Source organism: Stegodyphus dumicola, chromosome 12 (genome assembly GCF_044657685.1).
Source record: "Stegodyphus dumicola isolate Sdum_Otavi_A_Nest chromosome 12, ASM4465768v1".
Classification (NCBI taxonomy): domain Eukaryota; kingdom Metazoa; phylum Arthropoda; class Arachnida; order Araneae; family Eresidae; genus Stegodyphus; species Stegodyphus dumicola.
In genome coordinates, this window is record NC_140779.1 from 23,282,165 (window position 1) to 23,395,495 (window position 113,331).

Below are 113,331 nucleotides of genomic sequence, written 5' to 3' on the forward strand. Positions count from 1 at the left end.
ATGTATATGTTGGTTGATATTGTATTAACAACTAGCAAAAAGGATAAGAAATTGAATGTAGCTGAGGGATTTTTGTTGTGTGTAACGTACTTGAACCAAAATAATGAAGCTTTTTGTTGCTAATTTTTTTTACAAAAAAAAAAAAAAAAAAACTGACTGAATAAAATTGTACTTTTTTAAAATTTATTTTAAAATGAATCAGCAGTCTTGAAGATTAAATCATAATTTTCAAATGGGCTATTTTTTTTAATGATGTGAAATTAAAAAGCAAAATAAACATATTTTCATATATACATAAAATAAAACATCAGTTCTTTTATTACAATTATGCATTTATTATTTGAATAAATATGTAACCATAATATTTATTTAAAAATAATTATAAAGAGCGTCAAAGGGTGATATATAGTCAAAAGTTAATGTTTTGTTATTTTAATATCTACTTCAATAAAATGGATGTTAGTTATGTGTAATATTATCAATAAATTTCTCAAGAAATATTTATATATCTGCTTCAATAAAATGGATGTTAGTTATGTGTAATATTATCAATAAATTTCTCAAGAAATATTTAGAAGTGCTAAGGAAAATTTTTCCTTCAAGAAGAGTAAAGAAAATATGAGAGATCAGAAATATTATTTAATACTGAAGTTGTCTGAACCATGTTATGGTATTTAATAATTAATATACTTAATTTAAACAAAAGATTAAAATATCATAATTATGTCCTTTTTCATCCGCTACTCCCCCTCCTTTTTTTGTAACATTATTACTCAGTCTAAAGAGTTGTGCTAAAATATTTAAATTAATTATATGTAATGTCTTTATTTTAGAATGGAGGGCTGGAAATTCTGGGCGTCTCACTCTTTCAGATGAAGATTCTACAACAAAGACTGAAGGAGAATGGAAGAGGCTTAACACTCTAGCACATTATAAGGTATTTCATCTTTTTTGTGTTTCATAAATTTTTTATTTAAATTAAAAATATATAAGAATTATTTCACACTTTTTTACATATCATTACGAATTTTATGGGAATAGATAATTTTAATGAAATTATGTGTGGAATTGTATTTTTTTGTATAATGTACTATGAGAAGTTTGACAGAAAAGATGCTTTGCCAGAAAAATAAGATTACAGGGCCAAGTCTATTTAACATTGAGTAAATAGCTATCTTGTTAAATTGGCGGGATATCACTGAGCTTGCGATGATTTTGGTAACTAATTTTTATTCTCAAATTTGGCAAGAAATTGCCAAAAGTCACCAAAATTGGTGATATCCTGATACGGTCCTTGTATAACTGTAATGGGTATTGCAACTGAATAACTCTAGTTGATCTTCTGCGTAGCTGTAACCATTACCGACCCTCATATGCCTTCCAATAATTTTGAGAAGCAGAAAATGCTAGAAATTTCTCAGCATCCAGGAGAAAGCTATGTAAGACCAGAGAGAGCATCAGTTTCTCAGTTGTTGTTGTGAGTAATTAGTTCAGAGCAGCTTCGGAGTATTGAGATATCGATGAAAGCTTCACTTTTTAGATGCCTTTTGCACTGAATTGTGTTTAACATTCTTAGTAGTTTGAAGTGCTACTACTGATTGTACTCTGTGAACACCTGTACGAGTATTTCTGTGGAAAGTTCCAGTACACTGAAATGCTTCTTTTGATAAAATAAATTTTATCAAACTATCATCGGACCTGTGTGCATTCAATCTATTATGAACCCGTGCACATGCAACACTATGTTCTCTCAAAACTCAACTTGCTCTAGGATATTGCCTTTTTTTCAGCATGCATATTCTCATTAAGTATTGTTCATTAGTCTACACCATAATTAATGTGTTATCCAAACTGTCTTGCAATTTATTTATTATGTAAATTAGTATATAATATCTTCTTACATGGATTATCAGCTCAAAGATTTTCTTTAAAAGAAGTGCAAATATATGTATCGTAAAACAGTGAATTTTTGATAAATATTATATTTTATATAAATATATATATATTAATTTTATATTATATAATATATATAATATATTAATTTTATATTATATAAATTTTTGATATAATCTGATTCAGCAAAACTTATTTTAATTTATTGATAATCCCATAATTTATTTAATGAATGAGTTTGGCAATACTGTAATAACCAAGTGTGGTAAAATAGCTTTATGAAAACATTTTTACACTCATGTCCATAAATTAAGGATAATTCGGAGTCACGCAGAAATCGAACTCTAAAATAAATATATCACCTGTAAAATAACTACACACATCTTCAAGAATCATATGCAAATTTCAGGAAGTAACCAGATTACACCGATGGTACGTCACAATGACGAGAGTGATATATAAGGAATGCAGGTAAAGAAGTAAAATTGTTCGCAGGTGCTTAATAAGCATTTCACTGCAATAACCGAATAGTTATGACACAAAGGATGCATTTGGATGATTTTTTACGCGGTAGAATTATTGGCCGTCTGGAATGTGGGCGTACCCAACAGGAAGTATCAGACGAACTTGGGATTGCCCAGAGTGTCATCTCCAGGCTTTGGCAACGATTCCAAGATGATGGTAATGTGAGTAGACGTTACAGCACAGGTCGCCCCAGAGTTACAACGCCGAATGAGGACCGGTATTTGGCAGTTACTGCCAAAAGAAACAGGCGGAGCACAGCCTCATACCTGTCTCGTTAGCTCTCTTCAGCCACTGGTACGACAATTTCAAGGCAGACCGTGTACAGACATTTAGGGCAGATTGGTCTATATGCTCGTAGACCTGTCAGATGTGTTCCACTTACTGCAACTCACTGTCGCCTGCGGTTAGCCTGGAGTAGAGAGCAAGCATTGTGGACACCGCAACAGTGGGCTTGTGTGATGTTTTCCGACGAGTCCAGGTTTAGCTTGCAGTCTGATTCTCGCCAGATTTTCACATGGAAAGACTTTCATATGAGAGCTCCAGGTACCCGTTAGCACCAAGAAAACATCTTTGAACAACACTGTTACGGTGGTGCAGGAGTGCTTGTTTGGGGTGGAATTATTCTGGCTTCCAGAACTGACCTGCATGTTCAAATTGGAACCATGACAAGCCAAATCTATCGGGACATCATTCTGGAACAACATGTATGTTTGTTTCGGGGTGCCATGGGCGCACAATTTGTGTTTATGGATGATAACGCCTGTCCTGACCGTGCAAACATCGTAAACGAATGCCTTCAATCGGAGGATATCACCCATTTGGACAGGCCAGCATTCTCACCGGACTTGAATCCAGTAGAGCACGTATGGGATATGCTTGGCCGACGAGTTGCAGCCCGTCAACCTCCTCCTACATGTCTGGTACCAGAACTTCGGAGAGCATTGCTTTTTAAGTGGTGTTATAGCCCCCAAGATCAGATCGATAATTTGATACTCAGCATGCCGAGGCTTTGTACGGACTGTATTGCATCGTCTGGGAGACATACGATGTATTAACAATCATACCAACCATGTAATATTGTTTTTTTGTAAATAGTTTTTTTTTTTTTAGTAATTTGCTCCAGGGAGAAAAAATCGCTAATTTTTTTAATAATATCAAACATAGAGCATCTTTTTTCGTTCCTTACCTTTTGTTTAATAAATAAGCTTTACAAATAAGTCAAATTTGTTTTGCTTCTAACAATTCCTTTGCCTGATTTTGCATTATCCTTAATTTATGGACATGAGTGTAAATACTTATAGTTAAATAAATTTTGCAATAAAAAAGAAAATGTACTTATATCATGAATTCATTATCCAATGTGAAATTTATTTATTACAAAATTATTTACTTAATAATATTTTCTGCAAAGAGAAAACATTTCAAAATTATCCTGCCCTTGTATAACCCTTAAATACATTCACTTTTTGTAAATGAAAGGAAAAATAATCATATATGTCATAGTATTGAGCTTTATAATAACTGATGTTCTTGGTAAATTTTTCAGAAATGAAATATATTTTGTTGTTCAGAGGTTAAATACAAAATTTTATGTTTCAGGTATACCTTTATCAGTAATTCTTTGCAAATTAAAATATTTTCATCTGTGTTCTGGACACATACAATTTTTAGTAAAAGCTGTCTTAAGCAGTTTTTCGTGTAAATTTGTGTCATGTTGGAGTCTGAAGCAGAATGTTGCTTATAAAATAAGGTGCATGTTTATTCTACTTCCATATGTGTGAAATTTGATAAATGTGAAAAATCTGCAAAAACATTGCAGATGGCTCAAAATAGTTGAAAACAACTAAAACAATTCATGGCCAACTGCTCCTGTCCATCAGTCGATTCTTCAAACATCGTACATTTTTAACAGTAAAACTGAAAGCACAAAGCTTGAAGAAATGTTTTAGAATATTTTAGCATATAGATATCAAAGTAAGAAGGTTTAACCCATGTTATAAAAGGACTGAGACTTATAAGAAATTTCGGTTTAAGCATACATTCAACTTACTGAACTCCAAGTAATCAAAGAACTTTTAGACATTTAGAATCAGATTAGTTTAATTAGTCTTGCTCTAAATGTATCTTTTATGTATCATAAAATTTTGTGAAACTTAATAAAAGTAGCTTTCTTCATATTGATATGTAAAAAAAGTTTTTTTTATTGTTATAATTAAGTGCATTTATAAATGAAATAATATTATGTGGCATAAATTTAATTTTGAAACTAAAAGTATAGTTTATTATTTATTATATTAATGTAAGTTTAATGTATGTGTATCTCTGTTTTGTTTCTCATCAAAAATTTCGTTCTGTCATTTCTTTTAGGTCCCTGATGGTGCATTATTAACTCTTGTGCCAAAGCAATCATCTATGTATAATATAACCATCATGACAGATAAGCTAGAAAAGTCACATAAATATGGTATGTTGTAATCAGTATAACTTTGCATTAATAAATATGTGTTTTTTCTCCATCAATATTTAATATAACTGAGAATTGCACTAAAAAAGTGTCAGATTGACTATATGCATGTGAAATGTTAAGATATTTATAATTTTATATTTGGGTCAATAATTTAAACTTTCGTTAGTTGTTTTGTGTATATATATATAACCTAAAGACAAACAATACATAATATTTATCTGTTTTACTAAAAAAAAAACTTTTGGTAAATTAATTATATTTTATTTCATGTTTAGAATGCTCCTGTCAAACTTCATCTCTCAATACATTAAGTTTGCACATACTTGTGATAAATTAAAAGAGCAGAAAATAATTGGATTAAAGCTTGCTTTTAGTGAAAGTTAATAATAATAAAAAAAGACAATAAAATAAAACAATACATGTCTTAAAAATTTAAGAAATTCATTTTAATTGTGGCTATTTAAAAACATGTCTTATTTTAATAATTTAGCATGAATTATTTCTTTCAGTATTAGAAAAAAAATATAAATGTAGCTGAAGAAGCCGCATATATTTATTGAGCATTCAGAAGGAACTGTTGTTACAAAACATGAATAATTTACTGAAGACAGAGGTTTTAACAGCAATAATGCAAAATGATGTATCTTTAATAATGATGCAAAGCTTTTAACCATTCAAAAACTGGTTCCTCATTTGCCATAAAGATAAAAAAAATCTCGGTTGCTTTAATAAATGGTCCTTTTTCTGATATTACCAAAAAACTTCAAGTGAAATTTTCCTGAGTTAACATAAACAATGTGTAATATTTAAACATTGCCTCATACTTGATTTATAAGTGTGATATAAATGCATCTCTACATCCTGATTGCTGACTAGCACAATAATACCCAATTGCATCTCATAATTAACTATGTAACATCGTTTCTTTCATCTTCAGCTTTATGTAAGGTCTTATTCTTAGAATTGAAATATGAGATTTTGCTTAATTTTTTTCTTAATTAAGTGGTCTGTTTCATAATTAAATTTTTAGTTTTAACAGTTGCATATCTATGTTAAAATTTCAAAGTAAGTTACAGAAACTCATAGACTTGTTTTATTTTTGCTTGATAATACTTTCCAGTTTTTCTTCCTTCCCAGTGGTTATTTTTCAAAGGAATAGTGTAGCAAAATGGATAACTGATATAATTTATGGGAACAAAATATAGCATTTATTTCATCCTAAAAACTTCATATGCCTTTTTTTTTTTTTTTTTGTCTTGCCATTTTATGAATGCCTGGAAAATATTGGTAATAATAAGAATAACATGGAAACCAAAATTCGATTACTGTTTGGCTTACTCTAATGAAATGAATTATTTTAAACTGAGCAGTTAATTCAGCAGATAATTATTTCTAACTTGCCTCTGCCATAATAAATAAGAAATGTTCATAAAATATATATCATGTTTTAATATTAAAATGCAGAACCTAACTGTTTTACAAAATTAAGAAATGCTTAAGGAATGAAGACTTCATTCTTTCATGAAATGCTTATGAGAATATTCACAAAATACATTTCCTTTAATTTGCTTTCTTGTAATATAAATATATATAATGTTTTCAATCCATTATTTTTTAATTTCTTTGTAAATTTTATCACATGAAAGGATGGGGGAAAACTTAAAAATTTATATATTATTTAGCTCAAATTTTTTATTTATTTATTTGTGTCAGTCTTTGTGATAAGTAAAATTTTTGTAAATGCATTCATATTTTTATTTTTCTAATTTTATATGTGTGTGTATGTAAAATGCATATAAGTTTCTCTTTATTTTTAGAAACATTAAATTTTCCACTAAAAACTAGTCCCCCGCTCAGTCGAGCTACTTCACCTATGAACCATGACCCTGAGGGTGGCTATAAATATTGGCATCTTGTAAGTATATTTGGCTGCAGTTCCTTAGCTTTTCAAAATTGAATTAAATTTCAACTTTGAGAATTTTAAAATATTTTGAGCATTTATGTCACAATATTGTTAAAAATTGGCAAGAAAAAACATGGTGTCATAAATATGTTACGAATTAAAATACATTGGATATGATTATTAGGACATAAATGCTTATTATGTATATGATTTTGAATACATTTTATGAGTATCTATTGGTTTGCGTTTAATCTATATTGGATCGTATAGTTATAAAATAGTTTCTGTATTAAAGATCATGCTTCTAAAGTTTCAAAGTGATTTTGAGTTTGAGCCTAAATTTCGAGGTGTAACATCTCTTACTACCTCATGACTTTATTGAAAATAAGGGTTTCCCCCTTTGTATTTGTTATTTTAAAAAACCAATTTTAATGTTTCTTTCAGAATTTCATTGTTTGAAATTAACCATGTCTGGCTTTCTGGTGCAGAATAATTTTTGAAATTCAGGCCATAAATAAATGTGAAATGAATATTAATCTTTTTCATTTTGTTACAGGTTCGACATCATGATGCAGAACAAAAAGAAGGAGAAAGGGGGAATAAAATGGTTTCAGAGATATACTTAACCCGCCTATTGGCAACAAAGGTAAGAATAAATATTTCATTTATATGGATATTTTTGGCATCTGTGAGCTATGTTCTTTGTTAGCACTGGAAAAAAAAAAAATTTGGAGAGTAAAATTTACATTGCAATATTTGTTTTTCAGGGCACTTTGCAGAAGTTTGTAGATGATCTGTTTGAAACAATTTTTTCCACAGCTCACCGTGGAAGTGCCTTGCCATTAGCTATTAAGTACATGTTTGACTTTTTAGATGATCAGGCATTAAATCATGGGATAACAGATCCTGAAGTAGTACACACGTGGAAGTCAAACAGGTTAGATAACTGATACTTTTTTCTACTTTAGTGGGAAAGTGATAAAAATATTATTGTGTGATAACATTTTTTGGTCCTATGAAAGTTAATATTAGAAAACTGGCATCCATTTACCTTTTTGCTGAGAAAGAAAATATGCAATACTTCATTTTGTGTCTCCTTTCATCCATAGAATAGTTTTCTAACATGAACATTTAAGAGAACTTGATTGTAAGCATTCCCTCTTCCTTTTTTCACATAGAATTGATAAGTTTTTGTATGAAGAATCGTAAGTTTCTGTATAAGAATTGATTTCATTTTTTAATGAAATGTATTAAAATTTCCATGCTTTGTGACAAATTGAACAATAATTCTTATAAAGAATTACAGTTATATATATTGAAGCAAATGATTTAGCTTTTCACAATGAGTACATAGTGTGTTTCAGAAAATCAAAGCATTTATTCAATGTTAGTTTTCTGTAGTTTCTTAAAATTTAATTTGATGAAAGTTAAATAATGTCTTGATAATTTAAAAATTTTTATAAATTGAAAATGTATTTGAGATGGATTCTTACCTATATCTTTTTACCTTTTTAAATATACATAGTTTGGTTGCATAATTCTAATTCTGAAATATAATGAAAATATTATTTCATATTTTTAACTTTTTTTTGAGATAACAGCAATACTAACATTTCAAAATGTTCTTATTTCAGTCTTCCTCTCAGATTCTGGGTGAATCTGATAAAGAATCCTAACTTTGTTTTCGACATTCACAAATCAAATATTGTTGACTCATGTTTATCTGTAGTAGCACAAACATTTATGGATGCATGCTCAACATCTGATCACAGACTTGGTAAAGATTCTCCAAGTAGTAAACTCTTATATGCCAAGGATATTCCAGTTTATAAAGATTGGGTTGAAAGGTGATCTTTTGTTCTCTTTTTCATAAATTGATAATAAAATTCTAGTGCTTTATATATAACTAATAAAATTTCAGTACATATAAGACTTAAAATGGCACATTTCATTATAATTGTAGGTATTATAGAGATATAAAAAATATGGCAGCAATCAGTGATCAAGATATGAATGCCATGTTAGCCGAAGAATCAAGGGTAAGTCTTTAATTCTTAAATATTGAAAATGTGCGATTACTATACTTTTTCAAACTGTTTTGTGTTTATTAAACAAAATTATTTTAAATCTCTTTTATATTTATTATCTTTTTTGCAGCTTCATGCACATGAATTCAACACTAATGTGGCATTATATGACCTATATGCTTATGCTGTCAAGTACAATGAGCAGGTATGTGAATTTATGTATGCTTTTTAATGGGGAATAGATTTTTCAGCAGATCAAAATTTAATAAAGTAAAAACCGTAATTTTGTCTGCACAAAGCAAATTCATAAAAATCTGAATTTTAGAACACTTTTAAACTGTAAAATCAGTAAATTCTCATTCTTTTAAGTCTTAAAAGTACCCACATACCATATTTTAGAGTAAATGTTATTTTATTTCTTTGTTTTGTTGGTACTGTTATAAGCAAATTATATATAAGAGTAACTGGTATTAAAATACATAAATTTTGGTCTGAATTTACTTTATTAGCCCAAAGGACACCGGCAAAGAAGGGCTGTTTATTTGGTTTTGGCATTTTGCATTGAAAATTTGAAATGTCCGTTTCATTTTTCAAACTGTTGCCACCAAATATTACAGCCCTATATTATATTTAAAGAAATTAAATAATGAAGAATCAGCATAAATGTATGTATGTTTCTTGTATTGTGATAAAACGGCGGTACCTAGAGCCATCAAATTTTGAATAACGTAATCCTCCACCAAGTATGAGCATCTAGAAACCAACGATTTCAAAGCGAGGAATGGCAACACTGTACAGAGAGGGTGGACATTTTTATCTCCAGCGTGCGAGACTGTGTATCGGAAATTCTAAAGATATGCTCATTTTAAAATTATTTTGTGATAGTGCTGTTTAATTCAACTTTATGGTTTTAGTGCAAAGAATATGATATTTAATAAATAAAGGTAACGCACAAAACATTGAGAAAACGCCCCTTTGGGCGTAAATGTAAAATCCAAAAGCTTTCATTTGGAGGGGGGGGGATTAGCTTGAAAGAAAAAATGAGAGTTATATATGTACATACAGTGCAGGCCATTAAAATTACTACACCATGAAGGTGACATGCAACAAATGAAAAATTTACATAAAAGGTATCACATGCTGGGATATGCTAATGATTAGCATCCCAGTGCATGTGTACAAAGCAACTATAATAATGCAATTTACACTGTATACAGGGTGTTTATTGGGACAAACTTTAAGGGGAGGTAGGGGACATCACAAGGATTTAGATTTGTGTAACAACCCATGGTTGGAAATGTCATGGGAAAGTAGCGGAGGCAGTTATTTTCTTATTTTATTAAGTAAATCCTTGTATAGTGTAAGGAGATCCTGAAGCACTCTTAATTTTAAAGACATAATTGAGTTGTTTTTGGAAAAAGATATTGAAAAATTTCATCAATTTATTATTCAAATATTAGATATATTGATATATTAGAAAATATATAAATATTAGAAATATATTAGATATATTTCAAATATTAGATATATTGGAAAAAGATATTGAAAAATTTCATCAAAATATCCAAATTTTTCTCAACTTTAGGGAATACATTAGATCTACTTTGTTTTTAGGTAATTTCTCTGTCAGATTGAGGTAGATAAATTTATATTCTTTTGTAATTAACCAGTTTTCCTCTGCTTTGAACTATACAATATCAAATATGTTCATCAAGATGATCATTTGTTTTCTAAAATTCCTTTCCTGGTTCTTCGTTAATGAGGAGGGCTGTCGTCAGTAAGAAAGACAGTAATAAATGTGAAGTTTATATTGCACACTATATTTATATATTCATGATCTAATTATGGTATATCTACCATCGCATTCTAGAATTCATAGTATTCGTGAGTGTAAGCAAAATGCAGTATCTTGTGCCATGGCGAATGCAGAGACACTTTAATGGACCTTTTATGACCACACTGGAAAAAAAAGGAACATTGCTGTGCACAAGTTCCAAAAGAATTCGTGGCTGCTGTGCTAAATTTTGTTAACATTGCTGCAGTCAGGTCTTAACTATCAGATATAAGCAGTATTGTTCACAGTTTTTGCTGGTTGCCGTGATATCCCTTTGAATGCTGCAGTGTACAACTGAAGTTTCTGTACATGAAAATCAAATTAAGTCATTTTTCAAGTTATTATACACTTTATTGTCATTGTAAATTATTTAAAATGGATTGCTTGTAGTTGATGGTAGTGCATATATTAGAAATGAAAGTAACTTATGAAGCATGTTTCATATTAGCAATTAACTTATTCTCAGTTAGTATAAATGCATTTTTAATGTACTCCATGCAATTTTATGCAATGGATTTCATGGGAATTATTTTAATGCAAAAATGATTTTAACAAAAAAAAAAAAAAAAAAAAAAAAAAAAAAACTTTAATTCTATAGCTGAAGCCCCACTTAGTGACTGAGTAGTTAAGACCCCCTGAATTTTGACCTTGGTTCATACCCAGGCGAACAGGTTGTCTACATGATTGTTTTTCTCCATGTATAATGTGAGTAGAAGACCATTTCCTGTAAAAAGTCCTCCACAAAGGCACCCCCCTTATGCAGATAGCTGTCGTATACTTTTCCATATTTAAATAATATAATAGTATTTTAAAGATGCCTTGTGATGAACTATACACTTATGATGTAAATATTTATACAAACTATTATTTAGATATATTATATCAAATAAATATATTATTAAAGACTAAAGTCAAAATGAAAAAAGACTATAAATGTATTTTTAACTGCCATAATTTGTGATACTATATATTTAATATACTTTCAGATAAATTAAATATTTGGCGCAAGATTGACAACTGTTGTGAGAAATGGCAATATACCACATTGTGTGCATATTTAATGTGTAATAGACGAGGCACGTGTTTCTATAATTATTAACTTAAAAGTTTATGCAGTTTCTTTTCAAAGGTTTCTCATATGAAAGCTTTTGATTGAAAAATGTTTTTATAATTTATTTTTCATGCTATTATCCTTTTTTATGGAAATTATTATTTATTAATGTTTAAAAATTTATTTTTCAGCTGATGCAAACTTTAGAGGAAGATGAATTCTCAACTAAAAACAAACTACCTTGGAAACTGGCCCAAGTTCTGTCTATTATGAGCGGAGAATCGGAAGCATGACCTATGCCAACACTGATAGTCATATAACATTCCATTTTTCCCCACATACCTGAAAGCAATCCTAGGCAATAAGCTTTCTAGGAATATCAGTGTATGGACATTTGCAGTTATGAAGTGGGATTTTTCGCAAATGTATATTAAACATCCATAAAGAAAAATTACAAATGATGAAAACATTTACTGCTGGGATCTGCTTAACAGTAGTGATCGTTTCCTCTTTCAGTGAGGAATTTGTATAAGTGTCAAACTTCTGCATATTGATGTTGAACTTTTTTCTCTTATAAACGATTTACTTGGGACATCATCGCACAGGTACTTTTATCATGACTTTTTATCTTCAGATAAAGTATAAATATGTAAGAATTTTACTACTTTTCAGACATGTGTGCAATTTATTTAGGAACTGAAATTTTCTAAGAAGAAATCGGTGTCTTAAGCAGCTAATGGTGCTCCATAGATCAAGAAGTATATACATTCTTTGTCTGTCATGGAAGATGGCATTTGACATTATGTTGTGTTGCTCTATTAGCATGGCTGAGTGGATAAGAAATTCAGCCTATCACTGAAGAAAGAAACATCAAGTTAATGTATATCAGCCATTATATCAGTGCCTTGCATTGCTTCGTCCCGAGCTATCCGATTGCGGGCATCTGACTCCGAAAAGCCTGCTTCGAAATTTATTTTGAAACCCTGCGTGAATTCCTGAATCCCACCTGCGATATACTATGCCATTTGTCTCAGCATCTGATGCCACTTCTTTCTTGTCTTCCAGCTGAAATTTTGCTTTTTCTGTCATTTTTTTTCCATAGTTCCTTTTTATTTTTTGACTGTGATGCATGTGCTGGCCGAGCTTTTGTTTTCTGTGGAGTTGCATCATTTCATCGACCCATAGATAATCAGGACTATTATATGAATAGACTGCTAATAAAACAAAATAAATCTGAGGGTCCTCGGCACGACGGAAAGTCCGGCTCTCGCCTGGATGACGATGTGTACGAAGCACTCCTCCGTATACATGGCTACAATCATAAATGCTGTCTGGATTGCCGATGAGAACGAATGGCACGAGCTTGTAATGCCACTTAGTTTGTGGTCGGTCAATACTAATGTCGTTAACAAAAAAAAAAAAATCTTGCTGCACTGTGATACTCTCTGTAGTGTACAAAATTAAAAAAGAAAAATATTTCAAGGATAGGAGCTGACCTGGTGCTGTGCACAGCTACCTCTTGAGCTAGGAAAATGTGTACACAAATGTCAGCTTGTGCATAGATGTTTATGTAATTTATGGTCATTGGCTCTTGTTCCATATTTTATAGATAATCAAATTCATCAGTGTTGTTTGTGTGTAACTCAGTGAAAACATTTTTCAAAGGCACTCTGTCCACATTCATTATTACAAAGAAAAGAAAAAAAAATTCCTATGAGAGCTTATTTTGCTCTGGCAGTTTTAAAGAGCTTGTGCATGTTTAAGAATCTAGTTGTTGAAAGTGTAAAAGTGTTTTTTGATTTTCATTTCTATATATTTCATGCTTTTAAGAATTTACATAAAAAAATGAGCTGTGTGCATCGCGCCTTTTCTCTGGAAATTTAATATGTATTGGTGTTGCACACATTTGTACATTCATTCCATTACAGTTTATTCATTTTTTAGCTGGTGAAGAACTTGATGTATAAGCCATTTTTAATCAGAATTTTAATATTTGCTGTTTAGACTTAATTTTTAACACTTTTTTGAGTTAATGATTGCTTATTTCATTTTTATAATTGTAAGTTTTTTTTAAAACCATATAATTTAAAAAAAACATTGTATTAAAGTATAATTTTAAGTATTAAAAATTTATAGAAATAAAAATTATTATATACAATAAATAAATTGGGGATTATGAAAATTTTATAATTGACTTTTTATTTTTTGTTCCAGAATTATCTGCATGTGCTGCTTACTGTCTGTCATACCCGTCCAATTCTAAAATATTAGTTTAATCTCCACTTTATTAGCATCATTTTGTTTCCATTTTAAGTGTAAAGCTTGGCATAGAAATTCATATTTAATGGGATCATTTCTTTAAATAAACAGTATTATACTGCCAAATTGCTCGAAGAACACGATTTTTTTTTTTTTTTTTTTTTTTTTTTTTCCTCTTAAGCAAACATAATATTTTCCAAAGCTGGATAAAAAATGGCTAGGATTTCATGATTTACAAAATTTAGTGGAGAAAAGCATATTAAAACTTTTTAAGTAATGATTTAAAACAGAAAGAGACACTTAAGAATATAATTGAAAGATAAATATTATTGTAATAAAATATAAGAAACAAATGGAAGAGGAATATATTATATATATATATATATATATATTTAAATGTATTGTTGTGGAACTGCACAACAAAACTTGTAAAAAATAAAATTAAGTAACACTTTTATGTACTTAAATCAAACAATTCGATGTAAGGAACAAACTGTGAATACATTTATTGTATCTTCATGTATCCATAAAAATGCTAATTGTGTAAACCCTTTGTATATGTACATAAAAAAAAAACTGTGGGCATGCCATGCACAGTTTTTTAATGAAATTAAAATATCATAATGTACATAACCTATATGCTAAAGATCAAGTTCAAAACACTGGTAAATTCTTATGATCAAAGTTAATAATAATTTAAATTTTGGAAGTGTATGCACATTTATAAGCTTCACTTGTACATTGCATGAAAATTATTTATGAACTTTCTGCTGTAATAAGCATGCTTTCTTCAGCTTTGTAAGTTATTTATTTGCATTCATGTTAAATCCAGTTTTTCCAGTGTTTTGAACCATTTTTAGCGAGGAGGTGCTACAATTTAAATAGCCTCCAGAAGTTGGAAACAGCACCATGTCAGCTGTGTTTATGCACTTGGGTGTTTTTCCATCAGACTGCTGAGTCTGTTTATAAAATGCTTGACTTTGTTCCATTGTGTTCTGTGATCAAAAAGATATTGTGAAGTTTTTGAATGATTCTGGTTATATCAATTTTTGGGGGCCCTTATGGCAGTTTTAAAATAAAAAGTAAGTATTCATAGAGCTATTGCCATTTATTTTTTGTCTTGTTTGGATAAATGGTAGAAAAAATCAATTAAAGTAAAATATGTTCCAGTGTGTTTAGTTTGCTAGGTCTTTAAATTTTTGTCAGCTTTTATTACACTTACATGACAACATTTATTATAGCACTATTAAGTTTTCTGTAGTTCTTTTTTAATATATATTTATTAAATTTACAAGACATTTCAGCATGCTTTCTTACTAATAATATATGTTTTTACAAACAGATATATTATAAATTCAGGACTCTGAATTAATTTATCAGATCTTTGGCTGGTAGATGGTCAATACTATTTTCAGGGCATTCTTCAGTAACACATGTAAAATTTTTAACTAATATATATTTCAGAAGAGCACTTGAAAGTAATAGGAGCTATAATAATGAAATATAGGCAGTCAGCCAAAAGTATGAAAAAAGTTAATCCAGAAGATTATATTTCTAATACTGGCTCATATGAACTCTACACTTGGAAACAGACTGTTGCAACAAAACTTTATTCATGAATTATTTGGTGCTTACAAAGTATTTAAACAACAGTAAATATATATTGAAAGTGGTAAAGCACTAGCTCTGTGAACCTGAATCAGTCTCATAAATGTTTATAGATTTTGTATTCACTTTCATCAGATAAAGAAAAAAAAAAAATCAGTGTGTGATTGTATGCATGTGTGTGTGAGTGTTTTTGTTTATACGTGATGTGCTATTCTTTTCCTTTCATTTTTGCCCTTCTGCAAACTAGAGGAAAGTAGAGAGATTTAAAAAGACAAAATATGTAAGGTTATATATAGAGAGAAAAGATAAATTTAAAGTTTCCTCTAGAATGTGGAAATGGTGTGTGCTAAGAATCGTACACCTGCTTTTTGTACAACCTTGAAGACTTTGTAAAATATTTATAGCATATTTTTATTATGGTATTGGTTTATAGATTCTGTAATTTGCTCAAATGGTTTCCTGCATTAAAATGGCGTATCATCACATCATACATGACTTTTTAATAACTTGTCTGTTCTTTGCAAATTGGTAATCAGAAAATTAAGAAAGAAAAATATCTTATTTTTGTTTATGTGACTTCATATTTTGAAATACTGCACTTTAGAATTAACTGAAATAAGATATTTTAACTAATACCTAAAATCAAGGTAAAACATTACAAATGCATTGCAGTTTTATAGAAGATTAGTACATTGTCTTTCAAAGGATAATGAGTTTTGAAGTTTAATTAGCATATTCTACTTATAATGACAGAAAAAAAATTGAATATTACTACAGTCTAATATTTACCTAAGTTAACATAGTTAGTCTAACAATGATTATAAATATGCACATTTTGTGGCATAAAACTGTATTTTAATGTGAGTATGGTGAAAGACAACTGTAATACATACAATATTTAAACTTCAATAGTTTTTTAATATTTATCTGAACTTCTTTATCTGTAAAACAGTCTTAACTTTCAACAATTGAGAATGAATACATTTTGTTACCCTGATATTCTAATTTGATTACTAAATCTAAACATATATTGAAGTAGAATTAGTTTAATATATCTATATAGCTACTGACTAACTGATTCTACTAAAACTTGTATAGTTATAGACTTTAAAAGCAGGGCTAGATTAATCATAAAACAAAATTAGCATCTGAAGTGAAAGAGGCACCATATAAGTTTTCCATGGGCCATATGGCATAAAACTGCACAGATCAAACAACAAATTCCATAAAAAGGGGCTTCCACAAAAAGTGGGGGAAAAGAAAAAACACACACACTTGTATGTATGTGTATGTTACCAACAATATATGAAAGCAGGCTGTGTTCAGTGCTTAGGAAATGCAGTACAATGTTTGAAATGATCTAAAATCTGGAACTAAAAACCAAAAACAACGTTGACAGGATATGTATTAGATTTATATATAGCATTGTTCTAATATAGGTATTTAACACAAAATTAACTGTCAATATTTAGCTCCTCAATATCAATTCAATTTGATATATATTTATTAATATATCTCTTTTTTATTAAACTTATTTGATTCTTTCTTTCATATTTCGAAATTTACGCTTAATCCAAACATAATTCGCTCATTTAAAAAAAAAAATTGTATTTTTAAATAATTTTTATAAATTTTTTGAAAAAATTCTGCATTTTTATTAAAAAAGCTCTTCTTTTCTCCATTCCACTTTTTCCTTAACCCCTTCGAGCCGGGTAGCGAAAACGCATGCTTATCGCGGAGGCCGGCAGTGTCTTCCGCGAGCGTCTCTCCAGGGCCGGGGGCTTTTTTGCTACTAAGCCTAAATCCATGAAATTTCCGAAGTATCAACGCATTGTTTAATAATGTTCTATAGAGTATTTAAACGGCTTATGCTTTATAGATATTTTTATATATATACTTTAATTACCTTATTTCTTGTTTAAATGCATATTTTACACATTTTATTTTAATTACTCACCATTTTATGACTTTTAACATTATACATCTGAAAACTAAATACATTACTTAAAATTCTCTTTTCGTATGAAAAATTTTAAAACAGGGATCTACACACAGTCCTACGTTACATTCCTTGAACTCGTAATAACTCATTTGCCGTTTTGGAGGATTTTTCCGGGAATGTGAACAAACGAAGCATCGTCGTCTTATTTTCTTATCAGTCTCTTCTGAACAAAGTTTTGGAAAATGTCTTTCAGTTAATCTATCAGAATTTCAGAATCAATATCTGAAATATTTTGCATCATTTCTGCTATTTCATGCTCTGTTAAACATTTTTGACGCTTCGACATTGAAACGGTAAAAACAGAAAGAATTCACGTCTAACAAGATCTAATTATTTTCTAAAAACTGAACTGTAAACGGAAATACTCAACGCTTTAGCGCATATAAAACTTCTACTTACAATAAACAACAACCACGTGCGAATAAAGTGCGATTTAAAGAGACGTCATAAATCACGCCATTCGGAAACATTTAGTTCCCCGCTTGTTTATATAATCAAAAACACGTGTATGTGAGTCATGCTTCTCTCATATCCAGTAGAAGGTCTAATGTACATGTATCTGAAACCATAGTTTGAAAAACGTTCCAAGGTACTGGCACAAATATGTGACAGTCGGTAGAGAACGCAACAATCCTCTGGCGCGCCTGCGTGTCGGCCGGTAGATAAGTGTGTTCGTTGCTGTCACGTATACGTGACAGTCGGCGCGAAGGGGTTAAATAATAAAATAATAGTAATACAGCTTCATGATAATGTCTAATTGTAGCACATAACCGCTCGACAATAATTCGCTATAATGCTTTGAGAACCATAGATTAACTTCCTACAGGCAGGCATGATTAGTTACAGACTGCTGGCCATCCACCACAGAAGAATCATATAAACATTGACCTAGAAACTATGGTTCCACATGCTGCACAGTACGAATTGGCTTGTTACTATCTCTTTACGGAGTTTATCAGATAATCGATGCCATCTGACACTGTTTATCAGTGTTAAGTAACTTAGCTCTATCTGCAGATGATGAACTCTTCTCGGATCCATGCAACGCGTTCAAACACAACTCACAAGCGTTTAAAGTCCAATATATAGAAATTTATCTGCTATCCTGGTTTCTATATACTGAAAAATTGATCGAGACATCAAATTCTCAATTTGCACAGCATAAAATCACCAAACTATTGGGTTGTTCAGAAAATAATTTCACTTTTTATCCACCAGTAGGCTTAATTGTATTTTTTCACAGCCAAATTCACACTTAAGCCATTATATATTTTGACAGCTGATATCGCAAGGCTTGTTTGTGAAAAAATTCGATTGATTCTACACTTTAGTTTTTGGTTGGAGCTCTTTCAAATATGGAAAGTGAAAAGCACCATTTCCGCATATTTTATTTTTCTACTATCGAAAAGGTAAAAATGCTGTACCAGCAAGAAAGGAATTGTCCGATGTGTACGGAGAAGACCACAGGACACCAGTGCCAAAACTGGTTTGTAAAATTTAGATCTGGCAGTTTTCTTCTTGAAGATGCACCACGTTCTGGAAGATCAGTTGAAGTCGATGGATATTTTTAATTTTATAATTTCTACATGCCATCTTACTAGATTTAAATGATGATCTAATATTTGGAAAAATCCCAAATTCAGAATCGCCAAAGTCCCGACGAGTCCGGATTTTGAACTTTGTACTGTATATAGAATGCTGAAAATTGGACATCAAAGTATGAAATTATTACTACTATCTATCATATTCTTAGGTCAAAAGATATACTGCCAAAGTGCAAAATATTTCCACTAATGATGCATCTAATGTTAATAACTTGACATTCGCCTCAAATGGAGAACTCACCATCTGTATTTCAATCTTTCTTCGGAAGTGGAAAAATTTGCTACTTTGAATTTGTTCAGGTAAGACTGAAGTCCATCCATACTCAACTTACAGGTCACATGTGGCTCAGAGTATTATTTGCAGTCCAAGAGAAAACTTATATACAATTCTTAAAAAGATTGTGGTCCTTTACACTGCAATAAAGTAAAGAAAAATTTCTCTTAAATACAAGAACTCATCATAATACTAAAGTGTGCATTCTTTTTATAAGCCATGGCAGGTTTAGGAAAAAAAAAAAAAAAAAAAAAAGGATAGTTGTAAAGCATGTAGTTATTTTTTTTTTTTTTTTTTAATTAGACTGATCGCATGGATTTCAGTCCCAACTTTACAGAGAACATGAATTTTCATGGTTCTCAAGGCTCAGAACTAGTATACAACCTGGTAAATATATTCTCGTTGCTTGGGGCACCATCCATTCTGCAGAAAACAGTAATGATATTGAAGACTGTCCATGTCTAACCTCGATACTCACAAAGCCATAGCAGTGTTAAAAGAACTAAAAATATTGAAAATATGCTCTGTACTTGGATGTAAAATGCAAAACTGATCACTGGAGTGAGAGAATATATTTCATTCCACTTTTAAAGAATACAGCTTATCATTCTGGAATAAAAAAATATCAAATGAAGCTCCCTTTGATTGAAAAGTGGGTTTCACAAATTTTCCCTACCCCTACTCTAAGATATGCTGTAAAATAGTATATAGGCAGAGAAACATCAGGAAAAAATGACAAAGTATTCAAATGGTACAGGAAAACAATTGCCCTATTGAAAAAAATCCCCTACGGCACAGAACATGAATGAGAATGTAATCAGTGACAGAAGAAATTAATATGGCTATGAAAACCTGTTCACTGAAGAAGCTTCCATTTTTGATATCTGTTTTTGTTTCAAAGAAACCAGTGATGCACATACATGTAGAAAATGTTGCTGAAAAATTCATTAGTCTGCAGTAAAGATGATGGAGATGACAAAATGGATATTTTGAGCATTCTTTTGTTTCAAAACTGAGAATGCTGTTTAAGGAAAATCAATTCTAAAATATGAAAATGAATTATGTCAAGAAATGTTCTCTTGCTTCTTGCCCATCAGCAGACGAGTGGTAAAGTTGTTGAACATTGGTAGTTCAGTCCGGGGTTCAAATCCCGGCAAACAGGCTGGCTGCATGGGTGTTTTCATAGTTTTCTCCATGTGTAATAAACCAGTTTCCCTTAGAAAGTTCTTCACACAGGCATTCACCACCTCTAGGCAGAGGCCTTCTAATGCTTTGCCACAATCAAATAAAACCTAAATTAAAACTTCCTGCTTCTTACATACAAAGAATTTACTTGAAATTGAAGATATTTCTGACCCAGAAATACCTCTTTAGTTAACTGATATTGCTTAGTACACAAAAAGCAGCCAAACGTAATCAAACGTAGGCAGGTTTAAGACAGTAGTCAGATGGAAAATTCCATGAAGTATTTTTGTATGACAAAATCAATGAAGTGCTACTTGAAATTCCCTGCAAGAAAATTCTGTATTTTATTTAATATAATATTTTTCTTAATTTACATACTTTTAATGAAGATGCTTTTGTGATTCTCTTTTTTTAAGTTTTCCTTGACAGATTAAATTTAAAATAAAATTCTTTCCTTCCTAGTTTTAACAAGTAGGTTAATTTTTTTTCCCTTGTTTTCCTAAAAAATTTTACATTTCTGTCATTTTTAAGACTCCTCTTTTAATACTTTTAATACTTTTCCTAAATAGGGTTTATCAATCTATATAATGCCTATGGAAAATATGTAGCATATTAATTTGAATATTTCACAGTTTGCCCTAAAAATGCCAGGCACTCTATAGACTGCCTACTTCTCACACATTGCCACTAACATATATATATATATATAATTTATCAAGCAAAGCAGTAATAAAAATTTTGGTCAAGAAAACATCTTGCGCAATATGCTGCAAAATAAGTAAAAAATAAAAATTGTAGATATATACACATACATATACAGAGTGAATAAAAATTTCTATTCTCTTAAATTACTAATGAACAGAGCCTGCTACAATTATGATTGTAAGGTCTAGCTACAGTAAAAGGGCTACAAACTGGCACCAGCAGCAATATCCCTACCAACAAAGTTCAGAACTTGGTGACTCTATGGCAGATATGAAGGAAAAAGTTTATTACGAAATTTTGTATAACATCATCAATTTAATATGACAAGCTATACAGGGAAAAAATTTAAAGCACATGCAAATGCAATTACCTCCTCCCCCTCCAAAAAAGTATGCAAATATGCCATGCAGACTACGTATGCAACTGATGCTTGTTAAATTCTTCAGCCATTCCATAGTTAGTATTTACAAATTCTCACCAACAATACAATAGAACAATTTGTAAGGTATGAAACTCCTATACAACAAGATTACAGGACATCCTATATATTTCTAGTTGCAGTGTAATTTGATTTCAGATATTGTGAAGTATGCTCCTTCAAAATTGCTCCACATTTTAAATAAATACATTTAATTACATTATATTACATAGCAATTACGCGTTACACAGCTCTTCACACTACATTCTCAAAACCCACGCCATTTCTCTCTCAAATCGAAACTTTTTCTCACATAGTTGAGGGGTGCTACAATGCACTCTATGGGAGATTTCAACATACTCTCCACGGATGACCATTCAGGACATCAAACTACCTCTTGCATGAAATTATCACTTAATATTATTCTTAGTAAACATATAATTTCTAGATTAAATAGTTCTTGCATATAAATGAGTAATACAAGCCTAAACAACATATAAATAAATAAACAATGAATTACACAAAATTAATAACATAAATATGTACAATAACATTAAAACTTGGAGAATTCAAATGAATATAGATGAATATCAAGTTAAAGTTCAAAATTTTTTACGATACTTAACTGTCTATTGGTAACACACACACTTTGTGAATGGGTCTCTTGAATTCACCATCAGGAGTTTTTACTTTTACAACGCGCACTCTGTAATCTATTTTTCCTTTCCGCGACACTTTCAAATTCGCAAAATTCATATTCTTTGCTATTACAAAATATGCAGTTTCTTTTAACATTTGTAGTATAACTAGCAGTTGATATATTCCTATTAGTATTAAGCTTTTTATTTTCAAATTTCCTAGAATTACTTTTATATTCATTACCAAAATTATGATAATTTTCAGTTTTGCTACTAAATAAATATGTCCTTTCCCTAGACCGTATCTCTTTGTCTAGAAAGGTAAATAGATCCTTAAAATTCCAATCACTATCTGGATGCGTTCTATTGAATTCTAAAACGAGTTCTTTTGGAATTCTTTCTAACAAAATGGGAATCAATAAAGTGCTGAAAGATTTTGTTTCAACTCCTAACGACTCTAAACTTCTAATTTGAGTATCAGTTTTGTTAAACAACCTTCTAAATCCAGCTAAATCATTTATACTTCTAATAATAGAAATTTTTAACTCATTCAAATGTGTCTGAATAAGGGTATTCTTATTACCAAATCTACCTTTTAATATATCCAAAGCAGCATCATAATTTTCTTCTGTTAATGCGAAACCACTTATACAATTAGATGCCGTAACCCCTAAATATGACCTTAAATAATTAAATTTATCTATCTTTGTAAGATTACTGTTAATATGAATAGCACTTTCAAACTGGTTATAAAATTCTAACCAAGAAGCAGGATCACCATAATATTTACTGATTATCAATTTAGGAAGTTTAACTATTTTGGTTTCTCTAAAGGTTTGGTTTTCTAGTGTACCTTGAGCAGTTGCGGGAATAGAAAAGGATACGTTACTAATATTCATTTCATCTTTCATTAATCTATCAATTTAGTTATCTTTTGTTTCCAGAGGATAATTTTTTCTGAATATTCCTCTGACACAGTAATTTCCTCTTCTATATCATCACAATTACAAAGATTTTTCACTTCATCGTTTAATCATTTTAAATTAGTTTCCTTATCTATTATTTGGGCTCGAAATTCCTTTAAAGTATCTACCTTATTCGTAACATCTATCTTGGTAGAATCTTCCTTAAAAAACCTTCAACTTTGTTAATTAACTTAGTTAACGTAGACCTAACTGCGCTACGCTCCTTTCTCAACTTAGGTAATTCGACCATTTTACAACAATTCAAATTTCAAACAAAACATCAAAACAAAGCCTACCTTCACTTCCTGCAAAATTCCACAAATTCCCAGACAAAGCTTGCAACTAAACCACTAGAATCCACAGCTTCCAAGACCGACTCTGTCCTCACTGGTGGCTCCAAAAAATGTGAAGTATGCTCCTTCAAAATTGCTCCACATTTTAAATAAATACATTTAATTACATTATATTACACAGTACAGTTACATAGCAATTACGCATTACACAGCTCTTCACACTACATTCTCAAAACCCACGTCAACTCTCTCTCAAATCGAAACTTTTTCTCACATAGTTGAGGGGTGCTACAATGCCCTCTATGGGAGATCTCAACAGAACAATAAAGTAGAAGAATATTTTGCATTAAGTTTGCTTTCCATTTAATAAGGAAATATCAAAATTTGTACTAATTTCTGGAAAAATAACAAGTCACTTTTGAGATACTACTCAGATGTCAGTATTTTCATAACTATTTCCAATTTTATTAATAAGCTCTTTTATTTTAGCCCTCTCTTTCCTTACATTCATTTCTCATCTTATCAGTTTTTTCAGCATACATCAATAGCTTATTATGCACCATTGTCAAATTACAGTTAAGAAAGCTGCAGTGTTGTAATTGAGTATTATAAAGTTAAAAAAAAAAAAAAGACACAGTTCCAAAGTAATAAATTTTTATTCTAATAAAAAATTCAATAAATAATATAAATGGAAAATAATTTTAACTTTCTCTCCAATGAAAATATACAGTGTGCACATAATAAAATATTATAAAAATGACAAGAAAGTATTGCACCCTAAATCCTATCTAATATTAATTTTCTAGGATGCCCATACATATACAGAATCTGATGTTTGTTGTAGCTTGTAATTTCATATTCTTCTAATAGCTAAAATTCCTTTGAAAAAGTTATAATAAATTAGCATGCTGCCCTTTTCAGTCTGCTATGTTTTTGTATAGAATTATATTTCTTATAATGCTAATTAAATCTTTGTTTTCTAACCAACCTAAATTCAGTTCCATTTTTGCTCTGTAGCATTAAAAAATTCTTATCTGTTAGACACAATATTTATACTTGTGATTTCATCTTTGAAATTGAGAAAATACAAAGAAATACAGCGAATGAAATCTGGTTTTGATTTCTGAAACTTTTACAACATAATTACATGTTTATATAGGAGCTTAAACATCAGTTAAAATAAATTTTTATCGAGGCCTACTCAGAGGGCATACTCAAGTTCTATGTAGCTAAATAAAACAATAATAATTTTCAAATCTTGCCATATGATGCAGGTCAAGTAATTGTATAGTATACCAAAATTATGACAGGACAGAATTCAGAAGTGAATCACATCAATGCAATTAGAACTCTTAATTGTATTTCCTTACTAAACCTGCCATATTACTGACTGGATAATTAAGTTTGCCAGTTTTGATGACTAAACAAAGTGACCATTTTTAACAAAGACATACTTTCTCAACACTTTCTTTCAGATGAATATGGCATAGTCTTTGCTAACATTTCAAAATTTGAAAAACAAATGAATTTATAATTTTTATTTAAACAGACTTCTGGTTAAAAAAGGCATTTCCCATTGCTATTTGCTGAAATCACAAGATTTTGGCCTAAGCATAAGATTTCATAACATTTTCTTTAAAAATGCTCTTTTTAAACCCATACTTTTTTGGTATTTAAAAAGATGTACTATGATAGCTTTTCCTTAACTTTTATATATATGATAAAAAATTACAAGTTACAGCAAACACATTCTCTAAGCAGCATTGTTTTCAAAACCTACAGAAAATTAATGGACATCCTACAATAATTAAAAAAAAAAAAAAAGCTACAAAGCTTAGTATATAATTCAATAAATATACAAGAATATAAAAATTTCTAATTTTTTAAATCATGTCATTAAGGATGAAGCTCTTTATTTATAATAAAGTATGAATTCCAATTTTAATATATGATTCAATTTCCTTATTATATAGACATAAAAGATCACAAAGTCCAATTATGAGTTCTAAATATAATAATTAAAAAAATTAGTATTGTTGCACAAAAGCAATTTATTTGCAGACAATAGGAATCAACTTAAATCACAATTTTCACCGGCAAAAAAAATAGTTAAATAATATAAAAATATGTTCAAATCCAACATAAAATTAATAAAGGGCTAAAAAATAAATAATAAATACTTTTATAATTAAATATAGTTGCCATAACCATAATTTTCACTGATAAATTTTTAAATAAAATATTTACACAGTTTAATAAAAACAATTCCAAAAATCAAAATAATACTGACTCATAGAAATATTTTATGCTTCAAGATACCAATTTCCTGTGAATATTTATGGAAAAAAATTGAAGCATATTTTGTAGAATATTAATTTCTTATTACTACATTTCTATACAACATATACACAAACTGTACATTAAGTAGCAATGTTATATGATTTCAAAAATCCCATATAATTTTTCCCAACACAAACACTTTTAATTAAAAAATAATATAAGGATCCCTCTTGCTATATCAATCATTCTGATAATATATGTATCCACTGTAGAATATCTGAAATTTCTGATTTTAATCCCATATATACCTAATTACCAAAAGTTTTATACTGTTCTTTAATGATAACAATCTCTTTTACAACAATGATAACAATCTCTTTTACAACTGTTAAAAAAATTAAGGACAAAAATTCTCTAAAAAACAAATATTATACCTTAAAAACTCTATGAATTTTTTTTCATTCAGTAGGAATATCAAAATCATTCACAATAATTACTCCAAACTGAATCAGTATTCATGTTGAAATAAATGGTTTGTAAAACAGAAAAGGTTTAAGCAAAATTTATAATAATCAGCGAGCACTTAAAAAGAGTCATACCAAAATAAAAAAAAATTTTAAGAAATGTATTTTAAAACGCAAAAAGAATATATGCAAAGCAAAGATGTTACATAAGTACTGCTCAGGAATGCGCCAGTAATTATGTAAATAAGGCATAATAACATCAGTTTTTTACAGTGGATTATACACTGCATGATTTTCTGTATTCTGTACAAAAGTTATTCTGTACAAAATTATCTCTCGTATTTCCTACATGATTTACATGTATGTAATAAAAAAGTTTGTTTGATAAACTGGCATGTAACTTATAATAATTGTTTTACTTAGGACGGAAAATGCTTTGGTGGATCTTTGACAGGGAGAAAAGTACATGCATATTTTGCACTATGAAAAACATTCATGCAACAATGTTTCTTGCCACTAAGAATACAAAATGTAATATAAATAACTAATATTTGATTATCTTACCAAAAATCAAATAAATGTAAACATGATATTACTCTTTTATAGTCCTTTTGTGTTATAATTTAATTACTCAGCTTATATTAGTCTAACAATAACAAATTATCAGCATTTTATAGAACAAAAAACAAGAAACAAATTGTTAAATCTGATCTTATGTATTCACAATGACAAGTTAAGCTACTCCAGAAACTGAATTTAACCAAAATACTTTGAAGTTGGCTAAAATCTTATTATCCAGAAATAATTTGTTTCCAGTCACAAATACATGACATCAAAAGATGGGAAGCAACAACCAGCAAAGCTGAGCTTTTTACAACCTTAAATTGCATGTACCAATAATTATGCTCAACTGATTCTGTAATAAAGGCCAATAAAAAATAAAAAAAAAATAAAAAAACTCTGGTCATAAAAGGCCTTATTATTTGCATGCAGACATTTACTTCTGTTTAGGACTGTTAAAAAAAAAAAAAAAAAAAAAAACTGCTATATATTAGAAGAAAAACACAACAATGTAAAATGTATAGCTAGGCGTCACAGCAAACTTGTTTTGGGATAGATTTTGAATAAAACTTGATCAATTTTGACAGTGATCAGATACAGATCCCTTTTCTTCAGGGGCAAAACAATTCAGTCAAATTTTGCTTCTGAAGAAGAGAGACCTGTATCTCTTCAAATTGATAAAGTTTTATTGCTGTTTTAATACTTTTAAACTTCTACATACACTCTTCATGTATAAATATCACATTAGTTTGAACACTCATTTTTTTATGATGTTGAAGTAAAATGCATGATGTATGGCCATGCCATTCTGCATGTCTGTGGATAGTAGCATTTTGAATCTGAAAAAATGAATGAAATACAATTCTTGAATACTATGTTTTCCAAAATATCCTCCAATTCAGTTTTAAGGTTACTATGTTCATCTTCAACGGGACCAGCTCATCAATTTTTTAACAAACATATTTATATAAGATATTTGGTTAGTTTACTAATAGTTTAAAAGAAAATTACTACACCAGCTTTGCAATGCTTAATCACACTCAGTACATTAAAACTGCCTTTTGAAAGAAAGTCTCAAGATTGTATTTATGCAAATGGCATTTAATAATGCTCTCCAATTTTAATTGATAATGCAGTACATATTTGTTTATTGGAATAATCATACAATGATCATTAAATACTGCTATCATCAACAAACAAAAAGGGGAGAAAGACGTTTTGTGTCATGTGAACAGAAGTCCATAACAATATTTCTAGTCATGAATTACTATGCCTTTCATTTCTGCATATATTCTAATGCTAATGACAGAGTTTTATACAGAATTTTAAATTACATTTCAGTACTTTGCTGTGTTCTTATAAGTAAGGCCAAGAACTTTAGAGGCAAAATTTTAGTAACTAACAACCTCAGTGGCATGGCTTTTCGGATCTGCTCACGAAGAGCTATATTTAAATAATATTTATTCTTTTCATAATTACTTATTTTATTTTTTATGCTCAAAATCTTCCACTCATTGATGAAATATTTAGATCATTAAAGAAAATGCAAAAAACAAAATATACCAAGTGACAAAATATTTTATGACCAAATAAAAACATTCAGGTTACCCAAAGTGTTACGAGAAAAAGGGGGGGAATACTAAAAATAGCTGCACGTTTAGGTACAATTTCATCAGTTATTACTTTATTTTTATTTATTTATTTTGCTTGTTCTAAACATTATAAAACAATATTGTGAATGGTTTATTGGTTACATATTTAATGTTTACATATGGAACTTTTGACTTCACTTACATCTCTCTTCAAAAAAAGAGGATGAATTCTAATCATACCATTCCATGTTGATACGCTCACAGCTTGAATAATTAATCAACTAGAAATTTTGCAGACTTTTCTATATCCACATATATATTTAAATAGAAAGAAAAGTTGACAAAAATATATTCTGTAATGGTAATCCACCATCACTAATAACTGTTGGTGGATTTATGATATTTGGTTAAATTATGCTTCAAGCTATGAAGTTCAAATCTATCAAGTTTGTTTTTAGTCTTTTTTGAATATCCAACACTGTTCAGCCACCAGTAGTTTCCCTCCAATCCATGCCTAAACGGGCTTAAAAGATGAAACACAAACAACTTTTATCATAAAACAGGATTCCGTACGCTTTTTTTTTTTTTTTTTTTTTAACTTCTTTTCTGCAGCTGAGCTACTCTTGTTGATATCATTGCTGAAATTTATGTATGTATTAATGTGTATCACATATGCAAATGATCACAGGGTAACAAAGTTTTAACATCTTCAGAGAAAAATTCAGTTTCCCATTTGCATTCATGGGATTATTGCAGAGCCAGGTACTAAAGTAAGATTAACAATAGTCATGAAAACTATGTTTTCAGGGGCAAATGCCAAATGGAAGGAATAAGTGCAAAACAAAGAAAAAAAAGTGCATTTGAAAGATTTTGGATTATAATATGTAATTTGTCAAATACCATCTATCAAAACTTCAACATTATTTTGTTGCAAGTACAACTAAAAATCTTGGCCCTTCTTAAAAAAATTAAATGTATATTCAAAATATCAAAGCTAATGTATATTCAAAATATCATTACATTATTTTGTTGTAGGTACAACAACTAAAAATCTGAGCCCTACTCAAAATGAATTAAATGTACATTGATTAGCAAACAAATATAAGATATGAAGGGTTCAAAGCACAAAGGTATAATGCCATTTTTCTTGAAAATTGCATTAAATATACATGTGAATATGCGTCAGAATAAGTTTTCATACATGACTAACTTATAACAAATTTTATACTAAATAATAATACTCCATTTAGACAGATAATACATCTCTCTCTCTTTTTCCCTCATTACAATTCCACAGTTAGTAACAAGACCTGATTATAACTAAAATGCACTATCTAAAAGTATTGTAAATTTAAGATGCTGCATCCTACTTAACAGTATAGTAGTCACAAAGTTACAATGGCTGAGATCTGACCAGCATCCACATCCTTTCTATAAAATCTAATAAAATAACAGGAAATTTCTTTCTTCAAAAGAAGAAAGATTTCTTTCTGAACCACTACCACAAGAAATTAAAATGTCACTTGAAGGCAAAATAGATTTATTTTACTAATGTATTCATATTTAAAATCATACTAAAAATATTTACCATTCTATTAATTGATTGATGATTTTGACATTACCATTGGACTGTAAGACTTTAGATATATCATCCTCATTTGGCTTTCCTCCTAACTGTCCATCAATCAGAAAATTTCACTTATTTCTGTGACATCTAAAAAAACTTCAGATTCTGCGGTTTTTGTCATCATCGTGAAATTTGGTAGCATTAAATTAGGCCAAGCATTTTAAAAACATATCTGCCGACACATTCTCTCATGATCTTGCAATACCCGGCAAATCAGATTTTATATTAAAATATTTCTAGAAGAAAGTTAAGGGAAGAGTACAATTTGCTACATTAAACTGATATAAAATTCCTCTGGACCTAATTCTTTCTCTTCCCCTGTTGCAATGTTAACAACAGAAACTAGTATGAACAATACTGCACTCCTAATAAATATGTTTTGGAGCTTTTCTGCTTGTTTAGGTCAGGGAGAAATGTGCTAACCCCTCCTAAAGGGCTGAAAATGTGGTCATGACTAACATTAATATTGCCATTCGTTACAGTGTGATTCTCAGCAAGTGCTTAAAAACAAACAGGCAGGAATTTCAGTTAGTCTGAAGAAGCAGCATACCTGCTTTTTCTAACATCTGATATTCTCCATTCTTAGCATCCCCCCCCCCCAAAAAAAAAGAAAAAAAAGTGCTAATTGTCCAGAGGTTTGGCTATTATATCATTCCAGATATTGGACATCTGGATTTTGGTCTTTACACTGTAGTAGCACACTTTGCTGGAATACTGATCATGTTCAATGCACATAAACAACATCATACTACTTTTATATTATTTTTAGTAATATTACAGTCTTTCCATTAAACAAGTATTTTTTCCTCATGATTTAACAATTTTAATTATTGTTATCATATGCATAAGTAATAAAAATATTTTGTATTGCCATAATATTTCACTATATTTTTTAACAAATGCCCATTTTTTTAATTATATTTTTTAACAAAATGCCCCAAGCTATTCGAGATGGAGTTTTGCCATGTGCTCTGAACACTTCTAACATAGAAGACTTTTATTATCTATAATTTGTTTAAAAGATTATTTGTTACATGCATTTTGCTCTAAAAATTACATGCTTACTATCAAATTTTATTTTTTCACATGCAGATTAAATGCATCTTACTATTACATAAATAACAATTCTAAAAATAACAAAATTTTATGCTGCATTAAAAAAATTTTCCAGAGGAGATACAAAATAACAAATAATAATAACAATAATGAGTAGCATTTGATATAAAATTGTAGATTAGAAGTAAATTCGTGAAAAGACCAACAGGGAAAGATCTTAATAGTAAGGAATTCCTGATACTATGAATATATATGCTTCAAATGTCAAGAGTAAATGCCATCTAAACATTTGAAAATTCAGCTCCTGCCATTTTAACACAATAATGCCTTCACAATAATATATTACCTAGGATTTATTTAAAATATATATTCCTTCTCTATTATAACTTCAAACAAAACAAAATTGGGACACAAACACATTAAAATTGACCATGTCAACATGGGCAAAAATTGTCTTATACATCAGCAGAAATCACAGGTTATATCTGGAAGAAGAAAGCTTCATTTTTAATTCCAGAATAGAATCTAACAACAGAATTTCCTGTTTTAACTCGCTAATGACCTACTTGAAGGTGAGAACTTGTCCATAGCCTCTTGAATTTTTTCCTGCAGAATTCTATATTTTAATTTCATTTGGTTTAGATATTCCTCTTCTTCCAAATCCAGGATTTTCAAAAAATTATGTAGTTCTGGAATTGCAAACTGTTCCCACTGAAATCAAATTTATTAATATTTAAAAATAGACATGCAGTAGATGTTTGCAAAATTTTTACTTTTTTTTAAAGCAGAATATGATTTTTAGAAATGTAAAGTGCAATTTATGAGTGAAAAATGTATTAAACAAAAATAACTGCTCACAATGTTAATTTTAGCAAATGGCATACACATTAAAAATATTTAAAAATTATAAAATACACTATAGTGTTTGTATTTTTTGTAAACACAATTTTTAATTAATGATAAATAATTTCAGCTAGCTATTTAACATATTTTGCAAAAGACTGCCAGCACTATGAGAATATTAAATAAATTAGAATGAAATAACAATAATGCAAAATAAAACCATGATCATATTCAGCTATGAAATATAAATAAAAGTTCCTGTAAATTTTAAGAGTCAATACTTGGAAAAATTACTTATTATCTGTTAGACAACAACACTTCACTCCACACAGAACACAGCCATACTACTAGTCCATCTCCATCTAACTTCATTCGTTAACTTCCTATCTATTAGGGGTGTTTTCATAGTAAGGCCTCATAATGCAGCTTATTTCACACACATACACACACCTTCCCCCAAAGTATACACACCTCCAGCTCCTCTTTCATACATGTTCCATTATTGTTCAAACATTTATCTTAACATGAGATAAGTTTTTATAGACCTTTGCTGCCTGAAAGGAAAATCATTCTTGAAATGTTTTAGTCTTCAGTTTTGATTTGCTTGCCAGTAAAGAAATGTTCCAGGTACAATATGTGGCAATCTGTTGGAACAAAGTCTGAACTGCATACAAGGTAAAAGACCAACTGACAAATAAGCAGCATTTTGGGACCTTGCATTATTATGAAGGAACTCCAGCAGACAGCATGCCATACTGCTTATTCCAGATGGCATGATACTGTATCTGGAAGTCTCACAGAATTATTTGTTAATACTGTTAACAAATAACACTGCAAGACTCAAAAATTGTTTTCGCTTATAGCATAAAGTCCATCAACAAAACCCTGTATCTCTACCAGAACATAAATGTTATAACCTAGCAAGTTGAAATTGCTAGCTGGATTTTACTCTCAATGAAAATGATGTGCGCTGCAACTTCAGCATCTGCTGCTTAGATTAAGGGATTATGTGAAGCACATACACTTTGTCCCCCATCACAGTACTGCTTAACAATTCACCATTTTCCTCGTGATATTGGAACAAAGATGTCATAGCACTGGCTACTGTCAGAATATTTGTGTTTTGGGATAAATATCCTAAGAATCCACCAAGTGCACAATTTCCCATATATTATATTCTTTGATACAATTTTGTATATTTCCTGATACAATTTTGTAAAAAATTAACAGTTAAACTTTAGGAAAATTAACTGATTGCATAAAAATTGTGAATTATCCGTTTTCAAAAATCAATGTTTATTGCAGGCACAAGATTATTAGTGATTACAGACAGACAGATGACCTAAGCTTAATTTCTCATACACATTTTCTCACGCTTTCTTAAATAGTTTCACTCACACATGTATTTTGCAAGCACTCATTGCATTCATATCAAATAAATGGTAGATTTCTGCTGGTGTATTGTTTCCTGCAAGCAGAAAGTGAATACAGGAGAAAGTCCGGGATCCTGACATCCAATATTCGGAATGATCTAAAATCCGGACCTCAAAGCCACCAACAACTTTTTTTCTTTTGTATGCTTTACGCATGCACACTTGATATTTTCCCTTCTATAATAAACCATGAGGAGAGTTCCAATTCTTAATTTCACTTTGGCATTGAATAAAATACCATGTTATTGAAGAAACAATTATTTTAGCATAAATTTGTAGCTCCATAGCTGCGTATCTGCTTGGCATATATTTCAAACCGAAACATTCTACGAAATAACATGGCCTGCATCATTTTTTCTTCTTTTCATGAATCATTTCTACTTCGGTGTAGTAGTGCTAAGTTTCATCAGTTTCCACAATCCTGCTGCAGCCATCAATTTTAACATTTACAGAAGATAATAAGAAATAGGCACTTACAAAATATGACACACACATATAAAATAAACAAATGGGTAAAAAAAGAAAAGAAAGACAGAGATTGTTCCAATAAATCAGTGTATTTACAGAATTAGTTCTTTGTGATGTATCCCCTTTAAAGCAATACCCTTCATCATTCACATACTTCTGCATTTGGTGCCGCCATTACTAGTAACATTCTTGGAATGATGTTTCTAAAAGAGCCTTCAGGAGATTCTCCATTTTCACATGAACATCTTTATAACTGAAGTAAAATGGGTTCTCATTACAACACAAGATTTAACTTTAGGAAATAAAAAAAAGTCACAGGGTAAATAAGATGGATGCTTTATCATAGTAATGTTTTGCTGGCCATAAACTACTCGATGCAGATGGGTGCATTGTCCTGGTGCAACAGCCATCCATCACTACACAGCTGTGTCCTTCTTTTCTTAATTTTTTCAAGCAGCCTTTTTAGTATTTCAATGTAGTAATGCTGAGAACAATCTGACCACTAGGGAGCCCACTCAATCACTGAATTTTTTTAAATGTGTGCTTTTTTTGGGTCTTGAGAATGCTGAAAATTTCCACTGCATTGACTGGCGCTTACTTTCAGGATCAGGTAAAAATCCATGTTTCATCACAAATTACAAAAGATTAGATTCCAACAAATTTGGCTCATTTCTAATGTGTTCTAGTATATCCATGCAAAAGTCTTAATAGTATTGTTTTGGTTATTGAACAAAACTCTTGGAGCAACCATCGCACAGATTTTCCTCATGCATATTCCTCATTTCTAATGCGTTCTAGTATATCCACGCAAAAGTCTTAATAGTACTGTTTTTGGTTATTGAACAAAACTCTTGGAGCAACCATCGCACAGATTTTCCTCATGCGTATTCCTCAGTTAAAATGCATTGATTAGTTTCCTTATTCAAGTTAACCAATTTCTTTGCTGTAAGAACACTTAATTTTCTGTCAACCTGGATCAGCTTATGAACTTTGGCAAAAGCTTATGAACTTTGGCAAAGTTTTGGTCTGTAATCGCTGATTTTGGGTGCCCAGAATGTTCATTATCTTCCACACTATCACGCCCCTCCAAAATTCATTTATGTTATTCAAATACACATGCTTAAAACAAAGTTTCATCTCCAAAAGCCTTGGTTGACATATGAAAAAATGGCTTATTTCTTAAGCTTCACAAGAAACTTGATGTTGATTTGCTGATCAGTTTTTACATTACACATTTTCCCACCAGAATGCAGCTGTACATATTCACTCACTGATGCAATACTCCCAACTATCATGACCGGTTAAGTCAAAACTGGCAGCATGGATAGACGAGGGGAGTCACCAAAGCAGTTGCTTTCCAAATCCAATCTTTTTTCAGTTATGCACTTAATCTTTTTTATATGTTTTACTTCTTTATCTTCCACATAATTATTATAATCAGCTGTTGTGTTGTGATTTAGCTTCATAATACTCAACAGATTTATTCACACACATTTTTTTAGTAACTAAACTAAATAAATTAAAGTTTAATTAATTTCAAATCTCCAATTTAATCATCTAGCCTTTAAAATGTTTCTTTTATATAACATTAACAAAAAATTATTTGAAATTTATAGTTCATGGTATTCTTAATTTACCTAGCAAAATCATGAAAATCGTAACCACTAAACCAAGATTCGCTTCATATTAATCACTACTAAAATTTATTACCACAGTATACATTAAAAATGACCTTCTATCAATTTAAGTTCTTGCAGAACTGCAAGTCTAACTATAAAAAGAAAAAGTTTTGAGGAACTTTTTTAAAAGAAAGGTTTTTTACATTTTAATGATAAACAGAAATAAGCTATGCACATTTAAATTGGAACAGTTCATTAAGATACTTGTTAATACCTGCCAACTGTGTATGCCGCTTTAAAATCTACTTTACAGTTTAAAGGTAAAAGAGTAAATGAATCATATGGAAAGAAATATTACTACTTTAATCTACACATATTGATAGTTTGCGCAGTATGAGAAATTATAACTAAACTTCCCATATTTTGATTCATCTTCATTTTAGCCATATATTTTAATATACCATTTGGCATAGAGTATTATAATAATACTCTAATGTAATGTCTATATAATCAAACTTCAGACAGGGGGGGAAGAGAGAAAGAGAAAAATAATTCAAATAATAAAAAATTGGAACAGATAACATAATTAAAAAAATTTCTCATGAAATATTTGTTTCAGGTTGATACTATTTATCTTAACTGGGAAACGAAAATTAAATATGAATTATAATTTTCTTCCAAACAAACAGAAAAAATACAAATACTTTTTTCAATATCTTAAATTTCATAAAAAAATACTCAGATAATTAATAAAATACAACTTACAACAATATCTTCAGTTTCATTTTCTTGCAATACAAATTGCTTATCTTCATCACAATTTAATAATGCAAGCATAAGAGGAGTTTCATGATCCTGAATTCGTCGAAGTTTAGCTACAAAATAAATAAAATATGCTGAATCTTGTATATTACTCAACTTTTAAGATTTTTAAAATGAATAAATCTATTAATACTTGAATTAATAGATTTATTCATTTTAAATTTACTATTAGAATTTATTAACTAGATAATAATACTATTCTATATGCCTACACTTCAAACTTGTTATTTTGATACTTTTAGGAAAAAAGTTTAAACCCTAATGTTATGTCACGAATTTTAATTATTAATATGTGTTTTAAGTTTTCATTATTCTAATATTTTTATTTGTACTCATTATTTTAATCCGGTAAAAAGTACTCTTAAATTGTTAAAGCCTTATTTAACTGGTAGTTCTTGAAAGTGTAGTGTAAGAAAGACAGGAGACGGTTGCAAGAGCCACCTGGTTTATTGGTTTATGGCCTTTTTACTAACAGTGGAGGCAGTAGGGTGTTGTGTTGTTGCCTTTTAATAATGGCGTTTGTAACGAAAATCATCTTCCTTTCACTTTTGTTGTAGTTGCAATGTTTCTTTTAGCTTAGGCAATTGGATTGTAAAGCTTAGTTTCCGCTTGTTAGTTTAGGGGTCCACTTTAGTTTCCACATTGAGAGTACAGATGTTTTCTGGACTGTATTGGCAGATTTTCTGGTGTTTGATTCATCATGGGGGTGTAATTTTCACAGTTTAGATAAAGTAAAATTCTGGCATTGGTAAGATTTAATTTGATTATTTTTGTAGGCCTATGAACTCATAGAGCCAGAGAAACTGAGATTTCTTGGGAGGCTTGCAACTTGTTACATTCATTCGAATTCTGATTTTTGAAGAAGGAAAAAGAGTGTGGGGCTTTGACCCCTTGCGGGTCTTGCTCTCGCAAGCGCCGGCTGTTGATTCGGATTGCAGAGGGAGGGCTTTCGCCCTGCGGCTGACTTCGGCCCAAAACGGCATCGGAATTTGTATTGACTAAGCTACTAGAAGAGCATTTTCTTCTAGAAAGATTTAATATAAAGTGCTAATTTCCAAGAGTACTTTACCGACAACTGTTAGCACTGATTACTTCTGGTATCTTCTTCTTTACTCTTTGAGAACTCTCTGCTGTTATGAACGCAGCGTTGAAGGTAAATCATTTTTAAATCCGTGAAGATTATCTGGCGCGGTGCGGGTTTCGGCAACGGTTCTTTGGAGGTAATTTACTACCTTCCGCAAAGAGACGAATTCACGAAAAGGAAAGATAATTTTGTCTGTGAGTAGAAGGATTATAACGTTCCTAAGAAACCTAAGAGATGAATTCATCAAAAGGAAAGAGACTTTTCCCTCTGAGTAGAAGGATTGTAATGTTCCCAAGAAACCTAAGAGATGAATCCATGAAAAAGGAAACAGACTTTTCTCAGTGAGTAGAAAGATTGTAATGTTCCTAAGAATCTAAGAGATGAATTCGCGAAAAGGAAAGAGACTTTTCTCTGTGAGTAGAAGGATTGTAATGTTCCTAAGAAATCTAAGTGAAGAATTCACGAAAAGAAAGAGGCTTTTCTCTGTGAGTAGAAAGATTGTAATGTTCCTAAGAAATCTAAATGATGAATTCACGAAAAGAAAGATACTTTTCCCTGTGTCTCGAAGGAATGTATGGTGCGGAAGAATCAGTGAATGATGATTTTGTATTTTTTACTTATTTTGAATTACCTTAATGATTATTCTCAATAACCAGGCTGGAGTTGTCAGTTTAATGTTTGCTGAAATTAGAATATGATATCGTAGGGTTAAATTTGCTTGAAAAATTAATTAATTGCTACTCTTGCAAAATTCTTTATTCTTATAGGAAATTACCATGGTTAACACTTTATTTCAAAAATGAAATGAGTAAAGTATTAGTGTTGCAGTTGTGATACTGTAGGATTTGAGAATGTTAACTTAATGTGTAAGCTGTAATTGGGTGTGATATTCAGTGTTATTTTGCATAGTATTATATGTGGTAGGGATACTGATTAGTTACCCAAGTATTTACTAATAATATAATATATTCAAGAATTTAATAAATGTGTGTTTAAAATTTAATTGCATTTGTGTATTGAGGTTCACAAAGTTGTTTTTGTCATGCCACCCTACTGTCAAAAATGAAACTTCCTGCACCTCCCTTGCCTAACAATAGTAATATGATCTATTTACAAGGGTAAAAACATAATTTATAAAGGTTTTATTATAAAAATATGCTGTTTCCAACACATATGGTAAGGAAAAAAAACAGACAAATCAATGAGATAGATGTGTTGCATATTTTTGACAAGATATATAGTTCTTGGTTAAATAGAAGAAAGTACGCAAACTTTCTGACCATCAGATGAGTCAAAGTTCAAAGTTATAAAAGATTAAAACCCTTAAATTATCAGATATTCAACACTAAGCCACAAATCTGGCTGACTGATCTATACATGTATAAGTAACGAAATGTAGCAAGCTCATTTTTATCTTTTAGTAGTTAAATTATTGCAGTAAATGTTCATAAAAATTATCAGTTACATATATTATAAATTATATCAAGAACATATATTATTAAAATTAAAAATTTTTTGACATATATAAATTATTTTTTAATTGCTTAGGTTGTTACACATATTTAAAACATAACTTGCAAAAACTAGTTTTATCATTTGAAAGACAGAGATCTATTGATGTAAGATTAATAATAGATCTCCACTTAGAATTCTGCTAGGAAAGAAAGGTATTACAAGAACTGACAGTTTACAGTGCAACGAGGATTATAAATGTAGCATTTTACATACATTGATGAGGGAGGTAGGAAGATCAGATAAAAGACATTCCTAATCTCATTATTATTGACAAATTAATCTCAATCCCACACTTAAAAAAAAATTTTTACTCTTATAATAATTTAAACAATCATTACTTTCAATGCAGTATGTGTTGCAATGTAATCACATGTGATAAAAGTAAAAATCATTTAGTTAAAAAATGTGTTTCTAAGTACTTTACAACTACTGAAATCAAAATGTGGGCACATCGTCCCACTAGTGATCTCCTGATCAGACCATCATTGTAATATAATAAGCCTTAGATCAGGAAGCTTGTAGCTTCACTTAAGATCAGAAACATCATTAGGTTTCACTTCAGACCTCTGCAATAACTTCACAGATAGTTGTTGTACAAAGCTGTTTTTATAGCTGATGGTATTCTTGATGAATAAAGCAAATATAAAACTTAATCAGTCAAGGAAACTAATGGACAAGGAACATTTTACACTGCATTACAATTTTTTCACTCTTAAATCTACAATTTGAAATAAATCAAACTTTAAGTTTTTTTTGGACAGGTTGCATCGACAGGAAGCAGATCAGTAATTTCAAATAGCCAATTATGCATGACATTTTATAAATGCATTTCTAAATATATATTTAATAATTTTATTTAAAGAAATGCATTTCATAAACAACAATTTTTTAAAACTATGTTATGCAGTTCGAACAGCTTGAAAAATCATGCTTATATTTCATTTATCAAATGAAATTTTTCTTCCACATGATATGGTATTAAATTAATCTCATTAACTTACATTTAATAAAAGGCAGACATTTAAAGTGAATTCCCACACGAAAATCCATTACTGAGCTTTCACTGAATGAACTAACTCATAAAGCAAATGCTGTTTATAGTCTAAAAAAGCAAACTGAGTTTTAAATACATCATATGCAATAATAAATATAAGTGTAAAATCAAATCTTTAGATTTATACTATATATTAACAGTATATTAACAATATATGATCACTACACATTTTAAAACCAGTGCCATCTTAACGTATGAGCAATGCTCAGAGCTCTAAGAGTTTGGAGACTCATATTTTGGCAATTCATTAATAGCTGGCCCTGGAATATCATAAAAGCCTATGGCTGTTAAATGTCTCTGTTTAAAACCTAATAACTCAATGTAATAATTAAATATTTCTTATTTTTTTATTCATTTTGGCATTAAAAAAAGGAAATGTGAAAAAAATTTAGCAGAAAAAATAGTTTATTTAAATATTTTAATGCATATAAGATTTCATTGCATATAATGAAGAAATGAGTTAGATTATTTTTGTGTTTATAGTAAACCCTTGTGCTTAAGGATGGAAAACAGAAATTTAGCAAAAATTACCTTGATTTGAACCTTTAGCATAGGTTCTTTCATATAAGGCAAACTTGTGGGAATTGTCAGCAACTTTAAATTTTTTCAGCAAAGCATTTATCACTTCTCGAGCAGAGAACTCACTAAAAATATACCATTAAATTAAAATTAAATCCTTTAAATAACAGTGAATAAAGATGCTACAAATGAAATATGTTGTGATAATAAAAAGATATGAAAATATCCACATATTTATATTATTACATAGCAATAAATTCAAATAAAAGCTAACAGCAAATTATACTTAAGGATAAATGGAATTCATGTTATTTATTGCATATTTTCTAAAACTGTCAAAATAATTCATATGATTTTGCAAATTTTACATTCCTGCAGTTCTAATAAAAGTTGTTTGATTATTTTCTAGTTGTTGATACATAACTTAATGGTGCAAATTTTTTAAAAGAAATCTTAAACACATATTAACTCTGTTGATAATAATAATCAGATAAACAAAATGAACGTCACCAACATTTTTATCTAAATTCTTAATTTAATTTGTTTTTAAAAAGTAAATGGGCACATATTCTAGTTTGAATGACTTTCCATTTAGAAACCTAATTTTAAAATATTAAAATCCTGTAACAAGTTACAACCTTTTCATTTTGTATAAATGTTCTGAAGTTCCATCTAATGCATAATTTCTAATAACAGACAGTTTTAATTTAAGCATACATATCCATAATCATTTAAAATTTAAAAAAAAGAAAGTCTCAGGCTTTTTAAAATAAAACTAATTTTGAGGATATTCAGGATGAGTTTCCATTCTCAGAAGAAAAGCATTTTCACAAAGGTTACAGCAGTAAGAACCATATTTATAAGGAAATCAATATGTGGAACAAGGAGAAAAAGCCATGGTGTTAGAATTCTGAAAGCACTGGACTGGAAATAGTGTCATTAACTAAAGAAGGCAAATTTTTGTAAATGTGAAAGGCTTCAAGGAAATTAAACATATCAACAATGTTAATAATTTTCATAGAATCAAAATTTAAATTATGGTCAAATGACTAGCTATGATTAGCTAGGATGATATGTTTATTTCTTCCTTTTTGAAATTAGGATTAATATTCTGAAGTGCAAAATTTCAGTGCTCTTTTAATCTGGCCAATGTACGTTAGATTACACTGACAAGATGCATTTCCCAAGAGTTAAAACCAGAGATGGGATATTTAAGGATTGGACATATATTTTACTGATTAAGAATAGCAAAGTTATGGTACCATTTTATTTCTATTCATTATTTAAATTTCAGGTTTCCAAATTAAAGGATTACTATTGGATAAAAAAATTTAGTTTTGATTTTGCCATTATGTAAATACATCCATCATTAGTGTTATATAAGAATCATCTGACAGAGATTACTTTGAAATGATGCAATTAACAAGGATTTATTAAAAGCATATTATTATTTTTAGGGTAGAAAGGGACACAACGAAACTAAAATGGAGACTTGAAAAGGAGACATTAAAAATTAAGATTTTAATTTTATTTTAGCTAATCCTCATCTAATACACATATATAAATATATAAGGCAAAATAAATTAAAACATTTAAAATGCATAGAGAGGCATTTAGAGGCTCTGTATTTAATTAAATCTTTAGCCAAGTCAATGCAAATTTTATAATAATAAGAGCTGTTCTTAAAAAAAAAAAAAAAAAAAAAAAAATGTCAAGTGTTTCTCGATTCTTAACACGAAGATGATTTTTTAATTTCTTTAACCAAGTTATTCCTCTTGAATTTATTAGTGATACTGAATCAGTCAGAAGATGAAGCATAAGCTTTTGTACTTTTCTTACAGCTTCAGCAACCTTTGTTGGTTTTGGTTCTGAAAAACTACAGATTTTTATAATGTGCTATTGCTGGTGAGTTTATGCTATAAAATATAAAAAAAATCTAAAAGAATTTTGATAATGAGTTTAACAAACAAATCCATGTAAAAACAAGTACTGTATTTGACTCCATATAAGACGCACCTTTATTTAGACGGCCACACACAAGGAAAAAAGTTTAAATAGCGTGGTTTCTTTTAGTTCTCACGTTTCGTAAAAGCCAAATAAACAATTATTGAATGCAATTACCTTCACGTATAAGACTGTGTCCTTCACGTATAAGATGCAGGAAACGTTTTTGAGACCAAATTTAGGAAAAAAAGTGCGTCTTATATGCCGTCAAATACAGTAATTCTACACATGAAAAAATAACAATTAAACCGAAAAAGCAAATTAAAATTAATTGCATTGCACAATCTCCTATCCAATTTCAACAAACAAAACAAAACAAATCATAATAATAACAATAAATTAATAAATAAAGTTTTTAACTTTTATTTTTCAGTTTTCAAATTGTTAAAGGCAATGATGCTATGCAATTGTTTTTGATTATTTGTTTTTTGAATTTCAAAATTGCATAGTATCTGAAATATTGATCTCTACTACCAATTAACTAGAATGGGAAATTAATATATTTTTGTCCACCCCCCCCCAAGAGCAAAAAATAGTTCAATCTGACCGTTTTAAAATTTTGGCCATTTTGCCTAGACGTAATCAGTTTTACTTAAAGTTCCAAAGTAGTTTTCACTGGTTATCAACTCTTTCTTCTGCATTTTAGTATTTAATATAACTTAATTACAATATATTTTTTCTGTAAAAGTGCAATTATTCCTTTAGTTTAGATAGCATTCATATTTTTAAATATTCTTCTTAATTCCTTTTCCTGTATACATATACGATAGAAAAACCATTGAAACGACTAAAATAATAAAACTGATTTTCAAACATGCATACAGCTGCAATGGTCTTTACAACTCAGCCATTTATGGAAGAATTATTGCAAAGATTTAAACATATAATATTCATAACTATACATATAATAAGAATCTATAATACAAAAAATATATATATATACATATATATACACTTTTCAGAACACCCAGAGCTTGGTACATTAAAGTAAAGAAGAAAAATTTAAAAATAAAACAAGAATTTATAACATTAAAGTATAAAAGGATAAAATACAAAGAAAACAAATTAACAAAATGAAACATTGAAATTAAAATATACAGTAAGATCTTACTTATTTTTTGAGTTATTTATTTATTATAATTTCTAAGTTTAAAATTTATAATAAGAATGCACATATCATTTGTTTTCTCCTGTATATGAATTCCTTCATTACACTCTCGCCAAAGTTGTGAAAAGTTTTTACACATCATCCAATCTCATTCCTACAGTAATCTAAGATACTATCACAACACTTTTTATACAGATTTAAAATTCTTATATACAGACTGCAAATAAGGCAAGTCAAGGTACATGATAAAGAAAATGGATGATGCACAATATAATAAACTAAGAGGTTCCTTTTAGAATATATAACGACATTAATGCCACTTACACACTATCCAAATTAAAAAATAAATCTCAATACATTATCATACCTAGTAATATGTAAGGCTTTGACTGTATCCCTGGGTAAATAAAATGAAGTCAAGGTTTTACGGCCACCATCATCTTCTTCTTTTAGTATATCATAGATGGAAGGTGGACGAGTACCAGCAATAACATTAATTGGTCTTGTAAGATTCATATGAACTCGGATAAAACCATGAAGTGTTTCTCCATCTTCTTGCTAAATTATGTAGAAAGCCTAATTATGAGCATCAGGCAAAATATAAAACATTTATAATAAAATGCAGGGTGATTCAAAAGTCAGTCAGTTAATAAAAAAGTATTTTACTGAATTTCCAACGTAAATAGTCCAGAAATGGGGCCAAAAAGTGAAATTCTTAAAATCATAATTACATTTAACAGATAATGCCTCATCCACTAAAAAAGTACAAAATATCACATAATAATGATTGAATGTCGCAGCCGTCATTTTTCAGCATTGCCTGAAGATAAACTAAGATGCAAGAATAGCAGAAATAACAGTTCAGCATGAATCTTTGAAGCATGATATCACAAAGCATATTTCCACACCACCAGTGATGATGTCTCTCTGAATATCCAGAGTTGCAGGTAGACTTATAAACTATATTATTAAAACTAAAACAGAATTTTAGGCCTGAAATTCAATATAACCATTCATACTGAAACAACAGTTTAATATTCCATTTCTGAAAACTTTGAAAGTAAGAAGCAATATGGAATGATGCTCCGCCTTGTATAAAATGCTACAAAATTCCATGGCCATTCTTCAAAATTAGGGATGCACAGTGCTTAATCACAATCAGAAAGTAGTCATACATTCAGAATTCTAAATGTTAGCGTAATTGCAATTCAAGCAACTTACAATATAAAAATTTGGTACATTTCCGTTTTGACGACGCAGGCAACCAAGTTGCCAATAATGGTACGACTGATGCCAAATGGAATATCCTCGCTGGTAATCTTTTACGCCTCATTTTCAAAAAAAGTTGCAGCCATTTCTTATCAGATTGATTGTTTCTATCAATACTGGCATACAATTACATAGAATTTTTACACGATAGTTCAATTTTATGCCCTAAGGCCATTCATGTAATTAAGTCAATTAGGATGCAATCACACCACTCACCCGAAAATATAGAAAAGACAAAATCAAGGGTTAAATTCATCAGTTCTAATGAGAATGCACTAGCAAAGTAAAGCACCGCGGTTTTACATAATTTTTTAGTAAGGTATATGAACTGAAATAATTCTTGCACTTGTATTCCAAATTAAGATTTAACTTGAAATTAACGTAGATAATTACTGAGAGAATTAGATTTTTGTAGCGTAGTTTACGTAAGATGAGATCACTTGGGGTCACATGATGAGAACTGGTGAATCAGGATGTTGAACCATGAAAGTATAGTAAATTCTTAAATTAATATCTTTTTACAAATTTATTGTCTTTATTTATTGGCTTTTTACAAAATTTTAAATGACATTAAAATGTTTATGCCTTCAAGATAGCAAATTCTTAGAACTAACATTTTTTATGTGTATACTGTATGTTGTCACCAGTAAAGTCTGCTTGGCGAGATTTGTGCCGGTGAAACGGAAAAGTACCAAAAAGTCTTTAAAAAAAATCGACTTTGAGCATCTGCAAATAATTATTTTACAATACATTGAAAAATTCACAAAATGCAAAATTTTTCTAATGTTTACTGATTTTTGGATCACACATTGTACATACCTTTTATGTACTTACTTTCGCAACTTACTGTAGTTCCCCCCCCCCAAAAAAAAATCACTTTGTAAAAATATATAAATTGTTGACGTGATAAAGAAGACCATAGTTACGCAACTAAATTATACATAATGAGGTATAAATTTGTGGCTATTTTAAATTTACCAGAGTTATATAACTAAATTATACAAAAAGACGTACTTGTGTATTAAGGCAACCACTCTGGTACAATTTAGTAATTTTGGCAATTTTTTACATATGACAAGATAGAAGTTAATTATGAGATAAAAGCTGGTGGTTTGGGGGACCCTCCCCCTCCAGAAAGATTCACAGACTATCAATCTTTATACAATAAACACTGGTAAACATTACGCGACAGTGCGTAAACATTATATGAAAAATTGTATATATAAGTTGTATGTATAATTTATATATATAAGTTGGTAAACATATATGAAAAGGAAGCCTACTTTGGCAATTTAAAATACAAATTTATATTATTAAATAAAGATTATGTGATATATTTAAAAAACACATCTTCTTCAAATCTTTCTGCAATTTTTTTTTTTTTTTTTTTTTTTTTTTTAAATTTTTCTTCTGAAGTACACAACAATCTATTTTTGCTTAAAAAAAATAAATAAAAAAATAAGGAGAACTGCAGAGACTCGGTTTCATGTAAACCTCGTAAACATCTAAGTACAGGCATTTTCTCACTGCTCGCTTTAGAAATTTTCAGCTAAATTATATATTTCTACAGGAATTTTACCACAGCTTTTTCCATTGGTAGCAATAAGTTTAAGGAAAAAAATATCACAATTTGTTTATAAAAACTTGTAGAACTTGGAACACAACAAAAAAGAACGCAAACAAAAATAGCACTGTTGCTTGACTGAAAGACTGTTAAGAGCATGGTTGTCAGAAGAATCGTGTTACGCATGGTTGTCATAGTTTGGCACACTCTGAAACTTTGTGACTTCTACTAAGGTATTTGTGTTAATACATAAGTAACCATAATTTTTTTTCATCTAAAATGACTGTATTATTATGAATAACACAATAAAGAACTAATACTAAACTTTCTGTTTTCTAGAAAATGTAATATTTTAAGATGATGAATATGTATTATCAATCATTCAAATTTATTTTGAATTGAAGAATACTATGCATTAAATTAAAATGATAAATGTAATATATGGAAGAGGTTTAAAATTAAGTATAACAGCCTAATTAAAATAGATGCAGTTATTTAATGCACAGCTTTGAATTCAATTTATTTTGAGTAAGTATTAAATGTAAAGCTATGTGGATTACATACCATATGCAAAGTTATGTCCATTACATATCAAACATGAAAATATATTGTTACAAAATGTACAGGCGCGGTAGGATGGCTTCCCCACAAAGCAGTTTTAGGGTTGTCATAAAATAGCAAGGAAAGCAGGGTTGCCACATTTGGCAAGAAATCATCCATTTGGTGCCAAAATTGGCGATATACCATGGACAGATGGAGAACCTTCTGGAATGAATTCTTACCGGTTTAGCCCAGAATGTTCTCGAACACAAGCCGAAAGCATTATAAACCCTTCTGGTCCGCAGTCAGTTAGTGTGTTTGCTTCATCGAGCGAGTCAGAGTCCCTTGTCTGGTGTGTGAGTTAGTTAGTATCGAGTAGGTGTCTCGTCTAGCGAATCAATCCCTGCAGAGAGGATTGAGTTGACAAGTCGGGCAGCGAGTGGCGAGTGGATCGTCGAGTGCACAGAGTCTCGTAGTGTATCACGGTTAGTACACCGTCGAGAGAGCGTGCTAAGCTCCGTGAACGGCTGAACCGAAGAGTTGGGAGCTGTGCTCTGTGTGTCGTCGAGTACATTACGAGTTGTAGCGTGGAGAGTCTCGAGAGTACGCGGAGTTCTGAGAATGACCAAGCAGAGTCGGGAGCTGTACTTTAGTGCTTTGCCGTGAAGCTGTCTCCACCGTGATAGCCTGATAACCTGGAGGCTGTGTCACTGATCGTGTCAGCGTGTTTATAGTAGTTCATCGACGACTGTAAAAACGAGTTTTGGAGCTGTCCTGATTGTGTTTCGATACCTCATCAAGTATCGCCGTTATTCACTCCAAATCTACAAACCCCGTAACAACTTCACGAACCCCGTACGAACGTGAAGGAATAAAATAACGTAACAAATGGTGTCAGAAAAGAAAAAATGCAACAATATATATATATATATATATATATACCTGAATTTTTAAAAAGAAAAAAATTTTCTCAGTACTTACAAGAACCATGTCAGAACTGTGATGCAAGGAGTTATATCTTTCTATCCTACGTTTTAATTCTTCCTCATCCAAATGTTCAAAAAATAATGGAGATAATCTTTCCTGAACAGAATGCAGAAAAAAAAACTGATAATAATAACCAAAGTACAAATGCATATAACATATATCCTTGCATATATTTAAGGGCACATATTCATCCTCTTGAAGTCTTAATATTCAAATCCAACTATTAAATTTTCAATTTTCAGGGTACAGGAGTCATAAATAAAGAAAACGTTACCCTTGAGAAAATGAATTTTTATTCAGCTGAAATAACTTCCTCTTTTCAACTCTTGAATTTAAAAACCAATCTTAAACAAACTGTACTTAAAAATTAGGTTCTTTAAATTCTTACAAAATTTTCAGATTTTAAATATGTCTGTATAAAGTTAGTTTAATCATGGCAAAGTACTAGAAATCTATACATCTAAAGGGATGACATGAGAAAACAATTACAGTACAAAGTCTGAAATCCGGACTCGTTGGGACTTTAGCGATTCCAGATTTGGGATTTTTCTGGATAATAGATCACCAGTTTAAATCTAGTAAGACGACATGTAGAAATTATAAAATTAAAAATATGAAATTGTGATTTAGGAAATAATAAAGTATTTATGTTCTAAAGGGTATCAAAATTTATTAAAAAAAAAGCTTAACATTTATTTGTTTACCTTTGTTACTTTTTACTTTTGTTTGTTATTAAACATTTCTTTCAATGTAAGTTGTTTTAAGTTGCTTCGTTTTTTGTGCTAATACTTTCTCTTTAATTCTGCAGACAGACATAATCTCTTGTTTAGTTACATTGTTGAAGTCCTGGAACTGTTGTTTGGGGAATTCCGAATAACTTGTCAATCGAAATTTTCTGGTTTTCAGTAACTTCTCTGTCACTTTCTTTACTACCGGTAAGCGGTATTTCCTGGATCTAGAACCATACTATAGATTTCACCATTCATGATATAAAAACTTCTTTTACTACCGCTTCTCCACATTTCTTTACAAAATCCGTTAATTGGAAAATTTCACCATTGTTTTGCAATATCCGAAAACCTTCAAAATTAGTGGCTATCATCATCAAATTTGGCTATCCTTCACTATACATATTTGGCTATGCATCATGAGCTTGGCGACTAATGACAAGTTGTTCTGTTAAATTTTATCTTGCTTCTATCGCGCACCGAGACAATTAAGCCTGAATTATATTAGTTTAGTTATTTATTATATTTATGTCTTGCACATGCTTAAGGCTTATCAGAGTTCTGAATAAATAAATTAACATCATATATTTAAGCCTTATTGAGGGTCAGCGGCTAGATATCTTACCGCCTGACGCAGTCTCTGTGAGTCCTAAATTCTGCAATTGAATGCGGCCATACGAGCCCTTGTGCTGGTTCTGGGTTTATGTGAATAACAAATCAGTTATTCTAAATTCAAATAGCACTAAATGTAATCTTTGGGTCTATGAGCATCATTAACAAAATCTATTTTTAGCATATGCAAAGAAATTTTTGGTAAATTTTTCGTCAACATTTTTTAGCACATTTAACTTAAATCTGTAATCATCACCAAGTGTAATGTCAACATAAAAGGTTACCACACTCCTTTATTATTCAATTACTAGCATAAAAATAATTATTTAGGCATCACTATATGAGTCATTACTCAATTTGTCATGTTTTGATAAACATGCAAAGATGAAAGGAAAGTATAATAAATAATGAATCGCCAGGTTGGTATCAGATCAATGATGTATCTGTGTGGAATGTTTCGGTTTGAGATGTATGCCAAGCAGACATGCTGCAATGTAGCCAAATCACTGATCGCACAAGTTTAGGCTAAAATGATTGCTTCTTCAATAACAAAGTATTTTATTTAGTGTCAAAATGAAAAGAATTGGGACTCTCCAGATGTTTTATTACGCACAAAGGAGGGGGAATCAAATGCACATGCATAAAGCCTACGAGAAAACGTTGGTGGTGGTTTTGAGGTCCGGATTTTAGATCATTTTGGATAATGGACGTCCGGATTTCGGACTTTGTACTGTATATGCCTTTACGTAACATATGTTTTTTAGTCTGACTTTATTTTAAGAACTAAAAAAGCAAGAAAAAATATCAGCTGTTAGTATTCTTCTGTTACCAGGACTGGATTCAGAAATGTATCTATGCATGTATATGTGAATGCATGTATGTGTATACATACACATACATATGGACATACATTTTTGTATACATGCATTAGTGAATGCGGTCCCAGTAACTGAAGAGTACCTTTGCATTAAATCTTACATTTCATGTGAAGGTAAAATTAAATATTTTAATAAATTAAATTTTATTACAGTTTTTATAAAAGATTTCAACACCACCATTTAGTTTATGAGTGAAATGCCACTTACTTTTTCAAGTGAATCATTCTTCATAGTTGCATCTATTATTTTACTAAGATCTGTAGTCTGAGTGTCACCAGATCCTTTACAGTCAAGAGTGACCAAATGTTGGCAGCGTTGATGACAGGTATAGTGGCAGTCTGAAATGTTAAACAGAAATTTTAAATTGCATTCATAAGAAAATAAATAACTAAATGATAAGGAAATAAATAATGATTAATTTTTTTTCTTTCCATAGATAATAAAGTTAATCTTAGCTTTTGGCTGATTAGTCACTCTCTTAAAAAGCTCACTTTAGGATTTCAGTTACTTAGCCCTCTACTGAATTCTAAAATTTAAATCAAAGAACACAAATACATATTTAATGTACCATGCCTTCTTTTAATACCTTTAACATTTTCAGCATGATTAAAACTTTTCATACGGCTAGAGATGTTTTAATAAACGTAAAAATGAAATTTGTCAATATAATGAAGAGCAACGTATGAACAAGGTTAGCCAATGGGTTTGTCACAAGGATGGTTCAAATGGTCACCATATAAAGTGTTCCATTAGAAAGGGAACATGTTTTGAGGAAAGTTTTTGGATGCTCTTAAGGAATTTTGTGTGCTACAGACTGAAGACACAGAAATTTTTAAATAAGGTAAATGGATATTTCCTTTGTGTAGTGTGTAGATGCGATGGTAATGCGTAGTGCTTTTTTATGTTATTTCATTGTTTGATTTAAAATGCAGTTTATTGAGATTATATATTTTTTGTTTGGCCCTGTAGAATTAGGTGCTCCTTCAATTTTTAAGTGAAAATAGATCGATGTGTATAAAGTCAGTGCACAATGCCAAGTTTGTGCAATTCTCTGATGTTTTTTAAAGTGAAAATAAGTTTATGTGTACATGGATACTGAGTTTGTGCAATTCTTTGACTTATTATTTTGGCTTTGTGTAGAACAAAAATTACCGCTACACAGAGCCAAAATAACAAGTAAAAAAAATTGCAAACTCGGTGTCCATGTACTACCAAAAATCACCAATCTTCACCAAGGGGCACCTGTGTATATATTTTCCCCATCAACAATTACAAAAAATAAGAAAAATATTTTTAAGATTTACTTACTGTGCACACTCTACATACTTTCCCACTAACCATGAAAGTTGGTGCAAATCCTGTCAAACCTGCAACAATCATTTTGACAGATGTGCAAAGGAACAGATCACTTTTTAATTACTAGACAATCAGTAGGCAGAAGTTATAGGCATAGCATATAATTTGGGAGCCCTCAAACCATGCTTTTTTTTTTTTTTTTTTTTTTTGAACGGATATTTATTTGTCACATTTTTTTAAATTGCATCATTGCTCTTAATCCATTTTCAGATAAAGTATAAATATTGTGCTCACTAAATGCACCTTTTTCTTTAAATGTCTGGGTACTGCAACTTTGAAAATACTCCATACAGAATGCATGACCCAAATTTTAATCATCTTTTCAAAATGCAAGTGACAGAGAAATAGCATTTAACTTATATGCTCCTTTAACAAAAAAACTAAATTAGCTTATCGTGGGGGGGGGTATGTTTGTGTATCCACATACAGAAAGGAATCTAAACAGTTTTTCTTTCACTAAAATTACACATTACACAATTATACACTTACTATCACATCTTAGACAGTCAGTTGAATTGTAAAGACCCCATATGAAATCACCACAGCAATCACACCAAGTTGGATTTTTCAGATTGGATATCTGAAATTGGTGACCAATTCCACATTCTGCTGGTTCCAGTTCTACAACTCCAAAACTTGCCAATTCAATTAATTCTCGAGGTCGCAGAGTACCAGACATATCACTCTCAGAATACCGATCCTACATAAATATACAAAATGCATGTAACTATAATAATAATACACTTGCTAGTACAAATTAAAATTATCAATGATATACTAGATGTTCATAAATTGTCACAATGTAAAAAATTAACTGAATAAAAAGCAGGCCTTGAGACTGGCAATTTTTGGTCACAGGATATCTTTCTATAAAAATATATGAAATTTAAATTTTCAAAGGCTCATCATAAAAATGTTAATAATAAGAATATTTCTACAACCAAGTTAGCCAAAAAAAAATCTATCCTCGTATCATCAAAATTACCTTAAATATACCCATTCATAAACAATACCTCTAAAGTAAAAATAAATAAATAAATATTATAAACATCCAATTCATCCAACATTAAAATGTTGAAATTTATGTATTTAAAATAATTCAACTATTTTATGAAGATATTATAAAAAGATAGGGCAGTGCCGTTGTTAAAACTATAGCACTACCCTATCTTTTCATTAGCTGGATAATACTTTAAAAATTGAAGGAGGGCCTAGTTTTGTCTTAAGAATCGATCCTAGCAAAAAACCTATCTCTGCTATCTGATGCAATTTATTTCATCAAATATGTTGATTTCAATGACAATGCAAAAGGAGGATGGTTAAGAAACATTGCATCCACTTTTACTTGACCACTTTGCACTATTTTCATGAAAATGGAGACTTTCATGTAACATCCTTGTCCAAGTTTAAATATAAAACATGAAATAAAATTATTAAACTTGACTGAAACCAATTAGCTATACCAAACATTGCTCAGTAAAGACTTTCTGGCTTATAAATACGACCACACATAGTAGAACCACCTTTTTTATCTGCTGCTGCTTGAATAAATCATGTCGCTAGCTTTGCCTTCTTTCTTTATTCTCTGGAATGTAAACTGCATATACAGGGTGTACCGTAAATGTTGTGACAAACTTCTAGGGCAGGTAGAGCACATCATAAGGATTAAGAATTGCATAGGAACCTATACCCGGAAATGGTGTACAACAGCTTGAATGTTACAACAGATGCTCGAAGTTTGCACCATTAGACGCCAAACATGCCCGACACTGATGGACAACTTAAACGCCACAAATTATTTGATCTTTATGGAGCAGGTTCTTCCCGTATTCCCTGAACGATGTACCACCAAATGTGAGGTGCAACATGTGATTCCAACATGATGGGGCCCCTGCTCATTTTGGACTGGACGTTCGTAATCATTTCAACAGTTCATTCCCGCATTGATGGAATGAGCGTGGTGGACCGGTTCCCTGGCTCCACACTCACCGGATTTATCGAGCCTTGATTTCTTTTTGTTGGAAACCACAGTTTATTGCAGTTTAACCCTTAGTTACACAGGTGGCGCACAGAGTGCTACAGTTCTTGAAAACCTTTTCGCGAATTCCAAGAAAATCACGTGACTAACACCTACTCCCAACCTAACCTTTGTCCGTTTATTCGTTTCAGAGAAGGAAGCCGTAAAATGTTGAAGGTCACAGTTTCAAGCATTAAATTTCAGGATTGTTTTCAACAAGTCTCTTGTGGCACACAAAGTTCTATATTTGTGTAACAATGTAACACAAATATAGAACTTTGTGCACAAAATTCATTTTGTGATGTTGTGTATTTGTTTTCACACTTCCTAGTTTGTTTTTTAATTTTTGCATGATTAGAAAGTAATATTACTGATCATAACAGTTAAGAATGATTTAATTTGTCAATCTTTTAAATTATTTATTAATATACAAAAACATAATACTTTAGAATTATTTAATTTCTCAGTCTTTCAAATTATTTACTAATATACAAAAAATAAGTTGACTTTCTTATATTTAATTCAGGTTTTCAAGGAGAAAAAATATAGTTCACCCTGATGATTATGCGAGATTTCTTCAACACTTATCAGATGAAGAATTAAGCAAATGTAATAACGAAGAATTGGAACAACTATAATATATTCACACTATAAAAATTTCACTTGTAAAAATCACGTGAAACAAATAGATTATATGTGTATAAATTGTTATAACCAGAAAAATAATAAAGAATATGATATGTCCGATTAAAAAAATATCTGTAACGTAAGTTTCTTTTTCTGTCAAATCTATTTTATTCCAGAATTTTCATTAAATTGCATATAAGATATTATTTTATACATTATGAAGATCAAATTGATACAATTAGATTTTTATTTCATTGCTTAGCATACATGTTATTTACTTAAATATTTTATTTACTAAATAATATTAAAAAAGATGCCTTTATAACTGAAATATTAATTGGCACATTTTATGCGCCAATTGTGTAACTACTTAATTTTCCTCACCTGTGTAACAAAGGGTTAATTGAAACTGTCATTAACAAAAGTCACTGGTGTGAAACAGAAAATGTAAATTCTCAAACATGCTCTGTTTTAGACGCCTTTCAGCCATGCACAGAAACTTGACTTTCATCAGGCACTTATTTAAACACAGTTTCACTTTATGGATAAGACCTTTCTCTTGAAATAACTGTCACTCATTCATTGCTAGGTAAATCCCACATTTTCAAATCCACTGTGTTAAAATACAAAAGAGAATATACAAACCAATTCATTTGGAAGACACAAACTGCACAGGAAAAGTGAATCAATAAATGGTTTGCTTCATAGATGGTACTAATGTTAGGTTTATGCATGTGTATGGATTTTGTATGCATCAGATTCTACACATGACAGGTATGTAACAGAAAAGTGTCTCATATTCTATGTTGAAAGCTTTCTAAGCTATTTCTTTCAGTCATAGCTGGAATAATCATTAAGCAAAATAAACATGCATTTAGAAAATCAAGGATAGAGGGTACCAAAAAAAATTATCATTACTGTTACCATGATGAGTTTGGTGCAGCTAAACCAAGACTGAGAGAGAAGAAATTGGAAGAAAATACGTATTATACTGTGAATGTATTATGTATGGGTACCAAAATCTTTTAAGTGCTTACGGCCTTTGAAGGTGTTAATTCAGCCTTGTTCACAGTCTGTGAAGATTACTAAAATTTTCACAACAGTTCTCACCTTTCATTAACATTTCATCTATTATTTTTTAAGAAAGAAAACATAGCGTACCTTTGATTTATTCCGCTTACGAAATGGTCTTGGAAGAGCAAAATTCTGCAATATTCCAGATGGTGTAAAGTTCATTTTTATCCTTACATCTCCATCACTGCCTGAGACAGGCCTTGGTCGTCGACTTCCAACTGGAGTGACTGGTGGTGTGTAAGCTTTACGAATGCTCTTGTAGTCAGAAAACATAATCGATTCTTGGTGTCTTATTTACCACTGCCAATAATGTATATAACACCAAAGGTGTTATATACAACACTTTATTTATGAAACAAAGGTCTTTAATCATAAGGGACCTAAAATGAGAGTTTATGAACAAATTTTTAAATATAATATTATCAAACAATTAGGTATTGCCAGAAAAATTAGTCACAAATTAGATATACAATATAATTTAAATAGTTTGTTTATTATGCACAGCAGAGATGTGTTAGTTGATTTGGCAACAACTTCAGTAATAGTATTTTCTCCCTGAAAAGGAATATTGGTCGGCCTTTTGATCAATAACAATTTAATGGCAACAATCTTGAATGCAGCAGACAACTCATAAATTTCAGTTGGTATATATTAGTTTTTTTCATTTAGCCTCACCGAAGTCATTCTCATACAATTGAATAAAACGTGACATTCAAAGAAAGCATTAAGGATTTAAAATATTTAACAGGTAGAAGGTTGCAACACAAAGACATTCATTTTTAGCAAGTTATCACCTATTTTAATGGTTATTGCATGTCTGTCTACTATATAACAAATACAAACTGAAGGTATTTTCCTAAATCAAAGAAATATAATATTATTTTTAAACTTTTTTATTCTAAACAATTATTTTTTTCCACCAAAATGGCAAGCATAATCTGCATTAAAAGCATCGACAAGCAGTTAAAAATGTAGATGCATTAAAATAAGCAAGCATATCTTTCACCATAAGTTTTGCACACATAATTAAAAATATGCTTTTCCTGTGATGAGTATTTATTAAAATTGCACAATCACTTTTCATCTTTAAAGCAATTCCATTCTTTTCAAAATAATAATATACATTTCCAATGCATTTTCAGAATGTTTTTTTAACCTTTCAATAAAAAATTTGAAACAAATTACTATATTTATAAATATTTAATAACAATTAACATAAGTTCATTCTTTATGCACATATACATATACACATATATATGTAAGACCAGGTTAAGAATAATTGCCAACCTTAAAATTGACTATTCTAAATTTTATGTTCTCCCCATAAGTTCATCTTTTCTCCCAAATTTGAGATCTTTCCAAATTACATATCACTGAAGAGAACTAAAACCTAAAATTAACCAATCACAACTTAGCTTTACATATGCAGTATAAATACTGCATCGCAATACATCACTTAGTCCTTTTCTTAACTTCTGCCATGCAAATTTCTCCTCACTGCTTATGGTTTCCTGTCTAAGATGCTTGCGTAGTACTTTTAAAACCAGTGTACATAAAAATTATCATATTTATCTACGATTGGTTAAATACCTTGTTTACCATGATGATCTGATGTGAATTATCATGGAATAAAATTACATTCCGAAACGGGCATGTCTGGAAATTGGTTTACCCATCCGCCGCGTAGAGTAGACTTTAAGGTACACCTTGTATTATGGCGAAGTTGTTGTTTGATTTTTCGCCAAGTTGTTGTTTCATTTATGGTAGCCTGAGTAGTTGAATGTTATGGAAACCCTACTGTGATGTAATCGGGTGGATGACTCTGGGAAATTTTGAAACATGGGATGTTTTGTAAGCGTTTTTGTGGCATGTGTTAAAAACCATTTAGATGGATTTGAATGGGTTTGTAGAAAGAAAGGTTCAGATGGTCACTATGTGAAGAGTTCGATCAGAAAGAGTACCTGGTTTGAAAAAAGTAATATGAGTATGATTGATATTTTGATTTTTACGTGGCTCTGGGTGTACGAAGTGAACTCGAAAATCGTGGTAAGTGAATATTTGCTTTTGCTAGTGCTTAAATATATAACACGTTTTTCCTTTCTTTATGTTATTTTATTATTTGGTTTAAAATGTATTTTATTGAGATTATGTATTTTTTGTTTGCCTATATTGTAGAATTTGGTGCTCCTTTGACTTTTTAAGTGAAAATATATCGATGTGTACATGGAAAAAGTAAAGGGAGTGCGCAATGCAAGTTTGTGCAATTCTGAGATTTTTTTTAAGTGAAAATAGGTCGATGAGTACATGGATAAAGTTAAAAGAGTGCGCAATGCCATTTTTGTGCAATTCGGGGATTTTTTTTAAGTGAAAATAGGTCGACGTGTACATGGATAAAGTCAAAGGAGTGCACAAAGCCATTTTTGTGCAATTCGGGAGTTTTTTTTTTAAGTGAAAATAAGTGGATCTGTACATGGATACCTAATTTGTGCAATTGTTTGTCTTGTTATTTTGGCTTTATGTAGCGGCGATTTTTGGTCGCAAGCCAAAATAACGAGTCAAAGAATTGCACAAAATTGGTATCCATGTACCGGCAAAAATCGGCAATGGGTACCCTAAACTATACTTTTACCCATCTGCCTAACTACGCAATAAATTCCTTCGACTGCCAGAAAGCGTTGGGTTCTTCTAAGCATTAAAATATTACATATATATGTATATATGGTTCCAGATATTACTTAATGGATTTTAAAAATAGCATAATTTTTCATACATTTTATTGATTTAAATATACTGTTTCTACTCTATGTATGAAATAAAAGAATGTTTGTGGATATTTAAATAATGAAATAAAAGTTTGCTTAGGGCCATTAAAATGCCCTGCTATGACAGTATAGAAAAATTTCCATAGTGCTAGTATGACAGATAACAATGGTCAACTTTAAATAAAAAACCAATCTCGAATCTTTTGTTTTCTTTTTTTAATTCCTAGATAGGCCCCGATTCTGCATTGAAGAAATGTAAATGAGGAAAAACATAGAACAGACAGCTAGGGAAAATTCAAATAAAAAAAAAAATTAGCTTTCCAGAAATAATAATATCAAGTTTTATACCTTTTGAAACTAGTAATATAACAAACAAATTTAATTATTAGCCTATCTGCAATTAGACATACTTCTACCTCATGAACATCCAGATCCTTTTCAAGTGATTTTTTGAACACTGATTTTAGTTTGTAAGCGATAACAAACATAGTAAAATATTTATATCAATACAGAATTATTCATAATTATAGAGGACAAGATAAAAGTACTGAATGGTTGACTCATATAGAAATGTCAATTTTGGACAATGACGAAATGATATGTAACACGTATGACAAATTTGAAAGACACCACAAGCATTAAACGATAAAAAGAAACTATTGTATATTCAATGGAAAACTTTCAGCAGAATTTAACCATACTAATTAATTCGGTAAACGTAGAAACGTGACTTAAATTTCTTATGCAATCAGGCCGTGAAGTTCACGTCCTTCAATAGAAATAAAAAGTAAATATAAGATAACTTCATAAAAAAATCTTTCTTAGCGCAGCCATTTATCTGCATGTATTTCTAAACCTGAAATTCAAACTGAATATATAATTTCAGATTGTCTAATAGCATTAATTTAATAGTAATTTTCAGGCTAAATAAGATACTTACATTTTAATTTAAAGTCCAAGGTGATAATAAACAGACATACATAGCAAGGTAAATCAAAAATCATATACAGCTAACTCCGACTGATAAAATTCATAAGAACTCTTATAAAACTAATGAAAACAAAATACAACAAGCAACCGCACACAGAAATTCGCAGAAGTAACGTAGAAGTAATCAACAGATGGCGCCACATTCAAGTCTAGTTTTGCCATCCTTGCAAACAAAATTCGAGTCTATATGATTGATGCTCTCTTTAAAGAATAAATTCCCTTTCTAAACTGTACTTTCAAGTATATTATTTAAAAACACTGCGTTAAAAAGAATAAGAAATAACTGTTCTTAATTATTCCAGCAGAAGGCTAACTGTGTTCTGCGTTTTCATCATTTATGAGCCAAGTCCCCACTTTGAAATTTCCAGTTTTAGGCATACGCGGCACGCTTTACAATCTGCTTCCTATCATCCGAAAATAATCCAGCTTAAGCTTATTTCAGAACATTTTTTAAACCTCTATGACTTTTTTCAAAGTTACATTATTCCAGAGAATTAGGTTCAGCACAGATTTCATTAATGCAACTACTAGTTCACTAATGAACTAAGTACTAATACTTAGTAGTTCATTAGTACTACTAAGTTTCAGTGCAGTGAGCTTTAAGTAAAACATTATTATTTAAATAAGTGCGGATCCTACAAAAACTATATATTCAGTAAATGAGAACGTATTCGCCAATGCCTCAAAACTTTGTCATTTGGAGATATGTGGTCAGTGAAAATTTCAGTCTCTGTCCTTTGGGCTAAAAGATTGAACAGCACGAAGCATGTCTGTTTATTAAACACATGACAATTTTGAAATGTCAATCTCTCTAATTAATAAAGACACTGTTGTAAGGTAATTGATTTGCACGAATTTATAGCTTTATTGAAATGAAAGTGATATAATGTTAGAATCAAAGTACATATAAATTATAATTAAAAAATTACTAGAACTTAAATTTTTCGTGAACCACGTGAGTATGTGCAAAAAAAGAATATGGTTAAGTAACACGTGTAATTTTCTTTCGGTTGTGAAGAAGAGGGACCTCAATGGAAATGAGTAAAGTGTTTATTTAAAATTTATACCAATCTGTGGTTGCTTTTAGGTCCAATTTTATATTCGTATATTTCTATTAAAACAAATAATGGATTTTAGTGAATAATTTGTTTCTCTCTTTCAACAAAAAAGGATAATAAGAAGGAATCTTAATGAGTTGTATATTGTTTAATGGCCATCTGTATACCCTGCTTTTGGACATGCCATCTGGAAAGGGGACTGTATGGCAGTAAAAGATTTGTACCTTTGGCTCCAATATTGAATCCCAGTATGGCATAGATATTTGTGACTGTAGTGTCTCTTTGGTACAAAAGCATTTAAATTGTGATCAGCTGAAAACTCACTTTAGAGGCTAATGGTAAGAGAAAATGGGTTTAAGGCATTTGGATTCCATTCCATGAAGTACCCATGGTAAAACTAGAATGGAACTTAACAGAATGGAGCCCTCTGGTACTTTACCTAAATTAAATAATATAACACATTTAGTCCTCTTCTAGGTTAAAATAGGTTCTGTAATATTGCATCCAAATCTAAGAGATAAACAGGATACTTTAAACTAACCTATCTTATACTTTTTTAATCATTTGCCTAAAAATAAAAGTTTGGAAAGGAGTACATATTAATTTTTGTGGAATTTAAAGTTTATACTCAGATACACAAAAATGTGTTTTTAATATATGTCTCTATTGGATATTAATAAGACAAATTAGCAAGGCAAGAATATACAAGGTAAAATACATTTCTGTACCTTGAAAGATATCTCTTTAATATTCAGTTGGATAAATCAAGTATCAGTATTTAATTTCGCAAATACAGAGTAATAGTGTATAAGAATAAGACTACTGCACGAGAAAGTTTCTTACTGTGTAGTTTTTAATGTTAGGTCATTTGGTACTGTTCTGTTATTGCGACCGGATTCAAAAATTTATTCATGTATGTATGGGTGCATATAAGTGTGCGTATATACACACACATACATATGTAAGTCAGTGCTCCGCAACCTTTTCTCACCTGCGACGCACAAAAAATCTTTCTGGAATTTCGTGGCACACCAAAAGCTAATGTATATATGTACTGATTTATACATAAAATTTACAATAAATTTTTGTTTTTAATTTGAAAAATATACAATTATAAAACCATAACATATTTATTTATATGCAATCATAATAATTATCATTGTGATACCTGCGCTTAAAAAAAGTTATGGTTGATCTTTACAATATGGTAACTGGTAGTTTGGCACCATTTTGGAAGTGATAAAGGTTACTACCTGGGACTTTGGTAATAATGTGAGCAGTACTCAGTTCCGATTATGCATTATTTTGCGTGAGGGAAATGAGAGATCATGGGATATGTCATGTGATATTAATGGACGAATTACGGTTCTTTAATCGGAAAAGGGGGGAAATCGGGAAAAAATGTGGAAATTTTGTATTTAGCTTTATTCTGTGTTGTGTGAAACAGTGTTGTGTAATTTTTGGATCCCATGGCCCTAACTAAAGTGATTCGAAATGGGTATTTAGGCATTGTGATAAAGAGAAGTTTGCTTTTTATTTAGCGGAGGAAGTATGGAGGAAAAATTCGCAGAAAAAATCTTTGAATAATTTTATTGAATGAATTAGAAAAGTGTATCCGCCACGTAATCAAGATTCTGAAGAAGATTAGGTAAGTTAGTATTTTTAATTATTTGAGGATATTATTTTTATGCATTGTTCTAAATGTAAGGTGGAAAGGAATTTGGTATTATTGGGAAAATTGTTATTAGCAATGATTTAGTTTAAAGTAATTAGGATTGTAAGGTAATATTTATTAATTTAATGTATGTGCTCATTTATATTTTAAGTAGTGATTTTGAATTTAATTATATTTTAATGAAATGATAGTTATTTTGTGAATTTTATGTTTGTAGGAATTTGGTATACGTTTAAGTTGAAATAAACGTGCATGGAAATAATTTAAATATTTGATACTAAGTATTTGTAATGCTTGTGGTATGAATTCGTTGGTGACGTGTATAATGTAATAGATGATTTAGAGGTAAAAGTTTTTGGATATTTTATTTATTTTATATGTGGAAATGTTCATATTTGTAAAGGGTAAATACTTTTTCGCGATCAGGTAATTTCATATATGTTCTTTTTACCAGGTTTAAAGATTGAGAAAATTGTCATGTATTTTCGTGAAATTTTTCAAATTTATGAGAAAAAAGCAGTGTATATGGATATAGTGAAAAGTGTGCGCAATGCCATTTTTGTGCAATTCTGGGATGTTTTTTTAAGTAAAAATAAGTCGACGTGTACATGGTTTAGTGATATTTTAATTAAATGATAGTTATTTTGTGAATTTTATGTTTGTAGGAATTTGGTATACGTTTAAGTTGGAATAAACGTGCATGGAAATAATTTAAATATTTGATACTAAGTATTTGTAATGCTTGCGGTATGAATTCGTTGGTGACGTGTATAATGTAATAGATGATTTAGAGGTAAAAGTTTTTGGATATTTTATTTATTTTATATGTGGAAATGTTCATATTTGTAAAGGGTAAATACTTTTTCGCGATCAGGTAATTTCATATATGTTCTTTTTACCGGGTTTAAAGATTGAGAAAATTGTCATGTATTTTCGTGAAATTTTTCTAATTTATGAGAAAAAAGCAGTGTATATGGATATAGTGAAGAGTGTGCGCAATGCCATTTTTGTGCAATTCTGGGATGTTTTTTTAAGTAAAAATAAGTCGGCGTGTACATGGTTTATGTGTATGTGTTATTTTGAAAAACGCGTGAGGAGTATGGTATTGTGCAATTTTTCCCAATTTTGCAGTGAATATTTGTCATGATTAAGCAGTTTTGTTTGATAAAATTTCTAGCATAAGTGTAATTCGGCTAGTAGATTGTTGGAAGAAGTGTTCAGTAGATAAGAAGAAAAGAAACATGTCTTTACTTCGTGAAGACAAAATGGCGGCAGGGAAAAAAAAATAGAGGGTTGCTGTAGGAGAGTTGGCTGCCAAATTTTTGCCAAAAAATCGCCAAGTTACCATAATGTAAAGATCAACCAAAGGAAGTGCCGAAAAAATTCAAATGCTGACACACTTACAATCACATACACAACCACACAACAGTGAAATGTATAAAAACATTTAAAATAGACATTATTAAGGAAAAAAAATTGTCATTGTGTATTAAATACATGATAAAAAATTGCAAAATGTCAAATACATGTATTTGATTGCGGCACACCTATATCCTACTCATGGCACACCAGTTGCGGAGCACTGATGTAAGTACATTATACATGCATACATGAACATATACATCCATATATGCATACATTTCAGAATTCAGCCCCATTAACTGAAGATTTCATTTATTGCACTAAAGTGTTTAGCTATTGCCTTATTTAGGATGTCTTCATGGAGGAATTTCTAAGGAAAACTAATTCATACATATTTGAAAAATGAAAAAAATAAAATGTTCTTGAAATTAAATCCAGACCAAACTACTATTAATGTTCAATGTAGGATCGCTGATGGACTTTGGTTACTTGAGAAAAATTGACATTTTAGTTAAAAATAACAGAATTAGAAATAGTACTCTGTAATAAGAGGAGTTTCATTAGAGTTCTTGGAAATAACTCCCTACTTCATCAGATAGATATTTGCTGGTGTCTTATTTTTCTTTGGTTATTTTGCCTTCAGTATTAGTATTGGCATCATCTCACTTTTGTGTGCATATATATATTTTTTTTTAGTTTCATTGCATCAGATATGCAACAGTAGTTGAAAAAAGAAATAATTGCGTATGGAAATATGCATAAACATAATACAAAAGCTTCAGCAAAACTTTTTGACTGCTTAATTTAAGAACATGGTACTCTTCTCGTATCTTTTTGTAATATATTCCGAAACTTGCTACAGATATTTTAAATCATAAAGTCATATGAAACAGCTTATTTGTGTATAAGAATAAGACTGTATTAAAGGAAATGGTCATAAGTAAATTTAAGTTTAATTGATAAATTATGCAAATAAAACCTTACCAACATTATACAGCAGTATGAAATAGACCATACATTAAAGGGCATTTGTCAATTTTACTGACAACCAGGGATGAATTGCTAAATGTGGCAGCATTTATGACCAAATCATATAGCAAACACAAAACCATGTAATAAGAATTATGAAATTTTCTTTCATTTGTATGAAATTGCTTAAAGTTGAGAATGATGATAATTTTCAGTATGCCATCACATGAAAATGAATCTGTTGTATTCTTTCAAGGAAGGAGAGGATACTTCTCAAGTTTTTTATATCATAATTAGCCTAAACATTATTGCTGATTGAGGGCCATATGAAGAAAAATTGCATTATTTCAAGGAGGGATTTGTATTTTTAGAAATTAGAAATAAATAAAGGTGAGTAAAGGTTCCTTTACATTTCTGTTAAAATTCTAGGTACTCTGTGATTGTCTGCCAAATCCTTCTGCAAAGTTGCCAAAAGCAGCAAAAAATATCCAATATATATATATATATATAATTATAAAATGCAACAATCATCCATAATAAAACAATTTTCTTTTTTTCTCAATCTTCTGCCCATATGCACAGTAATCAGTTTTAACTTTAAAACAAATCGGAGATTGGCAGAGTTTTCACCATCACAGTGCAGCATGGCATTGCTCTCGATATGCACAATGACCTGTCATAATTTAGAAAAAACATAAGAGATTTGCACAAATTAACGCTATGGCAAAATGCCATATTTCTGAAAAAAATGCAATATTTTCTTTTTGTATTAGTCTACCAGAGAACAATATAATTTCTGTCATTTATTATGTTCCCTTACCAGCATGGTGGTAATTTATATGTACCATTTTTGAATAATTTTTTGCCCATAGAGGCAAAGAACTATAGTAGTGCTTAGTTGACATCTTCTTTAATTTTCAAGTTTTTTCCTTAAAAAATAATGCAGTGAGAGAAATAAGTGATAATGAGAAGATGCTAGTTTGGAGAATATGGTCGATTTTCCCAGCCTAGCTCTGTGATTTTCAGGTAAGCTGCCAAAATAGCATGTGATCTGGCTTTATCATGATGCTGTAGGATATGCTTTCTATTGAACATCACTGGCCTCTTTTTCTTTGACTGCTTTGTTTAAATCATCTATTTGCTGACAGCATCTCTCAAGTTAAACTTTTCATTATGTTTCTAAAGCCTGTATTGAAGCTGTCACTGTGTTGAATTACCATCTGAGGAAAAACTTGCATAGTTTAAACAAAAACAAAAAATTCTGACAAAACTTTCATTGTTCTTGCTTGGTACATAGTTGCAAGTGTACTACTATATCATTAAACTTTTTCCCATGTTCTTATGCATTTTATGGACATGCTAACATCATCTAATAGTAGCTGAGTATCACCAGTAAACATAGCCAACACAACACTAATATTGGTTTTAAACTAAACTAAGTGGTGCAACACCGTAGTGGGCCATGGCCAGCAGAGCCCCAATATCTGCTTTCCTGACTGTAGGCCCTGGGTTGTATAAGCATATGCCCTAAGCAAATTTTCAGCTTATCGGAAGCCCCCTGATGTTTAGTCTCCATACGAACCCACTCAAGGGATGAAAGGGTGAGTCAACCTTGCCCAACCCAGGGATCCAACCTTGGACCTGTGGTAATGCTGTGTGATACGCAAGCCACTGTTCCTCGGATCTAATATTGGTTTTAGTTACAGGCTTTAATGCTGCTTTTACAGTTTCATGCCAAATGGCCTAATATTATTTAATTGCAGCAATTTTATATGTAATACAAATGAAACATTATATTATATCTATCTTAATTTTTCATTTACTCCTTAATGGCATCTTTATTGCAGAGTCAGCTCAGTGTTGAATAAGTATTCTAAACAGTATGGAAAACAGTATATTACTGATAAATGTGATGATACTTGCTGGAATTCTGATCAAGTTTGTATCATTTTATTTATTTATAATATTATTTTTATATATTACTCATAAAATTTTATTTTCATAACTTAGAATTCTTATTATGAGAAATTATTAAATTTGCAACTGAAAATTACATCATTAGCATTTCAGTTAAAAAATTATTTATTGCAGAATTTTTAATATTCTTAATGTTAATTAATTCATATCCTTAATATACATTTTTATGTCTCCTGTATAAGGTATATGCAAAGGCAAGTAAAAGTATAACATCATTGTATTTATTATTTTCAATTTTTCTTGTTTATCATTTATTATTAAACTGAAATAGAAGCATCGATATAAGTAAATTATAAAAATTTGTATAATGTAATAAATCTTTATTGAATATTAAAAAAATGAATTTAGATTGGAAATAATGAAGTATTTTTATTCTAAATTAGTTCAAAAATAACAGCACTGAAAATGATACACCCAATAAAGGGTGTCACATCTTAAATTTTACGTAACTCCATGTTTTAACAATTTTCTTTTTCTAGCTGTTTTTCACTGAGTTTGTGATTGGCAATGTGCTCAACTTTTACTTTTGTTTATGTTGTGAAAAGAATTAAACACAGAACTTTATTTTATTGTGATTTTTTTTTTTTTTTTAAATAAATGTACTAAATATTCACTTTCCTGAATTGTACGAATTCTGGTAGTATATTTTATTCCTTCTGTTAGCCACCCAGACAGTATAGTGGTTAGGGGAGCCTACTACGATACTGAAGAGCCCAGGTACGAATCCCAGAGAAGTCATGGATATTTGTAAATTTATAGTGTCTGTGCGGCATGGGGGCATTCTAAATACATGTCAAGCCAATAGTCCTCTCGAGAGGTTGGTGGTAGGGGAAGAGGAGTGGGAGACCCTCGGACCTATCCCCCCCCGGGTGCTCTCCATCAAAATTAAGGTGGAAATGAGCTAAGTCATACTGTCACCTGTATGGTGCTCAAGGCCAATTACAGCTACAAAGGCATAGTGCACAGTCTTGCCAACAACAGGCACAATCTTGCTTTCCTTACCACGATGAATTTTATGGACTTGTTCTAATGTTACTGTCAGACAAGTGAGGTATATATGTCAGCTTTAAAATAATTGGAGACTACAACCATAGAACTTCAATCAGAGAATTGGATTCCAGTATCTAATGAGGTTTTTAAGAAATGGCTTTTACAAGGAATAACTGAAAAGGTAACAGATGAGGTTGTGTGTCATGAACATTATTATCCCCATAGACCTATTATAAAGTAACAGAAGACAACTCAAGCATGTCTTATTTTTGATGCATTGCGCTGGACAGGTTAGCTCTCCCTCTAAAAATCACTGTTTAGTCTGGATCTAATTTACCTAATTTGATAGAATTACTTTTTCGTCTTCCTTTGATATTCATGGAACATGATTATGGCATTGTTGCTGATATTGAAAGAAATTTTTTGCAAATTAATGTAAGACCTGAAGATGAAGATTACCATCGTTTCTTGTGGTGGAAGGATGAAGACAAGAATAAGTTGAAGATCATGCTTCACGGCATTTGGCATAAAAAGTAATCCTTTTCTGTTAGAAGCTGTGCTTAGCTATCATTGCAGAAATACCTTGAAAATCCCAAATACAACAAGCAAATTATTAATAAATTTCTGTGTGTCTTTTATGTGAATAATCTGGAAACTAGTTTGAGTAAGGAATGGGGAATACTACCTTTTATTGATAAAGCTCATCATATAATGCCTGATGGGAAATTTACTCATTGTTGTGGTGATCCACGGTTTGAAAATGGTTTCTGAATCAGAAGAGATTCGTGCACTAACCTAGTGCTTCGCATTAGAGAGTAAAGAACATCTATGATATAAAAATATACTTTTATTTACACAGCGAAAAAGCGCAGCAACATTATTAACGAAAGTCATTCTCCTAATAACATACTTCTTTTTACACTCCACTTGCGCATGCGCATTGGCAATTACCAAAGGAGCTTGGCAGATACTGCCATCTGTTGGATAAACTATTCGCTACATATTCCTCCCACCTGAATTTACTGGGAGGTAAATTCACATATCTGTTAAGTATAATATATGCATAATAGTACAGTATACAATATTGAAGTATAAAATTATGCCTACCAAGATGTTCTAATTAAATTGAAATACAAATTTACCTGGAGATGCAGCATTCCATAATTTTCTAGACATATTAACAGATAATACTAAACCTAGAAAAATAAAAATAAATCAAATTATTACAAAGTATTCAAACAAGTACAAAACATTTCACAGACGTATCACTGGTTTCACAGTTCTACCACTGCTGGTAGTCATAGGAATATTTTCAGTCATATCCTTTTGGACTGGGTTATCCAGCTCAAGTCTGTACAGTCTTTGCACTGGTCTCAGAAACTCAGAAGTCTCTGTTTTTATGACAGCAAGTCTTATTCGTCCATCACGACCAGGTAGCAGCTTTATGACACGCGCCAGGTTCCAAAAAGCACGTTTTTTGTTGTTATCTTCAAGTAGAACAATTTCACCCACCTGGAGAGGTTTAGCTATAGAGTTTTTAATGGACTGCTGACGTAACTGTCCTAGATATTCCACACGGAATCTTGCTCTAAGTTGTTCTCTCACCTTTTGTAGATACTTAGCTCATTTACTCAGTTTTTCCTTATCCACTGTATCGATATCAGGTACTCCTGATTTGGAAATCTCCCGTGGGAACATTTCTGGAGTTAATTTGGATGAATCTTCAACGTCTTCCGACACGTAGGTAAGTGGCCTAGTATTGATAACTCTCTCACAGTCGCATAGTACTGTAAGCAACTCCTCGTAATCCAGGGCAGCCCGATCTAGAACTTTTCTCAGAATCTGTTTCACCATTTGAACTAAACGTTCCCACCAACCGCCCCACCAAGGTGCGGAAGGAGGAATAAATTTCCACTGAATTCTTTGCTCAGCGGCCTTTGATCGCAGACTCTCCCAATCAATTGTATGCAGAAGGCTCTCCGCTCCTTTAAAATTACTGCCATTGTCTGAGTATATTATAGATGGTCTTCCGCGACGAGAAATGAAATGTCTCAATGACTGGAAAAAAGCTTCAGTTGTCAAGGATGTTACTGACTCCAGATGAATGGCCCTATAGACCACACATGTGTAAAGAACAATATAAGCTTTTCGACCATCTTTAAGGTAGAGGAGTCCTGCCAGATCGACACCCACTATCTCAAAAACATTTGCGTCACGTACTCTATCTTTCGGCAAAATTCCTGGAGTTACATCACAACTTTTGGATTTAAATCTTTGACACTTAACACATTTTCTAATGCAGTTTCGTACTGTCTTACGAGTTTTGAGGATCCAATACTTTTCCCGCAAATGAGACATCACCATAGAAGTACCAGCATGCAGCAGCTCATTATGTGCATTCATTATTAGTAATTTTACTACTGCATGATCAGATGGCAAAATGACAGGAAACTTAAAGTCATCAGTATCGTCGCAATAAGAAATATTGGTTTTAGCTCTGATCAAACCATCACGATCAACTATAGGTCTGAGGTCTTTAATTTTATCATCGTTCACACTCTTAAATGATTCTCTTTGAACCAATAACATAAGAGTTATCTCAGCTCTTTCAATTTCCGAAACTGACAAAATTTTGGAGGTTTTGTTTGTAATTCTTCGTAATTTAAAGTAAAACCTAAGAATCCAACCTAACAGGCATACAATTTTCTTTATGGATGAAAAGTACCTGTAACACCAATTGTCAGGTTTAGAATCTTTGTTAAGAGTTATCAATACTGATTTACGCCTTTCTAAATTTATGATCTCTTCGTCCGGCAAATCGGTGCCTCTTGACCATGACAATTCTGGTTCTAACAGCCATGATGGGCCCTCCCACCATTTCGACAGCAAAAACTGTTTAACTGAACAGCCTCTAGAAGGGAGATCGGCGGCATTCAGCTCCGAAGGGATGTAATGCCAATCTTCTATTTTTGTAAGTGTTCTGATTTCTTGGACACGATTCCAAACGAAAGTTCCCCACCGTACGTCTCGCTGGATCCAACACTCTTGCAATATCACCTTTGGGAACAGGGTAACGGGAGAAAGGAAGCCTACTGGGTCAAATAACTTATGCACGCAAGAAAGGAGTGTTCGTTTACTCGCGACAATCTCCTCTTTCTTTAGTGACTCAATTTTACAGGAAAGAGTATCATCCTTCAAATCCCAGTTTAACCCTAAAACGCAAACGAATGTATCTAATTTAGAGTTGGGAATTATTTCGGTTTCACAATTCGACTGCCATCCTCTAAGATTAAACTTTTCCAGTGACAATAACATTCTCGATTCTAGTACAAATCTATTCAATTCTTCAACATTCTTAAAACTAGTCAGGCAATTATCAACATAGAAGGACTCCTTCAAAATGTTGGCTGTAACTGCAAACTGATCTGGGGCACGATTTAAATGATAGTTCAACGTAGCGGCTAACAAAAATGGACTACAGTTAAGCCCAAAAACCACGCGACAATGTCTGTAAATTTTAGTATTCTCTTCTTTTGCACCTTTCTAAAAGAAACGCAAATAATCTCTATCCTTCTCTCTTATACCAATCTGCAAGAAGGCTTTCTCAATGTCTGAAATTACTGCAACAGGATATTTCCGAAAACGATTCAACAATGTTGGAATTATTTCTATTAGGTTGGGACCTTTCTCAAGACAATCATTTAAGGAAAGTTCTCCTTTGGCGTGTGCCGAAGCATCAAAAACTGGCCTTACTCGCATAGTTTCGCTAGATTCTTTAAAAACTGGCCTATGAGGCAAATAGTGCTCTCTATCTACTTCGCCTTCATTTATCTCTTCAATAATTCGTTCCTTCAACCAAGTATCAAATACTTCCTGATAAACTTTAATTTGATTCGAATCTAATAATTTCCTTCTCGTATTAGTCAGGCGTTTTTCTGCCAACGTTTTATTATTAGACAAGCGAGAGGGGTCCAATACCCAAAGTAATGCAGTTTCATATCTCCCGTCTGAATCCAAATTCAAATTTTCCTCAAAATATTGCATGGTCTCCTCATGAGTTTCAGCTTTCTTTTTAGACTCAACTGGGTCATTTATACCAATAACGTCTAACTTCCACAAGTTTTCTGCTGATCTTTCGTTTAGCAATAAAGAAACACATGCAAGAGAATAATTTATACCCGAAGATTCCTTCGCTGGAATTTTACCCATCAAAATCCATCCCAAACTTGTTTCCATCGCGACTGGACCACTTTGTAAACATTTAATATTTCCGGTGAATAATTTTCCAGCAATATCAGAGCCTATCAACAATTTAATGTCACTTTCGTTTTCGAGAGCATTACCCTCTACATCTGACACTTGAATATTTAATTTACGAAGTTCTTTCAACCAAGGACCTTTAGGTATTTTCTTAACATCAGAACGGATAACAGATTCACTTAAACAATGCACACTACATACATATTTATTATCAAGGCTACTCAAATTAACTATATATTTAGAATGCAATTTTTCTTTTGTTTCTACACCTCCGAATAATTTATGAACTAATTTCACTTCACCAGCACTGTTACATTTCAAAGAATCTGTAATATCTTTCGTTAAATAACTTCTTTCGCAACCCGTATCTATAATCCCTCTGACTATCCTTTCCCTGTTGCCATTTTTTACCCTTACGATTAATGTTTGTAGTAACTTATCGGAGCTCGCGGATCTGCTAGCCAAAACATTGACCTCATTTTCCGCCACAGGCTCTACTTGTTTAGTCTCTTTCAATTGAGAAGGAACTTGTTGACACATTACTGCCAAATGCCTTTTCTGGCAAATTAAACACTTAACCTTGGACTTACAGTTACGAGAAATATGGTTTTTCTTCAAGCATAATAGACATAAACCCTTCTTAAATATTAAATCTTTTTTATCCTGATATGTAAGCGTACTAGCTTTAAAACATTTTTCTGTTAAATGTGGCTTATCACAAAATAAACATGATTCCTCAACTTTCTTAATAGGAGCATTTTCTTTAAATTTGTCTCCTGTATACAAATCATTACAAGTAGGAATATTAGACTCATCATTAATGTAACTTTTAGATTTTCTACTTTTATCAAAAGAAAAACGTGCTAATTTAATTCTCTCTTCAGATATCACTTCATTTTTCAAAAACAGAAGAATAGATTCAAGATCGCTCTTACCTTGTTGTGACGAGCTCTCCTGTTCCCTCTCCCACACGCGTAAGATGTCAGGGGGCAGGCAAGATTCAACTAACGGAAAAATAACACTAGCGTATTTATGTTCAGTCACACCGAGAGATTCCAGAGCACGCAGTTTTGTTTCTAAACTGTTGTACAACGATGATAGCGCAAAGTCCTTTTTGGTTGCATTATTATTTATCATCACAAGATTCAATAAATCCCGAACGTACACTTGTATAAGAATATCTTCACGTCCAAAACGATTTTTTGCAGACTGTAAGAGCAATTTTATAAAAGTAAACTTGAACTTTCGATTATGTCAAATAGAATTTCCGATGCTGAAGCTCCCAAAGGATCTACAAAACGAAAGTATGTTTTGATGTCCATCAAACAAAAAGTGGAATTGCTGCAAAAAATGGATAAAGACATGAAGAAGGTGACAGAGAGGTTAGTGAAAACGAAAAAATTTCGATTGACAAGTTAGTCGGTATTCTCGGCACAGCAATTACGGGACTTGAACAGCGGAACTTTGTAAGTGAACAAGAAATTATGTCTGTTTATAGAATTAAAGAGAAAGTATTATCACATAAAACGAAGCAACTTAAACAACTTACATTAAAAGAAATTTTTAATAAAGTAAACAAATAAATATTAAGCTTTTTTTTTTTTTTTTTGTAAATTTTGATACCCTTTAGATCATAATTGTTCTTTATTTCATAAATTACGGTTTCATATTTTTAATTTTAGAATTTCTGCATGCCATCTTACCAGATTTAAACTGATGATCTATAATCCGGAATCGCCGAAGTCCCGACGAGTCTGGATTAACGACTTTTGACTGTACACATGTGCCATCTATCATGCAGTATATTTTAAACTTTGAACTTGTCATGTCTGAATACAGCAACATTTCTTCAGATTTTCCATCGATTTGTTGCACAGAGAGACAGACCCTCACTTGTGTGCGATAATAATGACACTATTTTGTATGGCAGCATCCATGAACTGAAAATTTGTGAATTGAGATGAAACACAACAAAAAGGATTCAGTGCTTTTTTCTATCCTCTGACTGCTCCCTGGTTTTTGGGAAGGTTAATATGTGTTATGAAGCAAATTCTCAGAAAAATATTAGGAAAGGCTTTGCTTTGTTATGAAGAAAAGTCAGTCAATTTATGTGATGCAGAATCTTTTAATTCACAACCTCTCATGTACCTTTCAGAAAATGAAAGTAAATATTATACAGTCAAAACTCGTTAATTCGGACACCCATAATCCGGACCTCAAAGCTAAAAACTTTCTGCGAATGCGCCACGTTGGCACATGCGCATAGGCGTTTTATGCGTGCGCGTAAGACCTTGACTACTGCGCATATGCGTGTGCGCAAGTGCAGAATACGTTTTCGCCTGCGCGTTTAATGTATAATGGACGGTGTAAGCTAAAATTATCTAATTATCTATTTTAGTTAATGATCGCGTTGTTCCTTAATCTTCGAATTGGATCCCGCTTATTATTTTTTGCAGACTGTAAGAGCAATTTTATAAAAGTAAACTTGAACTTTCGATTATGTCAAATAGAATTTCCGATGCTGGAACTTCCAAAGGATCTACAAAACGAAAGTATGTTTCGATGTCCAACAAACAAAAAGTGGAATTGCTGCAAAAAATGGATAAAGACATGAAGAATGTGACAGAGAGGTTAGTGAAAACGAAAAAATTTCGATTGACAAGTTAGTCGGTATTCTCGGCACAGCAATTAACGGGACTTGAACAGCGCAACTTTGTAACTGAACAAGACATTATATCTCTTTATAGAATTAAAGAGAAAGTATTATCACATAAAATGAAGCAACTTAAACAACTTGCATTGAAAGAAATGTTTAATAAAGTAAACAAATAAATATTAAGTTTTTTTTTTTTTTTTTTTTTTGTAAATTTTGATACCCTTTAGATCATAATTGTTCTTTATTTCATAAATTACGGTTTCATATTTTTAATTTTAGAATTTCTGCATGCCATCTTACGAGATTTAAACTGATGATCTATAATCCGGAAAAATCGATAATCCGGAATCGCCGAAGTCCCGACGAGTCCGGATTAACGACTTTTGACTGTATTGCATTATCCTGCAGCTTCTTCATAACTGATTTCCAATAGACTGACGTTTCAGACTTTGATCAAATTGAGAAAATTTCTTTCAACAAAAGGCTAAGGTATTGGCAAAAATTTATCAAGGATGTTACGAAAAGATTTAGATCTAAATATTTAGGACTTCTAATTAAAAGAAATAAGCATGAGAAATATAGTCAACAAATCACATTGTACTGATCGGAAATGATGGTACAAAATTTATTGAATGGCCACTGGGTCTCATAACAGAATTTCTTCCTGGTATAGATAAGGTAATGAGATTAGTATGCTTCAAGACAAACAGAGGTCTACTCTTACGGCCAATACAGAGAATATTTTCTCCTGAAGTCTGTTCAGCGGCACTTGAAAACTGTAAAAAATGGCGGAACTGATGATGTGAATGAAGAAAATCCTGCCAGACCAAAGACGCTTAACAAAAGTGGTAGAGCAATAAAAGCCCCTCCCCCAGAGACTGATAAAAATTATAAAACTTTAATATGTTCCATTTGGGCTAAATTGCATCCCAACAATTTAAGGTGGATTAGTGTCATATCTAAAGTTTTAACCAACTCCATATTTTAATGATTTTTTGCTGAGTTTGTGAGTGGCAACATGTGCCATTCTTACTTTTGTTTATATTGTGAAAAAAATTAAAAATAGAAATGCAGTTTAATGTAAAAAAGTTGTCTTTTTGATTAAATAAATTAAATGTTTACTTTCCCAAATCATATGAATGCTCATAAAAGGAATTGTTTCTGTGTTTTAGTGAAAAAACCTTGACTGTAGGATAGCTGAAATTGTTGTGCTCTAGTTAGTTCAGATAAATGTGTTCTTTTGTATTTGGGGACATCAAGTGAAAAGATTTCACATACAGTCAAAAGTCATTAATCCGGACTCGTCGGGACTTCGGTGATTCCGGATTATCGATTTTTCCAGATTATAGATCATCAGTTTAAATCTCGTAAGATGGCATGCAGAAATTCTAAAATTAAAAATATGAAACCGTAATTTATGAAATAAAGAACAATTATTAGCAGGAGACTGTTGATTCATGAAGATTGGCACACTTTTACAGTGATGGCCATTACCTTACAGTAAATTTTTGAAATAATTAACAATTACACCTCAGCTGAAGTTATAGAACGTAACAGAAGAAATTACTATCCTATGTAGCAATCATGGGAGACAGTACTTATGGTTAGCATGGCACACGCAAAGAAGAAAACCATTAGATTAATATCTGGCCTATGTAATTTGCCTTGTATTTGCATTGTCAGTTCATGCAGTATTGACATATTTTCAAAGCTTTAACTGAAATTTGAATTGAATTGAAATTACTAAATCTTCCCCCCCCCTTTTTTTCCCCCCATGTTAAGAAGGAATTCTTTTATTCCTTAACTTTTAAATTCCTTTTTATTATTTCCATTCTAAATTTGCTGTTGCCTTTTAGTTTATGAATGAAACCTATGCAACCGGTTACCAATTGTGTTAAATGTATATTTATAGGGTAGTCCACAGTGGATTCAGTTAGATTTTCCTAGACTAGTCTCACTAGAAGAGCTGCATATCCAATTCCAAGGAGGATTTGCTGGAAAAGAGAGTTGGATTGAAATCAGAGATGGTGATGATATGGGAAAAGTTCAGTCTATTTATCCTGAGGATAATAATTCTTTGCAAGTATCCTTTTAATTTGTGTTGTATTAATTTTCATTATGAAGAAAGCAAATTGTATATATTTTAAATATCTTTTTTTTTTTTTTTTTTTTTTTTTTTTTTACTTTCTATGTTAAATTATGCACTTTTATGTTATTTAAGCATGACATTTTAAAGTTTATAAACACACGTATGCATATTTACTTTAACATTTAATATTTCAAGAGCAATTTTTAAAGTGTGAAACTTACATATTGCATTTTAATATAAAACTGCAGTTTTGACAATTGTATTATGTAGCTATATGAACATATTACATATAGATGAGATGATAAAATTATTGAAATGTTTCATTGAATCTATTATATACATGCAACTTATTATTTTTTTAATTATTCTTACGATGGAAGGAACAGTTTGTATTGAAATATAATGCCATGTCCAAAAATAGCAGTACTGTTGAAAATATAATTGATGCACCTTGGGAGGGGCAGACCACTGATCCTGTAAACTCTAAACAAACAGAAACATTGTAATAATTCATTACATAATTGAATGAATAGAAATTCTCTGCTGTATCAAACCTTTGTACTATTATAAGTCCGAAAAATTTTCAAAATTATAAGGAGTCTATACAAATTAACAAATGAAAAATATATGTTTACAAAGAAAGTTATCAAAATTCAAAGTGGAGATTGCTTTAATGTAGATTATTGAATGTGGGTACTTGTCATAGTTTAATGAGCTCAGGTCTTAACAACCAGATTTGATTCTGTAACTTACTTCCATATCTGTTTACAAATGAAGAGTTGCTTCTCTTCCAAGGTATTATTCTATCAATTTAACCCTATAAGAGAAGACATTTTTGTATGTAGTTATAGGAGATATAATTTTCACTGCCTTGATAAAAATGCAAATATAGAGAGGGGGGTCTAAGACCTCATTCCTGTATCTTCTCACATATCTGTTTCTTCTGTAAAGTGCTTGCAAGTCTTTATGTCCATATAATAATATGTTGCTGAAACTTTAAAAGAAAAATTAGTGTATTAACCATACTTGTTCAACTGCTTTGTATATGAAGATGAGAATGTTAAATTTTCTTCAATGAATTTGTTCGACCAATTATCATATTTAAAGACATGTTAATTGCTTATTGTGCAAGATTTGATTTATTTCACTGTTTTTAATATTTATCTGCAGAAAATAGTTATTTACTTGTGTATTTTGGCAAAATGTTCAACAATTCAAAAAGTAGAATTTCTTGAGCAGTCAGTGCACATTTTCTTTGCATTCTTGCAAGTTTTAATTTTGCCACACACAACACACCTTTTTTTAGATATTTTTTCTTTCTTTTGGTAGAATTTATATAAAAGAGTTTTGAATATTTCCAGTAGTTTCCTTTTGAATATTGATGCAATATCAACATGAACAATTTTTTTGATTAGTATTGCCATCTAGTAGTAAAATATATATATATATATACAGCCCATTCAATGTCATAAATTAAGTATTACAATCCTGGCTGTGAAGCAAAAGATTTTTTACCATATGCACATATTTTTGTGGTGTTATTGTTCAGGCTTAGTTAAAATGTATGCATGTGTAATGTTTGAAAGAAATTTCTTTGCTGTAATTTTTTATTTTTAAGAAGAATTAATATTATTAACCCTTTTGCAGTGATTGTCACACATACGTGCTAGCAAGAAATGCACTAATTTTGCGTCCAGCATGCTGGTGTGCCAGAATTTTTTCTCATTCATCCCCAGTCATTTGTGCCAGTTTTTCGAACATTTTAAAAACTATAACCTTTGCCACAACCTGCCATTGCTTGTCCATAGGATTTGAGATACATGTACATTTGACCTACTACTCAAAATGAGAGAAACCTGAGTCACTCAGGTAAAAGCATACTGTAAATAAACAGAGCTTGTCTCAAACTTGCTACATGATACAAGCATTTGTATTTCTAGTATCCCTCCAAATCCTTTTTTAAAAAAATTTTTACTACTTTGTAGTGTTTAGGGTTATTGTGTGAATTTATTTCTGAATGCTATGCTATGCATTGCTTTCTGATATATTTTGCATTCTTCCCTTTTTATTTTTGAAAAAACTTGACTCCAGTTTATTATTGTGAGAAAGCATTATCTATCAGAGGAAGAATATATTTGCATAGTAAATGAGCCAATTAATGACATGGATGAGAGTGATGATTCATTTTCTAAAGTTATATTTTTAGTGATTCTGATATGGGCATTTATCATAAATTGAGCTCTCTGAGTGCGCACCTTCTATTTTCTGTGAAAGATTTTGCTACTTCTTCTTGTAAATAGTCTATTGTACTGTTTAAGTTAATTTTGAAGTTTATTAATGTGTTTTATCAACTAAGACTCCAGAATAATTTCAATAGCTCATCCGAAAATTATTTTTCAAGTAAGCAGTTTTTTAAAGACTATTAAATGCTAATTTTAATGTATATGATAGCTTAAGTAGTAATCTAAAATGGTACCAAAAATTATGGCTTAAGACATAAACCTTTTTTAATGATTTTTTTTACTGAAGTTAGGCCTAGCGACACAAAACCCCCATCCTGTGGGAGCATTCCTTTCGACTCTCCTTCATCCCAAGGGAATGTCTTGAACAAAGATGTGCCACCTCAAAAGGGATAATATATATACACATTAAGACACAATAACACGCCGAATAAATACTAATTCAGAAGTCAAACAACAAAAATCAGCGTTATATTTTCAAAATTTTTGCAGCTAATTGCGAAAATTTTGAAAATGTAACGCTGATTTTTGTTGTTTGACTTCTGAATTAATATAAACATATATATCTATGATGTTATTGTTCAGGCTTAGTCAAAATGTATGCATGTATAATGTTTGAAAGAAATTTCTGTGCAGTATTTTTTATTTCTTGTTTATAAGAAGAATTAATATTTTGAAGAGCTGCAGAAGCTACACAAAAGCTAGATAGAACATCTCAGTATTGACATCTGTCAAATGTTGTCATTACCAAAATTGGAAAAATGTTAGATTATGGGAGGCGGAGTTGAGAAAATGTGTTACTTTTTTAATTAATTGCTATTGGTGTAATATTGTTTTGACCTTGAATCTAAAAATAGAAGGCTGTTTTCTTGTAGAGTTCTTGCAACAAATGTCATTGCTAAATAAATTAATAATATTCTTTTGCTAAATATGCTAAACATATAATTCCAAAATAATAATTTTTATGGTTAATATTGAAATACAAGGTCCGGCTATTAATTTCCAGGACGCATGGAATAACTCAGAAGAAAAAAAGGTTAAACACATACCCATTTAATATGATTCAAAGTAATCCCCATCAGTCGTAATGCATGTCTGTGCTCAGCTGTACAAATTTCGGAAAGAAATTTTAAAGTCCTTTTTTGGAATGCTCTTTAATAGTAATGTTACAGTTTTCTTGATGGCTTCGACATACTGAAATCTTGTTCCCTTCAGCGAATTTTTCAGCTTAGGAAACAGGAAAAAGTCTGTGGGTGCTAGGTCTGGAGAGTATGGTGGATGCTGCATTTCAACGACACCATGCTGGGCTAAGAATCGCCTCACAGACGATGCAATGTGTGGGTGGGCATTGTCATGTAACAGCAGTTAAGTCCTATTTCGTTGAAAATGAGGCCTCACTCTACGAATTCGTTTTCGAAGTTGGTCAAGAACTTCTGTGTAGAACTGTCCATTGGTAGTCATGTTAGGAGGAAAAAATTCATGATGAATGAGTCCATCGCAATCGAAGAAATCGATTAACATGACCTTGATTTTGGACTTTTCAAATTGAAATTTTTTCTGCTTTGGTAAACTTGGAGACCGTCATTTGGAGCTTTGACGCTTGGTTTCAGGGTCATATTGATAACACCAAGACTCGTCTCCCATGACTATCCTATCCAGGAATGCAGGGTCAGCATCAGCATTGTCAATAGGTTCGCCATATGTGTTGTAATATCTTGTTATTTAATAAATAAATATAATTATTGTTGAAGTGGCAACGCCATATTTGTATCAAACCGTTACTCAGCAACGAGAGATATTATTTTAAAAAGATTTTGTATTCTGAAGTTTTTACCAGCTAGGAGTAGTATTAAAATTTTGCCACTTTAGAATTTTCGTTAAATTATCTATCTCCGCAAAATAAAAATAAAATTTATGTTCTACTAAGAAGATTGTCTGTTTGTAAATTACTGCAAAATACATTACAGTGTCCAGTCTCAATTGCTTTTGTTCATCTTTTAAATGGTGAGGAACAAATCTGGAACAAATCTTGCGTTTGCCTAGGTCTTGCGTCAAAATTCACTGAACCGTCTCTTTGTCCATGTTGAATTCATTGGCGAATACTCGAATAGTACATTTCACCATATCGCGAACTTTTTCAATTGCTTCCAGCGTGCGTATCCAACTTGTGTGTGGATCATTTCGATGCTTTTGCGCCCATCCCGAAGGCATTTAAACCATTCAAAAGTTATTAGGCAGGATAGTGCTTCCTCGCCGTAAACTTGTTTTAACATTTCGTAGGTTTCCACAGCTGTCTTGCCCAATTTGAAGCAAAATTTAATGTTAATTCTTTGCTCCATTTTCACTTCAACAATAGAAATTAAAGAGCTACGATTTAATGCGCCTTTCCACGAGAACCACTTACTTCAGAATGGAGCTGATTGCACTGCACATGCGCAAGAAAATGCTCTTCAATATGCAATCATTAGTACCATCTTCTGACTTTTTGTTCTCCTACAGTTATGTCAGTCCTGGAAATTATTAGCTGGATCTACTGGGGAAAAAAATTAATCTGACCAACATTTCCAACATTACTTAACAATTTCTCTTTTAATTTTACTTAACTGAGTTAATACAATTTTTCAGTTACTGTTACAATACTAGTATGAATTTTCAGTAAATCATTCCTACAAATGAAGAGAACTTTTTGTACAGGAAGGTTAAATTTTAAAATAAGCTGTAGCAATAACCAGTTTCTAACCACTACTATTTCTCATATAGTTTTCCTCATTTTTGTATCTGATACTGGGATAATAGAGCCAATTAAATGTGTGCTGCACTGAAAAAAAAGATTCATACAGCTATCCATTCTTTGATTTAACTGGCTTGAGATTATTTAAAGACCTAATCATTTATCATGTAAATGATATTCTACCTGTATAATATTTACCTGTTGTACTATAGCTAATCTCAAACCTTACTGAAAAGCTTGTTTAAAAACTCCAAATCCAGTTCAGTCAGTCATCATGACTTGGATGTAATTTTTCAATTAATATTTATTATTAAAGAATTCAAAGCATGATTTATGTTGTAGCAGTATGCATTTTCACCCGAAGGGGCAAGTAATGTTTGTTTGGAAAACCATATTTCATTTGGTTTCAATGTGGTAATGCTGGTTTTCTCTTTTAAATTCATCTAGTTTTTCAATGAAAGATTATACCTATAATTTTTATATAAATATAAATATAATTAATATCATGGTTACTTTAAGTTAATTTTTGTAAAATTTTTCTTTCCGGACAATATAATTTTTTTGCAAAAGAAAATAATAATAATAATAAAAATGAGGATGCTTGAATTTTAAATTTAGCAGTGATTTAGGTATTCTGAGTACATATTGTGCAGAATGAAACTAATTAAGTATTGATGGTTTTGATTATTGTAAATTAATCAGTATATAATTAATGATTACCACTTAAACATTCTGAAACCAATGGCCCATTCAAAATGTACTCAATTTCAGACTAATATAATTTTAATAAATTAACTTTTTTTTATATATATATATTTCTGACTCTGTGAAATCTAATATTTTGGAAAAATCTTGTATGAGGTTCTTTTCAAATACATAAAATATACTTCTTTACTATTAAAAGTTTGATCATTTATTTAATAATGGCTTTATGATTAATTTTGCCACACATGTTATGTTGAATTGTTAAATAAAGGTAATTTCTTTAATTATTTTTAGATATTCTCATTGCCAAAAAAATGTACTAATTGCTTAAGAGTTGTGTTTAACAGCAGCACAGATTTTTTTGGTAGAGTAATAGTATACAAATTGGACATTATAGGAAATTATATATAAAATGTTATGTATTTTTTAATAAAACTGTTCTTCATTAACATTTCAATGCAATTTCATTAAACAAACTAAAAAGTAATTCATTACTTTAAGAAATGCATTTTAAATAAACAACAGTTTATTCGCAAATAATAATATTATATTCACATAAAATATTAAATGATTCTTACTTTGGCTAATGTAACATTTTTAATTAATGTACACTGCACACACAAAATAAAGAAAGGACACTTATGTATCTCCCACTCTACTGGGCCGATTGATGAAAATCAGATTATGTTTTTCATGTCTCGAAAACGCGACTTAGGATATATATAGCATTGTTCTAACATCGGTATTTTGACATAAAATCGGACTTTTTCAAAAATAACATACCATTTTTTCCCCTATCTCGATTCTACGACTCAAATTATGCCTAAATATTAAATTCTGTAAAATTTGGTGCGAAATTCACAGAGAAATTTAAATATGTATTTTGGTGCATTTTTTTCGGTTTGCGCCAAGAATAATTCACTTGGCGAACTTCTTAATTTATCGCAACCTATTTCCCTTTCCTTTTTTTCATTGTAAACGAGCGGAAAAAAAGTAATTGTTCATTATTTCAAATAATTTTAACAGAGTGTATAAACCACATTTGGTGTTATTTTCCCTTATAACAAATATGGCAAATTTCAAAATGCGCCAATAAATAAGTTCACATATATCCTAGGAAATTTTGAATATAAAAATTCACATTTTTTGCAGGTATGCTTAGAAATACATCTACTTTAAGATGATGGTAAAAATTTTTATTGGTTATAATTCAAATTTTTTTCCGAAAGATTTATAAAAATTACTCAAATATACAAATTTTTAAAATAAATCATAAAATATGAAGGAATTTTATTTGGAATGAACCTAAATTTCGAATTCTAAAAGAAGAAATCAAGTAAATAAAAAAAGAGACATTAATAAATATATATCAAATTCAATTAACACTGAGGAGATAAAATTTTGAGAGCTAATTTTTTTAAAAAACTAACTTTTACGATTTTTACAAAACTTGGCAGTTTTGGATAATTTGAGCCATATAATCAAAATATATAAAAAAAAAAATTGGCATGTCATTTCAGAAAAAGTCCGATTTTGTGTCAAAATACCTATATTAGAACAATGCTATATATAAATCTAATACATATCCTAAGTTGCACTTTCAAGACATGAAAAACTGAAGTTGAATTTCGTCAATCCGCTCAGTAGAATGGGAGATATAGAACAGTCCCCCCCTTTCTTTTTCACAGTGTGCATAATCCATGTTAAATATCATCAATATCATGTTAAATATCACAATGGCTTCTTTTGCTCTCCTTCATTGTGTAATCAAAATCTAGTTAAAGTTTGTCTCAAACTTGTATTTGGCTTTAAACTAAAAACTCAATCTACTGAATGATTTCAAACTAACTGATATTTTCAAGCAGTGTAATATAAATATACATGTCTTGTTGAAAGATTTATTTTTTACATTAGAAAGAAAAGTATTCTTTACCATTTTAGTAGTTTTTTAATAGATGGTTTTTATGGCTATTCAACATAAAAGACAGTTTCATTTCAGTATATTAACAAAACTCTTGACTGTACTATTGTTATGAAATGTCCACCATGGGGTAAGATAGCTTTCCCCACAAGGCGGGTTATAGAGTTGCCAGAAATTGGGGGAGAAAGCAAGGCTGCCATTTGGTGACAAAATTGGTGATATTCTATAGGCGGATGGAGAATCTTCTAGAACGAATTCTTACCAGTATGAACCAGAATGTTCTCAAAGGCAGGCCAAAAGCTAAACCCTGCCTGCATGTGGAGTCAATCAGTTAAATAGTCAGTCAGTCTAGTGTCAAGGTGTCTCATCACTGTATCGCGAGTTGTTGCATCAAGAGCATGCATTGTTGAGGCTATCGAGTATATCGTTGAGTGCATCGCAAGTTGTGGCATGGAAAGTATGGAGAGTACATTGAGTTCCTAGAATGACCGAACAGAGTCAGGAATTGTACTCTAGTGCTTTGGCACGAAGCTGTCTTCATCATTATAACCTGATAGCCTGAAGGCTGTGTTGCTGATTGTTTCAGCATGTTTATCGTAGTTTTCCGATGACTGTAAATGTGTCAATCTCTTCCGAATTTTCGATTCTTGATGTAATCAAAATGATCACTAATAGATTTAATGAAATAAGGGAATCCCCTACTTCTATTGACAAGATGTTTGTGTATTTAGTATACTTGAAGAAATCTTCAACAGGGGAACTTTGGGGAGTTTCATTTAAAATATTTCTTCTCTTACTATGGTTACTTCTCGTATGTTGAAGGTGTCAGTAGTTGGTTGTTTTTGTATACGTTTGGTAATTACCGTTAGTATATATGATTTATTTGTACTTGTCCAGTAATTTAATAAGTATTGTGTATTTATACCTAGAATTCCTGTTTTTCATTTTGAATCTAATTATGATTTTGTATTATTTAAAAATTTGCTGCGATGCCTTCACATGTTTCACTCACACTGCCTTTATATGTTTAACTTTTGACTCCAAAGGGCAATTTGCCCAGAAGGACTGTTAATTTCATTGTGGCATTTTGCGTTGAAATGTCAGTTCACTTTTCAAATTGTTGTCACCAAATATTGTCGCATTGTGTTATATTTAAAGAAATTAAATAATGAAGAATCTGCATAAGTGTAAGTATGTTTCTTGCTTGTGATAAAACAACAGTACCTAGAGCCATCAAATTTTGAATAACATGTTTCCACCCGAATATGGGCATCTGAAAGCACAAATTTGGAATTTGTTTTATTATCTATTTCATATTTTGTAAAACTTTAACGAATTTTTGATTAACACGATGATTTCAAAGCAAGCAATGGCAACATTGTATGCCGGGGGGAAAAAAATATCTTCAGTGCTTGAGACTGTGTATCGGAAATTCTAAAGATATGCTCATTTTAAAATAATTTGTGATATCGCTGTTGAACTGAATTTTATGGTTTAAGTGCGAAGAACGTGATATTTAATATATAAAGGTAACACACAAAGCATTAGAAAAAATGGCCCTTTGGGCTTAATGTAAAATCTAAAAGCTTTCAGATTTTTTTTTTATTTATTTAACTTTTATTTTTGTTTTCTCTTAACTTTTTATTTTTGTTTACATGCTAACCAGTTCGACAGCTGTTACATGTTTCTTTCGTAAGAGAAGTGCTATGGTAACCGCTGTATTTTTATGCTTAGATCTTTTGTCATTTTAGTGATTATTCCTCAGCATTTAGAAGCACCTCTGTTACTTCGCTGTATATTTGAAAGTAACTATTTACTGGATTGAGTTAGGTCGCCACAGACCAGGTACTCCGGTGTTTGCACCATTCTCACAGCTCGCATCTGTGTTAACAATAAATGGTTTATGGAGTTGAGATTGTTACAAAGACTTTTGTTTCTTCTCTGTCGGTTTGTGAAGAGGTCTTGCAATGGAAGAAAAGTTTTTCACAAATCTCCTATAGTAGGTGCAAAGCTCCAGGAAACTTATGAGCTCATGGACATTTTCGAAGAGTCTCCAATTTTTTACTGCTGACATGTTTTTTAGGATCCTTACACATATCTTCGCCGAGGATGGCATGTCTGAGCTAAGTCCCTTTCTATCTGAACAATTTACATTTATCAGGACTTAAGTTTAGATTAAATTCCTTCAATTTCTGAAGCATTTTCCTAATATTTTGTAAATGTTCTTCAAAACTTTTCCCGACGTCACCCAGGCATATCAGACAGGCTTCGTAGGAAAAACCTCTCAGCCTGGTCTCTATTATAGGCGTTCGAATGTTGCAGTCACATTACATAATCCAAATGGCACCATTTTGAACTACCAAAGTCCTTGGCCAATAGCAAATGCCGTTCTTTTCTCGGTCATCAGGTCGTACCTCAACCTGCCAGTATATCCACTCTAAATCCAGTGTAGAATACCACTTGAAAGGTAACTCACTTGAAAACCATTCTTCCAGAAAGAGTGTCATCAGTTCTAGGAAGAGGGTAACTGTCTTTCTTCATGACCTTGTTGAAATGGCGGTAGTCAACGCAAAATTCTAAGCCGACCATCTTTCTGCCGTCAAATTCACTCAGCATTTAGATTGGGGAAGGTCAAAGACTTGCTCGAGGCTTGATAACGTCATTCCCTTGCATGTCCTTTAGAAGTTTTCCTATTTCTTCCTGTTTATCACTCAGTAGACATTTTGGATACTGCTTGATAGGCAGATGATCCCTTGTATTAAACTGATCCGATTTAAGTCAAAAGATATGCGGGAAAAGATATCTTGAAATTCTTGAACGACCGATGAATAGCACTGCTTTTTTCACCACTTAGATGTGCATTCTGCAATGACTCCGAATTTAGACTCTCCGAAGACAGACTGTGGAGGACTACTGGTTCGTTTAATGCAAGTAACTGGAGTGTATGATGCAAGCAACAGTCACTGGAATGAGGGCCCTCGATAAATTGACGAGTGCCGAGGCTGCTAGTACCCCTTTCAGGCTGTAGAAGCTGCTTGTATTCCTTTTAGGCTGAGATCTTAGAACATTCCATTATACCGTAACGAAAATTTCTGCTTTCAGCTATGGTTCCAAGTAGTATGAATTCTGTTGGTGGTGGTTCCATGATATCGTCTTGAGCTATTATTTCGGGGACGGATTTTACTCCTTCATCTTTAATTCCGAACAGGGTTATATCGTCAGAGGTAGAATGCAGTTGACATATTTAAAGTACAAGGAAAAACTGTATTTACTTTGAAAGTCTAATCCGAATATGCGAGGGTCTGTAATATATGCCACATATGCTGTATGATGGTAAGCTGCACTTCCAGACATTATGTTAACGTTTATTTTTATAGATGCCGCTTTTGTCACCGGATACAGTCTGGAGCATAACGCATGAAGGCGTCCAGATGAGTTTGTAGGCACATTAGGTTATTTTTGAAGTGTGAAAAATGACCAATGCCCTCGCCGGGTCTCAAACCTCTCAAATACACGCCGAGCGTGACTACGAAGGCATGCTAAGAAGGCAAGAGAAATTCCTTTCAATACTCTTCAATTTGAACCAAATCTTTTCAGTAACATTGTCTTCTATATCAATGGTCATACTTGAAAGAACTCCATTTATATATCCTATATTGAAAATTCCATTACACCACTCATTGTAGAAATCTGAAATTCTTAAAAATGGGCTTTTGAATATTTGCAAAGTTCCGCACCGCAACATCGCCTTAAATTTTTCCCTGTTTCCTTGCAGGGGAGCAGTCTTAGCTTCCTTCGCACATGGCCTTCACTTCCGCATTTCCAGCACTTTAATATTGAATTGTTACTACTCCTCTTCCACCTCACGGCATTGATTTCCCTGGTTAAAACGTCTAGATAAGCAGTCAGTTTTTCCACTGGTTTCTGAACATCAGCAGCTCTGACTGTGTGGCGGTCTCTATGGCTTGCCTTGAATTTTATAGTGTACGCTAAAGCGTTTGTTAGTTCCTTAATTATTTGCTGGCCTTTTGGTATCTCAGGATCCCGGATGTCATCGATGAAGTACTGCACGGAGAAGCTTTCCCTTCAGAGGAATCCCTTGTGTCTGATGAGCAGTCCGAAATAGCAAGACGAGACGGCTTAATCTGCGTGATTAACATCTGCGTGATCTCGGAGTGTTTCCATAGGCTTCTGTTTGCAAGATTTTAACTGAAGCATGCTATAGTCTTTTGAACACTTCTCGCGAAAGCACAGTTCCAACGCGCCGGATAGATCTTCGAAATCTAGCCTCTGACTTTCAAGCATAGCTTGGAGGATATCCGCTGTCAGAGAAGCAGCCCTAGCTTGTTAATCTCATCCATTTGCGTCCGCTACTATGGAAAACTGAGTCTTGATAGGAGATAGAGAAGGATGAAAAGGCGTGGATAGGAATTTACAGGCCTCAGAATTGTTTCCTGCTGTAATTATGGATTTCTTTAAGCTATCAACTTCCTTGGCGACTGCAACCTCTGGGATCGATTTGTTGTTCGAAAGCAGGAAATATTTCTTCTATTTGCTGTTTGACGGCAGAAACTCCTACTTCAAGTTCTCCAAATTTGTTTTCTAGTATGTGTATTCTGCCGTAGCTTCAAATTTGTAATTTCTCTTTTCATTTCTTCTTAATCTGCTTCAATCTTTTCTTGGCCTACTTTCATTTCTTTAAATACACCAAAGGCTGTCACAAGCTGTTTCAGTTGCTCTTCAATTGCTCTTGTCACCAGATTCAACCCTTCTGACACCGAAAATTGTTATATGGGTATGGATTCGTAATGGATGCACACAGAACCAATTGTAGTGTGATAGATTTTAGTTTTCCAAAAGAAACACTTTACAGTTCTGAAACTTTCCACAAAAATACTCGTACAGCTGTTTTCAGGAGCACAATCAGTAGCTACCACTTCAAACTACTATTATCGTTAAACACAACGCAATGTAAAGTACATCTAAAGAGTGAAGCTCACACAAAGATCTCTCAATACTCTGAATTGAAAACTGAGAGGTGATGAAAACCTCCTGTCTTAGTTTTTCCCCAGCCGCCGTGTACTGGAAGATATATACGGTTACAGTTACATATAAGAAACAATTACAGTACCAATTAGTTATACAGAGACTGGACCAAAATGTCAATACGTTCAGCGATTTCTTGCCAAATTCGGTGGCCTAAACCATCACCCGTTTGGCGATATCTCGCCAATTTAGCGAGCTAGCCATTTACCACAATGTTAAATAGACTTGCCTCTGTAACCTTTCGGACACAGATTCACTCTCTTCAGACTTTTCATGTTACATTATGCAAAATGTGTAACAATATTTTCTTTCTGATATTTTCTATCACTGTCTACCTTTTCATGAATTCAGAAAATTAAATTTCACTCTAAATTATACCACTTGCAAAGGCTATCATGACTTGACCATTAAAATCAAATTTAGCCTGAATATAACAGATTGTAGGGGTTATTTTAATTTCCTAACAGTTATTTTTAATTTTGAACAGCTTTCTTTTATTTTCTTGTTTCCCACTTAGGTTTCCCTACCAGAATGAGTCTTCAGGATCGCATTTTATGTAAATGAAGTAGAACCAGTATTTAAGGGGAAGCCTCAGTCATTTTAGCAGAAGAGCTTAGAGCTTCTTAGTACAGCGTGTTCTGCCTTCTGGCCACGCCATTGCTTTAAGTCTAATCTTTACATTTGGCCGTATTGTTACGTGCCTTCTAGTATTCGCTGATGATTGTACTAAGGACCAATTCTGTTAGCTATTGCTGTGCAGCTGCGGCTACTTTTAGTTTAGTTAGCATTAGATTAGTTTCTTATTTTCTATCCTAAGTTGAAGCTCAAGTGGAAAGGCTTCCTGTAACTCCAAGAGGGACCAACATTGAACATTCTTGAGTTATATAAAGGGGTAATTTAACCCTTCTTTGGACTTAAGCGATTAGTCACTACACACTTCTCAAGTATTCTAGATGCTAAAGACTACCAATTTAGCTAGATTCTTATAAGATATACAGTCAAAAGTCGTTAATCCGGACTCGTCGGGACTTCGGCGATTCCAGATTATAGATCATCAGTTTAAATCTGGTAGGATGGCATACAGAAATTACAAAATTAAAAATATGAAACTGTAATTATGAAATAAAGAACAATTATGATCTAAAGGGTATCAAAATTTACAAAAAGAAAAAGCTTAATATTTATTTGTTTACTTTATTAAACACTTCTTTCAATGTAAGTTGTTTAAGTTGCTTTGTTTCATGTGATAATACTTTCTCTTTAATTCTATTAAACAGACATAATTTCTTGTTTAGTTAAAAAGTTCCGCTGTTCAAGTCCTATAATTGCTGTGTCGAGAAATTTGTCAATCAAAATTTTTTCGTTTTCAATAACCTCTGTCACTTTCTTCACTATGGGAAGCGAATTGTAATGACGAGGAACTTGTTTTAAATCATATCAAAGACGGAGTATATCGAGATGAAATACTACATTTAGTAAGGAATTATAAGCCAAATAAAATAAAAACATCTGCCCTGAAGATAAGGATAGTGCTGACAGATCAACTTCCAATTCATTGCGCGCCGGCGTCCCCCCCTCGCTGAGCAGCGTGAAATTGATAAACAGATTTCGGATTTTGAAACATACTTTCGCTTTACATCCTTTACATATGAGCAAATATATATTGGAAATTCTATTTGATATAATCGAAAGTTCAAGCTTACTTTTATAAAATTGCTCTAACAGTCTGCAAAAAATAATAAGCCGGATCCAATTTGAAGATTAACATAGATCTAATAGGTGAAACAACGCAATCTGCAACATTAACTGAATTAGATAATTTTAGCTTAGTTTATACCATCCGTTATACATTAAACGCACATACGTAAATGTTTTATGTGCACGCGCACATGCATATTTGCAGCCATAAAGGTCTTACGCGCACATGTAAACGCCTATGCGGCGACGCATGCGCAGAAAGTTTGTAGCTTTGAGGTCCGGATTATGGGTGTCCGAATTAACGACTTTTGACTGTACTAACTTTTCTTCAACGGTAAATTATTAAAAATTCCCTCTTCAGATCATGTTGATGATATTCCCACGTATTAGATCTATGTTAATTTCATTTTCCCCACCATTCAATAGCACACACTATCTTTTCAACATATAAGAGAAATAAGTAAGTCCAATGCATTTTTTTTTTTTTTTTTTTTTTTTTTTTTTTTTGTGATAAAATTTCAAAATAGGGTTCTTTTTCAGTTAGAGATGAATAATTGTTTCACTTTCTCTAATACATCTGTGAATTTCATCATATGATACACATTCTATGCATCTTCCTTTTGGGGAGAGGAAATTATATGTTCTAGATTGTTTTTTCAAATTTTGGTCCTCTTAAAATTTCTAAAAACCAACAAAAAATGAAATTAAAAGTGTATACCAGCAGTTCCCAACCTTTTGACTAATGCGTACCACCTAAGCAAAAATTGAAAACCTTTAGCATCACCACTACAAAGTACTACTGCCACCACCACTCTTGAATGAAGCTCAAGTCGCACAAATTTACGAGTGTTAGAGAAAAAACTCAATCAAGATGCTGGGGTTTTAATTTTTTAATTTAATAGTTAAAAATACTTTGCTTCTCTGCGTGCGACCTATTTTTCTCTTGCGCACCACCGGTGGTACGCGTACTACCAGTTGAAAACCCCTAATGTACACTATCTATACGCGAGGCGACCAGCCATTTGCGTACCACTCGCGCCACCTCATGGACAGTGGCATAACTAGATTTTTTGGGCCCATTTCCTAATAAATTTAATGTGCTTAAAAATAAAAAATTAAAAAAAAAAAAAAAAAAAAGTAAAAAGTTAAAAAAAATTAAGGATTCCAGGAGCCATTGTTTTCATGAGGATTTTTATCACATCTGGATTAATTGTTAAAAAATAAAAGCACGTTCTTAGGGAACCAGTTCAAAGGTACGTAACATATAGAAATAATAAAAAGGGAAAATAATTTTTCTTGACCAACTGGTGAAATGAAAATTTGCTTTAGTCTGGGTATTTGACGTCAGATGATTTTACTTAAGACTTTTTGTGTGAGTGCGAGAGACAGATTTTTCTCTTCTTTCACTGAGATGCATACTGATAATAAATAAATAAGTCTATATAAAAAAAGGAACAGTCGACGTATAGCATTAAGAAAATGAAGAAAGCCTAGATTTGTGGGGATTTTTATATAAAATCCAAGAAGTTTTACATACTAATGTTTTAAATTTTTATATAAAATCTGCACCTATGTAAGTTTTTTCACTTAAGTTAGCAAACTTATAAATAATTAGTTATATTATAAACTGACAGACAAGATAATTGATAAACGTACAGAAAAGCTATTACATTAATGTATAGTACTCTGTGATTTACTCAACTTACAAACATGATTTATGCAATAATATACAAGTACTAAATAAGAACTTTTATAATGTAAATGATAAATTTGTTAAATATGAAACATATTTATCATAAACTCTGTCTTTTTAAGAAACCTTTTGGTACACTAAACTACTTGAATACATGATTTTTATAAAAAAATATGAATGCTAAAGTTTTTTACTGTTTTCTTTTAATTTTCCTCAGTCCGTACTGCTCTTCTCTAATTTTTTCCTCCTTCAATAAGTGTATTGATAACATTGGTGGCCAAAATTCATCATAAAGAAAAAAAAATCCTTTTAAAATTTGCGTCTCCTAACCTTCATCTCCGCAAATTTATTTATCAATACTTGGACATCCATTTTCTCAGCCATCTCAGCTCCAACGCTCGATAGTGAAAGGCTTGACAACCGATCTTGTGTCATACTGTTTCTTAAATATGTTTTTATTGAAAATGACCTCTCACTCGTAGCTGTGGTTACAGGTAATGATAAATACAATGTAAGTGAATTGCACACACCCGAATAACTGGTTGTCATGTCATAATATTTTACCTTTGCTAATTTAGCTAAATCCTTAAATGATTTCAAATTTTGGATTTCTGTTCTGAAAGTATTTATAAATAATCAAAGTTGTACTTCCAGTGCAAGTCTTCTCTATATGTTATCTGTATTTCTGAAACATTATTAATAATTTCCGTATTTGTTAACAATGACAGTGTTTTAGGTTCTTTATTTCTCTTTTCTTTTTCAAATTTAGTTTCTATGCCCTATTTATTTGCAATAAACTCAGCTTCTTTCATAATGTCTTCAAAGTTGTTTCTCATATTTTGCATATTAATAGCAACGCTTTTTAGATGTTGATGAGCTCCATTCAAGTCGGTTGATTTTCGATTGTCCAGCCAATTAATTGGTTGATCGATCCTGCACTATAGCGTGTTTAAAAATTTTTGTTTTTAATTTTGGCCTGTTATGATGTTTCTTAATGTATGGAAACATAGATTATATTTATATTTCATATTTATCATAAAAATATTTCATGTTAATATAACAATACATTATTAATATTATTAGACATATGCATTGTTAATGGTGATAATTTGGAATTTTTCGTATAAACGGATTAAAAGTTTAGCTGAATTGAATTTTTAGCAAGTTTTAAATTATAAGAATTTATTTTATGATTAATTTAGATATTACAAATCAATATCTTACCTTTATAATGAAGAATTATATTTAAGATCACTTTGAAATTTAATACTAAAGAAAAACTTCTGTTTGTTCTAGCCATAGACTAGAGAAATGGCATTAGAATAAGAGCAAGTTTAAGTTCAGTTTACTGTTCTGAGTCATCAGCCAATTTACAAGTATACTTGAGGGGTAGCGTTTCACACTTCAATGCAGCTGTTTAATGAAGAAACGGACCCCACCTTCACTATAAATTTCCAGTGTCTCCCCAAGTTGAGTCACAGTAAAACTTTCATCCAAGACTTTACTGTGAAGATGTCCATTTCCCTTTTAAAACGCTGAAACATCTGTTTTTTTCTTTTTTCCCTTTAGTCAAATTGTACAATTATTATTGTCATATTCCAATGATACATAATACATCACCTGCAATATCTCTCTACATTTCCTCTGTACTATAAATGCATTTCAGTTAATGTATAATTATTAAATATTTAACAGTAAAAATTATGGATATTCGAATATTTTTAGGAAATTCTTCACAAGTTTACGATGAAATCATAAACAGGTAGAAGCAAATTTTATTGATATGTATCCTAAGAGCTTTGAAAATGATTGTGTAATACGAAATGGAAATTTTAAAATTAAACACAAAATACTTATGGTATGAGGATTTATCTAAATTTAAATACCCACTGTAGCAAAATATGATGATTCCCTTCCTTTCAAGGTCCCAGAAATGTTTAATAATTTAGAGTTAAGCTTATAGACACTAACGTATATTTGAAGATGAGTACTCACACTCTGTCACATGGATTCTAAAAGTAATACACATAAATACTTGTTTAGGAAACAAGTATAAATTTTCTTTGTAATTAGTAAAAATGAAATTGTATGAAACAAGTTTTGCGTACTTCGTAGAGAAATGCGCAAAACTTCATTTATGAAAATAGGTTTGTTGTACCCCAGGTGGATCAGAAAGCAAAAATCAGTTAGGAAAAGTGGATATAATTTAGGAGCATTAATATTTATGATTATTGTTAAGTTTTATTTGTGTCTTAGAAAGCTCTTTATGTCTCAGAAATTAATGACCTCAGATTTCCAGTCTTTACATTGCTTATAAATTAAGCAAGATCAATTTTTTATCTTAATCATTAATTTATTAATGACAAAAATATAAAAAATAAATATAATGTATGGGAACATATATTAACAGAAGCTATTTAGTCTTAGAAAAGTTATGCAGTGATGCCAAAATGAAAGAGAATACAGTCAAAAGTCGTTAATCCAGACTCGTCAGGACTTCGGCGATTCCGGATTATCGATTTTTCCGGATTATAGATCAACAGTTTAAATCTCGTAAGATGGCATGCAGAAATTCTAAAATTAAAAATATGAAACCGTAATTTATGAAATAAAGAACAATTATGATCTAAAGGGTATCAAAATTTGTAAAAAGAAAAAGCTTAATATTTATTTGTTTACTTTATTAAACATTTCTTTCAATGTAAGTTGTTTAAGTTTTGCTTCGTTTCATGTGATAATACTTTCTCTTTAATTCTATTAAACAGACATAATTTCTTGTTCAGTTACATAGTTCCGCTGTTCAAGTCCTATAATTGCTGTGTCGAGAACACCGACTAATTTGTTAATCGAAATTTTTTCGTTTTCAATAACCTTTGTCACTTTCTTCGCTATCTGAAGGGAATATAATGACGAGGAAATTGTTTTAAATCATATCAAAGACGGAGCATATCGAGATGAAATACTACATTTGGTAAGGAATTATAAGCCAAATAAAATAAAAACATCTGCGCTGAAGATAAGGATAGTGCTGACAGATCAACTTCCAATTCATTATGCACCAGCCGCGGCGTCCCCCCCCCCCCGCCGAGCAGCGTGAAATTGATAAACAGATTTCGGATTTCAAAACATACTTTTGCTTTAGATCCTTTACATGTTAACAAATATGTATCGGAAATTCTATTTGATATAATCGAAAGTTTAAGCTTACTTTTATAAAATTGCTCTTACAGTCTGCAAAAAATAATAAGCCGGATCCAATTCGAAAATTAAGGAACAACGCAATCATCATCATTAACTGAAATAGATAATTAGATAATTTTAGCTTATACGAGGGCTATCCAGAAAGTAGATTACGTTTTGGAATAAAAAAATAAACAAAGTATAGGAAACAAATTTTATTATATACAGATGAAAGCCACACTCAAATACTACTTTTCTACATAGTCACCATACAAATTAAGGCATTTATCGCAGCGATGTACGAGCTTGGAAATTCCTTCGTCGAAAAATTCGGCCGCCTGCGCCTTCAACCACTTCGTTACCTCTTCTTGCAGCTGTGCGTCGTCATCAAAACGCTGCATAGCCAGCCACTTCTTCATTGCTGGGAATAGGTGGAAGTCGCTCGATGCCAGGTCGGGACTGTACGGCGGATGAGGAAACAACTCCCACTTAAAAGATTCAAGAACTTTACGAGTGACATTTGCCGTGTGGGGCCGGGCGTTGTTGTGAATCAACAAGATCTTAGAGCTCAACATTCCTCTGCACTTGTTTTGAATTGCTCTTCTGAGTTTTTGGAGAGTTTGGCAATACCTTTGAGAGTTTATTGTAGTGCCTCTTTCCAGGAAGTCCACCAAAATTACACCTTTTCTGTCCCAAAAAACAGTCGCCATCATCTTCCTTGCCGACATTGTTTGCATGCATTTCTTGGGTTTTTGGGGAGAACTTGTGTGCCCCCACTGCATTGATTGCAATTTCGTTTCACAGTTCACATGTTTCACCCATGTTTCGTCACCAGTAACGATGCGATCGAGTAAAGAGTCACCATCCTTATGGTAAGCGTCCAAAAAGTTCAACGCTGCAGCCATTCGCTGATTTTTGTGGTCCTCTGTCAAGATTTTTGGAATCCATCTTGCACAAAACTTGTGGTAACCAAGCTTTTCGCTGATGATTTCGTGCAACAAACTTCGCGAAATTTGTGGAAAACTCAAAGAAAGTTCCGTTATTGTGAAATTTCGATTTTCACGGACTTTAGCATCGACTTTTTCGAGAAGTTCGGCGGTCACTATGCTGGGTCTCCCACTTCGATCTTCGTCGTGAACATTGGTTCGGCCATTTTGAAATCTTATGACCCACTGACGTACTCCACCTTCAGTGATAATGTTGTCCCCATACACTTCACGAAGCTGCCGATAGATTTCTACCGGTTTACAGTTTTTTGCAGTCAGAAACCTTATTACTGAGCGCACCTCGCAGCTCGCGGGATTTTCAATTAACGCAGACATTTCAAACCGTCACAGTATCTGAACGGAGCACAGCACGAACCTCTCACTAGCACGGCTAGATGCAGACTGAGCTGCGCAACGCTCTGACCCCAAGATGGCCGCGCTAGCCCCGCCCCTAGCGGACACAGACGGAAACGTAATCTACTTCCTGGATGGCCCTCGTACGTCCATTATACATAAAACGCACACGCGAAAACGTATTCTGCACTTGCGCACACTCATATGCGCAGTCGTAAAAGGTCTTACATGCACGCGCATGTGCGCATGTGTCAACGCGGCGCATGCGCAGAAAGTTTTTAGTTTTGAGGTCCGGATTATAGATCATTCCGAATTATGGGTGTCCGAATAAACGACTTTTGACTGTAATGTACAAAGGGATTTTATGAGTGAAAATCGCATCATTAATTGTTAAAACGTGTTAATTAAATTTTTTAATTTACAAAAATTATTGAAATATTGCAATAACGGAGGAGCATTTTTTTCTGAAATATTCCATTCGTTTGTGTAGTGAAAATAGCAATGTAATTAACGTTCTTTCAGATGTCAAAATGCAACTTAAAACTATTAGGGCAACGCTGCCATTAATATGTTTAATATTTACAGTAATTAATTTATCGAAATTTATGAAGTAGTATATACTTTTAGTTGTGTGATGCCATTTTTATTATCATTATACTATTATTGATGATTTCACATGCTGAATGCTATGGAAAGTAAATTAAAAGCAGAAGTAAAGTAAATTGTAAAATTTCATTTTAAATAACGATTAGAAAGTTCTCCATGAAGGCGTTTTTCCCCTTAGGCAAATAGTTCTCGAGTGCTTTATTTTTATATAATAATTCAATTCAATTCTGTTTAAATAACATACAAATTATTGCGCATTACTCAAATATACACTTAAATGTTTCACGTTGTTAAAAAAAATTATAATTTATTATATTTTTTTCAAACAAAGACAGGTTAATATATTACTTTCAGAGCAAATTTAATGTCTTCAGAATTATCTTTTAAAGATAAGTGTGAATTTTTGGTAGATGGGCAATTTACAGGTTAAGAAACACTACAGCTCTTCTCTTTTCTAAAGCAAATCAAGTAAGTCTTCAAACGAGTTCTCTGCTTTCAGATTTAATTCTCGATTGGGAATTTTAAAGAATTCCTAACCTGCTTTGATATGAGAAATTGGATAAATATTTATTTACTCATTATTTCAAGTAAAAATATTCATCTATTCCATTTCCTACTCCTATGAGTGAAAAAGTAATGAATTTCAATAAATTTAATGAAAAACATTTCATTAAATTTACGCCGGAATTTAACTGAAATATTTGGCCACTTAATGTTTGAGCATCTGTGTATTCGTAGCCTGTCGTAAAACTTCCCCCTTTTTTCGGACCTGGAATTCATTCAAAGATCCCTAAGCCGAACGGGAAAGCTCTCCTTTGCAAATGTGTTGCCATAAATTTTTTGCGTTTCCTGGACTAGAACGGCATTTCGACATGGGGGGGGCAAAGTCCTTTCATGCCCCAACTGCTCAACTTACGTCAATGATTTTGTGTCTTTAAGAAAAAAAAGCATGTATTCTGGAGTTAGCAATTAATACTTACGAATGATTCCCCCCTCCAGATTTTTAGTGTAAAAAACAAAGAAAAAAAATCTATCTGCATTTAACTTTGCCATTTTGTAATGTCAATCGTGCTTCTAAATTCAAAATGTTTCTGTCCCTTACCTTGCCTCTTGGTGCGACTGCACAGGTTGCAAGTACCATCGTTTTTTACGTTGTGAGAACTATACATTCAAACATGCAGATTCTTCCTTATTTAATTTCTTTAAAAATAATACAGGATGAGATTATTTGGTGGCAACAATTTGAAAAGTGATACGCCGTTTATAGTGAACCAATGAAATACATGTTATATTAAATTCTAAGAATCATTCACATTAATAAATCCAATTTCAAATTGAATATTAGGACTAATTTTTGGACTTGCGTTTAATGGAAAAGCTAGTAAGAGATTTAATATATGAACAAAATTAAACGCTACCGGAATGACATATTATGAAAATTACGAACTGCGAATAATATACCACGATTTCTCTTAACTTGCAAAGTTCATTCCAAAGTACCAGAATCCTGCTTTACTTCTTTGATTTATACTTAGAAAATATGCATACTGATTATTCGATCATAATGCGAATTATGCAGAAACAAATTAATATATAAAATAAGTATTTTATAATAAATAGTTACACTTAATTTCTACTTCCACCAATTTTTGATTTGGGATTGCAAAAGGAGAAACCTTTCCTTTAGGGGAATTATTATTTTTATACTTTAGGGGAATTATTATTCGCCTTTAATAATTTTCAGGCTTGTGACTAAGGAATACAAAGGAACTTTTCCTATTTTCCGCTCACTGCTATCTCTAAACTGGGGTAGGTCATGAAGTTATTAATTCATAGTCGCATGCTGGAATTTTAACTTTTGCAAGCACTTGAATTTAACTGTTTCAGGTGCTTCCAAGGGGTCACCTGGAATCTGCGTCATACAGAGAATTGCGTTACTGCATCATATAGGTTAAAAACTTTAAAAAAAAAACGAATTCTATTATCTATATATACTTGAAGATTCTAAAGTTAAAAGTAAATTGGAGTCAAATCAAGGCTATTCCTCAACTATATTAATATTAACAATCGTGTAAAAGGGGTTTAACACAGAATCAAAACATATCAAAATTAAAATAAGAATTTATAGTAGTACAAATTCTAAAGATAAAAATGAAAAGCAAAAGGGAAAAAATACAAGATAAAAAATATAAAAATAATAATTAATCTTCTTTTATTGAAATTTTAATTTCGAACTCATCAAGGGAAAATGAATTAAAGCTTCTATATATCAGTTATGATAATTGTTCTGTGTATCATTAACATTGGTAAAAAATTTACTCATTGTGATAATTTAATTTTAGCTTTTAAATTATAATCATAAAATAATTGTATAAATTGACTGATTAAAAAATACATGCTTCTTAATAATACTGTTAATATTTACAAAACTTAATTTATAACACTGTGCATTATTACTACTGGTACAAAATTTACTCATTTTGATAATTTAATTTGATTTACTTCAACTTGAATTTTTTTTTTTTTTTTTTTGTTTTGTTACTTTCCTGAATTATATACTATATACTATAGGATATACTTACCTGGAACATATATTAGCATATACTAGAAACTGAAGTAGCATATATTCTAATTAAATACATTTATTAACCTTTTGTATTTTCATTTTTCACATAACATGCGATTCATTAATGGCAGTGTTTTAAGAATTTGTGTTTGCAATGCTAAGTATTGAAATTTAGAGAAGTACTGCTTTGATGTGAAAGATTTCCTACTAAATTGACAAAATTTTGTATAGTTAATATTTTATGAATTATCATTTCTCTTTTCAGTAGAATTGCGTGAAACTTATTTGCTTCTGAACAGTTGAAATTTGGACCTAAAGAATATCTAGGAATGCAAAATGAAGAACACCTTTCCTATCGTCAAGCATTTCATATATGCATAGGGCAATGGTGCTCAAACTTTGGCCTATCGTGAGCACATTTCCAAAACATCAAAATTTTTATTAAACATATTTCCAATCTTATGTGATACACCTGAAATATTAATTTCGGCAAATGGGTTTGAAACAAATAATAATATTGGTTGAACTTTATGGAAATCAGAGAAGCAGAGTTCAACATTTCTTTTCAGTGCATTTAGGTTTTCCAAGTATTTCTCTGTTTTAATTACCTTGTGGTTATCAATATGGCTTGATGAATTCTGAAAATGGGTGACATTTTTTTCTTTCATCTGATTTAACCACAAATTTTTTATCTGAAAAGCAGTAACAGAGCTGAAAAAGGGTTTTACTTTTTCCTGGAGATCTTCGTTCAGTTTTTTCAGTTTAGTTGTAATATCCGTGAGAAAATACAGATTGGATAACCAATTACTATCGTCCAATTCTTTATAACTTTCGTTTCCGGATTCCAAAAACTATTTTATTGGCTAAAGAAGTTCTACAAATCGTTGAAGTACTTTTCCCCTACTGAGCCACTAACATCGGAATGAGGCAATAAGATTCCATGTTTGCTATCAAGTTCATCAGTCGGCAAACAATTATTTTATAATGTCTTGCAAGATATCTCTTATGACTATAAATGCTTACCATATTTTAACAATTAAGAAATATAAATGAATGGTTATTTTTTAAATATTTTTTGTTTATAGTACCTAATCGGGCTGGCGAGCACAATTTTGGGCACCGCTGGCATAGGGGGTTTAAACATTTAGTACTTTTCCATTATACGTCTGCCATGCATGTTGGCATGTGTGTGCATGATGGAAAAGTACCAAATATTCTGGGCCTTTTGTAGTTGATAACAAACGATGACATGCTTGCAATGCTGAATAATAAAAAAAAAATCCATTAAAACTTATCAGGAAAGAAATAATTTAAATACAATGCTTATTTCACTGAATGTGTACATCAGCTTTTAGATACTATAAAATGATCTGTGCATGAATATATAGTTACATAATATAATAAGTTATTCCAAAATGTTACAGAAATGTATATTCTTGAAATAGAAACTTTTTTGGTTTGGTATTATTTGATTATGGAAAAGCATGCAAGGGCTATCTGCCTAATGGAAGGGATTCTTTCACGAAAGACTGGCTCATATCCATGTTGCAGATAGAAACCACATAAACCCTCATGCAGCCAGCCCTTTCACCTAGAATCAAACTATCAGTTTTCAATGACTTCACCATTCTGACACCAATGAGCCCCTGGGAAGAGAAAGTATATTGAGCTGTTTCAATTTCTATTTATTATTTTGTAATTTAGCCATTCAATAGATGCAGACAAGATTAAGGACATCTCTAAGATAGAAAAATAACACACATATGTAATCTAAATAAAACAATGTAACCTACAGATTATACGTAAAAATTAACTTTATTGAGTTGAACACTGATAAGCTGGGAAGTCATTATCAACAAAAAGCCTGTTAAGGACAATTTGATGACAATTTCCACCGAGCTGAGCTTCTTCAATCCAGGCAATCATCACAAAAAGCATTTAGTCTCCTGATTACTTTATCTGTCACATGGCCTAAATATGAATACTGCACAAAATTATTTATTTAAAGATACTTTATGAATTATTATGAGCAAAACGGCAAATATCTTCTCAGGATAACCATTAAATACTTTTTTGTAAATGATTTAGATAAACGCTTATTTTAAGTTTAGGCCATAACAAATTTTAAAATGTTGGAAGTGAGTACGTGTAAATAAAAGATTATCAAACATCAAAGCGAAATTCTTGAAAATTTCATCACACAAGAATGCTTATATATAATACTACTTCTAAAGATCTTAAGCATATACTACTTCCACGGTTAAAAATTTAAAAATTCCTAAAAGAGAAAAATTACGGAAGAAGTAAAAGGAAAATTGAAAATAAGCATTATTAGAAACAGAATTTGCAGTACTGGATGATGTAAGTAAGGCATTAAAAATCAAATAGAACAAAGACTTTTTAAAATGTGTCAAAATAAGTAAATAAAAGGTTTAGTTCATAGCAAATTGGGGTATTGAACAAAATGATTGTTACTTAATATATGAACTAAATATTTCACACTGTTTCATCAGTTTTTATACAGAAATATCAGTAACTCCGTATTAGTTCTGAAATGCCTCAATAACAACAACAAACAAACAAACAAAAAAGAAACATGTTTCAAAAACAGTTTTGCAAAATAAAAATGCTGTCCAGTTTCCCTACATGAGTTTCTAAGAAAAATAAAACTGTGACTCAAAGTAGATACCACAAAAGTTTTTACACATAAAAATCTATGTAAAAACATTAATAATCAACACAAGAAATAAAAATTATAAAAAACAACTATACTTATTTATTATACTAAAAAAACAACTATACTTATTTATTTTTGGAACAGTTTAATGACACCAAGTAATTAACAAAGGATAAAAGCAATACTCAATATATAAGCTTCATAAATGGCACTTTAATATTCTAACCGCAGAGTTATTGCAGAGAAAAAGTGCAATAATATTTACTTGCTTTAATAGCCCAAAGCATAAACCAAGCATAAGAACACAGCAAAATATACTTTTTCCGTTTATTATACTAAAACAAATTGGTACTCAAAATTAATATTTAAAAACAGCAGTAATATTTGATTCTGATTGAAATGGTTCTGAAATACTAATCAACATAAAATTAAATTTGAAAATAATATAGTAAAATCTTTTAAATTAAAAAATAAGCAAAGAAAATCTTAAATTACGAAAATAAGCGATGATTTTGATAACGATAAAATAAAACAAAATGCTTCAATTTTCCTCAGATAGTCGTATAGTATTACAATATCTCACAGTAGTTATCTCTTAACTACTGAAATGTTCAACGGAACTTAATTAAAAACAGCTAATACGCTAGAGTCAACAAAAGAAGCTTTCTATACAAACTCTTTAAACAACAACTAACTGAATTGAGAGGTTTTCCTACTTTTTTATAAGCTTTTTAAATTGCACGCGAGATTGTTCTAGCAATTTTTCAAAATCAAAGAGAGATTTATTAAATGTTAAATGCACGTGCTCTTGTATTTTTAATTTTCCGGCTTAGCTTTCTCTTAATATTCATCATGCGCTGCACTACACAGGGAATAAGACAATTTAATTTGTAATTCTACTAACATTAGCTATTTAAATATCAAATGCGTAACAATACTATCTCATGTTGTTTGGTATTGAACGCTCGAAACATCCCAAACTCTCAGCACACTCACATAAAAGTGAAACGAGAAAACATAACAATATTTATTAATAATTTTGTTACGGATTTTGTATTTAGTTAGATATTTTTAGTAGTAAAATTTCTTATTTCCTTGTGCAAGGGAGCGCGTGACGAGTTTTAAGAGAAAGTAAAAATACTGGAGTACACCCATTTAATAAATAGATATCTCATAATTTATATTTAAATTGAATAAATGCAATTGTGTGTTAGCTGTAACTGTAATTCTAAGCTCCTGCTTTCCAGAAACCTTGAGAAAATAAAAATTAACAATGTTCTCGAGCACGAAGCCGGAGAAAAACGTCTCAGTTGTTGTTTAAATAACTGTTGCTTGCTGATTGTAGCAAATTTGCAGTGAGATCAGAGTAGCTTTGCGTTTTGAATTGTGTTCTATTTAAAATTTTAGTAGTTTAAAATATAACTACAGTACAAAGTCCGTAATCCAGACTCGTCGGGACTTTGGTGATTCCGGATTATAGATCATCAATTTAAATCTGGTAAGATGGCATGTAGAAATAATACAATTAAAAATATGAAACCGTAATTTATGAAATAAAGAACAATTATGATCTAAAGGGAATCAAAATTTACAAAAAAAAAAAGCTTAATATTTATTTGTTTACTTTATTAAACATTTCTTTCAATGTAAGTTGTTTAAGGTGCTTCTACAAAAAATTCCTTTTTCTTGGACTTTCTAAAGCCATACTTCTCACATAGTTTTGAGACGGATAGGCCTTTATCCATTTTTTGTTTAATAGACATCGAAACATGCTTTTGCTTTGTAGATCCTTTGGCAGCTTCAGAATTGGAAACTCTTTTTGACATAATCGAAAGTTCAAGCTTAAATTTTATAAAATTGTTCTAACAGTCTGCAAAAAAATAATAAGCCGGATTCAGTTAGAAGATTAAAGAACAGCGCAATCTGCAACATTAACTGAAATGCCTTAGATAATTTTAGCCTAGCTCAGACCGTCCGTTATACATTAAACGTGCATGCGTAAATGCATGGAGTGCTAAAAATATATTACAGGTGATAGATGTGTTTAAAAATATGTGTTGGCCAAAAAGGTGTACAGTCAAAAGTCGTCAATCCGGACTCATTGGGACTTCGGCGATTCAGGATTATCAATTTTTCCAGATTATAGATCATCAGTTTAAATCTGGTAAGATGGCATGCAGAAATTATAAAATTAAAAATATGAAACCGTAATTTATGAACTAAAGAACAATTATGATCTAAAGGGTATCAAAATTTACAAAAAAAAAAAAAAAGCTTAATATTTATTAGTTTACTTTATTAAACATTTCTTTCAATGTAAGTTGTTTAAGTTGCTTCGTTTTTTATGTGATAATATATTCTCTTTAATTGTATAAACAGACATAATTTCTTGTTTAGTTACAAAGTTCTGCTGTTCAAGTCCTATAATTGCTGTGTTGAGAATACCGACTAATTTGTCAATCGAAATTTTTTCATTTTCAATAACCTCTGTCACTTTCTTCGCTATCGGAAGCGAATTATAATGACGAGGAATTTGATTTAAATCATATCAAAGATGGAGTACATTGAGATGAAATACTACATCTAGTAAGGAATTATAAGCCAAATAAAATAAAAATAACTGCCCTGAAGATAAGGATAGTGCTGACAGATCAACTTCCAATTCACTGCACGCCGCGAAAGATAAACAAAGGATATGCCTTTATCCATTTTTTGCAGCAATTCCACTTTTTGTTTAATTGAACATACTTTCAATACAATTCAATACAATTAATTGAAACATACTTTCGCTTTGTAGATCCTTTACATATTAGTAAATATATATCAGAAATTCTATTTGACATAATCGAAAGTTCAAGCTTAATTTTATAAAATTGCTCTAACATTCTGCAAAAAATAATAAGCGGATCCAATTCAAAGATTAAGGAACAACGTAATCTGCAACATTAACTGAATGAGATAATTTTAGCTTAGCTTATACCATCTGTTATACATTAAATGTATTTTGCGCACGCGAGCTAGCATATTCGCAGCCGTAAAGGTCTTGCGCTAATCCTACGCATGCGCAGAAAGTTTTTAGCTTTGAGGTCCGGATTATGGGTGTCCGAATTAACGACTTTTGACTGTATTTATAAATACAGAAATACTAATATTTAAAAGGCTGTCAAATTAAATTTATAAATAACGTCATTAGTTTTCACCTGTTTCAAAAGAAAAAAAAAATCTGATGGGTACACCAGACTTCCTTGTATGGAATATTAAGTTATGCGCATTTTTTTCTTGCCTTTCATTTAAACTTATTTCCTTCAATTTCATTAGAAATAGATTTCTCACTCAATTAATTCAGGTCTCACTTTGCGACATGGCAAAAATACTCAAAACATCTATATTAAAAGCCAAGAGATATTGAAAAACATAAGCATCTAATACAGTTAAAACAATTAAAAAAGTTATTTTTACAAGTCAAGTTAGAATTTCTGAGCAAAGACAAGCAATTCGGCCAGTTGGCAGGAAGGCAGATATTTCGGTGCACGAAACTGAGTTTTACGTTTGGTCCCACTCGGCAAAAAGACACTGCTAAGTTTCAAATGTAAACAAATTAGGCTTAGCCACACTTAAAGAACTTTTAAATTTTTGATAATTCTACAACTATTGCATTCAGATTAACTGGCAACCAAAAGGAAAGTGCACAACTACATGTTATAGCAGTCCTATGTACAAAATTTCAACGTTCTGAGGCTGCTCGGTTTAGCTATGTGAGATACATACGTACATACAGAAGCCACTAAAAAATATATGTTCTGAATCCATTTTAAATCCTTTTTGCAACCGGTTTTGTGGAAAAGAGAATTCTGTCCTTACGTACAGCTATCATGCAAAAACATCATTAAATTGCATTTGATAGCGTCAAAATGGATATTTTGGTTTAAATACAGCAGCCGAAAATTTTCGCAATTACTTTACTTTGTACAAGGAAGCAAAAAATCAGGTCTACCTGGCCAGCAGAAGCAAATACAACTTTCGAAAAACTTACAGCAACATTAATTCAAGCTCCCATCCCTAAAGCGGATGGAAAATTAGAAGTTTCCGCAAATGCATTGGAATAAATATCAGTGAACATCTAACACACATAATACAAATTATATAAAATATAGGGTACAATATGCTAAATTCAATATATATATATGCTATTCATTAAATACATTTTACTCTGCCCATCACACATTATATTTCATAATGGACAGTAGTGCTGCAGTCATATGTAAGGTGGACGGTCAGTTGCATATTTTAGCAAAACACTTAACCCAACTCAAAGAACTACTAAAAGGAAAACGTTAATAGTTCTTTCACAGGTTCAGAAATATTGAGCTTATTTTAGGAAAGCTATATGTTTTCACAGACCATGTGGTCGTGGTTCGTTTATATTCCCTGGAAAAATTTTTCACAGTCTCAAATGATTAAATTGTAAGAACATAATATTTAAACATACTCCCAGAAAAGCAAATGTTGTATCAGATGCTCTGTCAAGACTTAAATTACGTCCAGTCAAATTAGACAAATCGGCTGAAAAATAATCGTAGAATTTTGGAAATGGTCTTAAATGCTTCTTTAGACTTTGGTTAATGTGTGTAAAAATGTCCCCGATGGGGATGAGCTCGAGGTGGAAGGGAGTTTTATCGGTCCCCTTTTTCACTTATACCTCGGAAACTCGCTTACTCCTACAGAAAATATATTCAAAATTAAAGCTGATAAAAATTCCTATGAAAGTTAGTCCTATACAATTTTGTCTCAGGTAATCTGGTTAATAAATTGTATACAATTACTAACATGTTAAGGGATACCAAAGAGCAATAAATGTCTGCCTTACAGCATTCACAGCATGTAGCTTCTCAGCCATTCCTGAAATTGCAAATAGAATGTGTCTGAATGTTGCAGTGCAGAGTTGGTGGTAGAGAGGAGAGATCTGGTGTGGTGGCTTTTTAGAAAGGCTAAGTAGCACTGTTTGGTCAAGGTCTGCTATTCTGGCATTGTACATTTTCCATGTAAATGATGGGAGAGATAGAATACAAGCTGCTGTTCTTCGAAAAAAATGTAGCAATTGATGACTTGCTTTTCGGAAAATTGCAGAGATTGTATCACAGCCACTGAAACTGTGAACGAATAAGATGTTCTTGGCAAAGTCATGCTCCTGCAAATTCTGTGGAGGAATAAGTTCTGCTTCCCTCTTTCCCGGTTTGAAAAATTTTACCTCTTGTTCCCTTGGAGCTAAAGCAATCAGCAGATCCACATCCTCGCCGATGACAGCAATGGAACAACCAGATTCTACTTTTTCCAATGCACACTTCACTATCGATTATCAGGATCACCATTAGCCTATCTGACTTCAACTCCCTCAACAATAATTTTCTAAGTCAGCATAGTAATGAACCTGGACTTATATTTTTTGTGTTATGTTGAGCTGTCACTGCCATATCTTCGGTAAAGTCAATATCAACTGATGCGGTGATGGTGGTGGTTCTGCATGTTTTGTGCTGTTGAAAGAGTCAGATTAACCATCAAAAACGACAGTGCAACATTCACTACAGTGTTTTTTTATGTAAATCACAGATTGACCCAATTCGCAATGGAGATAATCGACATTTTTCTTGGAAATAGCTACTCGCTGGAATATTAGAAGAGGATCAACGTTGTCAATGTTGATAGTATTGCTCATGAAGGCCAGTGATAAGACTCTTTTTGAGCCTTTTTTATTCCCCAAACCTTTGCTCTATCATCTTCATTGAAACTCTCCCTTCTTGTAGGGCTTTGTGGTAATTTACATCATGGTTAGCAATGACACCTGTTGCAAGGGAAACTAATGCTCATGATTATGGAAACTGAAGGTGCTGAGAAACAAATGAAGATCTTCTTTCCATAATAATCATCTCTTCTGTGCAGAGACTCACAATAGTCTACATGTTGCTCCTCTGTAGAAGTGCAGGTGAGCAAAGTCTCCCAAAGCAGAGCAAATTGGTGTAGCTGTTCCACCAATCCACTTAGACAACACAGACTCCGTTATCCCTCACCCACTTGTCAGCCTTCCATGAGCCTCCATGCTGCGCATTAAAGTGAGCTCTATTTTGATATCGGATCAGTTTCCAGATCCGGGTGAATCTGTTCTGCTCACAGCAAAGTGTTTGGTGAAATCTTCAAAGTTCTGTGAACGGCTATTGGGAAGAGAATGCGGATCCTGAAGGTACAAATAAGCGCATTTTGCATATTGCAAGTGGCCAATTATAACTGCCATGGAGCAGTTTCATCCACTCACAGTAAAGCATATAAGAAAAGCTTTTGTGAATATGCATGTGACTTGAACAACAAAAGAAGTGAATAAAAAGTGCTCTCCAGTTAGCAGATGCGTCTGAGGCTCCCCTTTGCCGTCGCAACATCACACCATTCATTTCTACACACACTATTTCCATATACAAATTAAATTAGTCACCCAGAGAAGTTCTAGATACAATCAAAAGGTTGAATAATAGAAAGGCCCCTGTCTACGACGATATTACTAATATAACAATCAAGAACTTACCCATCAATGTCATAACTAAGTATACAAGTATATTAAACACTTGTTTATAGAATTCTTATTTTCCCACCAAATGGAAAACTGCGAAAATCATCGGTATCCCACAGCCACATTGCTAAGCCCGATGGTTATCGGCGAATCAGTTTACTCCCTGGATTAGAGAAATAGTTGCGAATTATACTTAAAAGAAAGGAGCCGTACCTTGAAAGGTTGCCACCAGAGCAATTTGATTTTAGGAAGGGTCTCTCAACTACAAAGAAATTAGTTTGATTAACAGAATTTATCGGATCTACAATTCATAACAATGAGAAAATTGCCTTGCACATACTAGACGTGGCAGCATGAGAGTTATTTCTAAACTCATTTGCAAAACCTTCAGCAGAGAAATGATTCTCCTGATTTATTCTTTTATCAAAAATAGAAAGTTTTTTGTGAACATTGGTCAAGACACCTCAGATAAAAAAGACTGAATACGAAAGTAGCCCGAGGCTCAATTCTTGGGCCTATACTTCTGTCTCTTTTATGTTGCTGATTTTCCGATGCCTTTGACAGGTATTAATATTTATATTGGTTGTTACGGCGACGATACAGCTATTGCTGTGAAGTCACTGAGCACAGTCATAGCTGTCAACAGATTACAGAAAATGATACCGCACATAGAACACTGGTGTATGAAATGGAGAATTGTCTATATTGCTTCAAAGTCAAATCTTCTTGTTATCAGTAAAAGAACTCCCAGAACACCGATCTATGTCAAACTCACGCTCTTTAAAACGAAAATTCCTATTGTGAAAAACCAAATTATCTTGGAGTTATCTTGAACCACAAATTCACCTGAACGGAGCACATAAAAATGTCAAGAGAAAATCTATTGCAGTAATGAAAAATCTCATGCCTCTACTAGGTAAATTCTCCAAACTTGACTTACACAGAAGACACAGAAGATCGAAATATCAGGCCATTTGCAGCCCACATCTGCGATTCCAACTTCCCTACGTAATTGATGCAGCTTGTATATAGTGTACATATGCTATTTATCATATTTTCTCTGTATTATGTATTTTGTATTCATATCTTATTATGTTCTATCCGCTTACCTCACAGCAGCCGTGGCATGTTTCACACTAACACTTGCCTCTCCTGGTCTGTAGGTTTAGCTTGGATTTGGTGATCCAGGAAAGAGAAAGAGGACAGACAAGAGCACCATGACTCTCCAACGGCTGGACACTATGGGGCTGACAGAACTTACAATAAAGTTGCCTCCAGATACTATTTGCCAGGGATGCGAAAATACATCGCTGAATATGTTAAGAATTGTCCGGAATGTAACCTGTTACAAACCGACTAATCAGAAGCCACCCGGTCTTCTTAGAACTCCAGTTTATGCCCAAAGGTTCAAAACTAGCTGTTATTTTATTTTTTATTTTATTTATTTATTTATTTATTTTTACCTCTTCCAGAGACCTCATCTGGTAAGAAATGGATTTTTATCATAGAAGATACTAGCACAAAATGGGTAGAACTATTTGCCCTTAAAGAAGCAACAGCTATCAACTGCGCCAAAACTTTAGTCGAAGAAGTTTCTCTACGATATGGACTTCCACGTAGATTGATAAGTGATAACAGACCACAATTCATAAGTGCCGTTATGCCACAATTTTGAAAGTTTCTTAAAATCAAGCTAGACCTTTTTCCTGGTATCATCCCCATCGGAACATAAGAATAGGGATCTAAAACCTCGACTTGCCATACTGGTCAGAGATGAACACAATTCCTGGAAAGAAAAGCTGCCACTGATTTGTTTTTCCTTGAAAACATACAGTTTGGCAGAGAATTAAAGACCATGTCGAACTGAAGCAAGACAAGCAAAAAATATATTATGATCGTCACCATAGCTCCACAGCTCAGCCTTATGAACTGCCCGTTTCAAAAGATAGTGAGACTGTAGCACCTCTTCGAAGACGAGGCACACCAAAGAAACATATTTCTGGCTCTTGGCAAGATGTCGTATGAGCCAGAGGGGGAGTCACCTAGTGGTCGCCGAGGTGTACTGGACTCAAAGCCTAAGCATGGTGTTTGTTTCCCGAGATTTACTTTATAACTTAAATGAATAATTCTGACGTCCTTAAATGTAATGTTTTCTTTTTCTTTTAATTGTGTTTTCTTAATTAAAAAGCCCATGTGAATCCTTTCTTTATAAAAGTTTGGTTATAAGGTGACATTTTATATAAAATTGCAACAGTTTCCATCAGAAGAACAAGGTCTTGAGCTTTTAAATAAAACAACACCTCTAAATTTTCACAAAGAAGCCTACTACTACAAAGGGATAATGTAAGGACTGGTAAGCCAAAGCCCAGCTCTTGGCAAAGTGAGGCAAACTATTGCATTCTTCGGGCAAAAGGTAAAAAAAATTACCAATGATATCAGTCGACTGGTCGTGCCTCGGGTGTTTACATGATCACAATATGCTTTATTTATACTGCTGATAGAAGTACTGACTGCTTGCAATACTTGGTCTGTAGACAATTTCAGGCATTTATGTGGTAAACAGGGTAAAACAGTTGGAAGAAACTGTGTTGAAGTGCCGATAAGGATTAAGAATAAAGACAACAAATATTTTGGAAAAATTACTGCAGACTTTTTTAAATATGATTATATCCTTCGTTAACTTTCCATGTACATTTGGCATTTCTCCATACCACCAATTAGGTTGTTAAAGATTCAGATGGAAGGAAAGATAATATGTGGCTGAAGTCCTTATTACAGCTAAAGATTAAAAAATTAAGATGCGTCAAATAGCAGCCAACTTTTTGTTAGGTGGTCTAGAAACTAAGAGAGTTGGTCAATTCATTGCTCTAATTTCTTAATCATTTCCAGCTATAAGCGAATATGTAAATTATAACATCTTACATAAAATCATTTTGTCATTTTTTCACACAACAGAAAACATTCAAAAATGTTCCACCAAATTTTAACACCGGCAACATATTTCAAAACTGTGCTCTCTAAATACTTTTATCAGCTTCAGACTAATATTTAACCTATCAAATCTTAATTTTGAGCCCTTCCTGTTTTTTTACCTGATGCACGTGTTTCATTCACTACACTCCTGTCACTGCTGTGAACTGAGAAACATTGCAGTGTTCTTTTTTTATGCTAGATCAGGCAGCTCAGCAATAATTCCTGGGACAATTTTCATTTTCAGATCTGATTCCCTAAATTGTGGACTATAATACAATGACTACCAATAAGTATTTGGACACCTATGAAAATGACGATATCTGCGGTCCTAAGGTACGTCATGGAATCCGCTGGTATATATCGTGTAGGAAACAGCATCGACTTTAGTCGCATGCAAGATGCCTCGCAGTTCGGAGCTCTCTGATTTCGAGAAAGGTATAATTATCGGGTATCACAAATGTGGCCAATCCCTAAGGGACATATCTAGCGATCTGAAGTACCCAAAATCAACAGTGGCCTATGTGATTAACTCTTTCGCATCGAGAGACTACCAAATCTGTTTTCAACAAACATCGAAAACGCCTGTGTTTACGAATTTGTCTTGGAATAGTTTTCCCTTCCCCTTTTTGCGGTTTCATCCATTCATCCGTTGTGTGCAGTTTCACCTTAGGGCCGGATTGCACCTGCGAACGTCAATAGCTTTCCGTATTTCTCCTTTATTTGCTTCAAAAGAATGATTGACATGTCTTTTAACAACTCGCGAAACCAATGAGCCATACACTAACGTGGAGGGGAAAAAACTAGGTAGAAAATAAACGAGGCGTTGGGGCGGTTTGCCGTTGGCTGAATGAACGGGCGCTACGGGCGATTTCGATGCCAAAGAGTTAAGAAGTGGAAGGTGAGCGGTGATTGTCGGAATGTGCCCCGAGTCGGCAGACCAACGAAACTAGGAGATACAGACCAACGAGTGCTGTCCAGAGAAATTCGGAAGAACCACACCCAACCGATGGCTCTCATCCGCGAGGAGTTTCAACAGGCATCCGGGAGTATTGTTTCAATGAATACTATCCGTAAGGAAGATATCTGCTTGGTTTTCATGGTCGTGCTGCTGCCTATAAGCCTTTTATCACAAAGTCTAACCGCGCTGCTCGGTTAATGTGGTGCAAAGCACATCGAAGTTGGACCGTAGATCAGTGGAAACAGGTTCTTTGGAGCGACGAATCAAGGTTCACCCTTTACCGTTCGGATAGCAGGGTCTG

General features: G+C 31.7%; 3 protein-coding genes across 12 annotated transcripts in view; 2 read left to right on the forward strand and 1 right to left on the reverse strand.

Moving 5' to 3' along the window:
- The window catches only part of LOC118198476 (plexin-A2-like), a 1,098,378-nt gene extending 1,082,323 nt beyond the window's left edge, over positions 1-16,055 (forward strand). For all 9 annotated transcript variants that reach the window (XM_085827537.1, XM_085827540.1, XM_085827535.1 and 6 more), the window contains 9 exons: positions 834-937; positions 4,786-4,882; positions 6,703-6,800; positions 7,345-7,434; positions 7,556-7,725; positions 8,423-8,635; positions 8,752-8,827; positions 8,946-9,020; positions 11,892-16,055. In XM_085827537.1, the coding sequence (XP_085683663.1) occupies positions 834-937; positions 4,786-4,882; positions 6,703-6,800; positions 7,345-7,434; positions 7,556-7,725; positions 8,423-8,635; positions 8,752-8,827; positions 8,946-9,020; positions 11,892-11,993 (1,025 nt within the window). In that variant the 3' untranslated portion in view covers positions 11,994-16,055. The remainder of the gene's footprint in view (positions 1-833; positions 938-4,785; positions 4,883-6,702; positions 6,801-7,344; positions 7,435-7,555; positions 7,726-8,422; positions 8,636-8,751; positions 8,828-8,945; positions 9,021-11,891) is intronic.
- Positions 16,056-24,288: 8,233 nt separating this feature from the next.
- Positions 24,289-59,222, reverse strand: LOC118198475 (ras association domain-containing protein 1-like). Its single transcript, XM_085827544.1, has 9 exons — positions 59,055-59,222; positions 55,440-55,732; positions 52,124-52,334; positions 50,486-50,616; positions 48,055-48,156; positions 44,068-44,258; positions 40,601-40,713; positions 36,360-36,469; positions 24,289-31,942 (listed from the first exon to the last, which is right to left on the reverse strand). Exons 2-9 carry the CDS (start codon positions 55,623-55,625, stop codon positions 31,778-31,780), a joined length of 1,209 nt encoding a protein of 402 aa, XP_085683670.1. The 5' UTR covers positions 55,626-55,732; positions 59,055-59,222; the 3' UTR covers positions 24,289-31,777.
- Positions 59,223-59,810: 588 nt separating this feature from the next.
- On the forward strand, positions 59,811-82,267 carry LOC118180132 (nuclear receptor 2C2-associated protein). Of its 2 annotated transcripts, none has more exons than XM_035349271.2 (4): positions 59,811-59,941; positions 66,016-66,106; positions 75,964-76,134; positions 82,111-82,267. In XM_035349271.2, the coding sequence occupies exons 1-4, from the start codon at positions 59,904-59,906 to the stop codon at positions 82,225-82,227; spliced, it is 417 nt and encodes a 138-aa protein (XP_035205162.1). In that variant the 5' UTR covers positions 59,811-59,903; the 3' UTR covers positions 82,228-82,267. The 2 variants fall into 2 exon arrangements, with proteins under 2 accessions (XP_035205162.1, XP_035205161.1); XM_035349270.2 differs by lacking the exon at positions 59,811-59,941 and adding an exon at positions 60,051-60,145.
- The last annotated feature ends 31,064 nt before the right edge of the window (positions 82,268-113,331 follow it).

Coding starts and splice junctions, on each gene's coding strand:
- LOC118198475 (XM_085827544.1), bottom strand. CDS start 55,625: ATGTTTTCTGACTACAAGAGCATTCGTAAAGCTTACACACCACCAGTC. Junction 52,335..55,439: donor GTAAGCGGAATAAATCAAAG/GTACGCTATGTT, acceptor ATATTTATGTAG/GATCGGTATTCTGAGAGTGA. Junction 31,943..36,359: donor ATGAAACTGAAGATATTGTT/GTAAGTTGTATT, acceptor ATTTGATTTCAG/TGGGAACAGTTTGCAATTCC.
- LOC118180132 (XM_035349270.2), top strand. CDS start 60,066: ATGTGCAAAAAAAGAATATGGTTAAGTAACACGTGTAATTTTCTTTCG. Junction 60,146..66,015: donor AGGGACCTCAATGGAAATGA/GTAAAGTGTTTA, acceptor TCTTTATTGCAG/AGTCAGCTCAGTGTTGAATA. Junction 66,107..75,963: donor CTTGCTGGAATTCTGATCAA/GTTTGTATCATT, acceptor GTATATTTATAG/GGTAGTCCACAGTGGATTCA.